This window comes from Callospermophilus lateralis, chromosome 12 (assembly GCF_048772815.1).
Source record: "Callospermophilus lateralis isolate mCalLat2 chromosome 12, mCalLat2.hap1, whole genome shotgun sequence".
Lineage (NCBI taxonomy): Eukaryota > Metazoa > Chordata > Mammalia > Rodentia > Sciuridae > Callospermophilus > Callospermophilus lateralis.
Genome location: NC_135316.1, coordinates 99,136,860 through 99,258,755, shown reverse-complemented (window position 1 = coordinate 99,258,755; position 121,896 = coordinate 99,136,860). Strand labels below are relative to the sequence as shown.

General features: G+C 41.1%; 1 protein-coding gene across 1 annotated transcript; it reads right to left on the bottom strand.

The window, feature by feature from the left end:
* Window positions 1-1,532: 1,532 nt before the first annotated feature.
* Window positions 1,533-47,453, bottom strand: Ipo5 (importin 5). Its single transcript, XM_076872410.2, has 26 exons — window positions 47,213-47,453; window positions 41,633-41,713; window positions 38,914-39,106; window positions 35,756-35,858; window positions 34,189-34,285; window positions 33,896-34,000; window positions 28,541-28,663; window positions 28,330-28,450; window positions 24,999-25,086; window positions 22,785-22,891; window positions 19,358-19,482; window positions 19,180-19,269; window positions 18,913-19,086; window positions 16,000-16,218; window positions 14,320-14,403; window positions 12,490-12,622; window positions 12,279-12,400; window positions 11,263-11,359; window positions 10,037-10,209; window positions 8,189-8,300; window positions 8,048-8,103; window positions 7,082-7,204; window positions 5,519-5,738; window positions 4,727-4,955; window positions 2,929-3,070; window positions 1,533-2,312 (listed from the first exon to the last, which is right to left on the bottom strand). Exons 1-26 carry the CDS (start codon window positions 47,300-47,302, stop codon window positions 2,226-2,228), a joined length of 3,294 nt encoding a protein of 1,097 aa, XP_076728525.1. The 5' UTR covers window positions 47,303-47,453; the 3' UTR covers window positions 1,533-2,225.
* Window positions 47,454-121,896: the final 74,443 nt, after the last annotated feature.

The following is a 121,896-nucleotide window of genomic DNA, read 5'->3' as shown; positions in this document are numbered from 1 at the left end:
ATATTCCAAATTGAATTATGCTAAAAGTTTCTAACACTTGAGCGTGTAACTGAATTCTTTTAGAAAATTTCCAAAAATGTAAGAGCCACACACATTGACCCCCCTCAGAAATGGTTCCGATTCATAAACAATACAGCACGACTTGCTGACATACAAGGCCACTAAATGTGATACAAAAGAAAAAAAATTTTTTTCCCCATTTTGCTTACACAGAATGAGGAGCTATCAAAAAAAGGTTTCAAGTCTATGTCAAAGAATTGTTAGTTCACAGAATATCATCTTACAGTTAGTTCTGAGCTCAGGGTTTCAGGATCACATGGTATTAGCAACCTTTAATGCCACCCATTCTTATGAATGGTTCTATTTCCATCACTCCTTTGCTATTGCACTTTTATCAAAAAGGATATATATACAGTCTATACTTAGCAGATGTGCCCATTTGAGCTCTTCTTCCAGGAATTTTAGATCTTAGTTACTACAGGTACATTTTCTGATAACCTGAAATGGTTTAAATGGAAGTAGATTCTTGCTCCAACAGTACTTTAAGCACAGTGCTCTTTTTGCAAACAAAAGCTTCTCCATAAAACCCACACACCTTCTGACCGTACTGCCACCACCTGTATTTAGAAGGCATGTCATGTTTTTCACTGGTTTTCACTTCAATTCCCATTTTTTTCTTCCACAGGAATACAGGATAAAGGTAGGTCTAAACACCTTACAAGAGTCCCAAAGGTACCACCCATTCAAAGCAATGACTATGCTGGTGGAATTATGCAATGTTGTTCTGCCAAATACCAAAGCCTTGAGACTAATAGCATTGTGTTACAAACTGAAAACATATTTGAAGGGAATTTCGTAACAAGTGAACCACCTAAATATAGTCCATCCTCTTCTCTATTCCATTTCAGATTTAGTTTTAATAAAGTAATGCGAATCATTTAAAGAAAAAAACTTTAATTTAAAATTCTGATCTATGCATAAAATTCATTTTCATATCACGGTTAAATTTAGTACAAACTATAAAAATGTTAACACTGAAGTTTTCAACAGAAATCTATTCAGATCCCTTAGAAAAATTACTTAAAGAAATAACAGCAAGTCATTTACTGCTATAAGGTTAATACATAAAGAAAAAAACATTCACACATTTTACTGAAATTTTCAGTAATTTTAGCCATAATACTTATCGCAAAATTAAAGTTCAAAAGTTGTGTGTGGCTCTACAGCAATTACAGTTTGTAATGAAAACACTAAGCCAAATCTCTCTTATCTAACCATAACAATCCAAGCTCATAAAAACTATTGGTTGAAATTTGCAACCTTACGAAGGATACCAACTGTGAACGGAATAGGTGTATCATAACTTAGCTTAAATTAATGTGGAAGACAATAAAAACTAGATGCTTTTAAGGTTGAATTGCACAAGGAAAATATTAGGGGGAAAACCATTCAGAGCCATAGCTATTGCTTTAAAAAAATATTAGATCATTTTTATATTAAAAACACTAAAATGAATCAAAGCCAGACAGTACTGAATTTTTACACAAGCTTCTTTTGTATTTCAACGTTGTTTATTGAGGAGTGAATGAGAGACTACTGCCAGACATGCCAACGACACTTCACATTCAAGGGCTGGAAGCTGAAAAGCCTCCCAACTGAGTCCCTGTATAAGCCTTTTGGGAAAAACAACCAAAACTGACAATCAAATGTGACAGCCTCATGCGTGTTGTTTATCATCAGGTTTTGTTTTTTTTTCCCCCCAACTTTTGCATCTACTGCTTTGCTGGGGTGAAGGCTTCCTTTTACCCCACAAAAAGACTCCACTCCGATTAATAGAATGAACACTAGATGTCTAGCAATTTGTTTTAACACACACCTACGCTGAGTAACTGATCTTAAAGCTGTTTTTCCTTAAGTTTCCTTATGTCTAATGAGAAAAGTTAATTTTATTTCCCTTCCCCTTCACATGGGTGGGCTATACCAATAGAAAAATACTCTTCAGTGCTACTGTAGGGCTTACGGGGAACTCCTTCAGTGATCTGATAGAAATCCACTGCAACTCCACTCCACACACAGGGATGCTCTTCCTGCTTGTGGATCTCCAGAAGAATGGCCTACACACAACACTACCGCTCTCTTGCTCAAAAAACAAAACAAAGAAACCTAAACAAAAAGGGTAAACGTTTATTTGGAGTTAGTTTTCTGGTGGGTGGTATTAAGGCCCTTCAAGCAGAGTTCAGGAGCTCCTGTATGGCTGCCTGCTGCTCGGGACTGAGCTGTGCTATGCATTCAGTCCACAATCCTCCAGAAGTCTAGGGAAAAAAACATGTGCACAAATTTAGATAAGGTGAAGCAATCATCCGGAAGGATTTTAATAATCATTGTGTAGATACTTAGAAGGTGTTTGGCATTGTTACAGTATCTTAGTTTGAAGGAAATTATTGTAAAAGCAATATATCTATCCGTTTCCTCAAAACTCATTTTGTTTACAGCAAGTTTTCATTTTTGCATTAATAAAGCTACACTAACAGATGACACCTCAAAGTTACCTATACACCATAAGAATCCAGGAAGCAAAAATTAATTTTTTTGCTATTTGACAACTTATTATCAAATCTCATCTATTTTACTTGTAGATAGGCAGGAAAACTATTATATAATGAACATATGCTAAGTATCAACTAGAAGGCTTAATTTCAAGTTTAACATGAAAAATTTAGTTCTAATAAGTAACAGAACATATGGACAGATTATATTAAGTATAATCCTTTCAATGCTTAGAGATAGAAAATACAAACAATGTAATTTCTTTGGCTCATTAGATTTCTCATTTTCTTCTAATACAGAATATGAAAACAACTACTACCAAAACAAAAACAAACAAACAAAAAACCCTTCTCCTTTCCCAATTCAACCAAATTTGCTCACCTGTACTTGGCGAACTACATTAGCCAAACGTTTGGCACAAGGATCTTCATGTTTTATGGCCTCATGCAATTCTCCTTCTGCAATTATACTGAATATTTTGGGCAGATTGGTATTGTTTGGGCCAAGAACAATTGGGTGATTACTGACAAAAGAAAAAAAAAAAAGAAATAAAAAACCTTTCAAATGAAATTTATAAGTAGAAATCACTCAAGCTCTTACACTGTACTATATCCTTCCCTACATAATGATTATGTGTTCACTAAAATCAACTACCTTTAAAACTCAACAGGAAAGAAACCAAATAATTTCATGTTAGATCTTAACCCAAGAAAAATATTTGGCTCACCTCTCAGCAGTGTTTTAAGAGCCAAACAGAATGTGCTTTATAAATAATTTGCAATGTGTTAAAAAACAAATAAAAAACCCCAACAAGATATTAGCTGGGCAATGTGGTGCATGCCTATAATCCCAGTGGCTTGGGAGGCTGAGGCAGGAGGATTGTGAGTTCAAAGTCAGCCTCAGCAACAGCAAGGCACTAAGCAACTCAGCGAGACCTTTTCTCTAAAAATACAAAAAAGGGCTGAGAATGTAGCTCAGTGGTTGAGAACCCCTGAGTTCAATCCCTCAATAAACAGACAAATCCAAGATATTACCATTAGGTTTCTTAACATAGGTACATAGTTTCTACAATAAACTCAAAGTTCAAAAGGATTATATGCACATTTCAAGAGTAAGAGGGAGCTGGGCACAGCAGCGCATGCCTATAATCCCAGATGCTTGGGAGGCTGAGGCAGGAGTTCAAGCCAGCCTCAGCAAAAGTGAGACGCTAATAAGCAACTCAGTGAGACCCTATCTCTAAATACAAAATAAGTCTGGGATGTGAATGAGTGCCCCCGAGTAAAACCCCTGGAGCCAAAAAACAAAACAAAACAAAACAGAGTAATAAGCAGGGAAATAAACTCTTGGCAGGTTTAATGGAAAGAAACATAAAAGTGAATTTAAGGAGAATTTTTGCCTTCATTATTTAGAGAATTTCAGAGTAGTCACTTCCAAGGAAATGATCAAATAGCCTGACTGATGCAGGACTTAGCAAGGATGGTGAAGTCTATAGGGTGACTACCACATTTCTCTTACTGAAGTTCTCAATGGGAACACTCACAGTATTTGTGTGAACCTGAACTTAAACAGGCTTGAAGGAATATGTTGGTCTACTGGTACAAAACTCCACTACTTGTACCCTGGGAATTTTCCCCAAACTAAAAATAGTAATTAACAGTGACAGAGCCAAGACTGAATTAATACTGAGGGAAAGGTGGGCTTAGAAAAACAGACACCAAAGATTATCACTTTGATCTGAACATTTCTACAGCCTCCCTTTATTGTTGCAACTCTTAGATATATTCAGGGGCATAAAACAGCATTGGTAACGCTATAGCCCAGGGCTAGATCATGGTGAACTATCTGGAATACTTCTCATAACCCACTGATTCTTGAATCCAGAGAAAAACACAAGAATTCCACTAGATCAAATAATGCTACAAACAATGTATTTCAATTCTGATCTATAATAAGTGTACACTAATACAATTTCTGAAAAGATTATTGTCTCAAGTTCCTAAATACTAAATTTAATTCCATAAAGGAACTCAAAATTCGATCTTATCATAAAGGTAAATTTTAACTGATACAGTTTCTTAACACAATGTATACAGATAATATTATAACTGATGGCTATGCACAAACAGGAGGCACTGTTCTGAAAAGGAGAATGAAATAAGACTGGTCTGCGCTTTCTTACCTTTCGATCAGGTCACAGAGATAATTAAAAGTCTGAACAGCTTCTTCTTTATCTTCATGTAGTGGAAGCCAAGACAACCAATGTGGAAGGACTTCTTCAACGTTTACACAGTCAGGCTTGAACTTCATAATTTTCCCTACAGCTGAGATGCAGTTCTCAGTAGCGTTCACATTTTCTTTGGTCTTAGAATCTGCAGACTGAATAACTCTTACAAGCAGCGGTAGTGCTTCTAAAAGAAGCATTTGTAGGGGGGAAAAAGATCGTGGTCATTTTCATGCAAATGAACCTTTATCTTTGTTCCAGTTAAAGATTATGGTGAAAAAAATGCAAAAGTATAAGGACTTTAGTTTCTTGGCTTCACCATCACAGAACAGTAACCAGGAGGCATTGCCTCAGCAAATATGGGGCACTAACACTCATAAAGACAAAGAAAATAGGAGCCTCTGGATTTACACTGTTCATCATCCAAGGGTACTAAAGTTTTAAGAGTGGCCCATCTATATCCCAGGAAGTTTTTAAAGTCCCATACTAAGGACTATGGTTCAAATCTCAAATGCAATGTGCCCTGGAAGGCTAGGGTAGGGGAGGCTTTCATTTCACTCAGATTCCATTTTAATTTCTTTGAGAATAAACACGATAAATTCCTAAGTGCTATAGATTATGTATTTGAAGAGGGAGGAGAGAATAAAGCAAAAATAGGCACATAATGTTTAGGGGTGTGGTGAAGAGAACGAGGTAGAAACAAAAAGGATGGCTAGAATGAAATGTATGCAGTGCAATAAACAAAAGTACCTGTACAAAAAGGGCGATAGTTATCTCCACCATACTGTGCCATGACTCCCAGGCCATATGCTGCTGCTTGCCTGACTTCTGGGCTGTTGTCACATACATATTGGAGCATTGGCCTTAAGAAATATTCTGCATACTTAAATGAAGCTGGACTACAATGTTCTATGACATCATCAAAGATGCACAATCCCCATTGTCTGTCTGGCCATGGTCTATGTGGACACTACAAAAGAGATGCCTTTTTAAGTCACAAACATTGGTTTAACAAATACAAAGAAATAAATATTCACTTATAGACTATGTGGTTACATGGATATACCTGATATAGGCAATAAACAAACCAACCTGTAACAACAACCACTTCTTATGACTATTAATATTTAAACTAATAAGACACAGATTTAATGAAATTCAGGATTAAAAGACTTGTATGATTTGTGTCAGAACTCCACAATCTGATTCCATCACGTACCAGGAAGAAGTGACAGTAGCAGCAATGTATATGAACTTATTCTGTAAAAACAGACAATGGCACAATGGTGTGTGCTTATAGTCCCAACTAATCAAGAGATTGAGGTAGGGAGGATTAATTATGCCCAGGAGTTCAACGCCAGCATGAATAACATACTGAGGCTCTCATCTCAAAAAGAAAAAACATAACAAAAATAGTTGAGCTGGGCATGGTGGCAAAAGCCTACAACCCCAATGGCTCAGGAGGCTGGGGCAGGAGGATCCCAAGCTCAAAATCAGTGTCTCAGCAACTTAGTGAGACCCTGTCTCAAAATAAAAAATGAAAAAGGACTGTTCATCATAGTCTTCATCTTGTCTTTTAACACTCATAGGTTAAGTGCCCCTGAGGTCAATGCCCAGTTACCCCTCCCCCACAAAAAAGTTGGGACAATCTTAAGTTCAAAGCACTGATTCAACAGATTAGGTTATATGTGCCTAAATATTTTCAAATGTGCCAACATCTGAAGATAGCTTTTAATTTATATTATTTTTTAAAGTTGAAGAAAACGTAAGGTTGTTATATAATGATGTCAATGCAGTTCATCAATTGAAGTACATTAACTATTTTAGTGGGGAATAAATGGAGGCTATGTATATGTGGGAGGCAGAAGTATACGGGAAATTTGAACTTTCCACTCAACAACAAATCTAAAACTTTTCTAAGATATAAAGCCTGTAAAATACTTAAAACTTGAGTATAAGAGTTTATTATCCATAATTTCTAACTGTATATGAGGATCATAAATAAATTTGCTATGGTCCACTGAAAAACACATAAATCATTATTCCCATTTATTAACAGGACAAAGATATTTGAAATAATGAAAAACCACTTATATTTTTTTAGAAGACATTATAATTGGCCTATGGATAACCTAATTAGCAATTTTCAAGAATACATATTTAGTGGGAAACTATATAAGGCAATAAACTTTATAAAACACAGTGGAAACCACATTTCTGAGACTCATTTTAACCTGAAGTATAAGGTTTTATAAGTTACAATGGAAGAATTCCAAGTCAACAATTTCAAAATAACAGAGAGGTAACACTTACAATTAGGTTGACAATTAATGGAAGAAACTGTTCAAACCATGGTAACACCTTTTCCTTGTAGCTGCTGAATATTGAGTGTAAAATATCTGACACTTTGGTCAGAATATAAACATCATTATCATCCTAAGAAAAAAATAACAGAAAACACACACTCAGATGGGTTAAAAAGCATTCTACCATCATTAATGACATTTATAAATATCTAAGAAATATAAAAAATAACATTTTCCTTTGCTGACTTTAAGGGCACAGCAAGAAATCTAGAGACTGAAATAACCTTACTAGATGCCACTTAACCGTCTTTGGAAAAAGAAAATTGTGTGGCAAATACTATATTTATTGTAAAAACTTTCTTTGGGACACAGTTGAAAAATTATCCTTAAAGTACTATTACTACTTTTTGGATTTGGCAGAATATTCCTCATTTTAGAGTGAGATAGTGGGGAACTGGATGAGGTCTCACACATAGGTGCAGTGTGGACCTACTGGCATGGGAGAATAGGGCCATATTTCCCAGGTGCTGACCATATAATAGTTGAAATATGTTTGATGGCGCAACATGGTATGATGAGGAAGGAACTGAGAAACACAGTGAGGAAGGCCTTAGACTGTACATCTGTTTGGGCAATCATTTAACACTGGAGTTCGAGGCCACACATTGTGAAAATGTCAAAAGCACCATCAAATATAAATGATTGCTATGAGCAACATGTAGACAGAATACAGGTAAACTCTAAGGCATTTTGGTGTGCAAGCTATATTACAACAAAATTCACAGTACCAAGAAGAAAAATCAGTTAATTTAAAATTACTTATTCTATAAATTAATAAATGAGTGCCAGATTCTTATACCAAAGATTACTGATAATTACATCAGAATGACAAGATGAATTAGAAACTCAAGCATTTAAAAATCTTTCAGAGGCAAATGGTCATGTAAATAAAGTTCTGAAGGGAATAATTTACCTCATCTTGTAGTGACTCTTCAACCTGTTCATCATAGTCTTCATCTTGTCTTTTAACTAAAACACACCCAAATAAATGTTTTTAAATTATCACCAAAAAGGTCAAGGATTTCCTTCAGAAATAAAAGCACTGAAAACTTACCTTGCCGCAATTCTTGATTTTTAAAATGTTCTTCAAGTTTTGCTTTCAGTATACCCCCCAGTTCTTCAAAGTGTTCATTATTTAGGCATCCATCTCCCATTACTTCAATGCACTAATGAGATTAAAAAAAAAGAGGAATTCATAAGATCTAAAATTTTTTGGAGTCAAAAGTAGAACTCCAGGGGCTGGGGTTGTGGCTCAGTGGTAGAGCGCTTGCCTAGCATGTGTGAGGCCCTGGGTTCGATCCTCAGCACCATGTAAAAATTAATAAATGAAATAAATGTATTGTGTCCAACTATAACTAAAAAAATAAATATTTAAAAACGCTTACTCCATATTAAGAATCATACGGATGTCTAATAAAAATGTACATAATTCAATATCCAGGGAGATTAATGATTAAATATGTATATACTTGTGTATTTGTCACAATAATACCATTTTAACTCATTGTTCCATTACACCAGATGCAGAATTTCTTTTATAAAAACTTAAATGCAGGGGCTAGGGTTGTGGCTCGATAGATTACTGCCTAGCACTTACAAGGCCCTGGGTTTGATCCTCAGTACCACATAAAAATAAATAAAGATATTGTGTCCAACTAAAATAAATATTTACCCCCCCCCGAAAAGCCCCACAAGAAATTTAAATGCAAAAAATAAATAAAAAACATTAAATGCAGTATAATATAATTATATAATATTAATAATACAATATATAAGCTCCACATAATGATTTCCAACCTATTTTAATGAGTCCATTACAATTTTGTTACAAAAATTGAAGACCTGAACACTCGGGACTTAACAGGTTAAAAAAAGAAATTACAAATAATATTTTTTTAAAAAAATTTTTTTAGTTATAAGATGGACACCCTTCATTTTACTTATTTATTTTTATGTGGTGCTGAGAATCGAACCCAGTGCCTCACATGTGCTAGATGAGTGCTCTACCACTGAACTACAACCCCAAACTCAATACCTTTATTTTAAACATGTACTAGGAATATCTACTATGACAATCATTAATTATGCTAGGCACTGAGGATTCTAAGATGGAATAGAAGTAGTAAACTGGCTCCCCACTAAGGAGCACAACCTATAAAGAAAGCACTGAAAAAAGGGAAATGTGCCTTGGAAGGGGATAACAGATGGAGGGAATGATAAGGAAATTCTTTGCAAACAAGAAATTCTGAACTTCAGGACTGTGAATGAGGACAAAGTGAAGACATTTAAATAAAAACTTGAAGAAAGCTACAGAGCTGTGCAGAGTGGGGGTGCTACTGAAGATGGAAGGGAAGAGACTCAATAAATAGCAAGTTAAGGCAAGGGAGAATGGACTGGAGGAAAATCAAGAAAAGAGACTTCTGGAGGAGACCAGTGAGGATATTCTCAATAGCACAGACAAGCACAGACAAGAGAATGTGCGTTGTCGAGGAGGGGAGGTGGAAATCCAGAAGAATACCTAGGACAGGAGTTAGATAAGAACTGAAGATGAGCTGATACCTAAACTTCTGCAGTTTGATTATTAGGTGTATGATGGCAGGAATTTATCAAGACTGGTATAAGAGCATTCAGAATTTCTTGTTTCCAAAGAATGCATGTTTCCATGCCTTTGCCCAGATTACTCCCTGCACCTGTAATGCCCTTCTCCAGGGCATGTATACCATTTCTCCAGTGTCTGCTCCTAAGCAAACAAAAATAATGACAATACCAAAATATTAAAAAAAAAAAAAATTTTTTTCAGTGAAAGATTTTAAATTGCACGCCCTAATTTTCTCCTAAATTATTTAGCAAGATTAATAAACAAACACACAACCGTACAAATACTCTTGAAAAAAATATTCACCTTTGCAAAAGAATGCATTATTTCTGAGAGGACGTCAGAATCTGGTTCTGTGCCAATGGCCTTGATTAGAGCATCACACATGAAATGCCACATTTGGGTGAGGTACTCAGGACCCCGAACCCGTGCACACTCCAGGAGAAGAGGCATGGACTCCGCTGCTGCCACACGAACACGTTTTGTTGTTAAGGAAATGTGATCATTAAGGAACTTCAAAAGGCTGCAATTCTACTTACTTAAGCCTTAGGTACCATTGGGTTAAGAGGAATGTTAGGCAACTTCTTGTTTATTTAAGATAAGAAACTGTGTTCAATATAAAATGTGTATAAAAAACCAGAAGTCTCCATGGTCACATGACATACTTGTCTTTCTTGTTACCCTATGATACAGGAGGGATGAGTCCAGTGACAAGATACGCATCCCATTGCTCAAATATATCCCCAAACTTAATAAGGGCTGTGAAAGATCTGTGATCTTTAAGAATGTGAGAGCATTTCTCAAAATGCACCTTTATCCAAAACTTTAGGTAATACACTTCTTCTAATAAATGTAACTGAAGCTGGGTCTCTATGAGAAAACCACTGAGACCATTCTATTCCTATACTAGCTTTGATGGTTTTCAATAAAGATTTAGTCACCTTTCCATATCTAATACCATTTATAAAATAAGATCACTTCTCCTTAAAAGCAATTCTGCTTCATCCCTGCATCACTGGAAGTCTGCTGGGCAAAGCCATTCTCCATAGAGTACAGAACTGTTAGGACATTACAAGGAATGACTCCAAAGCTTGGGTCTGATCTGTGTTCTTTCTACCCCTCTGTTTGGCTGTGCTAACTTTACCCAGCTATGGAATTAAGTGTTTATACTTATACACATTATGACTATTGTTAAATTGAGGATCAAAACAATAATGTTCAGAGGTACTATTCACATTTGTAATGTAGGATTCTATTACAGATAATTAACTTATACTTTCTAAAAAATAATCCTTAAAATCCTTAAGTAGACCAAAGAAAACTGACAACAAGAGCACAGTTAACATTTTCTCTTCCATGATTTTGACACAAGGTGAACAAAAGTATATGCAGAAAACTAAGCTTACAGAGTAAAACTAGGTTAGGACACAAATAATAATGGTGACTTATACTTCTCAAAACTATAATAACCGAAGAAACTATACTTCTATTCAATCTAGATATGTTTTACATCCAACTACTGTATAGGATATCATCATGGAAATAAAATTTCAGTAAAGGGACCATCAGCTTGACAACCTGTTCGGTGTATTCCACAAAACCTTCTTTTAATTCCTTGGCGTAGCAAACCTGAAACAAAAATATTAGAGAAAGAAATAAAGATTCGTGTTCTTTTTTTTTTAAACTTTGGTACTGGGGATTGAACCCAGGGTTCAATATCCCCTGAGCCATATCCCTAGTCCTTTCTGTTTTTCTATTCTGAGAGAAGGTCTTACTACTAAGTTGCTGAGACTAGTTTTGAACTTATGATCCTCCTACCTCAGCCTTCCAAGCTGCTGGGATTACAGGTACCATAGTGCCCAGCAAGGTTCAATTTGTTGTTTTTTGGTGGAGCTGGTTTTGGATCAAACCCAGAGCTCTGTGCATACAAAGTAAGTACTACATCTCCAGCCCAGTTTTTAGGTGTTGATGTATTTATTAAAAACAACAACAACACACACACACACACACACACACACACACACACACCCAGCAAAACCATGAGCCCCATAATGTTGTATCTTGACTAGGACTACATTTAAAGTTGTATATAGGACATAAAATTATTAGACTTCTAAGAAAAACAATACGAGTTTAGCTTTACTTTTAATCCCATAATCACATTTCTGTTCATTCATTCAAAACATAGTTATTTACATTGAGCACAAAATAGACAAAATTCCTCATTTCACAACTTATACTCTAATCCCTTTGTATCAGCTTTATAATACTGTAGGGGCATAGCAATTAAGTCACTTTCATTCAAGTTGTTTACTGTTTCTACTATTAGAAATAGTATGAATAGCAAAAGGTTTAATTCACATGATTTTGTTAAAAGACAAAAATCCAGAAGTAAAAATGTTGATCAAAAAATATCTACACTTTCTTTTTTAAGGAATATATTCTTGAATCTTTAAAATTATTTCTTTTCCAGATATTTATTAAAAACACTCCTATGAAAACTAAAGAGGATATAAATGAAGTTGAGTAACAATTATGAATCTCATACCAACATCTGGCAAGCAGTTGATTTTTCTTCCAGTCCTGCCGTTTTAATACCAAAACTTTGCTGATCTCCAAGGTTCACAAATTCCCAACCATCATCATCACTCATATTCTCCATGTCTTGGGCTATTAACAGGGAAGAAAACAAATGCTTATAAAAAATAATAGTAAAGGCAGAAATAATACAACTGATATGTCCTTGTGAAGACACTTACTATCTAAAAGGGCTACTTCAGGCTTAATTGAAGCTGTCTTCATTAAAGGCCCCATAACCACGGGAAGGTATTGCTGAAATTCTTTCCCAAGGATTTTGCACATTCTGGCCCATGCTGAGATCATGTAAGAGATCTAAGGAAAAAATTAAAACAGATTTTAAAGTAATGGGTAAACAGAATATAATAAAGTTATTTCTCTATTTTACAGAGAATGTTTTCTTGATATGTTCATGGCACTTTAATAAATGTAATTCCTAATGTTATATATTAAAAAATGTTCTGAATCAATAATGAAATCCTGTGAACTCTCAACCCTGGGATATAGGAAACAGCAGGCAAGGCTTATTTTTTTTCCCCTCAAGAGGCAATTATAATTAGTTTTCTTAGTATCTGCATCATCTGAATAAAACTAAATATGTCAACTCCTAGGCATGAGTTTTCTTTGAGGCAGAAACATTATCTGATATGACTTTCTATCTTTACTCCCTGGCTCCTCATTCATTAGACATTATTAAAACCCAAGAAACAAAATATTCTGTCCTTTTAGCTGTTATAATTTATGCTGTGTAAGTAGCTGGTTATAATTAAGACACCTCTGTGTTACCACTTTGTTCACATGCACTTACCTGTTACCCATGGAATATATTTCTCTGTTTGTTTGCTTATTTATTGCACAGGTACAGATATACTTTCCACTTTTTTAAAAAAAAATACCTTTAGTCATTTGTTTGCTCATTTATTTCCTACTCATCAATTAATTAATTAATTAATTAATTATGTGGTGCCTCAGCCTACTTCTCACTTCTAAAAAATTTTTTTTTCAATTATAAAATAAAGTCCACTCATTCCACAAATGTGTACTGGCTCTTTTCCACATGAGGTGTACTATGATTTGCTGATTCAAAGGTTAAGGCCACAGTTCTCACTACCCTCCTTGCAGTTGACTGTCCCACCAATATTCCTAATTTTAGCAATTTGCAAACTGTCCTTCTTAGCCATTTACTTCTGTACACTCACAGACACAAAGATACAAGTATATTTATATACCACTTTAAAAACAAAATAAATACAAAACAAAAACAGAACAAGCTTTCTTTGTAAAATGATATTTTCTTCTTTAAGCTATATGAAACAATTACATTGTGGCTGTGTAAAATAAAAATTTAACTCAACAATCAACGAGTGCCTTACGTATTTAGGCACTAAGAATACCTTTAAAATTATGACAGACATCTATGATGTTGCTCCAAGTGTTAAATGCCCCCACTGAGAATGAACTTTTATAGAGGTGGAAAAATATGACTAGGACTTAGCCAGGCATATATGTTTGTGGTGGCAGGGGTTTCATCTAAGTTAATAGAATATGTGTGTCTACTCATGTGCAGAGAGAGGAGACTGCAGGTTCTGAAATGGTCAAGTTTCTGTAGTTATCTCTCCTGGTAGGGGAGACAAGTCATCTGGCATTCAAAGGGGTTAGAGACACTCTAGTGGAGATATTTAGTAAGGGGTGTTGACAAGTGAACCTTGATCTGCAAGTCACAAGTATACAGAGGTAACCTGCAGTCATGAATGAATGCTACTGCTTCCAGGAGAGTGAGAAGGTAAGAGCTTTGCACAGAGCCCAAGAGCAACAAAACTTGAAAGAGTCAAAAGAAGCAGAAACATGTCACAACAGAGTAAGAAAACCCGACTCCAGAAGAACAGAAACCAGTGAAAAGAATCTCTGAAAATGTAACTCAAGAGAGCTATCATTCTTTTTTTAAGAACATTTAACCTTGCGCTATCCACAACTCATAAATGGATCAAGGTAAGGTCAGAAATACTACTTACCTGAGGATCATCATCTTCCATATCATTGAAATCTGTCTGAGTCTTCAACAATAGCTGCATCACATCTGAGGCATCCTGCATGAACTAGAGGAAAATACATTACAGGTATTTAGCAGTCCATAGCACCATTGTCGCTATCTAATTTTGGTTTTTATGTAATAACAAAACTTAAAAAAAAACCTATCTTTTCTACATGGGTTAAAACTCCACAGATAAATGTTATACTGAAAAATTCTCATCTACATTAACAGATTTAATGCTCTTTCTGGGAAAACATACTTTCTCCTGAAGGACAAAGTAAACTGCAGTTTAAAAAGATACTTCTAATGGAATCAAGCTTTGGTCTATTGCTCATGTATTTCAAACAGTAGAATTTAATTCAAATCCAAAGGAAAATTTTAAATGGCTCCATAGAATTAACTCACAAAGATTTTATTTTGTAAATGATTTCATATAACTGTGCAGTTCTGGCAATTTCCACTGTTATGACCAGGCAATGGTGCTTCAAAGCTAGATATACATAGTATAGAACATACAAATGTTTGGTTAGAATGGTCCCACAACTTAAAAGAAAAATTAAGCTAGGCATAGTAGAGCATGTCTGTAATACCAGCTACTTAGGAGGCTGAATTAGATGCCAGCATGGGAAATTTAGTGAGACCCGGACTCAAAAAATAAAAGAGGGAGGGGCTGTGGCTCAGTGGCAGAGTGCTCACTTAGCATGTTCGATCCTCAGCACCACAGAAAATGTAAAATAAAGATATTGTGTCCAACTAAAACTTAAAAAATGAATATTAAAAAAAAAAATAAAATAAAAAAGGGAGACAATGGGGTGGGAAGTGGGATGAGTGGAGGAACTTTGGATGGCATAAAGGGAGGGAGGGAGGGGGCAAGGGGGTAGAAAAGATGGCTAAATGAGACAGATATCATTACCCTAGGTACATGTATGATTGTACATATGGTGTGACTCTATTCATGCACAACCAGAGAAGCTAAAAATTCTGCTCCATTTGTGTATAATGAATCAAAGAGCTTTCTACTGTCACATGTAACTGATGAAAATAAAAAATAAAAAAAAAAAGAGGGATTAGGACAGTTCAGTGGTAAAGCATTCCCTGGAATCAATTCCCAATACCACACAAAAAGTAAAAGTTAATAATAATGCTGGTTTTGGAAAGGCAAAACAGAGAGGTTTCATGCTAAGTTCCGAGGATCAGAATGCAAAATGCCCATGACAGAAAAACTTTTGGATCAGTTTCGACAACTGAGATGTTGGCTGAGAATAAACATACTTGCCTAATGATTCTTGCTAATTATTTTATGAAGAGTTATATGCACATATAGACACTTGATGCTTTTGGATCACCAAGAAAACAAATGGAACATTTTTAAGTGGAACTAATCATGAGGATGTTGAACTACAGAAACAATGTACTGTGGCAGAGAAGGGGGACAAACATATAACCAAGTTAAGAAAAATCCTTAATATTCACAAGTAAAAAAAAGCAGGCAACAATTTATTTATATAGGAAAATGGAGTAATGTTAAAGGAAAGATGAAACAAAAAACCCCAAGTATCCAGAAAACCATTCACCAGAAGGAAAAACACTCCATTTCACTCAGTGCCCACCACACTGCCAAATTATATATAGTAAATTTAACATAATACAAGTCACTTACTTTTTCCTTCCCAACTGCCAGGCCAATGAGACTGATGCATTCAATAGTTTTCCCTCTCAAAAGTCTGAGTTCCTTTTGAACTGCATTCTCAACAATGTGCTTCAGTGATGGCATAAATAAATCATAGTAGGGGACAAACTTTTCTTCTGCAGTATCTGCAACTGATGCAATGGATGTCACAACTTGTTCCAAAACTAATTTGGTACCTTTCTGAATCAACTAGAAGAAAAACAAACAAAATAAATGAATTAAATTAAAACAACAACCAAATCAGAAATCATTTCAATTTGCTACTTCCTTCCAATTCTTAAAGGCTTCTCTGAATTACCTCTCCAAAGAGCAAGAAGGAAACTGTACATTTTGAAAGAAATTTCTATTAAAAAAAATCATGTTGAACTATTTATGTGGCTTTCTCTCTCTCTTCTGTTAACAAAGAACACCTTGTTTTTGCTTTATCTCAACAATAACAACAACAACAACAACAAAAACCCCCACAAAACCAGGTGGTTCTAGAGTCCTAACCTTGACTCCACTTCAATTTTTAGTATCCATATACCTTAATGCTTTATTGTTCTTATCTTTTACTCACTGATTTCCACTATACTGTTATATTTTGTCCTGACCTACTATGTTTCTATGGAGAAAATTACTTCTTGGGGAATTCTTTTATTTTCTAATCAAACGCTCCTTGGAGGATCCCACTAAGGAATTCTGGTGCCCTCTCTGGCACACATTTCTCTTTCATGCTGAAGCTTAAGAAATGACACTGTTCCCTGTACCAAAGGCCTACAACGTGCTCTAGCCTCCTAGGCTTGCAACAATGCTTCCTAGGTATCTGTAGCAGAGCCCATGCTGTCACCTTGCAAATTTCTAAATAATTTCTGATTCGGAAATATCTGAGACCTAGCAAAAATTTTCTTCTCTTTCCTTCACCAATAAAAAGTATACTCTCAGTAGAGCACTTCCCTTTGTATTACAAATTGTACCAAGCCTTAAAGAAGTTATCTTAACTCCCTTTCTTCTGCATTTCAGCATTTGCTATGTTTATTATCTTCGGCCCTCCTGCTACCCTCTTTTCAAACAACCCTGAACATTATCCTCCTCTTCACCTCATCTAAGCAAACTCCATCCTTCAGTCTTTAAAATACTGGACTCTTGAAGGAATGACAGGGAGACAGACTCTCCCTACACTGCAGCCCCCTCTATTCAAACCCAATTGTGAAGTTGTATTGGACCCAACTATTTGTGATTTACCAACCAAATTATCTGCCTTCAATGTGGGTCCATAGCTGTCTATCTTCATATACTTCGAAATTCCTCTGAGCATATTTTTAGCCTATTGTTCACTGGACACTGAAAACTCAGGTCTATTTGAAACTCTACTTTCTTTGGATTTTAATATAATCATTTCTCATTTTTCTCTTCTTTGACAGTGCTATGCAAACGGTAGTCTGTGAACTGTTACTAATCCACCCTAAGTATAGGAATTGAGGGTATCAGAAATTATAACAATGTGCTGATAACTTCACATATATTGAATCCCGTAAAAAGACCATACAAAACAGTCTTTTATTCTTTATTCCCTTAGAATTATTCAATTCACTTTTATAGCAAAAATCCATTTTTTTCTACTTAACAACAAATTGGGCTTTGATCCTTGTTTTTCTTATCTGTGTCTTCTCTCACATCTGATAGTATACTCCTGGCACACTGCTATACTAAAATCACTCAACTATTTCAGCATACACTCCCCCCTTACTTAGACTATAGCTATGAACCATCTACTTGGATAATAAGCCTTATTTTAAAAATTCAAATTATTTACAGAAAAAAGGATTTTTTTTCTATACAGTCTCAATTCTGTCGCTCTGTAGAATAGTTAACACATTTTTACTTGCTTCTTATTATACTTTGAATTTGGAATCTCCCCCAAAGGCTCATGCAGCAGTATTCAGAGGCAGGGCTTTAGGAAAATGATTGAATTATGAGAGCTCTGACCTTGTAAGTGGATTAAGGGCCCCAGTTGGATGAAGCATGTCACTAGGAGTACATCCTTAAAGGGTATATCATGTCTCTGGCCTGTTCCTTTATTTCCCTCTCTGCTTTCCAGCCACCATGAGGTAGGTGGGCAGTTCTATTGTGAGTCTCTGCCTCATCACAGACCCAAGCAATGGAGCCAGCTGAACAGACTGAAATTGTGGGACAAAAAGACCTTTCTTCCTTTAAGTTGATTTTCAAAGATACTTTGTCACATATGAGAATTATCTATTCCCACTAATTTCCATCATTATCATCTATGCCCCTCGGAGAATGATGGTGTGATGACCTTGCTTTCAACCTTCCCTCCATCTTTTATTTATGCCCCCCAATGTTACCATATTCCTTATCTACTATGATGTTACCATTTGCTGAGCAAAAAATAACAAAAAATGGTTCTTCAAAGTTACATATAACAAGTCAAGAAATTTTTCTCTTTTGTTTTTAAGGCAACTCACAACACCAATTTTACCTAACATTTAGGCTGGGTGTTTCAGTTTCAATACTGGCCTGTTCTCTGACTGAGCCTGAATTACTCTACCGAGAATAGTTTGGCTCTAACTTTCTATGTTGATAGTCTTACTGAAATCCCTCTTTCTCCAGGTCTTATCCAATAACTAATCTAAATTAATCTATAAATCTATAAAAAGATCTTAAAGAGAATCTGCTGGGTGCAGTGGCACACACCTGTATAATCTTAGCAGCTCTGGAAGCCAAGGCAGGAGGACCACAGTTTAAAGCCAGCCTTAGTAACTTAGTGAAGCCCTAAGCAAGATACTGTCTCAAAATAAAAAAAGAGCGGGGGAGGCAGTTCAGTTGTTAAATGCCTCTGGGTTTAATCCCTGTACACCCCTGACACCCAATCTTAAAACTCACCTCTTGAAGTTTAAGTACCATAATAGAGTGCAGATGTTTCACTAAATTATCTAAGTATGGAATAAGTAGAGACTTGGGACAGTCTTCAGTAAAGTTTATGAGAGCAGCAGCTGCATGGGCCTGTACCCGTTGGTTGCCTTGGTCTTCCATGGTCTGGAGCAAAGCTGCAATCACCTGGGAAATGAAACCAAATAAATAGGCATATAATTTTAAATGCAATCCCTCTTCTTACAGTTTGACTGGAGTATTTGAGGACTTGTTATTTACCTTTTCATGAAATTTCTTTTGGAAACCAGGTGCAAAATCTGTAGCCATCTGTCCCACAGCATTGCAGGCAGCATATCTTACTCTTGGATGCTGGAATATATTCCCTTGTATTAGTAAGAACAAGGTTCCATGTGAAACTACAGTTATGATTACAAATCAAGTATTTACTGGTACTTACAGGATCTTGAAGGAAAAGCAAAACAAAATTTACTATCTCATTTAGAATTCCTTCCATTTGCTGGTGGCACCCTTCGCCAATTGCAGATAAGGCCATCAATCCTGCATGCCGGTATTTCCAGTCAGCTACCAAAAAGAAATACATCCAAATGAATATTAATTAGATACTGCAAACATCATTCTGGAAGTGGAAAGTATGCAAATAACATTCTTATATGGAAAATAACAAAACATTTTACTCACTAGAAAAATGGCAGAAAAAGTGCCAGACTGGACTTTTTCATCTTTAAGACTAGTTTTGTAACACCACTTTATTCCGAAAACTTTTCCATGAATTTACTATAAGCAATAAATACCTGGATTTGGTGTCATACGTTGCTATTTTTAAATACAGATTTATTGATTACTATGATCACATTACTTTAAATAAAGAATAAAGAATTAAATAAAGTAAAGAATTTAAATAATTTTTATTGAAACTTATTTGTATTCTAATAGTAACAATGGCTATTTGCTTTTAGGTTAATAGAATATTAACTAAACAATGTTTATTTTACTGGCCTCTTCTATTTTAGTATGATTTTCCCTCTCATTTCTAAATATTTCTATTTACTAAAAAACAGTCATAAGTTATGCTTCTTCCAATTTGTTGTGTAACAAAGCAAGATAAATAAAACATAGGTCATGGTCTGAGTATACGGACAGCAACAATGATTCCAAACCGGGACCCAAAACTCCTGAAATTCCCCAATGTCCTTTCTGGGACTGGGGTTGGGGGTAATTCATTAGGTCAAACTGACAAAAACTTAGCTAATCTATTTAAAAGTATTTACAAAAATGCAAGTCTTTTGTGCTACTTTGGTGGTGGTGGGGTGGACAGTCATTCTTAATAGTAATGCTATTTCTGTTAGTATTTCTGTGATGAGCTTTTCATTTTAAATGAATATTCACAAAATATTAACACAGTATGTATATTTTCAATTACTCCATATACTTTTTTGGTTTTTTTTGGGGAGGGTAGGGTGAGGGATGAAGATTGAACTCAGGGCCACTAAACCACATCCTAAGCCTTATTTAGAGACAGGGTCTGAGTTTCTTAGTGCCTCACTTTTGCCAAGGATGGCTTTGAACTCAGAATTCTTCTGTGTCAGCCTCCTGTGCTGCCACTGGGCCCAGCTAATTCTATATACTATTAAGTCAAGAAATCTCAAATGAGTAATAAACTTAGGAAGAGAACATGTGAACATGTGATAATAATCTTTATGTACTAAACATTAAAGAAGAAAGGCCAATTTACATCACTTAATGATCTAGAAAGTTATCCATATTTGATTCAGAGAATCTGAATATAATCTTATTTATTTCCAATGTATGGAATTATGGAAGTATGTTTAGCAGGAATGTGATGGCACTGGTAAGAGGATAAAAATTTTACTGTTTATTATTGAAAGCAAAAGCAACAAATCTTTTTGAAATAAAGTAGCATATGGTAAAGAAAGAATATATTTAGAGAGGGAAAAAAAATAGAATGCTGTGGCCAGGCATGATGGTGCACAACTGTAATCCCAATGGTTTAGGAGGCTGAGACAGGAGAATCAAAGCCGCCTCAGCAACTCAGTAAGACCCTGTCTCTAAATAAAAGATAGAAAGGGGCTGGGGGTGTGACTCAGTGATTAAGCACCTCTGGGTTAAATCCCTGGCACCAAAAAAAAAAAAAAAAAGACTGTTGTATAGAAAAAAAAGTTATGTAAATGATTCTTCCACAGCATTAATTACTATATTATCTTCAAACTAGAAAATATGTATAATTTTCCCACTATTAAAGCATTTTTCACATATATAAAATAAATTCCAGTCTCCAGCCTGGGTGTGGGGCAAGTACTATTTTCCCATTCTATAGTCAGAAAACTGAGATGCAGAAGACTTGTTAAAAGCCTTACACTTAGCAATCAACAAAGTTTTACTAAGAGTTCACAGCCAGTGTGATGGTGCATGCCCATAATCTAGTGAGCTGTAATAGACAAACTCTTTAACTACAAATCAACCACAGTCACAATAAATCCACTTGAAAAACTGTGTCAATCAATAGAGAAACAGAAAACTGTTAACCTTATGCAATTTTTCACTGTCTTTGGGTTTATTCTTTATTATTCTTTATTTAGATTTATTCTTTCTAGCAGCTCCTATAGGTCAAGCAATGTGTCTTTTTTTTCCCCCTACCTATGCCTTTGGGAAAAGATTCTCTAAGATGGGACTGGGGTGGAGACTACTTTCCAGATCCAGAATCAGAATCACATCTTTAAAAAGAGGCAATGGTTTTTGACCATGCCTTTTTTGGGATAAGAAAGAATCTTAAAAGGATAAGAAACTAGGTGAATATCATAAGAGCAGGAGTACTCAATCATTCAAAGCTGCTATTATTACTGAATCTTACTAATTTAGGATTCCATAATCCTGAGGGTGGAGGCAGAGAATATGCTCAGCCATACGGGAGACCTAGAATTCAATTCTTAGCATTAATAACTAATTAATAAAATTAATAAAGAAAAGATCCTTTAGCTATGGTTTAACTCTCATTGCCTGGCTCTTGCAATCTATTCCATGTAGATAAAAATACTCATATACAGTGTCCTAGGAATGTAGCTTTCTAGGCACAACCTATAGCATCATAAAAACAAAACAAATACTCATAAAAGAAAAGCCAGGACTTCTGTAGAAAAATGTTGGCATTAACATTATTTATAATCAACAAATCTATTAATATTTGAAAGGGATTGTTGAATGCTATGTGACTATTAAAAAAATGAGGCAGACTGTTACATAGTGATATGATAAAATGTTGAACAAAAGTTTAGTTAAGTTCTCTGTATCCATATTATATATTTACATTAAAAACATCACACACATGAATAAATGAAATCAGAAGTCTCAGAGAACTGACAACAATGGTCATTTCTGAATATGAAGTAAAGGACTTGAAACTTACACACTTTTGTATTTTAATTTTTCAAAAACACCATGCAGGTTAACTTTGCAATTAAAACAACCCCACAAATTAAAATAAAACATACACTTATCTTTGGTATTGATAAAAACTACAGGTATAAGGGCTGACAACTAACACAGTATTACATGTAAATAACCTAAATATTTCTGACTACAGAGCTAACTATAATTTCCTTTAGAGTTTACATACTTTTTTCCTAAACACTGATGCCAATTTTGTGAAGAGGAAACTGAATAATTGTTTCAGTACTGAGAAAAATATTCTTCAGCTAGTGACTGAATGTTCCCAAAAATGACTAAATAAAAATTTCATCAGTAGAATACAAGAATTAGGTTAAATATTCCACAAACGCCATTTGTTAAGAATTTAACATTTAGAAAGACTCATTCTACTATGGTAGCATTTGAAGCAGATAGCTTACGGTTTTGAAGCATTTGCATAATGTGTTCCTTGATCATTGGCAGAACAAGCTTTCCACCAAGTCCACAAGCCATCCGGTCTAAAGCGCTCTCACCAGCAACTGCATTGCTAGATAAACAAAATAATGTAATCAAAGACACACAAAAAATGTTGCACTGTACATACTTCTATCCATGTTTTTAAACTGGGATTGAGAAAGAATTCAAGCAGTCTTTTGCATGTGATATTCAATGATATTGAAGTTGAATATTAGAAACCCTACAGCTTAAAAAAAAAAAAAAAAAGGAGGGGGCAAGCATAAATAAAAACTTTGATCATGCTCTACCATGATACTTTTTAATAAAAGTCTTCTGTCTTGCTGGGTACAATAGCACACCTGTTTGGCAGGCAGAGGCAGTTCAAAGTCAGCCTCAACAATTATGGAGGCTCTAAGCAACTGAGACCCTGTCTCAAAAAAACAAATAAAAAGGGCTAGAGATGTGGCTCAGTGGTTAAGTGTCCCTGGGTTCAATCCCTAGTTACCGCTTGCCTAACCCCCCAAAAATCCTGTCTGAATCTTTTTCAGAATTCAGAGATAAAAGTGGGAGGTTGATGAACCTTGTGTATCTCCCTTCCTAAAGATATCCTTCAAACACAGGATTGTCCACCTCCCAATATTAACTTATTACTCATCTTTAAAGGAATACAAAGTGCACTGCCAAAACTATGCACAGGTGCAACTGTTTTCACTGAAATGATCAAGGCACAGAAGCATTTGTACATTTATTCTGCTCACAGCTGCCAAGACTAATAGTATTTTGTCATATGCATAATCTTTAATTGTTCTGTGAAGACAAAACTACAAAGATAAAGTTATAAATAATAAAAGTTTTTATTATATAAAATAATCTTTACAATAGGACTTTGGACCTAAAATTTTTTATTTTGAAAATATACTTATGATCTGCTTATTCACAGATAAGAAAATCTTATTCATTAAATCCAGAAAAACGTTTTGTAAGCTTAATGTAAATTTAAATATCATTTACAGAGCAAATTAGAGGACAGGTAGCACAATGTTATGGTAATTGAACCAGAGAAGGAAAATATTTAACCTGTCTTCTCTTCAGCCTAATGAAGGTTTACTTTCATACACTTTAAAACAGTACTGAAGCCAGAAATTAATCTTGAGTTCAACAATGTGATTAAGCCTCAAAAATGCAGCATGCATATTGTTTTATCGTGTGCATGTATGAATATGTAACAGCAAGTTCCATTAGTATGTACAACTATAATGCACCAATAAAAAGTGGGAAAAATGCAGCAAATATTCTGCAAGCCAAATGTTTTAAAAAATTTTTATCTTGGTTAATTTAGCAGCTTATAATGTACCAGTCTTTTGGGAAAATAATTCAAGTTCTTTATAAGAAAGGTAGTAGAATGATGCACTAGGAAGAACAAGAAGTAAACTAATATTAAACCTCAGCTTGCTAACTGGCTATGTAACCCTGGACAAATAACTCATCTTCACTCTTTGATTTCTGCCATCTATAATACATGTTAGGGACTACTGAAAAAAATCAAGTGGTAGGCAATTCAGGAGGGTTAGGAAGGAAGATCACGAGCGTTTAGGATCAGGGATTAAGCAAGACCTGTCTCAAAAAATAAAAAGGGATAGGGATGTAGCTCAGTGGTAAAGGTTTCTAGGGTTCAACCCCCAGTAAGTGCTCCCTCCAAAAAAAGAAATTAAAACAACAGAATTTGAAGTGCTTTTTCATATGTCAGGTATCATCATCAGTAATGCACAGCAAATACAGATTTTGGCTCACTTTTCCATAGGAATTTAGATTCATGGGACCTACCTAAGCTAAAACATGCCAGTACCACACAGTATTACTGTCACTCGGTGTACATGTGGTACATTTTGCGTTTCTAGTTTTTTCAAAAAAGATAACTCTCTTTGTTGTTATAGGTAGCTTTCCTGATTATTTATAGAATACAGTTTTATGTACTATTTACAATTAAAATAAACCATGTCTTTCATTAAACATTAACTTCAAATTACATTAAGAAAAATAAATAAAATACAATTTGGAAAATGTTATTCATAAATGCATATAACAGAAAGGCAAAGTGTCCCATATTCCAAATTTAGAAGTTTAACAGCATCCAGTGGTAGCCCCAAAGCTCTCACTACCACCCTAGACCCAGCTCCACCAGTAATCGATGTGATTACCTATCAAAATCATCATCTTCTAGTTCATCAGCATTTGCCCAGTCCTCATCTTCTTCGAGATCAACCATCATTGCTAACATCTGAGGAACTAAAGTGAAGAATTATTTCATTCCTGAAGACTGTGGCTTTTATTACTTTGTCAATATCACCATTTATAAATAAGAATTTTAACTTAAGTTTTACTTTGCCTTTAAGAAGAGTAAGACAAAACAAATATAATAGGCCCTCTGCATCCACAGGTTCTTCATCAGTGGGTTTTAACCAAACTCAGATTAAAAAATATTCAGGGCTGATGGGGGGACTGCCTGTACTAAAATTTGTACCACTTGTCATATTCCTTGAACAATACATTTTAACAATAATTTACATAACGTTTTCATTACATTAGGTATAAGTAATCTAAAAAAGGCTAAAAGTGAGAGGATACGAGGTTACATGTAGTTATTATGCCATTTTATAAGAGATCTCAGCATTATGAAATTTGGTATTTACAAGAGGTCCTAGTATTAACTGTCCCCAGATACTGAGAAAACTATATTTGTCTGTTCCCCCAAAAGTTGACTTCTTGTGATAATTGCTTTGGATCTTATTTTTTTCCTTTAAAGTAACAAAAACGACATTTAATTTTTTTTTTAAAGTCAAGATTAACCAATTATGTCCCATCATCCTATATAAAGAACACCTAATAGAAACCCATGAAAAATTTTAAAGAAACCTTTTAAAAAAAAATTGCTCCATTTAAGTTTTTATAGGCAATCTATAGATTAAATGGGACATAATGATTAGGGAAAACAGTCAAATTTCCTCTGAACTTCCTACTGCAGTCTCTCATATCCCATAACAAAATGAATGTTTCATTCCTAATTTTTATACTTGAATCTATACATAAAATTATAGTACTCTTCTATTTTTAAAAATATGATAAATGGCTTCATGTTTATACTTTTTGGAAATCTGTTTTTCAACAATCATGAATTTCACAGAATTCCATTATACCAACAAACTACCTATCGTCCTGCTGAACATTTTGTTTCCAGTTTTCCTCCCACTAGGAAAATTTAATTTAATGAGATTATTACGTATATCTCCTCCTTGACAAGTTATGAATCTAAATACGAAGTTGTTACAAATATCTTCAATAGTACAAAAAATCAAACTGCTTTCCACAGTACTTGCATAAACTTCCACTGATCAGATGAAGAGAGGGCCTTGTCTTATTTCACAAAAATGTGTGAAGTGCCCTGGAGCTAGAGAGTAAGAGCCCTGTTGGCTGCACACCTTTCAACACTTGACAAGTTGTATTCCACAACCACACTTGTTCAATTGGGGCTCAACAGTGCTCATTAACTATGTCAGAGTTATCTTTTGTGAATTTCCTCTTCTTAGCCTTTATCTATTTTCAATATACCAAAACTTTGTTGACTGTGCACATTGTAATTATTTTCTCCCAGTTTGTGGGTTTTTTATTTTCATGTAGCATGTATTGACTTAATCCAAAAAATCTGTTTTATATCAATTTTTGTATCTATGGATTGTAACTCAGTCTTAAGAAAAAAAGTTCTTCATTATTAAACTTTACTTGTGAAATGTACCAGTAATACTGAGGCCTTTCATCCACCCCAAATTATTACGTTATCTGGAACTGGGATATTTTTTCCTACTAAAAATAACTACTTATCTCAACCATATTTGGTGAATTTCCTTTTAATTCAACTTTATTTCCATGTGCATGATTTGCTCCTACTCTCTCTACTCTGTTCATTTCCACTGTCTGTATCAGTACTATCAATGAATTCTAAATTCTTACGACTTGATAAGGCAAGAGCTCAAATACTTTTCATCAAAATCAGCTTTGCTTATGAATTGAAATGCATTCTGCTGTCATGCATGACAACATGAGAACAAATTAATTAATTAAAAAATCAAATTTTCTGCTCTGGGAGCTATATTCTTTCACAAAAATCTTAAGGTCAACTTTATTAGGATTTTGACTAAAATAATATTGGATTTATAGGGTGACTGAGGAAAACTGATGTTTAGTTCTATTAGTCTCAATGTCACTTGATTTTTTTTTTTCCCCACAAAGGTCTTATACATTTTTTAAATTTATTCTTAGGTATTAAAGGTATTAGCAAGTCATGCCTACACTACGTGATCTTTCCTAGTAAATTTTCTAAGTGATTCTTATTAGTTCATATGCACACTATTATTTTTGGTTTTGTTGTTTTCTTGAAGTCCTGAAAATTGAACCTAGGAACTGAACCTAGGGCCTTGTCCATTCCAGGCAAGCACCCTAACCACAGAACTATAGCCCCAGCTCAACTTTAAAATAATCAGTTCTAACAATTCATTTATTTATCTTTTTGTAGACAAGCACACAGCCTACAAAGAAACAATATCTATCTTTTTTTGCCAATACTTATAATTTTTTTTTTTGTAGTTGTAGATGGACAGAATGCCTTTATTTGTTTTTATGTGGTGCTAAAGATCAAACCCAGTATGTTACACATGCTAGACAAGGACTCTGCCACTGAGCTACAGCCCTAGCCCTACTTACGTTATCTTGACAATGTCTGGAACTGTCAGCACAACAGAAACAGTGATAGTGGGAATATTTTTCTGTTCCTGTCTTTAATGGTAAAGTTTCTAAAATTCTAATTGCTACTTCTTTATAAAATAAAAGGTAGGTGCCACTACAAAAACCAAAAAACAAAAATAAAAACAAAAAACAACCTTGGTGATGTATTTTCTAAACTAATGGTTCAGATACCAATTAGCACAGAAATAGCTAGGTCAGAAACCATCAGTTCAGTTTGTAAATCTGTATCCTAGACACAATAAACATAGTATTTCCACAGTACAACAGTCATGTACATTTCTCCGCCAAAGAGTATAAAACAAAGCAACCTAATATAGTAAAGAGAGCTCTGATCAGTGTTAGATTTGTGTTCTAATCTTATCTTCACTTTACATACCACAATTAAGTTATCTCAGTTTTCAGCTTTCTATTAGATGTCTAGATATTCTATGATTACTTTTAATTCTATTGACTTTGTTCAATATTTTAACAAAAAAATGGCAATCTATCATACTGTTCACTATAGCAATTTTACTTAGCAGGCTTTCTATGGGTCTGCAGTCTTTAAAAAAAACAGCCACAACAGTGGGTCCATGCATACACATATAAAGATCCATTTCCCTAGGTTCATCTGATTTTTAAAAGACATCCATTATATTCTCAAATAAATCTGAGAAATCACATAATCCTTAGTACATTAATCCAACAATTTCGCCACATTACACACAAACTGTTTGAAGACCTCTGACTTACTTGTCTGAGCAACAATATTAGTGTGTTTTCTTAACATAGCAGCTGCAGTCTCTGAGAGTGTCACGATCACTTCAAGGGCAAGCTGGCGCTGCATGTTGTTGAGGCTTGTGTCTCCACATAACTACAAAGAAGACATATTTGTATACATTTAATAGTTTAGGTTGTTACTTGAAAATAATATGCACAATATTTACTGAACTGTTTAATTTACCTTTAGACTTAGCTGTAGAGTTGCTTCCAAGTGAGGACGCAAATACTTTGGAACGGTATCTGCAATCTCAACAAGAGACTTTAAGACTGAATCATCATTCTGGTAGCACGAATCATTTACAGCCTAGAAAAAACAGAAAAAAGTCTCTGTTCAAGACTCATTTTATGCTTACTTAACCAAAACATCCCCCCAAAGGCAGCCAATAGCAAAATAATATTACTAAACCTTTTCCCCCACCAAATAATTTAACAGTCTATATTCGGCAAATGTTCTACACATATACACCCTTGTTTTGAGGACTGTTAACTAGAAACACAAAAACATTTAAATCTGAGCCAGAGAAAATACAAATCAAAGCTGCAATAAAATATCATATCAACCCATATACACTGGCTATTATCAAAGTGAAAAAATAATAAATCTGGTGAGGATGTGGAAAAAGGGGAACTGTAAGTTGGTATAGCCATTTATGGGAAACTGTATAGGGGTTCTTCAAAAACTAGAAATAGAACTACTATATAATCCAGCATTCCAAATATCCTGTGTATGTATATACACAAAGGAATTAAAATCTGTATGTTGAAGACACATCTGCACTTGTGAATTACAACATCATTTATAATAGCAAAGAATCAACCTAGGTGTCCACTGACAGATGAATGGATAAACAAAATGTGTTATATATACACAATGAAACATTATTCAGTCATAAAAAAGAATTTCTATCATCTGCAGTAACACTGATGAAAAATAATATGTTAAATTAAAATAAGTGAACAAGACAAACACTACATCATGTTCTCAGATATGTGGAGTTAAAAAAAAAAGTTGATCTTCCTTGTGTACTAGGCCCAAGGCCCAGAGTTTCATCCCAGCACCAGCAAAAAAAAAGAAAGAAAGAAAAAAGTCAAAGTAGAGAATAGTGGTTACCAGAAATGTGGGGGGGGGGGGGAAGGGATGAAGAGAGGGTGGTTAATGTGTATAGGGGTATAGATGGAATGAGGAATAATTTCTAATTTTGTATAGCACAGTAGAATAACTACAGTAGATAACATTCAATGACATATTTTATTTCAAAATAGCTAGAGAATATTTTGAATGTTCTCAGTACAAAGAAATAATCAATGTCTAAGATGCCAGATACACCGATTATCCTGATTTGATCATTACACACTGTATACATGTACTGAAATATGACTGTACCCTATAAATATGTGCAATTACAATGTCAACTAAAAATAAATATGTATTAAGATAATCCAAGTTAAATTAAAACCAATAAAACTATAATAACTACAACAAAGACTGAAGGCTGTTGGGAATTTTTTTTTAATAACCAACTATCTCTTTATTCTGTCTTTTCTATATTCATGTCCCAGTCTTTTCCATACATACAGTAAATACTAGATCCTATGATATGCATTAAAGTGTTCAACATTACCCATTTTATTTTTCATTGATACTGAGTTTGGTCTCTGTGGTTCTTGGGCATTTTTTTTTTTTTTTTAAATCTACCATTATGCCAAAGGAATAAAAATTTCTGGAATTAGGTATAAAAAGAGTAACACAACTTTAGGTGATAAAGTACCAAATAACAACATTTTTTTTTTAAAGAGAGAGAGAGAGAATTTTTCAATTATTATTTATTTTTTTAATTTTCGGCAGACACAACATCTTTCTTTGTATGTGGTGCTGAGGATCGAACCCGGGCCACACGCATGCCAGGCGAGCGCGCTACCGCTTGAGCCACATCCCCAGCCCAATAACATATTACACTAAAGTTTTATAATAGACCTAAAATATCTATTCAGTATGATAACCTGGGGAGAAAAGTCAATAAATTCTATTAGTATCTTTTTATCACACGAAAATCATCTGATGCCCTACATCCTAACATAGTGGTTCTAAACAGAGCTAATGATGAGAAAAGGCCAGGGATACTTGATATCCTATGACACAAAAGCTTAGAGGGATTCATACAATCTTTTCATCATGCAACTCACATGATCACAAATGTCAAATATTTATAAAAATGATAAACTATGATCTGAATCTAGAAATTCTTAAAGTCACAGATCATTTTTTGCCTGGTTTTAATGTACAGTTGACTATTTGAACACTGAACCAAACAAGGATCAAACATACATGGAAAAAATTCGCATTTGTACTGATCTTGTATGACTTTTTCCTTGTTATTATTTTCTAAATCAATAGAGCATAACACCTATGTATGAGCATTTATCCCTTATTAGGTATTCTAAGTAACAAAGAGGACTTGAAGTATATAAGAGGATATGCGTAGGTACATACAAATACTATATGATTTTATATAAAGGGATTTGGGCATTTAGACTTTGGTATTGGCAAAGGGGCTGGAACCAATAACCTGAGGATACAGAGGGATGACTATATAGTGACACCCCTCCCCAATGTAACTACTGTATAAACTGTGGCACTGCAGAATGGATACTTTGTTTCAAAAATCTAGAACTTCATTACTTCACATAATCAACAGTAAGAGTAGGGTTTTTTTTTTTTTTCTTTGCCTCCCGTTATTCTATTTTTCTTCATTAATTAAAGGTTCATCTGTTTTTACAGTGTTGGGGGTGGATGAACTCAAGGGCATTGGATGACCCAACAACATCCACAGACATTGTTGGTTTTTTTGGTTTTGTTTTGGAAAAGGGGTCTCTTGTTGGGTTACCCAGGCTTGCCTTGAACTTGGGATCCTGTGGCTTCGGCTTCTGAAGATAATGGGCTGTCAAGTGTACAGATGTGTGCCGCTCTGCTCAGCTGACACAATACTTTAAAATGTGTTTCTTTGCCTAATAACAATATTGATTGTTATGTAATTCTTATTTTATTTTTCCTGTTTTCTTTATGGGTGCTAGAGATTGAAACCAGCCCTTTTTATTTTATTTTTATTCTATTACCACTACTACTAGTATTCCACTTACTACTACTGATGCTACTATTAATTTTTGACACAGTGCCTTGATCAGTTAACAAGGATCTCACTAAATTGCTGAAGCTGGCTTAGAACTTGGGATGCTTCTGCTCACCTCAGCCTCCCAAGACAGGCAGGGGCCACCATGCCTGACCTCTAGCTTACTTTCATGGTATTCAGAGAAGACATGTGGTGTGATTTCATCCTTTAGACTTTGTTGAGATTTGGTTTATGTTCCCTTTTATGGTCAACTTTGGTAAACATTTCATATTCACTCCAAAATGCATACTGTGTAGTCGTGGCATTGCAGTGTTCAGAACATGCCCATTAGGCGAAGAGTGTTCATGATGTTGCTCCACTGTACTTTGTTTCTATTTACTTATTGCCTATTTCATCAGCTGCTAAGGAATGAGTGTTCTCATCTCCTTGCCATAACTGATTTGTCCATCTTTCATTTTAATTCTGTCTAGTTTTCATGTATGTATTTTGAGTTTATTTAACTAGTTGAACACTAGCTTGTTTATGCTTTCTGAAAGATTTAACTGTTATTATTGTGTATGTCCCTCCTACACCTGGCAGTGTATGCCTTGTATACACATATATATACCTTGAAGTCAGACTGAAAATAAATAAATGACTGGGTACAGTGGCATATGCCTGTCATCCCAGTGGCTCTCGGGAGGCTGAGGCAGGAGGATCGAAAAGCCAGCATCAGTTTTGTGAGACACAAGCAACTCAGTCAGACCCTGTCTCTAAATAAAATTCAAAATAGGGCTGGGGGATGTGGCTCAGTGGGTGAGTGACCCTGAATTCAATCCCTGGCTACCTCCCTCCCCCAATAAGTAAATAAATACCTTTATTTTGTTTACTTAGGTTTTTTGTTTTGTTTTGTTTTTTATGTGGTGCTGGGATTGAACCCAGTGTCTCACGCATACTAGATAAGTGCTCTACCACTGAACCACAACACCAGACTGAGAACACCATTAAGTGCTCTTGCTCAGACTGTGGTCTAATTGATTATCCCCTCAGTTTGGTCTCTCTCTCTGTCTGGGAGATAGCTTCAGAGAAGTCTTCATGACTCTCCCGGGGGACAATTTTCATTTTCTGCTCAGAGTGTGTCTGTTTACCTCTACCCCTGTCCATCTGACTGCTTCCTTCTCTCTCTTTCTCCCTTTCTTCTCCCTCCCTTCCCTGTTTTTCTCACTTGTAATCCTAGAATGTGACCCAGGATGACTACAGGGGTCTTCAACAGGCTGCTCCAAATGCAGCCTCAGTCTTCAAGGGGAGGACAGAGCTTGGGTATATTTAGGGCTGACAAACATTGGCTGCACTGCTAGTTTTTATATGAACACTGCCTACTATGTGCAGACAGATAAAAATGAAGATAGAGCTGGCAAGCTTTCTCCAGCTTAAGTTGACCCAGAGCATGTGGTGTTTTATGTTTTAGTCTAGGTCAAGAGCCTGTGCTTTTTTAGCCAAGGCAGCCTCTCTTAGAGCCCTGTTACAGCTTCTTATTACCAATTGTCTAAATGTACAATTTCGGTCTGTTACCAAATGTAAAATGACTTGTGGTTTAAGAAAATGCTTATTTCTTAGAAACAAATAACAAACAACAGCAAAAAGAAAAAGAAAATAGTAAGAGTAGGGACTGGGGTTGTAGCTCAGTAGTAGAGTGCTTGCCTTGCATATGAGGCATTGGGTTCAATCCTCAGCATATTAAAAAAATAACTAAATAAAATAAAGGTATTGTGTCCATTAAGAAATATATATATGAAATAGAGCAGTATTGCATGGTATTTGACTTACCAATGATACCTCCCCTGTTTAGCTACTGCATTTGTATATATCACTTAGAAATCACTTACTCCACTTTGAATTTTAGTAATGTTTCAGCATTTTATATCTGGAAAAGTACACCATTTTATTATACATTACTTTTTATTTCCTTGTATTTAATTTTAGCCATTTATTGGTATTTAAAAATATACATGAGTTTTACTTCTTATGCATTTCATTTTAGGATAATATATGGGAAGTAGCAAAAATCTGTCAAAACAACACAGTTTGGAGTTTTGAAAAGTTAAGAATCACTACTCTAGCTTATCCAACATTATTTTGCTGATTTAGGCAGGAAGGTACCCTTAAAACATTAACTTGTCCTTGAGTACTAATAATGTAGTTTTAATAACAAACTACTTAATTTACAATGTACTCTTATAGGGAGACCAGTGTTTGATTTATGATACTACCACTTACTACACTGTAAGACTTGTATGAGCATATAATAGGCAATGAATATTTACTTAATAAATGAACAAATATACCTCAAAACCCTAAAGAAAACTTGAAACTAATGAATATTAATATGGAATGTAATTATTATTTATTCTATACTATTTGTTTTTTACCTGTAAGAATCCAGGTAACAAATCTGCAAAATGTTTGAACAGAGCAACATTATGCTCATTTGCAAGTATGAACGCAGCAGTAGCTCTAGCAGATAATGTCCTGATCTAAAATAAAGAGAGTAAAATAGGACAAACATGAGAAACTTTTTTGATATATTCAAGGTCAAGTTTTTTTTTTTTTTTAACTCAGGATGAAATTATTTTCAGTAAAACTAGCACTTACAATCTTCTAATACATAATTTCACAAGGTGGATTAACTTAGATGTTAAGTAATGGAATTGAAATCATTTACCGATGGATGTTCCTGATCTTGCATACACTGAACTAACATCCGTTTGATGACGTCTAAATAGTGCTGCTGCTGGTTCCCAAAAATTCCAGGGAAGTTCCTGAGAAATGATCCAAAAATACTCTTTAAAATTACATTTTATCCTTGTAAAGTGTGAGGAAGAATCTCTAATGAACTGTTCACCTGGCTCAAAACATGCATTAATGTTTAGGCCAAATATATACACGTGCTCTAAGGAATTCTCTTTCTGGGTTGAGTGAATGGAAGCAAACAGCAAAAGCTTGAACTGGGCATACAGATTACTCAGCAGCCTATTTCCAGCCCATGCTTTATCTTTACCACTATGTCGCAACTGGAAACTGACCTGAAGCATAGGATGGGACAAGAGCAAAAGATTTCAGATGGTAACTATAGTAATCATGCTTTCTGACCATCTGTTCCTAGTCTTAGTGACCCAGGGAATTCAAGATCTATTTTACTTTTAAATGTAGTAAACAAGTCAGTTGAATGCTTTTCATTCTTTCTATAATCTGAATTACTTAAATAAGCAAAATATTGTGATATTTTAACAAACTTCTCTAAATAATATACAAAATAATATAACTTGACAACTGAAGTAGAAAATGATGACTAAAAACTATACATCTGGGGCTGGGGATGTGGCTCAAGTGGTAGCGCGCTCGCCTGGCATGCGTGCGGCCCGGGTTCGATTCTCAGCACCACATACAAATAAAGATGTTGTGTCCACCGATAACTAAAAAATAAAAAAATATCAAAAAATTCTCTCTCTCTCCTCTCTCTTAAAAAAAAAAAAAAAAAAAAAAAAACTATACATCTAATGGCTCACCTGAAAGTTACAAATCTAACATATACTATTCATTTTGGTGGGGGCGGTACTGTGGATTGAACTCAGGGGCACTTGACCACTGAGCCACATCCAGTTATACTTTGTATATTATTTAGAGACCGGGTCTCACCGAGTTGCTTAGTGCCCTGCTTTTGCTAAGGCTGGCTTTGAACTTGGGATCCTCCTGCCTCAAACCCCTGAGGTTTTGGCATGCACCACCGCACCTGGCACTAATCATACTTTAAACAGCAGAAAACTATGGGAACACTGTAGGACAAAAAATAATCACCTAATTCTAAACTTAAACCACATGTTCACACACTTAGAAGTTTGTTAAAATATCACAGAAGACCCAGAAAACACACTGGGAATTCACTAGCACTCTCATTTTCTTTTTCAAGATACCAATATTAAAGTGATTTTATAAAAGCTACAATTGGTAGTGTATTAACCTCCAAATAAAGGAAAAAAAGCAAAGCCATTCAAGAAAAATTCTGGGATCCTAAGACAAAAAAGAAAACTGCAGAGTGAATGAAAAGCTTCATTTCCAACCTCCAATGTTGCTTTTAATTCAAATACAAAGCTTATATGAAGACCTAATTTTTATTTTAAGGCCCCAAACCAAAATTAGGCTAAAACAATCAATTAAAATGTGTTTTGGACTTTCATGACATTAAGCTAAAAATGACAATAACAGAAATAAAACAAGATCAATGGATATACCAGAATATGTGAAGGGCAGCTTCCCGCAGTCCCATATTTTGAGAGCTTACTGAATCGAAAAGGAACTTCAAACCTTCAGGCCACTGGTTGTTGCCATCCTCATCTAAAAGGGAAAAAAAATCCATTTTGAAGCCAAACTTCAAAATATTAATGATGAATCCCTTTAAACCTCATTCAAAATATGTAATAGTATGTCACTTGTTCTGTATTTTTAAAAATGCCAATAAAATTGAGTTCTTTAACCATAACAATGGTCAAAGATTAATTTAATATTAATGGTATTTTTTGTATAAAATATTAGGTTTATAATTTCTGTATATGGGTTACAAAAGCACAGAGTAATATTTTATATTTATTTATTCATTTTTGGTACCAGGGATTGAACAACCAGGGACACTGATTTACATCCCTGGCCCTTTTTATTTTGAGATGGGGGTGTCTCACTAAGTTGAGAATCCCAGGACTAAGAGAGGGTATTCATACTTTTGTAGTTTTAAAGTGCTATAGGATAGTATCAATGTTTACTTTTTTTTTTATTTACAATTTTTTTATTGGTTGTTCAAAATATTACAAATCTCTTGACATATCATATTTCATACATTAGATTCAAGTGGATTATGAACTCCCATTTTTACCCCAAATACAGATTGCAGAATCACATCGGTTACACATCCACATTTTTACATAATGCCCTATTAGTAACTGTTGTATTCTGCTACCTTTCCTCTCCTCTACCATCCTCCCTCCCCTCCCCTCCCCTCTTCTCTCTCTACCCCATCTACTGTAATTCATTTCCCTCCTTGTTTATTTTCCCCTTCCCCTCACAACCTCTTATATGTAATTTTGTATAACTCAATGTTTACTTTTTTAACAAGAGTTAAAAATCTAAATTTTTGTGATACTTTGTAATAAAAATGAGTAGAACCACAAAAGCTATTGTGCCACTTATAAGACTCATTAGTTATATTGTTCCAAAAACCTTAAGGGTTGACTAGGAGATTCAGGTCAGCCCGAACAATATAATAAGACCCCATTTCTTAAAATAATAATAATAAAAAAGTGTCGGGGGTCCTTGGTGCATACCTATATTCCCAGTGACTCAAGACACTAAGGTAACAGGATCACAAGTTTAAAGCCAGTCCAGGCAACTTAGTGAGACCCTTTTTCAAAATAAAAATAAAATAGGCTAGGGCTACAGTATCAGTTGTAGAGTGCCCTTGTGTTCAATCCTCAGTAATACCCCCCCCCAAAAGCTGATTGTCAGTGTGATATTTGATCAGACAGTAAAATAAAATACCCCATTCCCAGACCCTCAGGCATGCTAGGCAAGCCTTCTTTTACCACTGAGTTATATCCTTAGCCTTAATAAAATACCCTTTTAACTGCCCCTTCAGCATAAAACATAAAAGATTATACCTTAAAGGGGATAAAGATGTTTGCTTTAAAAAAAAATTATTTGAAAATGTTTCCATTATTAAACAATTTAACAAGAAATGTCACCTATAAACCTGTGCACCACACATTTAAAACCTGAAAAATGAATTATCTATTCTATTTAAAAATATTCAAAATTAAAGAGTTCAGTGGATTTTGAATTTATTTACTTGAAAAATAAAAATCTGAGCCAGCAGCAGTGGCACATTCCTGTAATTCTAGTAACTTGGGAGGCTGAGACAGGAGGATCACAAATTTGAGGTCAGCCTTAGTAACTTAGATCCTATCTCAAATTAACAACAGGTTGGGGATGTAGCTTGGTGGTAAAGTACTCCTGGGTTTAATCCCAGGACATCCCCCACAAAAATCCAAAACATATTTCTTGCTGGTTTCTAAAAATTTGTAGATATCAGAAAAAATGATAATCTGCTAGTTGTTTGACAAAATTAAAAAATTAGTGTCATAATGTACACAAAGCACAATCAACAATGTTATATTTTTTGGGGGGGAGAGGGGGCTGTGGTTTCTAGGGATTGAATTCAGGGGCACTCAACCACTGAGCCACATCCCCAGCCTTATTTTGTATTTTATTTACAGACAGGGTTTCATTGGACTGCTTAGAGTAGCTACTGAGGATGTCTTTGAACTTTGGATCTTCCTGCCTCAACTTCCTGAGCCGCTGGGATTACAGGTGTACGCCACCATGCCTGGCTAATATTCTCCTATTTAACCCCTATTTCATGAGGTAATCCTCTTAATTATTAAAAATGTCATGTAGATGAATTCTGCTTGCAATCACAACTATGAATCCCTATTCAAAATTAATGTATGCAGCCGGGTGCAGTGGCACATGCATATGATCCCAGCAGCTTGGGAGGCTAAGGCAGGAGGATTGTGAGTTCAAAGCTAGTCTCGGCAACAGCGAAGCACTAAGCAACAGTGAGACCTTGTCTCTAAGAAAAATACAAAATATGGTTGAGGATGTGGCTTAGTGGTTGAGTGTCCCTAAGTTCAATTCCCAATACCAAAAAAAAAAAAAAAAAAGTATGGGTTGAGGGTGTAGCTTAGTGGCAGAGCATGTACTTAGAATGCACACATAAAATATATACAGTAGTACATATGTATGATTTATCACTATACTTATATAATTGCAAAAGCCCCAGGAATTCATGGATTTCAACTTCAATTGGCAAGTTTTAAAAGATTAATTATTTTCTTTAATAATTCTGGTGATTGAACTCAGGGCCTTGTATATGCTACGGCAAATTCTCTATCACTGAGCTACATCCCAGCCCTTTTAAAAAAAATATTATTTTATAGGTCCTTTGAAAATTTCATAATTTAAGACAGGGTCTCATTAAGTTGCCTAGACTGGCCCTGAACTTTTGCCAATTGGTAAGCTTAAATTACAAAGTACTTTATACCAGGAGTTAGCCTGTGCTTCCAAAACTTCACAGATTAAAGAGGAAAATATAATTGGCAACTTTCAAGCAAATTACAAAACTATATTTCCATATGGATGTTTCAAATACCAATAGGTAAGTATTATGACTAGATTTTATAAGTACCTATAATTTTTGGCTGTAATTGAATAATCTATAATCATATTCATTTTGAATAGAATAAACCAAATTCTATTGTACTGAGAATCTTCTTCCGCAAGATTCCAATAGAGGAAAAAAAAAGGGTCTGTAACATAATTATACATGTACTTGCATACACACCTATTAAATTCCTGGCCAATTCTGCAGCAATGTCACAAATTTTTTTCCTCATGCTAGACTGTGTTTCCATCTGAATAATCATCAGTAGTTCACTCTTGATGGCAGTCTGAACATCTGATGGAAGAGTTGGATAGACTTCATCAAATGCAGAGGACAAAAGACGTCTTAGGAGTACAGCAGCCATTTGTCTAGCCTTTAAATAGATAATAGTGTTAATAACTTCATGCCTTACTAGAGAAAATATTTTCAACAGATTCACTCTACCATTGCTGTATTTCACTATCCTATTTTTATAATTTATTCACAAAGCATCTTTATTTTTTAAAAAGTAAAACATAATAAAACTCTTTCAAATCACATTAGTATGTATAGAAAATGCCATACCACAAGTCATTTTACTTACAAGTGAGAGAAACTCCTAAGCACATTAGAATTCAGTAGAAACAGTTTTGCTGTGATAAACTCTATAATTCATACTTTAAATACATTACTTAGGAGAAATACTTTAAACTGTAAACCCTAACTCTTTCCTAACTCTTTATCTGGTTCTCATTCTAGAACAAAAGTATTTTTCCTACCTTAGCTTTAGGCTTTCAGACTATCTTGTTATACAACCACTCTTTTTCATTAGGGTTTTAGAAAATCTGCTATGAAATCCATTTATCTTTATGATTCTTTTGCTTTGCTGAGACTGGCTTTGGATTCTCCTGTCTCGGCCTCCTGAACCACTGGGATTATATGCATGTACCACTGTGCTCGGCTCCCATTTTTAAATCTATGAAATATATTTAAGTTTGGAGTTTTCTATATAACATTCCCCGAGATTATCAAATGAAAGATTGCAAACAGAAGGCCTGATTGGGCAATTTAGCAAGACTCTCTCTCCAAAAAAAAAAAGGCAAGGATGTAGTTTAGAGACAAAATGTTCCTGAGGAGGCTGAGGCAGAAGGATCTCTAAGTTGAAAATCAGCCTCAGCAACGTAAGTGAGACCCTGTCTCAAATCAAAATTTAAAAATGGGCTGGGGATGTGGCTCATCAGTAAAGTGTCCCTGAATCAAATCCCTGACACCAAAATAAATAAATTTTATCCTATCAAACCAATAAATCATTGAGAATATCAAACCAAAATCTTTCCTGCTTTCATTTTTTTCAGATCATTATTGCTTATTATCACTATATTTTGGGATTGTGACCAACAAAAAAAGGTAAGCTATACAAATAAAAACTTGCCAGTTGTCTCTCTCGTGCTTTTCAATAAGAAATCCTTTTGTTGTGCATTCTATGGTAGGCAGCAAACTTAAAAAACTTAATATATATGCTCTAGAAAGAATTCAAAGCAGTTAAAATGTTCATAGATGGGGTTAAAATCAAGTTTAATTCTTGTACCTCCTTAAGGACTGAAGCCATAATCAAATGAAGTTAATTAATACTCATCATTTGGTTCTAAATCTTTTTTTTTTGAGAGAGAATTTTTTAATATTTATTTATTTATTTATTTTAGTTATCAGCGGACACAACATCTTTGTATGTGGTGCTGAGGATTGAACCTGGGTCGCACGCATGCCAGGTGAGCGCGCTACCGCTTGAGCCACATCCCCAGCCCCTCATCTGGTTCTAAATCAAATTAAGATTAAGAAAAAGTTTAATACAAGTTTTAAAAAGGAAATAATTTTCACATTATTCTTGGCTTTAAAATTTGTTTAGGAATATAACTTGCATTAATCTCTCAATGATCCAAACAGCCATTTGTTTAACTGCTAGACGTTTACCTTTTATATGCTTCTTCATATCTGGTATTCATTTGAGTTACAGATAAAAAATATGTTACTAAGGTAAAGAAGCACCATTTGACATCTATTTAAAGAAAAACTTGGGCATTGTCATACTGCTTTCTAAGTGCTATGACAATATGAAATTGCCAGTGTGAACTGAGTGAAGAAATCAGGTGAAACATAAAAGTTTAAGTACAACTCCATTTCCATCAAATATTACTATAAGCATATACAATGTGACTTTGGGCAAAATCTTATTCCATAAAATCTAAATGCAATGCTTTATAGGCAAGATAAGTTTTCTAGAGTTCTTCAACACCTTTTTTCAAAGTAAAGCGAGAGTCAATGACACTCAATACTTACAGGGTATTACCTGTATAAAGAAAAAAATCAAATACACTAAATGCAAAGGAAGAATAGTAAGAAAACTATAAAATCCTAATACTTAAATAGCCCTGTTTTATTATAAGGAAAAAGGAGACTTAAAATTCAAGCAAACAAGATTCTAGAAAGTGTCTCTGTTCCAAACCATCTTGCTAAAGATTCATCTAGACAGGATTATAATCATAAATTTTTATGGATAAAATATATTTTTCAAAATATTTGTAACATTAAAATACTGAATAAATATCCTCCTTTAGAATGAAGCTTCAATGAAAAGAATTTTTATAGATTAGAAATCACTTCAATTTTAAAAGTTAATTATTTATAAAGCCATTAAGTTTTATCTACCCTAGACATATCATCTTATTTGGAAAAAAGGAAATGCTCATACAATAGGTAGTACTTTAAAAACTTTCACATCACAATTTGTAGGTAGCTCTTAGCCAAAAAGTTCAAAGTTTAAGTAAAATGTAATAATAAATAATTCTCATTATCCTCTCCTGACAATCATCCTAATCGATGTTTAGTAAGAATTTAATATTCTCAAATATTAAGGAAGTACCTCCTCAGCAGCTGTTGTATTTCTGATGGCTTGTAAGAGGAACGTGATCTTTGACTGACCTGGAATATTTTCATAGGTTTCCTACATGGAAAAAAAATTAAAGTTTAGAATATAAAGTCAGAAAAGTTTGTAACTCAGAAATGAAATGAGAAATGGGAAGCACCCATGCATAAGCCATCTGGGTCTAGTGTCAACAATTTCTATTGACATGAAAATATACTTTGAGTAGGTTATGAAAGAGGATATCCATTTACATATTCTTTTCTATCTAGCTTTCTTAATACATGTTTCTAAGGTGTCTGTATATTTTCTTACCTTGGGCTCCCTGGTTAATACATTAGAGAGTGAAAATACTGTAGAAAATGATTTAAGGTATTCTGAAAAATAAGTGCTCAACTTAACATTACCTTATATTTTGGGGAATGACTTATAAACATTTGTTAGACTAAATGATATAGAATTAGTTTAAATCACTACTACTTAAGCAGCACCAGATATATACCTCAGATTAAGCAAATCAAAGAAAGGAAAGTATTCAAATTCTTTATGCTATGTTTTCTTTCAAGCAAGGATTATATTAAAACTATATTATATACATAAATAAATGGTTACATTTAAGAGAAATTTGGTCAAGAGATTTTTATAACATTTCTAGATCTATTAAAGTTTTGTGCCTCAGAATAATTTCCTCTTTGTTAATAATATAAAATCAGAAGAAATTAAATAAGAAGCAGGTATCAATTAGAAGATTGTCAATATGGATCAAAAAACAAGTCCCAACTATATGCTGGTCATAAAGTAAGTTGAAGGGAACACAGATTCTTGTGTGTGTTCAAAAATTCTAACACTAGGGGGGTTAGAAATCAACTACTTGGAAATCAATTTAAGAATACTTGGAATATTTCCCCTTAAAAATCTTCTTAGTACATAAATAATAAATATCATCCACTCTCATTCTATTTCCTTTAAGGGTCTAATGTAGTTAACAAATTTTTTTTTTAGCCATCTAAGTTCAAAGACCTTGCCTGCTCTCTAACATCGCACTTTTATAATCACCTGGCTTCTATGGACAAAAGCAACAAGATGAACAAGGCTACTTAGAATCCAGGGTTACCTCATACCTTTTAAGTGGTAGATGGCATCCCTGAGATATTGATAGAATCAAAGCTTATACCTTACATGACTTGCCAAGATCAAAGATAACAAATGACAGAACTCTGGTCTTCTAAGGCCAACCATACCCTAAATATCTCTGGCATTGAAGGCTCTGAGTTTCATCCCTGGAGGTTCACTCTACTTAACAGCACAGTTCTATTTATGCAGTGCTACGGTTTTCAAACTCCCCAAACCTATCTCTAAGGAAGACCTTCTGATAACCTCAAGTTCTACTCTAATTAAAAGTACACAGGATTAAAACAATGCTGAAAACTGTGCCAAAAAGCATTCATGGCTGAGAAGATGGTCTGAATTTATTTATTCCAAAATGAGATAATTCATGCAAAGATATTCAAAATCTGATTGCAAAAATGAATATGTAACTTGAAATATTTCAATTAATTTTTCCAAAGCAACTAGAAAAGCAGTAAAACATCTTCATTTAAACAGTCTCTCACAGGGAGCTGGGGATATGGCTCTTGCCTAGCATGCATGAGGCCCTGGGTTCAATCCTCGGCACTTCAGTACCACCACCACCAAAAAAGAAAGTCTCTTACAGTAAAATAAAAATCTCTTTTAATTCCCTTGCATGTGGCATAGCCCCAGATACACTGTAAATGCAATAAATGGCTTACGCTTAAATTTCCAGTTTTCTAAATAGTTTTTAAAAAACAAAATCTTCACTAAGCTATCAATCACTTTCAGAAAACCTGCTAACAATTTTGAGGATCTCTGTATCTCTATCCTTGTTCAGGTAGAACAAGGATATTGATGTGATTATGCCAATTCCAGTAAAGACTTATAAACATGACATCAAATACTCAATACAATTACATACTAGAGTGTGGTGGTAGTGTTTAGCATGTATGAGTGACATCTAATTCCTGAGGTTCTCACCACTGCATACAGCCTTAAAGTCTCAGCCTAAATAGGCAAATTTTGTAAGGGCAGAGATGGTATATCTCTAGTACATCAGAATACAGCAATTGCTATAAAGAATATTTCTAAGACTGTGCCTAGCACTAATCTAGATCGGTTCAGTAAATGTTACCAGTGTGGTGATAAATATTTTAATTTCATTTGATTCTACCACAAAGTCCAAATTTCATCTCCCTACTTCTCTGCCCACAAAGGAAAAATGCTAGTAAGTATTCTTCTCACTCATTCCATAAGTATTTATGATGAGCCTACCTTGTGCGAGAAGATGGAAGAACAAACTACTTTTACCTCTTGAAACATCTTGGTCCCTCAACAATCAGGCATATTTTTCAATATTATTCTCCTTAATCCGAATGATTAATTTCTACATTATAATCAATGAGGAGTCATATAAAACCCATGCATATAATTAATACAATACTTAAGCTAACATTATATAAAAATGTCCAATCATGAATACTGTTGACAGTCAACTGGGAACTACTTGTCAATTGTTTATTCAGGCAAATTATTTTATTTTGATACTTGAAGACATTCAAATAATTTGTTCAAGTATGGGAAACATTTTCTGTAAAGTTAAAAAAGAAAAATCTTTGCAGTTTTTTTTTTTTTTTTTTTTGGTGGTGGTGGGGGGTACTGGGTATTAAACCCGGGGGTGTTTAACCAGTGAGCTTCATCCCAGCCCTTTTTGAGACAGGGTCTTGCTAAATTGCTAGCGGCCTCACTAAATTGCTGATACTGGCTTTGAATTTGAGATCCTCCTGCCTCAGCCTCCTGGTCACTGGGATTACAGGTATACACCATGGTACCTAGCTTCTTGCAGATATTTTAAAAATAGAAATAAAATATAAAGCCTATCAAATAGCTAATACAATAGGAGAAATTTCAAAACTTATGTTTTGCAGCCCTTCAACAAAATATAACAATAAAATCTCCTATTGTATTTGGTTTTATATTTGAATACAAATCATTTTAGTCAACAAATTGGTATGTATGTACCAACTAAGTATTTTTATTTTAACCAAGTAAATTACAAAGATATTTACTAAGTACAAGCCAATTCACTTCAAGGGAAATATTTCTACATTTGCTTTATCAGATTTGATGCTGAATTTTATTTAGATTACTCATAAAAGGCTTATTTCATAAGGCAAAGAAAAGGGAGGCAGGTACTGAGATGTCCTTATATGCAGTCAATTTCTCTCAAATATTTTCCTAAGTAGCTCTATTCACAGACCAACTTAGTACTAATTATATGACACTAAGAGGCTTGCTCCTAGCATTTACTTTTTTGACAAATTAAGAAAATTCTGTATCTCAATACTTATTTCACATACAAATATATTCTCAGGATATAAAAAAATAATAAAAAATAAAAATGTAGTATCTAGATGTTTTCACTAGCAACAGGGAGACTGAGAATAACAGTACTTATTTCCAATTGTTCTTTATGAGAAAATGTGCTGAATGCTGCTAACTACCCCCAAAGTGATGTAAGTGATAAAAGATTTACAACAGGCACCAATTGGAATTCAAGCTGAACCAGACACTGGTATTTAGTTCAATAGAAGGGAGATTCCCCACTAGGCTTGACAATAGAGACTTAAGCAAGTGGAGGAAAGAGGGAGAATTAAACTAGCTTACTAATTACACTGCTGTTCTGCTTTGTAACAGCATGGAAATTTCTATTATGGGTTAGGATTAAGAATTTACTTTGGTGAAAAATCATCTCTGGAGTTAGTAGAAAGCATCAACATGTTTTTTAGGATCATCATATCTTGAGAGCAAAATTGAGGTAACTAATATATGCATATTACTTCTAAATACAAATACTACTTTTAAGTATTCTAAAAGTAATCCCACCCCCCCAAGTATGCAAAGACAGGTTTACAGGTTAACATATAGCACTATTATTAAGAACAGAACATAAAAACCATAATTATCCATTCACAAGGGACTGTTTATATAGATAATACACCTTGTCTATATAATGAAGTCTCTAGCTGCTTAAAAAAACTCTTCAGTGGTAACATGAAATACAATGGGTGAAAAATCCAAGCTGCAAAATAATGTGTGTATTGTAAGCCCATTCAAGAAAAAAATGAAGGTATACACCTATGTTTGTAAACACACATTTTCAAGGAAGATCCAGAACACACTTGAAGAACGGGTTAAAAACTATCTGTGTCGTTTGAATTCTTACCCTGAACATATCTCACATGCACAATGAACAAAAATTAGGACAAAGGTAACAGTTTTAAAGTGTTTTTTTTTTCATACAAAAGTGAATTTCCAGTATATTAACTTCACTTATTACTAAACCATTAAGTATGATGATGTGTAAATCCTACCCCATTCAAAGCACATATTAACAACATTGTCGTTTGTTTAAAAGATAACTCTCAACTCTTCAGGCCAGTTTGGGGGGGGGAAAAACACATACATACACACACACACACACACACATATATGTAAAAATAAAGAAAGACCCTCCTCCCTCAATTTCCTTATCTATATGTAAAGTAAGTTTTGGCTCTGTAAAAGTATCTCAAAAATCCCTCCGTGAATCTTATAAAAATCTTCAATCACATGGTTGCAAAGAACTCCACGAATAATCAAGTTTGAGGGTCGACTGGAAAGTTTCTCCCTTTCCTCCAAGTATCTCCTACAAGCCCAGGTCTGGACACTGACAATGTCTTCTACGGAACGAGCGTGTCTTACTGCTTGCTAATCCGCAGGTGTATTTCAAATAATGTCTCTTGAACTATATCCGAGAGAAGGGAGAGAGATGCAGGTTAGAACTAATGAAACGGAGACTCCAACCTACGGTGCTGGCTCAGATGGACAACGGAAGTCCCGTGCATGCCACTTAGGAGACCGCCAATCTCCAGAGATCAATGAAAAGCGGTCTGCGGGCGCGCAGGGCACGGAGGGGCCGCTCAGGAAGCATCCCCGAAGGCAACTTCTCAGGACTGGGCTGCGTGGACCGGGCAGCGGCTCCTGACGGGACTAGACCCCGGGACTGAATGGGAAGAAGCGAGGGAGCGAAGGCAGGGCTGGGAGGGAGCAAGAGCAAGGCAGAAGAGGAGCGAGGTGCGGGTCCGGGTGGCCCGGGGGCTGGGCTGGGCGCCGAGCGGGCCCGGAGAGCGGGAGGCCGGGGCGCGGCGGCCCGCCAAGTTGCGGCCGGGCCCGGCCCGCCGGCGGCCCACCCCCTCGGCGCGGCCGCTCCACACTGGGCGGAGGCGGCATGTCAGGCGCGGCCGCACGTGTGCGCGGGGCGGCGGGAGGCAACCGGCGCCGGCGCCGCGGCTGCAAGGGCCGGAAGGGCCCGGGGCGCGGCGAGAGCCGCGGGCCGCCTCACACGTGGGCTGCGGCCGCCGCCCGCCAGCCCGGCCTGCGCGGGTCGCGGAGTGGCCGAGGCCCGGCGTCCGGGAAGGGGCGGCGCGCCGGCTGGGGCCCGGGGACCGGGGCGGCGAGCTCGCTTACCTCCGCCTGTTTCCGGACCACATTGTCGGGGCTGAGCAGGTTTCCCAGGAGCAGGTAGAACTGTTGCTGCTCCGCCGCGGCCGCCGCCATTGCGCTAGGCGTGAGAAAGAGAAGGAGGGAGGGGAGACAGGAGCCGTGAGGCGCGCTGGCGGGCCGGCGGGAGGGGCGGGGGCGGGCCCAGCGCGGGGACCGGCACCAGAGGCGGCTCGGGGCTGGGGGGCCTGGCGGGAAAGGGCGGGGCAAAGGGGAAAGGGGAGGACAGGGCGGGGCCTTGCGCCCTTTCACCCCGCCGCGGCCGCTGGAGCCGGCGCTTCATTGGCCTGGGGGGCGGGGGGCGGGGCTGAGGCCGCCTCCTCGGGGGCCGCGCCGATTGGCCACGCTCCCTGCAGTGCCGTCACTGGCCGCGCGCGGCGGGCCGCCGGCTGAGCTATGGGGGGGCGGCTGACGGCTTAGCTTCCCTTCTGGGGCTAAGGCCGGAGCTGAGACTGAGGCTAGAGCCAGGTCCCGGACTCGACCAGAGTCGAGTCGCAAGGGTGGGAAGCGGGAGGAGTCGGCGGGCAAGCCTGGCAGCGGCGAGGGGCCAGAGGCCCGGCTGGGAAGGAGGGGCCGGCTCCTGAGCGCGGGAGATTTCGGCGCCGCCGGCTGGCGGGCCTCCTCCCTGTCTGCCCCCAGCCCCTCCCCGCAGCTCGGCGAACGGGCCCAACCCTCTGGGTCCCCCGCCTCCAAGATTCCTAGCCGCGACCCCCCGATAAGGGAGCCCTTCGAGGCACACTTCCCCTTAAAGCTCCCCCACTCCTCCGACGCCTCCTGTGTCAGACCCTCCGGTCTCCCCCGGGGCCATGACTCAGGCCGCCCCTTCCTCCCGCGCGCTCACCAGTGACTCACACTCTGGGCTTGCCCGGAAGAGGGGTTACTCAGCCCAGCCTCCTGCCCGTCGAGGCCGGGGGACGTCCACGTAGCTCATACGCCCCCGCCCCGCGAGCCTTGACTGTTCCCTGGTTTGGGGTCCCGTTCTTTCAATGACTGAGAAACTGCCCTCCCTAGCGAGGCGGTGGATTGTAGGGCTGACCTCTATTAATGAAGTCCACCAGTGCCCAGGGGCCCAGACACCTGGTTTGAGTGGCAGCTCTCTGCATAGGTGCATACAAGACCAGGCTGCCCTCACTGCCCGGGCTGCCAGGGCCACGAGATCGGTGTTCACACCATCTTCCTTCTGCTGAGACCCTGCTGTGTTCAGTGTATTTGTTGATTGGGCTGAGGGGTGACAGTGGAAAGAAACAATTCACTTTTGCCTCAAAAGGACACTGTATTCCTAGTGAGGAGGTCCAGGTGGGGTGAGATGGAGAGGAGTTCTACATCTCTGGCAGCTCCTAGTATTTAGGGAGTTTAATTTCCTGTTGGCTATTTCTGCTCTTTGAAAGTCTTCTTAAACATTTGCTCTTAGATGATTTTAAAACTTGGCCTTGTGTCGCCTCCTGGCCACTGTGTGCAGAATCTGAACTGAGGCTCTGGGATCCACATGGAGTTGTGATAGCCAGCCAAGATTTTTATGAAGGAATCAAATTGATTAGTAGAATTCCCTCAGTAAGTTTTAGCTGTAGCAGTGTTTTAGCTTTGAAAACTTCTCTTCAGGAGGTTTACGGACCTATATTTGTAGAACTGAAGTTTCTTTTTTCATTCATCTGTCACAGTATTTCTTCAAAATCAAACCATTATGTGCATGTTAAGATTCTAAGGAGGCTTTTTCCTCACCCAAATTTCTTAAAATTTAAGGCGTTACATACTAAAAACCATTTTCAATAACTAGGGTAACAGTGAAAAATTCTCAAATATTTCAACATATCTAAATATTAGATATGCTAACTTAAGTTTGTGGATTTGTCAAAATAAGTGTGCTTGTTTTTTTGTTGGTTTTTGTACTGAGGATTGAACCCAGGGGCACTCTACTACTGAGCTACATCCCTAACCCATTTCACTTTTTACTTTTGAGACAGTGTCTTGTCAAGTTGAACAGGTTGACTGAACCTAGTGGTTCTCCTGCCTCTGCCTTCCCAGCCACTGGATTACGTGTGTGTGCCACCATGCTTATATTGGGGCACTTTTTTTTTTTTGATGAGACAAAGCATGAACTTGGAATTATTTTAGGCTAGAAATAAAACAATTTTGTAATTAGTAACTGCATCAACTGCTAGACCGTGGAATGACAGCGCAGTCCTACTTTCACATTGTAAATATTCAATCAAAAGGGAAGAAGAAGATTTATGAGGTTAACAAATAATGAGATCCCCAACTGGAATTTCTACTGAATAGTGGGCTTCCTGACAATAGAATAGTTCTGGTATCCAGAAAACTTACTAAGTGGGTCTCTTATTTTCAGCAGCAGGATTGCCATTTTGGAATATTTTGTAATGCTGAAACTTTCGACAATTTATTGCACTTAACATGTCCATTTCCCACAGAGGGAATCCTGTTTGTTCTACAAGAGTATTATTATCACTCAGATATTGTATAAAGTTTCCCACAGGAAAATAGGTTTATTTATTTATCAAGGAGTTCAGATCGTAGAAGATCAAGAGGCTTAAACTTGAGTCTAATGGGTTTGGATCTTCAGTCTGTTACTATTTGTGTGACCTTGCCTCAATTTCTCATCTATAAAATGGGAATATGCACTATAATATTACTAATCACTGCAGTTCTAACATTAAGATGTAGTTGGAACAATGTATATTGTGTGATCTTGCCCAAGTTAATTAACCTTTCTCAGCCCTAGTTTCCTCTTCTTTGAAAAGCAGTGGCATAGTACCTAGCCCAGAGTAAATGTTAAATAAATGATAGCTGTCATTACTAATATAGATTGAAATCTCTAAAATTTATAAACTTAATCTGATTGCACATCTGCCTGATAGATTATCCCCCTCCCCCCCTGAGCCAAATCCCCAGCCCTATTTGTTTTTTTTTTTTTGGGGGGGGGTCTCACTAAGTTGCTTAGGTCCTTGCTAAGTTCCTGAGGCTGGCTTTGAATTTGGGATTCACTTGTCCCAGCCTCCTGAGTTGCTAGGATTACAAGTGTGCGCCTGGAAAATGATCACATTATATACTCCCATTATATAAGCAGTGATGTTATAGGGATACATGATAATTATGGTTAAAAAAATAATTTCTAAGTTTGAATTTTTTTTCATCACAGAGCATTTAAAGTCCATTCCCAGCTTTAAATATTACAGCTGCACTGTTTAGTATGGAAGCTACTAGCAATTATGGCTATGAGATGTGTTTTAAGTGTACAATGGTAAAATGTATACCAAATTTTAAAAACTTAAGAAATTGATAGCAATTTTATATTGGTCAGATGTGAAAAAATAATAATTTGAATTAAATAAAATATATTAATAATATTTACTCATAAACCATATTATTAAACATGTTGATATTTTCACCTGTTACTTTTTGCTTGTTAAAATATGGCTACTAGAAATTTTAATTTTTAAAATTACAAATGTGATTTGCATTTGTGGCTCACAGTTTATTTGAATGGACAGTCTATTCTAGAGAGTAAAGTAAACAACTAGCTGTATACATGGCTTTCCTACATATTTGTACATTTAGATTAAGGAAATAAGTTTTCACCAAAGTGAAATCAATTACCTTACAGTGTTTTCTGTTGCGTCCAGTTTTTGAACTTGATTCTTAGGGATTTGGAGACATGGTACAGTAGTTTATGAGCAGTGTTCCTTGCTTAGGAATTTTCTTCACCTGTTGGTTTGACAAACAGCATTGTGGGCCTTAAGATGGTTATTAAGAACAGATAAAATTTGATCTTGTAGAATAAGTATAAATTAAATCTAGGACTGGTCAAGAGTTACAGGAAAAGAAAAAGATCTTTTATTTTCTTGATGTTGATTGTTTTTATTTAAATGTTGTCAGTGGATTTATAAAACATCATTTGTTGCATTTTAAAACCTGAAACAAAAATAGACTCAGCAGAGGGATTTTTCTTTGAACTTAAATGTTTTTTTATAACACAAATAGACTGAAAGTGAAAGAATGGAAAAAGACACATCATGTAAACAGTATCCAAAAGAGAACCAACTGAAAATGGCTACATTAACATCAGACAAAATAGATTTCCAAACACAAAGTGTCATTGGAGACAAAGGAGGACATTTTTATGATAAAAGGTCAATTAATCAGAAATATATAACAAATTTAAACACATGCAACTAACAACAGAGACCCAAAATTAAAATCTGACAGGATTAAGAAAGAAAGAAATAATTATTCAATAATTATTTGGTTAGCCAGGCAGATTAATGATAAGTGGAAGCCATGAGGAACAGTATGAGCCAACTAAACCCAAGAGAAGCATGTAAGACACTCCCAACACCAGCAGAGTACACATTTTTTTCTCAAGTACATATGGAACATTCTTCAGGATAGACCATATGCTAGGCCATAAAAAAAACTTAGTGAATTTAAAAAGGCTGAAATCATAAAGTGTGTTCTGTAACCATAATAGAATAAAATTAGAAATCAAAAACAAAAGGAAATTTGAGAAATCTGCAAATATGTATAGACTACAAGGCACACTCCTAAATAGAAAATATGTCAAAGAATAAATCACAAGAGAAATTAGAAATACCTTGAGATGAATGAAAACAGAAGTATAAATACTAAAACTTAAGGGGTGTAGTGACATCTGTGTTCATAATGGAAATTTAGATCTGTAAACACCTACCTTAGTTTCTTAGGAACTATAATGAAAAAAGCATACCCAACCTACACACAGAAAGAAAGAAAGAATAAAGACTAGAAAAGAAACAAATAAAATATGGAATAGAAAAACAATAAAGAAAAAACAATGCAAAATTGTTTCTTTGAAAGATAGTATAGTCAAAGGTTTTTCAATTTTGTTGACAAAATCTTTCAAAGTGTCGTCAGTTGATTTTTGTCAAGGGTGCCATGAAGGTTAGTTTATGTTCCAACTTGGCTAGTTTGTGGTACCCAGTTGTTTGGTCAAGCATTGGTCTAGATGTTGCCATGAAGGTATTTGTGGATGTGATTTAATATTTATAATTAGTCGTTGTTAAGCAAAATCAATTACCCTCCATGAGGTGGGCAAACTTCCAGCAATCAATGGAAGGCTAACTAGGAAATAACTGAAGTTCTGGAGGAAGAAGCAAGTATGCCCAAGATCACAGAATAATAATTCTTCCTGGATTTTCACCTGCTAGCCTGCTCTTAAGATTACAAGTTCAAGACCACTACCTTAGTGTCTAGATTGCTCGCCTGCTGGCCTGCTTTCTAGGTTTTGGCCTTGCTAGCTCCTATAATGATATGAACCAATTCCTTAAAATAAATCTATAAATATATGTCCTGTTGTTCCTGTTTCTCTGGAGAACCCTGACTAAACAGGTGCCAAGGCCATTCTATGTAGAAAAACATTTTCAACAAATGTTGCTGGAAGCTGGATATCCACATGCAAAAGAATGAAGCCAGATCCCCACCTCACACCATATAAAAAGCCTCAAAATGAGTCATAGACTTAAACATAAGAGCTAGAACCTTGAAATTCTTAGAGGACTACATGGGACTAAATCGTCATGGTCTTGGATTAGGCAATATTTTTTAGACATGAAACAAAATCAAAAATGACAAAAGAGAGTTAAATTAGATTTCACAAAATTAAAAACTTTTGTGCTTCATAAGAAAACCATCAAAAGTGAAGACAAGTGAAGCACAGTGACACATGCCTGTAATCCCAGCAGCTCTGGAGGCTGAGACAGGAGGATTATGAGTTCAAAGCTAGCCCCAGCAATGGCAAGGTGCCAAGCAACTCAGTGAGACCCTGTCTCTAAATAAAATACAGAAACAGGGCTGAAGATGTGGCTCAGTGGCCAAGTAACCCTGAGTTCAATTCCTGGTACCCCTCCCACCAAAAAAGAGTGAAGACAAGACATAGAATGGGAGGAAAACATGCAAATCCTGTATCTTCCAAGGGACTTGTATCCAGAAAGTGTGAAGAATTCTTTACATTGAACAACAAAACAACCCAGTTAAAAAAGTAGGCAAAACATTGCATGAACATTTCTGCAAAGAAAATATACCTGTGGCCAGTAAACACATGAAAATTTTTCAACATCATTAATGACTAGGGAAATGCAAATCAAAATCACAATGAGATACTACTGCATATCCATTAGGAAGCTTTGATAAAAAAGGCAATGACAGGTGTCGGTAAAAATGTAGAGAAATTCAGACCCTCATACTCTTTCAGACCCCTTCTTATGGGAATGTAAAAATCTTGCAGTTGGTTTGGAAAACAGTCTGACAGTTCTTCAAAAAGTTATGCATTGTTACCATATGATTTAGCAATTCCATTCCTAGATAAACCCTCAAGCAAAATTAAAACATATTTACACAACAACCTAACATGAATGTTCATAGCAACATTAGTCATAAAAGCCAGAAAGTGGAAATGTTCAAACCAATCAACTGATGAATGGGTAAACAAAATATGCTATAACTATGCAATGAGATATTATGTGGCATTAAAAGGAAATAAATTATTGATACATGCTATAACAAGGAAGAACCTTAGACTCATTCTACTAGGCTGGGCACTGTGGTGCATGCTTGTAATCACAGTGACTCAGAAGGCTGAGGCAGGAGATCACAAATTTGAGGTCAGTCTCAGCAGCTTAGCAAGAGCCTAAGCAACTTAGTGAGACCCTATCTCAAAATAAAAAATAAAAAGGGCTGGGGATGTGACTAGTGATAAATCCCTAGTACCAAAGTAAATAAATGAACAAATAAAGTCATTATACTAAATGAAATAAGTTGGCCATAAATACCAGTTAATTTTTTTTGTTCCATATACATGAAATGTCCAGAATGAGCAAAGCCATAAAGAAAATTAGTGGTTGCATGTGCCTAGGGATGGAGAATGGTGGGTAGGGAACAGAAGGGGAGGGAAGGAGAGACTGCTAACAAATGTGGAATTTCTTTTGGGGGACGATGAATATGTCCTCAAACGTGATAGTGATAATGGATGTGCAACTCTGTCAATACACTAGAACTCAACTGTGCACATTAAAGGATGAACTTTATGATATGTAATTTATATATCAATACAGCTATTATTTTTTAAAATGCTTTTCCTTATAGAGCTGAAGGAAATCAATGCAGTCTTCAATTGCTGAATTTTTTCTTACTTTCACAGTATTTTTACTTGGCTGAGAGTGTATGGATAACATTCATAACCCTTGAACCTCTGAGCCTTCCTGACCAGTACTGGGGGAGAGGAGGTTAGGCAATTCAGATATGAGTTATCCTATTTTTCTTCCCACCTCTTGGCTATTTATAGCAAATATCTTACAGTTTGGACACAAAGGCATGCCCATTTTGCCTTATGCATTATGATGACATAGATGGTGGAGAATTGTGACATCAATCCACATCTCAAATTTGCAGATATTGACAGGATAGACTTTTAGCAGTCTATAGTCCAAGAGGAAGAAAGTGACATTATAATAGTTCATACTCAATTATCCACTCTGTGTGGTGCTGTTTTGTGCCACATTGAACTGCATTAGTATTTTTTAATGAACATTTCATTAATTCCCTTGTTTAAGACTATTTACAGGCACCTTCTCTGTGGTAGGCACTGCTAGGCTAGGTTGCAGTGAGCCTGCAGACGGGGTTCTCATCTTCATGGAGCCTGCAATCTTTGGAGAGAAGTCAGATAATAAACAAAAGGATGATGATTTCATCTTTCATAAGTGAAAGAAAAGGATAGTGGGAACAAGAATGAGTAGAGTAGGGTGGGGTGATACTTTAGGGACACAGTCTTTTGAGGAATAGTGAGAATTGAGTTGAAAAATGCAAGAGTTCCTCCAAAGCAGAGGAAACAGTACAAAAGCTTGAAGGCAAAAGTGAATCTGGCATATTTCTGGGAGGAAAGGGGGTGTCGTTAGAGGGCAGTAGGCAAGGAGGGGAGGGCTGGGAGGTAAACAGAGGCAGGTCACCTAGGGGTTGCTCAGTGATATGCCTTATCCTGATGGGAACGGGAAGTCACTGGAGGTTTAAGAAAGACATATGTCCTAAAAAAACAGTTTTAAAAGGTCATCCTGCCTGCTGCATGGAAAGAGACCAGAGGTCGGAAGGTAAGGAAGCTGAAGGAGCATCAGAAGTTCATCGGAGCTCTGCAGGGAGACCATGACTTGGTCCATAATGGTGCCCCCAATGGTCAGTTTTAGTTTCCTTTTGAAAATCAAGCTGGATGCAGAGGTAGACCCAAATTTTGTAAGACCTGAAACTTATACAATTTGAGGACCCTAAGAAAAATGAAAAAAAAAACTGAACACAAAATTACATGGAGGGCTTTGGGTGGGTCCTAAGCAAGGGAAGGACCCTGAAGGGTAGACTTCATGAGCTTCATGATGAAGCCTCTGTCGATGGGGGGTGAGGTTGGGAGAAATCAAAGGTGCTTAGGATTCAGGCCTGAGCAATTGGCATGCCATTAGGATGCAGGAGGAGGAGGAGGTTTTTAGGGTGAGACCTGGAGAGAAGAAAGCAAGCATTGGGGTTTCCATCATGGTAAGTTTGAGGTGCACAGTAGGCAGCCAAGTGATGTCCAGCAAACAGGTGAATAGCAGGCATAGGACCAGTGAGAGGGAAGGGCTGGGAATGTCGAGTCATCACTTTATGGCATTTAAAGTTGGTGGAAGTGGATGACATCACTTTGGGAAGAGAAAAGAGACTCAGCCAAAGACACCCCAACACTTAGTGATCAGGCCAAGGAGGTTTAGGGCTCATACGGAAGGCAAATGTAAGAAGGATCTGGTGGTGGTACCTTTGACATTGGTTACCTTGCAATGATTGGAAGCATTTCTTTTAACACTTAGGACTTCACTGATGAATGTGAAGATAGTTGGAGGAACACACAGGCATGAAGGGAAAGAGAAGTCAATCACAGACAAAATCCTTGATAGAGGAGAGTAAGGTTTAGTGGGTGTGAAGGAAATCATTATATTTTCCTCAATCATTTATCCGTCCTACCAACTAATCTACTTCCCTGCCTCTTACTTAGTGACATTGCTTTAGATCATCATTTACAACCGGGGCAGTGATGGAAGGCAGGAGGACCTCAAGTTTGAGGCCAGTCTGGGGAACTTGTGACATCCTGTCTCAAAATAAAAAGGTGGGGGAGGGTAGTGCACTGGGGGTGCACTTGCCTAGGGTGCTTGAGGCCCTGGCTTCAATTCCCAGTTTTAAAAAAAATCATCATTTGAAGAAATTAGATCAGGGCTGGGGATGTGGCTCAAGCGGTAGCGTGCTCGCCCGGCATGCGTGCGGCCCGGGTTCGATCCTCAGCACCACATACAAACAAAGATGTTGTGTCCGCCGATAACTAAAAAATAAATATTAAAAAAATTCTCTCTCTCTCTCACTCTCTCTTAAAAAAAAAAAGAAATTAGATCAAATTAACACTCAGTTATCAAAACACTCCATCCTCCCATTTTCATCTAAGTATCGATGTCATTAGTTTGTTTACATTTCAGTTTTTGCTTGATTATTCAGAGATAGTGGCCCCTACTCACTTAAAGACTGTACAAATATAATAGGAAAAGTTGAACTTTTTTTTTTTTTTTTGGTGCTGGGGATTGAACCTCAGGGCACTTAACCACTGAGCCACATCCCCAGCCCTTTTATGTTATATTTAAGGACAGGGTCTCCCTGAGTTGCTTAAGGCCTCACTAAGTTGCTGAGGCTTTGAACTCATGATCCTCCTGCCTCTGCCTCCTGAACCGCTGGGATTACAGGTATGCACCACTGAACCCAGCGGAATACGTTTAAGGTCTATCTGTCACGCAAAATCAGAAAGCAATTGGAACCCTGTGATAACAACAGTATTGGCCAAAGCATACCAAAATCAAAGCAAGAAGATAGAAAGTGGAAATGTACATTTAAAAGAAGGTGCCTTGGGAAGAACTTTCTGAGGGTGAGCTTGTAGCATCTGCAATGTATCAATGGCTTCATGAAAATTAATTTCTGGCAGAGCCACATTATTTAAAGTATGAGTAGAAAAATGTTCAAACATTTTCATATGTTATATTTTACATTCATAATAATAGCTAACAAGTTTTTGATCTCTGTGTTTCACAGCCTTTTGTACTTTATCATATTTAATTCTTATATTTAATCAGTAAGGCTTCAGCCATTTTGTCAGGAAAACATTTTAAACTTTTATTAAATCCTTTTGTAGCCTTTTGAAGCTATGTACTATTTTCACCTCTCTGAGGGAGGGTGCAGAGTATGAGTTGGCCCATGGGGTCCCAAGTTTCCTGGCTGCAGCTGTACCCCTAACCAGTTGTGCTTCCCCAGGCCTGTTTCCTCATCTGTAAATTGTGAGTTGGACTAGATCCCTGGTGTCTTCCCAGCTCTAGCATTTGAGCATTATCAAGTCAGTGATCACCCTGTTGTGAGAGAGGGATGACAAGACGGTTCACAGGAGGTGGCTTGCCTTGGAGCTCAGGTGTTCTGGGTCTCTGGGGTTTGAGCTCTTCCATCTCATCTCTCTCTGCCCTCCACCCAGGGCCTTTTGCATGCCAGGCAGACCTTCTACCATTCAGCTACATTCCATTCCCCAGTCCTCTCTCTGCTTTTTAGAGCCACCGTCCCACTTCTCCCCTCTCCCTCCCCCCCCCCCCCCCCCCGCCAGTCAGCTGTCACTTATTGTAGCTGCCCACATAAAATAACAGCTGTCTTTACTTGTCACCTACTCTCATCTGGTTTACTATGTGTCCTGGAAACCAGATGGCCACGTGCAGTAGGTACAGAGTAGGAAACAGAGTACAGTTCCTGAAGAAGAGCATGCATGACCTTTATGCAATTATCTGGCCACTTTGGTACTTTTTGTTTGAGGGTTTCAAAACCACGTGCCAGAGTTTTCACTCTCCTGGAATGCTGACCAATGCCCTAACCCAAAGCTGTCTCCCATATTAGTGTTATCCCTGAGGGTCCAACATACACACTCATGACCTCTTCTTCAGTGACAGGACAATACAGCAAAACTGTTTAGGAAGGTTTGCGTTGAAGTTCATCTAATAAAGGCACTGCCACTTGACAAGTCCGTCCCCCCTGCCCAATGCCTTTGTGAAATGACATTTTGGCTCCACACCTAGTTAGGCAATGAGCAGGTGGGATCATTAAGTAACTAGTGTTTTGATTACTTAATGATGATTTAGTTTTCCCACAAGGAAGATGAATCACCTTTCCCCCTCATTTACTTAGTGACCTCTGAAAACTAAGATAAAATGGGCTTAGCCTTTGAACGTAATATAAAAGGACATACTATAAAAGGCCTAAAATAAGGACTCCAAAGTCTTTCAACAGAACATCTTGAGACGCTTGAGAAATTAAAGCCATTAAGCCTCGGTCTACTTTTAAGCACTTCTCTACCATAGGAAAACAGAGTGGAAAATTCTGCCGCTTTGGATTCTGATTATTTGGTGAACAGAAGGTAAAATGATCAAGAAGTAAATATTATAATTGTAGAAGAAAACAGTAGGGGCTTTTTTGTTGGGGGGGGGGGGGAGAAGAATAGAATTTGCAAATGGGCCAGAGATGGAACAAAATCCCGCTGGTAATCGTAGACTTACTTGGGTGCCGCAAAGGTCCTGATCAGGGAAAACAGCTGTGCCCATGCATGGGTCCTGGAAAGGTTTCTCCCCGGAACCACCTGAGTGAAATGAAAACCCGTCTCTCACTGCCCTGGGAGGGCCACAGGTCATTAGGCCAGCGACCTACGGTCTTCTGGGCCGCTCCAGTCAAGCAGTGCTTCCCTCAGTTCAGCTGACCTAAGGCTCAAGTCCAAGGACGTGAGTACCTTCACTCATTCCCCGCCTAATCTAGGAGGTTCCTTAGCACCTTCCTCTGATCTTCCCTCTCTCCCAGGTCCTACTCTTCTGACTCTGGGAGACAAGAGAGTTCAAGGAACCTTCTAGATCTCTCAGAGAGATACTTTCCTTCCAGGATCTCACTGATTTGTTTCTTGGTGTGAATTAAGTTCTTACCTTCTTTCATCTAAAGGTGAGGTTTGGGGATTACTCACCGTAGCCAGGGCTGTTCCCGGCACTATGGTGCTCCGGTCATGGGATGTCACTAACCCCACAGTTCTGACCTCGTGGCTCAGAGAGGTTGCCATGGAGACACCTGACCACAATTGTGACCCGTTGCAGGTCAGCAGCCTCATGCTGTTGGCCAGTTCAGTTTCAGCCTCGCCAGCCCAACTGAGGCTTTAGGTCCAATAGGCCAGACCGAGCCTAGCCAAAACCACAGTAGGGGAAGGGAGCTCCTGGCCCCTGAGGTCTCCAAACTCATGGTGTTGAGGGCCGTTCAGACTGGGCATTGCTGTGTCATTGACTTTGGTTTTGAAATTGTATGAGTAGTTTCTTTACCTATAGATTTGATTCTATTCACTTCTCAATACTGAAAGAGGAACAGATCTTTCCAGTAGTCAAAGATGAATTTATATGGAAGGCATAGGAGATTCCATATTAAATAAATAGGTTTATACTGTCCTGGTTCTTAATACCCCAGTTTTGCTACATTTAGTATTTTACTATTCTGCTCAGTGACTCAGAGAATTAACTAAGAGCCAAACTCCACATTTTTTATTGGTGTCATGAGCCTTGTGCAGACTCCTATCTGTAGGTCATGCTTTTTCTTGGCCGCGTGAGATCCTCTGCCAGGGTCTCTCCGCTGAGCCTGGAGGTTCTCCAGCACTGTCTCTCACTTGCTAGTCCTCACTTGCATCTTATGATGTTTGTTCTAACATTTTGGCGCATGGGCAGGTGTCCTCATGGCATTTTGATCAAGGATCCTACCAAGAGTCTCAAACCAGAATTTGTGAATGCCAGGCCAGGCCAGGCCCCGTGGCACACACCTGTAAGCTCAGTGACTCAGGAGGCTGAGGTAGGAGGATTGCAAGTTTGAGGCCAGCCTGAGCAAACTTAGGCCCTGTCTCACAATAAAATAAAAAGAACCGGGATGTAACTCAGTGGTGGAGCACCCCTGGGTTCGATCCCCAGTACTGGAGAAAGAAAAAAAAACAATGACTGAGTGATTAACAAGGTAACAAGGTGATTGTGAAATGTTTGGAGAACATTCTGCAAGGATGAATCCTGGAATTTCCTCCTGCCTCTAGGATATTGACCAGTTGCTTGGGTTTTGCTGGTGGACCTTGGCTGCCCTGGCTGACCCTGGAGTATCCCCAACCTACTCCAGTGATTGGACTAAGGGGAAAATTTATTGATCTTTTCATCAGCAAACACACAAAAAATGACCATGGGAGAATACTGAATAGGAAGCATCACAGTGGATAAAGGAAGCCTGGGAAGTCAGCCTTAAGAGGACTGGGGGCTAGTGGCATTATGGCCCTGGTGCTCATAACTAGCCACAGTTGGACAGTGGAGTCTTGGATAATGGAAAAATCCCAAGACCTGCTCTCTTTTGTAAAATGTCATGTAGGTAGGTTGACCTTCTCAGTTTAACATTAAGCTTGGCTCCTTCTGCCTGGTCAGATGGCCTTCACAAGTCCCCTTCAATACTCCTGATCAGAGTGGCGATGTGCATGGGATAACATAAAGGGCCCTTTGTTAATGAAACAGAAGATCAGCTGTCCTTAACTCCTAAAACATTGATGGGCTTGTACTTTGTTCAAGTGATCAACTGTGCAGCATTCAGCCACCCGGAAGTAGTCGGAACTTCTCACTTGAACTCCATCTACCCACCCACAAACAGTACACACTATTCCCCTCCTTCCATCCATCACTGCCTTTATTTGGGGGAATGTTGTGTCTATGGACTTAAAAGAAATTACTTAAAAAAATCATTTAAATACTCACATTTCATTAAAGCAAAATACCAGCTCATTGCAGAGATGGAGGGAAGCGGGCCTCCCACCCAGGCCTGCGCCCTCACTGTGTGTGCTTGTCCATGGGCCCTGCTGAGTGGCTTTTCTGCCTAGCATGGCTTCATGCTGGTCACATGTTTGGTGAAGCAACCCAGCAATACCTTTGTAGCTGGGGTTGAAGGTGGACCCCCCTGAATGTTGTAATTCAGATAAACCTGGGTTTATTTTTCCAGGCAATGATTTCCAAGTGTCACAGGAAGTGAAGCTCAGCGGCCCACTGGCCGCGTTCTGTGCTAGCTGGTGCATCAACACAGAGAGCCAGCTCCGCAGGACTTGCCCCTCAAACAAAGGACCGGCTTGAGTTAGAGCCCCACAGACCCACTCCTCACAAATTCATCTATAGGGAAAGTGCGGACCTTTTGTAGCATTTTGTCCTCAGTTTCTATTCTGTGAAAAATCAAACTTCAGGGGTGGGGGGTCATAGGTAAGTGATAGAGCACCAGACCCTGAGTTCCATCCCCAGCATTGAAAATAAATAACAGACTGACAAAAACTTCAGACATGAAACTCCTTTTAATCTGCAGATTTGTTGAACTAGAAAGGAACAAAAGAATTCTAGTTCATAAAATTAGGACTCATGTAATTCATACAATAAAAGGAGTAGAGCTAAAGCAAACCAGAGGAGGATAATCTAATCTGTACTTAACCTTTCAAAAGTGATTTTTGTGGAAAAATGTCCAAGTAGAAATTTCTCCAAAGGAAATATGCAAATAGCCAATAAGCTCAGGAAAAGATGTTTCACGTTAGTCATCAGGAAAATGCAAATCAGAACCACAATGAGATACTACTTCACACCCCCTGAAGTGCTAGAATATTGGAGAAATTAGAATCCTCTTATACTGCTGGTGGGAATGTAAAATGGTACAGACAATTTGGAAAACAGTTTCACAGTTGCTTGAAAAGTTAAACAGAGCTGGGCACAATGGCGCATGCCTGTAATCCCAGTGACTCAGAAGGCTGAGGCAGGAGGACCATGAGTTCAAAAGCCTCAGCAACTTAGCAAGACCCTGTCTCTATAAAAATATAAAAAAACTGGAGATGTGACTCAGTGGTTAAGTGCCCCTGGGTTCAATCCCTGGTACCCCCCCCCAAAAAAAAAAAGTTACACAGAGAGTTACTTTGGGCCTGGCAATTCCACTCCTAGGTATATATCTGAGAAAAGAAAGCATATTGACACAAATACTGGTACATGAATGGTCATAGCAGCATTATTCATAAAAGCCAAAGAATGGAAATAAAATAAATCCAAATGTCCATCAAGTGATGAACGGATAAATAGAATATGGTCTAATCCTACACTGGAATATTATTCAGCAACAAAAAGGACTGAAGTTCTGATAATGCTACATGGGATGATCTTTAAAAACAGTATCCTGGGATGGGATGTTAGGGAAGAATAGAAGTACTTTGGAATAGACAAAGGGGAATGAAGGAAAGGGAGGGAAATGGGAATAGGAAATATAGTAAAATGAATCAGACATTACTATCCTATGTGCATATATGATTACACAACCAATATAATTCTACATCGTGCACAACCAAAGAATGAGAAGTTATTCTTCATATATACAATGTGTCAAAATACATCATACTATCATGTATAACTAATTAGAGAGAAAAAAAAAAACCACAGTGTACTCAAGGAAAGAGGCCACAAAAGACCATATATGATTCCATTTATGTGAGATATTCAGTATTCAGAACAGACAAATCTAGAGAGACAGAAAGTTAGGTTAGTAGTTACTTAGGGTTAGGGTAGTTGAGGGGAGAGAATGAGAGCTGGAGAGTATAATGGGCTTTTTAAAAATTAATGAACATGTTTTAAAATGGATAGTGTTTGGGCTGGGGATGTAGCTCAGTTGGTAGAGTGCTTGTCTCACATCTATAAGGTCCTGAGTTCAATCCCCAGCACCACACACACACACACACACACACATATGCGCACACACAAAGGATTGTGTTTATGGTTGCACAACTATAAATACACTAAAACCCATTGAAATGTACACTTTAAGTGGGTGCATTATATGGTATATAAACCATACCTCAAAAAAAGCAAGAAAGAAGATTGGGGTCATAGCTCTGCGGTAGAGGATTTGCCTAGCATGCACGAGGCCCTGGGTACCATCCCGAACACTGAAAAAAAGAAATTGGAAAAAAAAAAAAAAGGAAAAAGAAAGATTTCTCTAGGTTTCTCTTCTTAGTTTTTAATCATCGTGGCTGCCAGAAAACTCTTTCTTATATTTAGCCCTTTTTCTTTTTGCTTACACTAACAAAACTTGTTTAGTTTTGGGTAGAGAAAAAGAGGTGAAAAACTCCCTGTCCTGAATCATAATTCCTGGACACTCAAAGGCCGTTCTGAGCCATTTGGAGGAAACCATTTTGGTGCCTTTCACCTTTCCTCAGAGGGCCCATTTTACCGTGTGGTTCACCCGTGCATTTCTTGGAGCTTCTTAACCACTCTGAGCTTCAGCATCTTCATCTATTAAATGAGACTGTTGGACCAGACCTCAAAGACCCTTTCCAGCCCTGAAGTCCTGGGACGAGTGTCGGTGGTTCTTCGGGAAACATGAATGTGGAAACGCAAAGGTGTTTTCTGAGGCGTTTTCAGAAGTCATGCCTGTCGTCTGCTGTTGAGAAGAGGGTGAAGCGGTGGAGGTGGCTGAGTTTTAAAGTCAGTGAACACAGCACCTTGTACGCACAGCAGAGGGAGGAGAGTGTCTGGAGACTTGACCTCTGCCTTTGTGACTCAGGGTAAGGGCCTGCAGAAGCCCGTGATCCCCCGTGTACATGTTCTTTTATGTGAAATAGGCATCATATAACCTCTCTCTTAGGATGTCCCTGAGGAGATGTGAGACCACGACAGCACTGCATTCAAAAGTGCTGTCATTCAAACAGACCTTTCCAAACGGGGAGATCTGTGTCACCTGACTTTTTTGAACCCTTTCACTTTGATGTCTTCATCTCCTTTTAAATGTAATGAATATGACATAGTGAAACATAAAGCAACCATGAAAATAAACGCTTAAAGAAACCACAATTAATGTGAACAAAGCTAAAGAAGAACATTTTAAAAATTAAAATATTTTCCTTTCAAATCCAGCTGTGTGAGGGTGGGGAAGGGAGCTCAGTGGTGGAGAGTACTCGCCTTGAATGAGCACAGGTGTGTGTGTGTGTGTGTGTGTGTGTGTGTGTGTGTGTGTGAGGGGGGCAGGGGAATCCTTACAAGTTCAGCTGTGTAAAATACTATGTTACGGATCTGGTGGCACACACCTCCAAACCCATCAGTTTGGGAGGCTGAGGCAGGAGATTCGCAAGTTGGAGGCTGGCCTTGGCAACTTAGACTCTGTCACATAATAAACAGATAAACAGGACGGGAACATAGCTCAGAGGTAAAGCACCCCTGGGCTCAATCCCCTGAACCAAAAAAAAAAAAAAAAAGTATATTAAGTATAAAAATTGCTAAAACATTTTTTCCAGACCCTTCCCCCACGTCTATATCACTCCCACTGTTAATCTGTCTTATCTCTTAAATTAGATCTTAGAAACCAGAGGTCAAGCAAACACATCTGATCCCTCCTGGGTAACACCTCAGTGCTTGTAACAATGCCACATACCTGGTATTTACCCAGTAAATACTGAGGTTATTTGTTGCCTGGCAATGGAAGAGGTTAAACTGCTAAATATAAACAGTAACATGAAAAATTTGCAGCCAGATAGAATTTTCTAAGAACCATAAAGCTGATTGGAAGAATCCTAGGCCATGACAAGTATCTCACGACTCTCATGAGATCAATGACATCACCTGGACACGAGGAAAGCTGAACAATAGTCATCAGAGTTTGCCTACTTACAAGAGAGGTGGTCTGCAGACAGGGAGACTGTGCTTTCCCAGTGGTACCACCTGTGCTCAGAGCAGTACGGAAACCCCTGTTTGGCATTGTGTTCAGAGCCGGGCTGCATCCCTCGGGAGGATCACGCTCATTACCCATCATCACCTGATGTGGCTCATGGTTCATGTGGTTCATCATCAAGATGGATGCCTCCCAGGTAACAAGGGCACTGTGCTAATCACTGTATAATGGAGTTAGGTGCAGGCCTACCTAACAAGAGGGAGATCAAATGTCCATGGAGCTGGACCATCCTGGATGCTTCTGTGTGAGCAGTGCCTTCCTTGAAAGAACCCTTGTTGATATGCAGGAATTTTCTCAAGAACAGAGGCACCTAGGGGGTGTACGCCCCTGTCCAGGGCCACAGTGAGTCCAGATGGACTGTGCAAAGCTGCTCTTAGGTGTCACTCTTGCTGCTGGTCTCTGGGCACTGTGCTCACTGTTGCTGGGCTGCCCACTCAGGGACCTGAAGGCATTCTAGTTTGCTAATGGCAGCGGAAGTTGCTAGCATCAGGGAGGCCCAGTCACCTCTCTGCGAGCAGGACAGACGCAGGTGTGCACCTGCAGGGTGCACTGGCAGAGGCAGGCAGTTCAAGGCCACAACTTCCTTCTGCTCAACTCCTCCCAGTTTTCTCTTCCTCCCCAGGGGAGTCTGACTTCTTAAGCTCTGGTGTAACGATGAATTTCATGGTTGTTTTTTTTAATTTAATTTTATTTTTTATTGGTTGTTCAAAACATTACAAAGCTCATGATATATCATCTTTCATACATTTGACTCAATTGGGTTATGAACTCCCATTTTTACCCCAAATACAAATTGCAGAATCACATCGGTTACACACTCACATTTTTACATAATGGCATATTAGTGACTGTTGTATTCTGCTACCTTTCCTATCCCCTACTATCCCCCTCCCCTCCCCTCCCATCTTCCCTCTCTACCTCATCTCAAAACCAGACAAAGACACTTCAAAGAAAGAAAACTACAGACCAATATCTCTAATGAACTTGGATGCAAAAATTCTCAATAAAATCCTGGCGAATCGAATACAAAAGCATATCAAAAAAATTGTGCACCATGATCAAGTAGGATTCATCCCTGGGATGCAAGGCTGGTTCAATATACGGAAATCAATAAATGCTATTCACCACATCAATAGACTTAAAGACAAGAACCATATGATCATCTCAATAGATGCAGAAAAACCATCCGACAAAGTACAGCATCCCACAAAGTACAGCATCTCTTTATGTTCAAAACACTAGAAAAACTAGGGATAACAGGAACTTACCTCAACATTGTAAAAGCTATCTATGCTAAGCCTCAGGCTAGCATCATCCTAAATGGAGAAAAACTGAAGGCATTCCCTCTAAAATCTGGAACAAGACAGGGATGCCCTCTCTCACCACTTCTATTCAATTTAGTTCTTGAAATACTAGCCAGAGCAATTAGACAGACAAAAGAAATTAAAGGCATAAAAATAGGAAAAGAAGAACTTAAATTATCGCTATTTGCGGATGACATGATAATATATTTAACAGACCTGAAAGGGTCTACAAAGAAACTGCTAGAGTTAATAAATGAATTCAGCAAAGTGGCAGGATATAAAATCAACATGCATAAATCAAAGGCATTCCTGTATATCAGCAACAAAACTTCTGAAATGGAAATGAGGACAACCACCCCATTATCCTCAAAAAAAAATAAGATACTTGGGAATCAACCTAACAAAAGAGGTGAAAGATTTATACAATGAAAACTACAGAACCCTAAAGAGAGAGATAGAAGAAGATCTTAGAAGATGGAAAAATGTACCCTGTTCATGGATAGGCAGAACTAACATCATCAAAATGGTGATATTACCCAAAATTCTCTACAGGTTTAATGCGATCCCAACCGCATTTCTTGTAGAAATAGAATTTCATGGTTTTTTAGTCTTTCCAAAAAAAAAAAAAAAAAAAAAAAAAAGAATGAAAACAAAACCAGCTTTTTAAATTCATTCCTTCCTTCCTTCCTTCCTTCCTTCCTTCCTTCCTTCCTTCCCTACCTCCTTTCCTCCTCCCCCTCCTCCTCCTCTTTCTTTTTTGTACAGTGCTGGGGATCTAACCTACGGCCTTGCACATGCTAGGCAAGTGCACAGACCAGGTTTAGGCCTTAAGACAATTGTTAGTATTGTTAGGGGACAGACAGATATGAATGGTGGGACCAAGAAGCTAAGGGAATAATTCCATAAAATGGGCCCACTGTGCTGACCCCCACATGCTTTCTTTTCCAAGAAGCAATTTACCTGCAGCCCTGCCGGCCCTAAGTGGACAAGATATATCACATTCCTCAGCAAACTACCTGTTCACTGCAGGAGAAATGCAGAAGTAGTGTTGATAAGAGGAACCCAAATTACCCTGAAGGAGGATAATTTGGTGGCCAGATCCTGAAACTCTGAGAGATAAGGAGAGTTCTTTCTAACCATAAAATCAGCAAGAGTATATGGTTAAGAATCCAATTAGAACCAGTGAGCATGGGCCAAGGTGACCTAGAGTTGCCATGACAGTAGGGACTTGAAAGTCTGAGGTCACCTGTTGTGAGTCAAAAGTCAAGACGTGGGGGCTGGAGATGTGGCTCAAGCGGTAGCGCGCTCGCCTGGCATGCGTGCGGCCCCCGTTCGATCCTCAGCACCACATACAAACAAAGATGTTGTGTCCGCCGAAAACTGAAAAATAAATATAGAAATTCTCTCTCTCTCTCCTCTCTCTTAAAAAAAAAAAAAAAAAAAAAAAAGTCAAGAGGTGGGCCTGGGTGGACGCTCTGGAAACTTCCCTGGGATCCCCAATGAAACTGGAGTGCAGCAGAGGCACCCTGTCCCTGTCCTCTCTGAGAGGACCCACTCTCTCCCTTGAGAGTGTCCCCTTCCCCTTTTCCTATCCCTTCAATAAACCCATTCCTGTCTCTCTGAGTGACATGTCTGAAATCTTTCTGACTGGATCACAAGAATCAGGGTTTGAAGCGGGGTGGTCTTCATGGTGCCTCAATTTCTAGAAAGGCCCCAGCTCTGTAACAATATGTTTGGGTCGATTAGAATATTTTTGAGTGCAGATATGTAGAATCCATGTGCTCAGCAAAGCAGATAATAAAACATGCACAGTATAAGGCCATTGTCAGATCCCGGAGGTCCCACATTCAGTGTCACAGTAAGTGTAGTGGAAATGGAAAAATTTTACTCGCTTTTTTGAATGTTGTTTCTTTTTTTTCAACCAGAGAAATTTCTTCTTTCTGTATTAGTGAAAGTTATTTTTAGATAACAACTATACTGATATGGCTCTTTTATTGTGATAAAATATACATAACAAAAAATTCACCATCTTTATGGTAAATTTATTAACCATTCTAAGGTCCGTGGCACTAAGTAATTTGGATTGTTGTGCACCCAGCACCTCTACCCATCCTCAGAACTTCTTTCATGTTGTGAACTCTGTACCGTTAAAAACAAACTCCGCATTTCCTCCCGCCCCAACCCCTGACAACCAGCATCCGACCTCCTGTGCCTATGAAGGACTCGCCAGATGCCTCCTGTAAGAGGAATCATATGGAACTGGTCCTTCTGTGGCTGGGTTATTTCACTTAGCACAAGGTCCTCAAGGCTCATGCTAAGTTGTCACATAGGTCAGAATTTCCCTCCTTTATAAGGCAAAAGAATATTCCAGTGTGAGGATGTACCACACTTTGTTTATCCACTCATCTGCCCGTGGACATTTGGGTGGCTTCCACATTTGGCTTATTGTGAGTAATGCTGCTACTAATGTACTTGTGATAAGCAGTGCTTAAGGATCTATCAGGTGGGTTCCATGGCACATGCTGTAATCCCAGCGGCTCGGGAGGCTGATGCAGGAGGATTCCGAGTTGAAAGCCAGCCTCAGCAGTGGCTAAACTGTCTTTCAGTACTGAAAAAGGAACAGGAACTCACCTACAGTGTCGACGGAAGGGAAAGTAGTGCGAGCTCTGGGAAAATAACTTACCATCCTCTTATAAATTTGAAACTAAACACCCGTCTTGAGCTGGTGGTTTCTTCGCTGGGTACGTTCTCCAGGAAAATGCCTGGGGCGCCAGGGTGGAAGGGTGTTCATGACAGCATTGCTCCTAACTAGAAGCAACTCCAAGAGTCACCTGTAAGAAAGTGGACAAGTAAATTTTGGTATATTCATTTGCTGGAATATAGAATTACAGGTACGCACTGTGAATGAGATTCACAATCATCATGTTCAGTGGAAAAAGGCTACTGGATGCACTGATGCACACCTGTAATCCCAGTGACTCAGGAGGCTGAGGCAGGAGGATCGCAAGTTCAAAGGCAGCCTCAGCAATTTAGTGGGGCCCTAAGCAACTTAGCGAGATGCTGTCTCAAATTAAAAATAAAAAGGGCTTGGTGGTTTAATCCTTGGTAAAAAGAACAACAAAAAGGCAGTGATTTAATATTATTGCTTCAATTTGAAGTTTAAATTAGGCAAAATTAGCATATTTTTAGAAAAGCATGCCTAGGTAGTAAGTATATAACAGAAAGCAAGAATTGACTATCACAATGTCATGGGGAAGGAGAGGGTTATGAGAATGGAGGAGTGTGGGGCAGGGACACTGTTCTACCTCCTGACTCAGATGGTGGCATTTCGATACCTTTATTTTATTTATTTATATTTATATGGTGCTGAGGATTGAATCCAGTTGCACACGTGCTAGGCAAGCGCTCTATACCACTGAGCTGCAGCCCCAGCCCCAGAGGTGGCACTTGAGAGTAAAAAAGGTTTAAAAATACTTGCAGTTTAATAGAAAGATGCAAAGGCAGTAAAAGTCTTGAAAACCCTTCACCCCATTTACCCCGAGATACCCCTACGCAGTTAAAGCAGAGTGACACTAGTCCAACGTATGTATCTAGTTCTGTGCCCTCGGATCACGTGTATTGTTCACATATTCACCACCAAATCCAACCCAAGACAGAGCCTGTCCGTCATCCTTTGTCCTTGTGCACACCCTTGATGGTCGCCTCCACAGCCTCTCCTGGGCCACCATCCCTAGCCTCTGGCAGCCACCAGTCTCTCTTCCTTCCCTATTATTTTCTCATTTCGAGGCTATTATATAAACCGAATGGTACCATTCCGTGGCCTTTGCCACTCAGCTGAACGCACTTAAGATTTCCCCCTGTGACCACGTGTAAGGGGAGGGCTTTGAGTGTGGGGGAGTGTGGGCGGGGACACTGTCCCTGCCTCAGGTTTGGCAGCTCGTCCCTTCTTGCTGCCAGGTGCACTTCACTGTGCGGCTGTACCACGGTTTGTGCAGTCATTTACCTGTTGATGGAGGTTTTGGTTGTGAACATCCACTACAGGTTTCTGCGTGGGTATCTGTTTTCACTTTCTGAATTAGTTCCCAGGAGCGCAGTTGTGGGGCTTCATGGTAAGTGTGGGCTTGGTTTTGTAAGAGCCTGCCAACCTGTTTCCTAGAGTGGCTGTGACATTGACACTTCCACCAGCGGCGCGTGAGAAACCCAGCTTCTGTGCCTTCTCCGCAGCATCTGTATGGCGGCTCTTTGTGTTTATTTTGAGCTGCTTCGTGTGTGCCCATGGATCCTGAGGGCCTTGGCTCGCACTCCCCTCGTGGCTGGTGGTGCTGGACGTCACGGAGGAAGGACAATGTTCTCTGGTCTGTCTTAGGTAGTAGTCACTAACCAGTTAGAACTGGTTTTGAAACTACATATATGTCTTTTATATGTGGCTCTGTTGTTTCACATTTCACAGAACAATAATCAAGAAAAGAAAGCACTGAGTTTAATGTTCTGAGATATATCACCTTTTTTTTTTTTGTTTTTGGAAACAAGGCACCCACAAGGAAGGTACTGAAGTGACCTGGCTGGTGCCTGGGTGGGCACCCAGTTTGGTGGGCCCATGTGTGATGCCCGTGCTATTTTCACCTGACCACATCACCTCCAGGCAAAATGGCCCTCCACAAGTAAACCTCCTTCCAAAGCAGACTGACTGGAATAGTTCAAGCACTGGGGAAAAAAATAAAATTTATTATGCATATTCATTGCATAGGCGTTTTATGTACTGCAAAGTGGAACATTCATATCAGAGTAAGTTGACTAGCAACGAGAAACCCCCACTTCACTCCCAGTAGTTGGGAAGGGTTTAGAAGAAATGGAAATTTACAAGCCATTTTAAAAGGCTCCTCAGGATGTTGCTGAGAGGGAAGAGGAATGGGGTAGGATACTGTTTCTTGTCTTTATAAGCCCTTTGGTACAGTGTCTTTCCTTGATTAAAAAAAAAAAAATGGAGGAAATTTAACATAGTATATTTTATTCGTTTCCTTGGGCCGCCAGGATAAAGCCTCACAGATTAGGTCACATAAACCACAGAAAGGCAGTTTCTCACGGGTTTTTGTTGTTGTTTGTTTATTCTTGCAGAACTGGGAATTGAACCCAGGGCTCACACAGGCTAGGGAGGTGCTCTACCACTGAGCTACAATCCCAGTCCTTTGTACTTTTTATTTTGAGGAAGGGTCTCACTGCGTGGCTGAGGCTGGCCTAGAGTTTGTGAGGCTCCTGCCTCAGTCTCCCCGGTGGCTGGGACCACAGGTGTGCATCTCCATTCCTGGCTGCCTCATAGTTTTGGAGGCTCAAGTTCAAATCACAGAAATTAGATTCATATGTTTTGGAAAGATGAGCGATGCACAAGGTTTCTGGAGTCGGGTTGCATTGGCCTGGAAATCCAGACATTTGAAGACTGTCTTCCTTCAGCTAGGTCTCTTGGCTTAGTGGGAACATTCTCCAAAGAGTGTTTTCCTATTCCTTTCTCTCATCCTCCTCAAGATACTGTTTATTGAAACCAAATGGCACTGTTACAAGAACATTACATGTGTTAGTTCTTTTTCCTTTAAATATTTAGTAACGCTATAAAGTGGGAATGGATGTTATTTCCATTTTACAGATGAGGAAACAAAGGCATGAAGAAGGAGAGTCACCTGGCCCACCAGCAAGCTGAGCTGCAAAAACAAGTGGTCTGGTCCCAGGGTTTGTGTTCCTAGGTTCTAAGCGTTACTGTTCCTCATGAAATCAACACAGCAATGACAACAATAGGGTTTCCATAAATGCCAGCAAAGTGCTTTTTATGGTTCCTTGGCATATGGTAGATGATGTGTTAATACTACTCACCTTTTTTCCTTTTCTTCCTTTGACTTGTTATTTTGCAATGTATATGTCATTTGGGAATCATCGATATTGCTATGTTTGTTCAGATTTTATGTGAAACATTGAAATTGGTCAGTTCTTGAAAAATTTTCTCTTGCTAGATTGAGAAATGGTCCCAAAGAGAAAACTTTCTTGAAAAGAAGACAGTTTCCAACCTTGCTACAGTATTTCATTTGATCTCTAGTGACACAGGGACGTGAGTGCTGAGGTGTTAATAGGCTCTTCTTTAGGAATCTTGAATTCATTTTGAATTTGTAAAAGTGCTGTCATCATCATTTTGTCTCTAATTATGTTTTAGGGAAGCAAGATTTTTGGGAAGTCACAAGATTTGGGTAGTAACTCAGGTTTATTGGAAATTAGACTTGGAATGCTTTTGGAGATGCAGACTGTTAGAATTGGCATTTGATTCTTCCCAATTTACAAATGAATAACTGAGCCTATTATTGGTTCCTGGATGGTTCCACCCAACAAAAATTCCTGTGTCAGAGATAAAGGACTTTATTGCTCACGGCAGAGCAGGCAGCCTGAGCATCACCATGTGTGCCTGGTTCTCTTTGCCTTGAAGTCCTATGGGGACAATGTGATCTGCCCCAGGTGACGGCTACCCAGGCACCTGCTGAGCTTGGAAGTCCACCACTTTTAAAGAAAGTAAATAGGGCTGTTTCTTGTCCCCAGAGAGGTAGTACCTCGACTCTCAAAGTCACCAGAAGAATAAGCAATCCTGAGAAATGGCCTGGGGCAAAGACCAGACAGTGATGAGGAAACTCTTCATAAAGACTGGATGATTGTCAAAGTGGTCATTAGTGAAGGTTGGAAAAACAATGAAGGAACTGGGACAGCCCCTGAGTAATGGGAACCAGCATCCTATAGTGGCATGACGATTTGCAAGATTGTTGTCTGTAATAGCTTGGAAGATGGCAAATGTTTCCAATAAGCTTTTCATTTGGCTGAAGAAATCACCAGGCAGAATGTTGGCAGCGTTAGTTCACTGGTCCTAAGTGCATACGATGGGGGAATCAGAAGATGGAGAGGAGGCAAGAAGCAGTGGTTTAATTTGAAAGTAGAAATTGGAGAAAAAATAAAGGATCCAAGATTTGCTGGGTTGGAAAATAAAATTGTGTATCATCCTTGATTTCCACAGGCAATGAGATTCCCCAAGTGAAATGAAGCTTGGGGCCAAATCTCAAATAAAGGAATAATAGCTGCAACATCAAATTTAAGATCCTGGGAAGATTCAAGACAAGATTCTCTCAGTAGACAAAAGGGCATTGCCCACACTACCTGACTTATGACCCAAAGTAGGAAGAGACCTGTCTCAAAAAGAATTACAAATGTCACTTTGCCCCCACTAATTAAACTGATAGCAGAGTCACAGGAAGTCCACAAAAATTTCAAGGGAGTTTTACCAGCAAAAGTACTGGTAAGGTAAAAGAAAAAGAAAAAATCTTAAACTGAAAAGTGACCTCTGGGATCCTTATTCTCATGTAGGCAGGAGCAGACGGAGGAAGCTCCTCAAATTCAAAATGGGTCATTTCTTCTAGAAAAGAAAAATTGCCTCAGAGAGGCCAGCTAAGGGCCCAGAGTTAGAGTCAAGAGCCACCTGGAGAAACGCAGCAGCAATGACCTCTGATGGAAACCCCTCCCAGCTTCCAGTTGAGGGAGGTCTGGCAACAGGCACCCAGCTGTGTTTCAGAACTGCCCCGGGAAAGTGGCGTGCATGCTCCTCTCATTTTACCTGTTTGAACAAGATATTGATCGTGGCTCTCCTGCCTTACAGGGCATTTTTGTAGGTGTGGGGTGGAAACGTTGACTTTTATTATGTAGGTATCCAGACTGCGGGGAGCTCGCCCCAGGAAGTGTACTGAAGGAGCCTCATTTCAACCTGGCACAGATGAGGAAACCTCAGACTTGCAGAGAATACCACAGTTGGAGGAGACATTCAGAACTCCAGGGGTGGGATGAGGATGTTTTGCCTGTGAGGGGAAAGTAAATGCTGGTGATCAAGTGGACAATGATGTAGACTGAGAAAGAGTAGCCGTGGTATTTCCCTGACTCTCCCATCAAGAGGTGGATATATGAATGGACGACAGTAAATTCCACCTTCATGTAAAGCTATCAAGCGTGATTTAAAAAACTATAAATGAATAGAAGAAAGGCCAGCAGAGGAGTGGAAGGGGAACAGAGGGAGGGTAGAGGGGACGTACTGGGGCCTGAAGTGGAACAATTGCATTCTATGCTTGTGTGATTATGTCAAGATGACCCAACATTGTGTAAAACATAATGTACACACCAAAAAGTCCAGTTCATCCTCCCTGGCCCTGCCCTGTCCCTTTCATGTGGACTGGATCTGTGCAGCACAGCTGTGGTGATGTCATATCCCTCCTGTCTGGGCCCCAGGAGACATCATGGTCCCTGCTTCTGCTCTTGGATTGCTGTCCTAATGTGAGAAGTGAATGCACAACAGAAACCACTCGGTTTAAGCCACCAAATTTTGGTGTGGTTTGTTATGGCCCCAAAGTAACTAATACAAGCTCTTGATGCAGATTCGTCACAGGCGTGATATCTGTGTAGAAAAGTCTCCCAACCCTAACAGTGGTCCACTTTGTGCTTTGAATAGCCCTTGCTGCTTTGCCACTGAGACTTATTTTTAAAATGGACGTGTTTCTTTCTCTTCCTCTCTCCCTCCACCTCCTTAATCTTCTCCCCCTCCCTAACCTTAGGGAAACAGGACTACCCTTCTTCCCCATCCCAGGCAGTTATCTGTTCTTGAGCACACACCCCTCCCAGGAATGAATGGAAATGGCAACAGAAGATCTAAGAAATGACTATCTCCCAAATTAACAAATGGGTTGTGACTCCCAATGTGGAATGTAGCCTTTGAGTCACCTCTTTAGAGGCTCACCTCTTTAGAAGCTCCCTGTTCTCCCTGATTGGCAGAATCACAGCTTTTGGGACAGGAGTCCCCTTTGTTTCTCCTTTGCTAGCAAAGCAATAAAACTTCATTTTTCTTTTTCTCAAAACTGTGTCCTTGCTGGGCGCAGTGGCCCACGCCTGTAATCCCTACAATTTAGGAGGCTGAGACAGGAGGATGGCAAGTTCAAGACCAGCCTCAACAATTAGCAAAGTCCTAAGCAATTTAGCAAGACCTGTCTCAAAATAAAACAAATAAAGAAAGGGCAGGGAATGTGGCTGAGTGATTGGGTTTAATCCCCAGCATTAGAAATAGCTGGATGGCACAAGGGATCAAACACATGCTTGGAAGCAGTTCTGCAAGACAGACTTTACTTTTGGAGAAGTGCTACCTCACAAAACCTGGAGAGCAGCACATTGGGCAAGCAGTTCATCTGCTTTCATCCCTAAGGCCCCACTGCCGCTTGCTCAGATTGGAGGTTGCAGTCTACAGTGACTGGCTAATTTTAAAGTGGGGGGATTGTGGCAAAGGGAAGGGCTATAGTTAAAATGGCTACGAATGGATACAGGATGGGAAGCTCAGAATGGCTACGATTGGTTCTTACATCCCAGTTAAGGCTAAATACTCTATTTCTCTCACATTGGTACAAAAAAAAAAAAAAAAAAGTGTCCTCCTTATTGGATTGGCATTGGGGACAAGGACTGAACTTTTGATAACACAACTACTTTGGAAATCTGAGGTAGTATCATTAAAAGCTGGCCACTTAGGTATTATTTAGAAGCTTTGCTTCTAGATATAAACACTATAAATATGTACATGTTCTCCCCAAAACACATGTAAAATAATGTCTATAGCAACATATTTGTAATAGTACCAAATTCCACAGTGGTAGAATACATAAATCAATTGTGATAGACAACATACAGGACAAAAATGAGAAATGACTCCTCTAAGAACTGCATAGATAAATCTGAAACATAATATCCAGTAAAAAACAAAAGGCAAAGGCAAAGGCTAAAGAAAACTATTGTATCACTAGCATTCACAACAGTGGGTATCTTTGCAAGGAAGGACACAGTAGTGACTAGGAAGTGGCCTGTGTCGTCTTCTGGACAGTGGGGAGGTTATGGGTCAGGGTTACAAATGTGCTCATTTTGTGATAACCTTTCAATTTTAAACTTATTACATGTGTACTTATCTGTATGTCTCGTGTACTTAAATAGAAGCATTTCTTTCTTTTCTTTTTTTCTTTTAAAGAGGAATTCCAAAAGGAATTTGAGAAAGTAGAAGTTAGGGATCTCCCACCCCCCAAATCTGGGATGCTCCAATGTATGCACCACAGTGTCTGCAGGAGAAAATTCACTTTTGTTTTGTCAAATATTTTCTCTGTGACAGCTCTGATCACCCTTTGACAAACTTTTCTCTCTTGAATCCTGTTTTTATTTCAATAATATTTATCAACCATGATTAGCATTGTTTAATAGTTTTTATATTATGAATTTCAGGAGAAGAAAACACATGTGTCACAGATAATTTTGTATTGAATCATCTTGCAGCCAGAGAAAAAAGTGGTGGGAGGAAACTGCAGAAGATGAAGAGGAAATAGGCTGGAGTCTGATTATGAAATAGCTTGAAGGTATGCAGGATTTCACACTATACTTTTATGCAATAGTTAAAAAAAAAAAAGCACATAGTCTATCTGTATTTTACAAAGATAATGAGATATCCCTACTTAAAATGGCATAATAAAAGAGTTGTTCTCTGGTCTCTAAAAATGTATGCAAGCAAAAATAGAAAGAGTTGGGTGTGGTGGTCAACACTTGTAATCTCAGGGACTAGGGAGGCTCAGAGGAAGATCCCAAATTCAAGGCCAGCTTCAGCAACTTAACGTGACTCAGCAACTTAGAGAGACCCTGTCTCAAAAAACAAAACAAAACAAAAGCAAAAAACAAACAACAACAAACAGGGAATGCAAATATAGCTCAATCCCCCACCACACAAAAGGAAAAGAAAAGGAAACTGCATATTTAAATAAACCAGGGACAGCTATAATGCTGAGCCACACTATATGAGGCAGGGTGGCTAAATTCAGTGCTGGTGAAATATGGGCTAGGATGTCAAGAGAGAGTTTTGAGATTTCTCAGAATGTCAGCAGAGCAAAACCAGAGATGCCTCATTTGGAACAAAGGGAAACGCCCTCCATATTTGCAGGAAGCAGTTTGCCAGTGAAGAGGAATAGCAGAGTGAAGTTCTGGGTTACAGGCACGACCCAAGTCACAGGCTGAGCTGCCTGGGAGGAGAAATAGACACTGAAACTAGCAAACAAGCAAGAAAACCCCATAGCCCTGGGTCAAGGGACCATCACTAAACTGGATACTCTGGAAGTCTCCCATGACACTTCTTCAGTCATATATTATCAGAAGAACTGGAGCATTCAACAGTGACTAAAGCCCAAATCAGTAATTTGTAACTTCTTACTTGTCACACTTTGTAGTAAACAGTCACCTTAATTGTACAATGGTACTAAAAGAACAAGGGAAGGAGGAAAATAAAGAGTGGGTTAAAAAAAAAAAAAAAAAAAACCTCTCATTAGAAAGTCACCTCAGAGCAACTGACAATTGTGGCCAAACCCCACCATTAAGAAACTAAAAAGGAAAATGAATTACTGCTTGATTCAAGTGTGTGTGTCTAAAACAGGAGCTCAAAGAAAAGATACAGAAGTTTCAAGAAAAATAGAGTAGGGCAACCAGGGAAGAAACAAACTATCAGATTAAAGGGATAGAGAATAAAATAAATAGTTACTATTAAAGAAAGAAAAGCCTCACAGTAGCTCAAGGAGTATATGGTCAGCATGCTGAGAAAATCAAGTGCAAGTCTCTGTAGGCAACTCTGTGGAGAATTGGAGAGAAGGATCTACAGCAGACAAAAGATGTTTAGTGCATAAGTAGTGTAGATTAAGAAAACAAACAAACAAACAAAAAAGGAATAATCCCAGTGGCTTGGGAGGCTGAGGCAGGAGGATCGCAAGTTCAAAGTCAGCCTCAGCAACCTAATAAGGCCATAGCAATTTATCAAGACCCTGTCTCTAAATAAAAAATAAGGGCTGAGGATATAGCTCAGGGGTCAAGTGCCCCTTGAGTCAATCCCTGGTACCAAAAAAAAAAAAAAAAAAAAAAGAGTGGAATAGGAAAATATTTTCTTTAAAATAATGGACAAGAAAAAAAATATTTGAAGATATTTAAATGACTAGGAGACATTTCCAGGAGTGAAAGAAAAGTTGGATGTGTGTTTTTTTTCCAGAGAAGGAAATACTGACTACTGGAGACATGAATCTACAGTTTGATAGGAAGAAAATTTTGAGAGACTCATCCACAGCAATACACATTTTGGTAAAGTTACGTGTCTACGTAGTTAGAGCAAGAGTAGATTTTTTAAATGTTCTCATCAGAAAAAGGGATAAGTATGTGTGCTATAGGTTTATTAATTAGTTTAATTTAATCATTTTGTGATTACATTAAAAATCACATTCTACAACATAAAAGTATGCAATTTTTTATGTATCAACTAAAATAATAGAAAAAGGGAAAAAAAAATGAGTGTTTGGCATTTTGGTGGGGAGGAAGGTTAGACTGTCCTCGGGGTCTTCCTTGGAACATTCCGTGTTAAGAATGATGGAGTGCTTGTCCACAGAGCCCTGGGGAAGGATGGGGAAGGATGAGCGACTCCAGCACCTTCTCCCCAGCTACAGTTTTCAGACATAAGGGCAGCTCACCAACATTTTTGGGTAATCCAGAATGCAAGGACGATGACTCCTATGAGCACTTTTTAAACAACTATAGAACAAACTTTAGCCAAATTAAAGCCCTATGGAAAAGTTACAGTATGACTATGGCTCCAACTTGTAGGATTAATGCAAAAACAGGTCTTGTTTTATGGTTGAGGAGGGAAAATAAAAGCTATAAACACAAATGATGTAGCTATCCCAAGTTAGGAGGGTGAGGTGGGGGGAAGGCATGGGGGGGCGGCGGGGGGGTCTCAACAGTGTGCTTTCTTTCTTCAAAAGTTAAAGACCGAAGCACAAGACATTATTCAAATCTGGTTTAACAATAAATAGATGTCAGATGTATTTAAAGAAAAAAAAAAAGGAGTGAAGGAAAAGTTGGATGTGTGGTTTTTTCCAGAGAAGGAGATACTGACTACTGAGAACAAAATAAACAAAAATCAGCAATGGAGAGTGGAATAAAAGAGAAATACACTGCCAGGTGCACGCCTGTAATCCCAGTGACCTGGGATCCTGCGGGGAGGATCACAAGTTCAAAGCCAGCTGCAGCACTTTAGCAACACCCTGTCTCAAAGTAAAAATAAAAAGGACTGGGGATGTAGCTCAATGGGAAACACGTCTGGGTTCAATCCCCAGGACCAAAAAAAAAAAAAAAAAGGAAATGTATTTAATTTTATTATTACTCATAATGGGAGTACAGAGTACTCCTATTACAAAGTAGATGATGAGGTAAATTACATAAGCTTAGAGTATAAGTATTTTATAACTGCCTTTAAAATGAGGAACTAGGTGCCTGGGAGAGAAGGGAGAGGCCTGTGTTTCACTGCATTCTCTTCTGTACCTTTTGAGTTTGTGCCATGTTTGTATGTTAGCTATTAAAAAACCAGAAGAAAAGGCAAATACAAACTAACAAGAAAGATAAAATATGGTAATGAATATAATCATGACTAGAACAAAAACATCATGTTTTTCAATTCTTATATAATACACACCAAAAATGTAAAGAAATTTAAAAAATATTCTGTTTGAGGTGCTGGGAATTGAACCCAGGGCCTTCTTGTGTGTGCTGGGCAAGTGTCCACCACTGAGCCACACCCTCAGCCCCCACTAGTGTTTTTAAGGCTATGAAAATGTTGAGAATAGAGCAAAACAGGATGACAGAACTGAGACCAAACGTACCTCCCATGTTAATAAGTGTAGGTGTGTTAATTTCACTTGTAACAATAAAATACTTTGAATAACAATGTAAAACCCAACTCCGTTGTTCATAAGAAACAGTCTAAAACAGAGTGGACCAGAAAAGTAGGGAATTCACACTTGGCAATGGCATCAAGCTAGGATTAACCAGTGCAAGGCTACGTCCACATAGTGAAAGGTAAGTGCTACCATTTGTGCAAAAAGGTTTGAAGGCAATAGCTGTGTAAATGCTTCAGATGCATAGCCACCTGTTAACAGTTTGGTATTTGTACCAAGTACACATGTTACACACCTTAAAGTACAGGCAAATAATTTAATAAAAAAGAGATAATGTTGGCAGTAGAGTGGACCATGGGTTTGAGGGTACAGATGATACAGAGACAGGAAGACTAGGTAGAGTCATCCCTTGTGTTCAAGAAGTATTGGTTCCAGAACCCCCCATGGATACCCAACCTGAGGATACTCAATTTCTTATATAAAATGGCATATAGTTTGCATGTAGCATAGGAACATTGATTGCACCTTAAATCATCCCTGGATTACTAATCTAATAATACCCAATGCAATATAAATAGATGTTATTCTGTATTGTTTAGGGAATAATGGCAAGAAGAAAAGTTCATACATGTTTAGTACAGATGCATTTTTTGTCCCAAATATTTTTCATCCAGGGTTGTTTGAACATGTGGACGCAAAACCAGTGAATATTGAGGACTGAGTGTATCCCATTGCATAAATTTAAAAGAATCTGAGCTACAGCATGGCAGGTAGAAGTAAGAATTGGGCCTTTCCCCGAGAAACTGTTAGAAGTAACATAATAATATGCTATTTTAAACTTCATTTTGTATTTTTTGGTTGAGACAAAGAAGTATTTTACAAAAATCTTAAGAATCACAGCCTTATGTTTCAAAAAACAAGTATTCTTTGTTTTCCCATTGTTACATAAACATATTCATAGTAGAAAACCTGAAAACCATACAAAAGGAAAAAAAAGTGTTAGATTTCTGTTACTATAACAAAATGCCCGAGATAATCAATTAATAAGGAGGAAGGGTTTATTTTAATGTTAGAGGTTTCAGCCTATGACTGGCCCTGTGGTCAATTGCTTTGGTCCTGTGGTAGCAGATACATCATGGTGGGAGTATATGATGGAGGACTCCCCACATGACCAAGTGAGGAAGAGGAAAGGGCCTGGGCTCCAGAATTTCCTTCAAAGGCATTCCCACAATGACTTACGATCTCCCTCTAGGCCCTGCTTCTCAAGTGTTCCACCATCTCCCTGCAGTACCACATGGAACTTTGGAGTCGCTTATCCAAATCATCACAGAAAAAGAAGCATTTCTTTAATTCTAATACTCTAGGTTAGTAGCCAAGAATAGCATTCTGTCTAGATTCCTCCGTTCTGTTCTCCCCGCCATATAGACAGTCACATTTTTTGAATCATATAATACACATAAGTTTTAGCTTTTAAAAAGCTTGTTTGGGCTGGGGATGTGGCTCAAGTGGTAGCGCGCTTGCCTGGCATGCGTGCGGCCCAGGTTCGATCCTCAGCACCACATACAAACAAAGATGTTGTGTCCACCAATAATTAAAAAATAAATATTAAAAAAATTCTCTCTCTCTCTTTAAAAAAAATAAAATAAAAAGCTTGTTTGTATGTTTCCCATGTTATTGCAAAATATTCTCTTACACTGTGATCACTTAATGATCACACATTACAGTTCTTTATTATTGGATATTTAGTTTCTAATTCTTCACTTATAAATAGCAATTACAATGAATTAGCTTTGTGAATATAAATATAGCCACATTTCTGGTTATTTCCTTATTACATGGTTCTAGAAATAGAATTGCTGGTACAAAGGTATACATATTTTTAAGAATTTGATACTTACTCCAAATTACCTTCCAAAAAGTCTGTACTGATGTTATAGCTCTGGCATTAAAGCCGTAGTTATGAAAGTAGATAATTATAAAGACCCACTTCTTGTTTTCAGAAATCCCCCTTCATGGTATTGCTGTATTTTTTCATCCTTATAAATTTGCATGGTGAAAAAAGATGCTTCATTGTTATTTATATTTGGATCTCTTCCATTAGGATAGAGCTGGGATTCTTCTGTGCACCCCCCCCCCCGCCCCCTTTGGTCATTTGTGATTCCTGCTTTGTTAATCACTGTTCATTCTCTGGCTGTTTTTCTTTGCTTCGTCATATTGTGAAGGCAGATACTTCAGTACTGAATGCCATGAACCTTCAAGCTTCAGGAAGTACCTAGATTGTATTTCATTTCAATCTCAACTTTGGAAGTGTGCTGAAGGAAAACTGCCCAAGCTTGCCTTTCAATTTTCTTTCTTAAAGAGATTCTGAAAATAACAAAAACCAGATTTGGTTCCCTTCAGTATCCATGGGCCTCACGGGGACATTCTCTCATCCAGGGAAGGGAGAGCGATTACAGGGGAGTGTGGCCTGCTCGGTGTCCTTCTCCTGGGGCCCTCTTTGCACAATTTCTGCTCTGAGAGTGGGGGTCAGACTGTCCTGGTGACCGAATCCTGGCGCCCAGTGTAGAGCGGCTCTCATCCTCCCCCGTGGTGCTGGAGTAGATGAGAGCCTGAGTACATTCCTTTTTAAGGATGCAGAAAACGTAGACTGCTGGCTTCCGTTTAGTCCAAGCACCGATGCACAGCCAGAAGTGACTTTCAGAGTGAGGAGCCAACCACAGCTCGTTGAAGGGACTCAGTTCTTTGTATCTCTTGTTCTTCTTACTGTATGATTCAATTTGCTTGCAGGTGTTTGACAAATTATTGATAAATGCAGGTTGATAGTAAGTATCATTGCCATTTGATAATTCTCATAAAAATGTGCATTAGTCAGCTTTCTGTCACTGTGACAAATACCTGAGAAGAACAACTTAGAAGAGGAAAGATTCACTTAGGCTCACAGTTCCAGAGGTTCCAGTCCATGGTTGGACAACGCCATGGCTTTGGTCCTGAGGAGAGGCAGAATATCATGGTGGAGGGGTGTGCAGAGCAAAGCTGCTCAACTCATAGCAGCCAGGAAAGACAGAGAAAGGGACTTTGGACAAGAAACACCCTTCCAGGGCACCCCCCTCCCCCACCTCCCAGGGGACCTACTTCCTCCAACTTGGCCCCACTCCCCCAGCCTCCCCCACCACTAGTAGTCCACTCAGCTGTGGGTTCATCCACTGATGAGTCAGATCAGTGTAGGTCCAGGCCCTCCCCGAAGCCCCACCTCTGAACACTGCTGCAGTGGGGACCGGCCTTCAGCACGCGAGTTTTCCAGAGACACTGCATGGATAAGCCATAGCATTACGTCGTAGGGATTCCTCATTATTCTTCTCACTTTACCAACAGGGAAAGGGTGGCCCAAGACGTGTCCAAGCTCATACAGTGAGCAAGCAGCAGAGCCAGATGCAGACCAAGCCTGGGACTTCAAACCCATGCCGTCTTTCAAGACTATGCCACGTTAGGTGACCTTCTTGTTCTCTTTAAACTTTTGTTAAATTCCGCAGGTGGTTGTAATGTGTGTCCCAAAGTCTGGGTTAACCTTACCCATGAGCCTTACCCTCTGCGGCTACCCTAGCGGGTGTCACGGTTGTCTCTCCAGAACCTATTCCTCTTTTTTGAGTGGCCTGAGTACAATTTGGGAGGCCTGATTGGGCTTCATGGGTGTAAGAATACTTTAACCTCTTGACCAGTGCTTTGGTTCATGAACAGGTGAGTGACCCAACTGTGGCCAAGACGGTGTTCTGGAGACTTCTAGGGAAGCCTCCTGTCTGTGCTTTAGGGAGTAACGGAAGCCCCGCACTCTCTCTAGTTGGGCAGCAGCAAGGAGGTCCGTTGCTCCAATGCTGTGAGCAACCATTTGGGGTAAATGAGAAGCTGGCATAAAATGCAATCTGCCCATAAGGGGTCAAAACAGGGAGAGAGCAGAAATGGGTCTGGAATCTCTTGTTGTTAGGATTTACAAAATTCCTTATCATCCCACTCATTTTTTTTTCCATTGGATTTTGATTACTTGCAGGGCAGAGTATCTAAGAAATAAAACTTCCAAGGCATTCAGTTTGCCCAGAATGCAGTTACTGTGTTCACTGCTTTTGTTTTGGATTTCTTTTTAGTGCAATATAATTTTCACATAATAAAATGCTCAGATTTTAAATGTTCAGTTGGATGTGCTTTGACAATTGTTAACTTTGAACCCAAACCAAAAGCAAAACGCAAGACATTTCTATTACCCTACACATGGCCCTCTGGCCCCTTTCTAGCCAACCCCTCCGCCCTGACCCAGGCTTTCTGATTTCCATCAACAGTTTAATTTGACTTGTTTCTCAACTGTACATAAATGAAATAATACAAAAATAACACAATGGGAATTCTTTTCTAGCTGATTCCTTTGGCTCAGTAAACTGTTTCTGAGATCCATCTATGTGTGTATCAATTCATTCTTTTCATTGTGGAATAGTATTTCATTGTATCAATATACCATTTCTTTGACCTTTTCATCTCGTGGGGATTTAGAACAATTTCAAGACCTACGGTACAGACTGAGGTTGCAGACCAGGGGAGTAGCTCTGTGGTTGGGTAAGTGTCCAGCATGCAAGAGGCCTTGGGGTCAACCCACAGCACCAAAAAACTAACAAATAAAATGACTAAGGCTACTGTGAACCTTCGTGTATATGTGTTTTTGTAGATCTGTTTTTCTTGGGAAAATTCCTAGGAGGGAAAATACTGGGCATCACATTTACTTTGAAGTTCTAAATAGAAGCCCTTGGATTCTGGATGATTGAGGTAAGAAACCACTGGGGCAATTGCTGAGCTCAGAAACTTCACACGATCACAGTGGAATTTCAAACTCACCCTGTATTATTTTTTTTTAATGTGATGCTGGGAATTGAACCCAGGGCTTTGTGCATAACTTATAAGCATAGACTGTACCACTGAGCAACATCCCCAGCCTATTTTTTTGAGGGGGTGTGTGGGGAGGAGGGATATTAGTCATTACCAAAATATCAGAGAAGGTCATCAGTGTGTGCCCAGTATGCACTCTAGACACTTGGCATCATACATGACCTCCTTTTGACCTTGGGCAGATTATTAACATCTCAGATCCTCAGTTCCCTATCTATAACATAAGGATTAAAAATAACACTGACTTCATAGGGTTTTTGTGAGAAATTAAGTGAAGTAATGCCTATAAGGCCTTTATCAAATTATCTGATACAAACTGGGCACGGTGGAACAGGCCTGTAATCCCACTGACTCAGGAGCCTCAGCAACTTAATGGGGCCCTAGGCAACTGAGTGAGACCCTGTTTCAAAATAAAAAATAAAAAGGCTTAGTGGTTAAGTGCATCTGGGTTCCATCCCCAGTAATCCCCAGTAGAGTCTGATACATAAAATACCTAAAAATTATTAAACCATTATGATTCTCATAATGTGGCCTCTTACAACAACCTAGTAAAAATTAATTTCCCATTTTCAGCAGCAATAAGCGACTTGTCCTAGTTACAGAATCAAGAGTGTGATTCAAATTTTAGGTCTATTTTGGCACCAAAGCCTGAGCCAGTTCTACTATACTGTTCCAGAGAGAGATTCCCCTCCCCCCCCAGATTATATCGTTCAATCTTTGTAGGACTCCTTTAGGGTGATTTCTGTGAGTATGAAAAGAACAAAAGGCTCGAAGAAAAGAAGAACAAGTAGAAAAACAGTGGCCTGAGACACAGTCGCGGAGACACTTGAGGATGGGGAACCACTGACACCCAGAGAAGTTCCCAAGCTTTCCGGGGTTTCCTGGGGTCGTTCTGTAGAAAAAGACCGGAAGGAAGAGGCCTGGCACTTTTGTTTTTGCTTTTTAAGGATTTCCCTACCTACCCTAGTTCTTCCTCTCTTCTTTCTCTGGGGTGATTGGTTCGCTGTTGGCATGGGGCAGATTGCAGATGGAGCACTCACATGAGTTGAGGAGGGATGACTTGAGTTTAATTAAGGGATGATTGTGAATGTGTGGGCAGAGTGAGGGGAGGAAGAGGACAGAGTACCCAGTAGGAGGCCATTCCCCCAGCACCGGAGGAGACCAGGTCAGGCGTGGCGGCCTGCTTCACAGAGGGGAGGTATGCCCCACGGTGGTTGTGCTGTTTGGTGCAGGGACACAAGACATCTGTGGTGACCTGCAGGGTGGAAGGCAGGAAGTAAATACCCTGACTTTCCTGGGTCTGTCCCTGATTGGTGAAGGAGGGCGGGGAAGTCAGGGGACAAACAGGCAGCCAGCCATCCAGCACTCGTGTGTGGGGGGTGAAGGCAGCACACTCTGCTCCTGACCTTCAGGGAGACATTTTCACCCACATCCTGCCCTTGTGGGAACAGACTCAGAGCTCCAAGAACTTCCCCAAGGGAAGGAGCTGGTGTCGGTCAGTGGTTCTTAATCCTGGCGGAAGACTGGGGTCACCTGGGGAGGGCTTTCAACAATGCTGGAACCTGAGCCTCACCCTGAGAGGCCAGTGTGATCCTCTGGCTTGGGGCCCAGGCAGTGTATTAAAAGCTCCCCAAGCGATTCTGATGTGCAGTTGGAGTTAACAGTGAGGTTTCCATGCTGTATTTATTGCCATCCGAGCCACTAAGGGCACAGGGCCCGTGACAAAGAAGTTACTGATCTGAGGGAACCTACTGTCTGATGTGAAGCAAACCACCACAGTGCCACAGACCCGGGGGACGTCCAGGGATGCCGACGGCAGTCTGGACAAGTGAGAGAAGCATCCTCTGGGGAGATGAAAGGTCTGCTGAGCCGCGACAGCAGCAACGCTGACACAGGTAGCATAGCTTTCCCAGTGCCAATCATGGCTCCTTGTTTATCAGTATTAGCTAATTTAACTCTTATCACCACTGTCGCATGCACAGCCCGTTTGTGCTAGGGCAGCAGGATAGGCTGCTAAGAGCCCAAAGAAGATGGGAAGTGAGACATCGGGTTGTTGAACTTTGTTGAACAATGCTTTCAGGGAGGGCAACGGGTGGGGCACCTCTGTCCCCTGCAGTGCAGTAATGTCTCTCTCCCTGGTGACATGACTCCAGAAAACAGTGCCTCCGTCTCTGTAGACACTTTTTCCAGTGGCATCCGGCTGGACGAGTGACACCTGCCCTCTCCACGGTGTCCTCGGTTTGGTGCCAGTTACCACAGGGAGGTGGGTTTTGTAAGCTGGGCTGCAGATGTAGTGACGTCACCAGACCAGCATTCCAGGAACTTGGTGTGCACACAAGAAGCAGCTTTCTCCAGATAACACCAGTTTGTCCTAATTCCCAGCCTGCGGGAGAGAGCCCTGCCCTTCAAGATAATGTGTATCTGCTCATTCTGGCCCAGACTCACTCTCCTTGTTCCTTAACTTGGCTAGATTGTTTAGAACAGGGAGGACACTCAGGGACATGGTGTTTCACTGTCTTTTTCTCCAAGGATGATACAACCACCTTATGGAAGGTATAATTATTAATAATTTATTTATAATGAATTAACCATCATTATCATTTCATTAATTTATTATTAACTTCATTTTACAGAGGCAGGATGTTTGAGCATCTTGCTCAAAGGCCCCCAGAGGTAGAGATGGGCGTAAACCCAAGCAGTTCAACTTGGGGGCCCACCTGGGGCAAAGCTACGTGATGTGGCCAAGTGAGGCAGGGGTCACGGGAGAAGAGGGAAGGTGAAGGTGGGGAGCCACCGACAGAAGACACCATCCAGAGGGACCTGCCTGGGTGTCCCTGGCCAGAGCTGGTGCTGCTCTCCCGGGGAGGGGCTGCGTGCTGTGTCTTATTGTAAAGCCCCACAGAGTGCCTTGGTCCTGTTAGAATTAGTCCAGAGGGAAATGGAGGCAGGTAGGGGCTCTGGAGGATGAGGAAGGCAAGAGAGGTTCAGCTGGATTGAAAGAGAGGCAGGTTGAACCGCTGCAGAAGCAGAAACGCTTTACACCCAAGTACTTTCCAGCTGTGGAGCGCAGGGTCAGGCCGCCTCGGGTTGTTTAGGATAAAGCAGTCGCCATGGGGGATGAGCCGGGAGTTGCAGTCCTTCCTAAAAAGGAGGAAAGCGGCTATCTAGCCATGGCCTCGGGTGGGAGTCTGGGAAAAAAAGATTCAGGACATTTGGAGAAGCAGGTTCAATGTTGGGTGTACTTTGATAATCCTGTTTCCCCTTGGTCAGAAAAGGAATGAGGTAAACACCTTCTTCCTCAAAAGGGCCAGAGCTGGGGAAGCTGAAGGGCTGGGGCTGAGGAGTGGTGGCCTGAGCGTGGGTGACCCTCCAGGACTGGGACTGAGCCCCAGGATGGGGGAACAGGGGCTCCGGGGAGGGATTAGGTGCCAGGGCTCTGCCTTCGAGGCGGCCCCTTACTAGAGGGCTTGAGGGAGTGAGTCTCCTTCCCCCTTGGCCTTGTGAAAGGCCAGGTGAAAACTCGGAGAAGGCCCATCTGTCAGGCAGACAGCCCTCACGGCTCCCTGAGTCTCCTGGCACCTTGAGCTTGGACTCTCGGCCTCTCCAACCATGAATAATAAATTCCTGTTGTTTACAAACTACCCAGTGTGACTTGCTTTGTTATAGCAGCCTGGAGGGACTGAGACAGATGGCATGGCAGGATCCTTTCCTGGAGGGAATGGACCTGCTGGCATATTTTGAGTGGGGTTCTGTGCAGAAAACCCGTGGGCAGCCAAGGCTGGCAGCAGCCAGGGCTCCGGGGAGGAATCACTCTTCACAGGGTGGGCTGCCTGGAGACCCTGGCGTCCATCTGACATCTAGAGCTACCCACTGCCAAAGGACGTGGGCAGTAGCCCAGGGAGGCTCCAGCAATGAGGCAAAAGCTCTGGGCCAAGGCCAGCCCCTGTCCTGATTCTCTGGCACCAGAATTCTTACATAATTTTGTAAAAAGTGGGAGACAGCCTCTCCCACACTGGGGGGTGGGCAGGATTGCCCTGGCTTAGAAAAAGTGGATTTACCTGACTTGGAAAAGGAGAGAAATGTGAAGTTTCCCTGAATTGAATTCTGAGCAGTAAAAGTTGTTGCCGAAAGCTCGGTTCTTGTCCCCGATGTCAATCCAATAATGAGGACACGGTTTTGAGAAGAAGGAAAAAGAAGATTTATTGGTTTTCTAGCAAAGGAGAAACACAGGGGTCTCCTGCCCCAAAGGCTGTGATTCTGCCCATGAGCAGGAACAGGGGGCTTTTAAAAAGGTGACTCAAGGGCTCCAGTCCCCGTGTTCCCGTGTTCTCTGTTGGAGTTGCACTTCACTTGTTGATATGGGAGACGGTCATTTCTGAGATCTTCTGGTGCCATCCCCAAAGTCTAGATTACTTAGTTCCTATGGTGGGTGTGGACTCAGGGACAGATAACTGGGCCTAGGATGGGGAAGAAAGATAACTCTGTTTCCCCTGAGATTAGAGGAAGAGAAAGAAACACGGCCATTTAAAAAGTAAGTTGCAATGGCAGAGCAGCAAGTGTTATCTTCAAAGCATAAAGTGGACCAGTGGAGGTGAGCATTTCTTCTCCTCCTCCCTCATCTCCTCCTCCTCCCTTTCTTCCTTCCCCCTCCTTCTCTTCCTCCCTCTCCTCTTTACTGGTGGGAACCGAGAGCTGGGATGATGCAGAGCAGTTTGCTAGTGGAAGTTGAATTCTTAGCACAAAACATTTAGCATCTGGTAGAAACGTGACTGAGGTCATATTTGTAAATCAATTTGAGTAAATTTAGAGTTTTGGGAAAACACATTTGGAGGAAGAAATGGAAATGGCTGACCGTCCCTTCCAGGTGCACGCCCTCCCCTCAGCTACTACTGGATTACAACTGGCGCTGGGGTTGAGGTGGACGTGGAGTTCAATCTGCTCATTTCTTTCTCCACATCCTATGAGTGGGTGTTCCTGGGGCCTTCCAGCTGAATGGATTCAGCGGCTTAAAAGCTTACATCTGTTCGTGAGGTTGAACTTTCTCAGCCCACAGCATCCCTTGGATCTCATGCGGGGAGGGAGAGGTTTTATTCTTTTAAATGGACTGATTAGATGTAGGTTTTAGGACCCTGTGAACAGAGCTCTCCACGTAAAACTATGGAGTGCTATTGACCCTGGTGCTGAGGATGGAGCCCCAGGCTCTGCTGGGAAGTGCTGAGAAGAGGGGTGTTATGGTCTGGAGGTGAGGTGTCCTCGTAAGCTCACGTGTGAGACAGTGCAAGACGGTTCAGAGGAAAAATGATTGGGTTGTGAGAGTCTTACCCCAATCAGTGAGTTAGTCCCCTGATAGGGATTAACCCAGTGGTAACTGAAGTGGTGGGGTGTGGCTGGAGGAGGTGGGAATTGGGGGGCATGGCTTTAGGGTATACATTTCTATCTGATGAGTGGAGTCTCTCTCTGCTTCCTGATCTCCATGTGGGCTGCTTCCCTCTGCCACACTCTTCCACCATGATGTTCTGCCTCATCTCGAGCTCTGAGGAATGGAGCTGGCTGTCTATGGACTGAGATCTCTGAAACTGTGAGCCTTTAAATAAACCGTGAGCCCTTTACCTCCTCTACAGTTGTTCTGGTCGGGTCCTTTAGTCACAGAACCAGGGGGCTGCTGAGGACGCCAGGCCTCATGTGAATTATGAGAGGACTGTTACCCACAAGAGTGGAAAAACACTTTAATTTTCTTCTTGAGTCTTAAACAGAGATCTGATATTATCTCCTCCTGGGAGAATAATCTCATGTGACCATACATTTGCAAAAAAAAAAAAACTTTCCTTATAGCTGAGCTATTTCCTACGTGGATAGAAAGGTGGAAAGAATAATATAAAAAGCACTAGTTTTTTTCCACCTAGAATCAACAGAGGATACTTCTGTCATTTGGTTTTTGTAGTAAGTAAAATACTACAGTAAGCTTTGTGACACTTAACCCAAATGGGTGTTGCCTTCAATTTCTATAAATGATGTCATATAATACATAATGACTTACATTTTGGTTTATCTGCTCCACATTGTTTTTCAAACATATCCGTGTTCTCATATATATTTATTTTGGTGTGTATGTGTGTGTGGGGGGTGATAATTGGGAATTGAATGGCGTGTTTGTGTGTGGGGGGGACTTTATCACTGAGCCACATCTCCAGCCCTTTTTACTTTTTATTTTGTGACAGAGTCTCACTAAGTTGCTGAGCCTTTGCTAAGTTGCTGAGACTGGCTTTGGACTTGTGCTCCTCCTGCCTCAGCCGCCTGAATTACCCGGATAACAGGCGTGCACCACATGCCCGGCTCTTGTTTATATTGATAGATCTTGTTCATTGTTTTTAAAAGCTGTATAGTCAATGTATTCTATTTGATTAAATTTCAGTTGTCTTATTATGATAAGTAATACCGTGATGAACATCCTTTACTTCCTTGTGCAAATACGTGGTGAATTCTTTGTTACATACTGTAAATGGAATTGCTAGATCATAGATCATGCACATTTTCAATTTATTCAGAGCCTACTAAAATCTCTATACTGATTTTCCCTTCCACCAGAGGTATCTTAGAGGGTTAGGAATCCGCTTCCCTCCATACATAAAAGTCAGGCAGTCTGGAATCACTTAAACCCAAATTCTCTCCAGCCTTCCCATCATGCTGAGAATGAAACCTCAACCCTTGCACTGGCCACCAGAGCTCTGCAACAGGCCCTTCCCATCTCTTAGCCTCAGCCTCAGCCTAACTGCTTACTCCACTCCGGCCATGATGGTTTTCTCCGTGTTTCTTGACATTTCCAGTTTGTTCCATTGCCAGAATTTTTGTGCCTGCTTTTTCATCAGCCTAGAATAATTTTTGGCAGATTTTCTCATGTCTGGTTCCATTATTTCAGGTCCCTGCTAAAAGAGTCCTTTAGCAGAACTGCTTTCTGGGACCACCCTTCCCAAAACACCTGTGCCTGCTGCCAAAGTCATTCTGCCATTGACTGTCCTGCTCACCTCATGTTATTTTTAATTTATAGCATATCTCACAGTCTGCCATATATTGTATATATTTTTGTTGTTGTCCCCTTCACTAATATAAGCTCTGTGAGGGCAAAGTCTTTACTCCTTGCTGTGTCCCCCTGCTCAGAACAGTGCTGCATTATTAAGTGCTTACTAAGTGTTGGGTAAATAAACATGATTCTGAACAGCAAGGGATGGAGGGATGACTTGTGGGTACTGGAGGGATGTTAAAGCTCTCTCCATTCCCCCAACCCTAGACCCTTACTTCAAAATGTGCATTTTCATGTGACAGAAAAAGACCATATTCAGAGAGGACCAGGGAAGATACTGAGATATTGGAATCTGAAATCTGCTCTAGCATTTTCTTTTTTTGAGACAGGTTTAAATCAGAATATTGCTGGCCCAAGATGGTGGAGTGGATTTTACCTGCCCTCAAACTACCCAAAATGTGTGTCGCACTGGTTTCTGTTTTTACTTAAGTTATCCACAAAAGGCTTTGTTTGGTCAATGATAAGAAGGCCAAGTACCCCACAGTACAGTAGCTTAAGAAGCATTCCCTTGCAGTCTCATGGCTTCTGTGGGTCAGGAGCCTGGAGATGCCTAGCCAGGTCCTGGGCTTCAGGGTCTCTCACAGGTGGTAAGCAAGGTGTTGGCCAGGACTCTGGTTGTCTCAGAGCTCAGCCAGGGGAGGACCCACTTCTAAGCACACTCATGGTTGTTGGCAGGTTCTGTTCCTCATGGGCTGTTGGCTGGAGGTATCAGTTTCACGTTGGCTGTTGGCCAGAGGCCACCCTTAGTTCCTTGATACATGGGTTCCACCAGCACAGCAACTTGCCTTATCAAAACAAGCAAACCAAAAAGACAAGAATGACTGAAAGCAAGATGGCAGCCATAGTCTTATAATCCCAGCTCAAAGTGACATCCCATCACTTTCCCCATATTCTTTTTATGAGAACCTAGCCACCAGTTTCATCCTGTACACAAAGTGAGGGATTAGACCAGGTAGCAGATACCAGGAGGCGAGATCATTGAGAGCCATTTTAAGAGCCCCATGCCAGAAGGAGCAAGAGATAGGCATATGGGGCTGGAGAGGGGGCTATTTTGGTGACAGAAGAAGAATTAGTTCATTTTACATTTAGTTTACAAGTTCTTTCTTACCATTTGGTTGTAACCAAATGGCAATTGAAAGTATGCTTTATGTTGTATCACGGAGAGATTATTCTGACACCTGCTAAAAGTAGCAAAGAAGCTGGCTGTGGTGGTGTGGTGTATGCCTGTAATCCCAGCATCTTGGGATGCTGAGGCAGGACGATCCCAAGTTTAAAGCCAGCCTCATCAACTTAGCAAGATTCTCTCTCCAAATAAAATAGGGTTGGGGATGTGGCTCAGTGGTCAAATGCCCCTGGATGCAATCCCCAGTTTTTTTTTTTGTTTTTTTTTTAAAAAGAAGACTTTCTTCAAGACTAGTGCAATGGGGGTGAGGTATTAAGCTCAACTCCATATACAACAGGGATAAGAGGGGATTTACAGCCAATGGGCACAGAGAATGGAAAACCACCATGAAGCTTCCTTAGGTGTCAAGAAGGTGAGGGAGAGGAGGAAAAAAATTAAAAAGTGGGTGAGGGAGAGGAACTGATTAGTTTCTAGGGTGGAGGGAGAGGGGCTTGACTGGATATCGGGGGAATGGGGATTCTTGATGAGCTGCCTTAGCAGGATTCCTTGCTAACATCAGACTCAAGGTTTAGTCAGGAAGGGGCTCCGAGGAGCCTACTGAAAGCTCGACTAAGAAGGAGCCCTCTCAACTTCTGGCCTCTCTGCTAGTATCTCTGTGTCTCTGGAACCCCTTTGACTTGCTAGAAAACACCAGTTTAATGACAGCCCTCCCATGGGCGTGAGGCCTCAAATGCACAGGACTGGTGTCCTCATGCAGGAGGAAGAAGAAACCCAGCTCGCTTTTCCTCTGTGCATACGGAAGGAAGGCCACAGGAGAAGACAGCTGTCCTCAAGCCAGGAAGAGACTCTCACCAGGAACCAAGCTGGTCAGCACCTTGACCTGGGACTTGCAGCCTCAAGAACTTGGGGAAGTTAATGTCCACACAAGCCATCCAGTTTGTGACACTGTGTTGTGGCAGCCCCACCGGCTAGCAAGACCACCTCTCCCCATTCTCTTTAGTCCCCTTCCCCAGTGGCCACCATTTAAGATAGTTTTAGTTGTTTTTTTTCCCTGCTATTTATCCTATTGCGGTTTTGGATATGTGATACCTTTTGGCTCATTAATGTCAGACATTACCTGTTAATTTCCTCTTGTGCTTAGCCCTTGTGTCTCCCATCCTCCCACTGGAGCTACAATGCTTGGTTAAGTCAACATGCGGAATTTACATCGCTTTCTTAATTACAAGTGAAACTGTCGAGACAAGACAACCTGACCTCAGTGAAGCAGGCCTCACCGCTGTGGAGAGTCGCTGGGCAGGTGGAGAGGAGGACATGTGCGTCCCGAGAACAGAACATGGACAGAGGGAGTGGAGGGGCCTACTCAGCGGTGCTCATCCATCAGATGCTGTGCGCCTGTGCCCAACAGGACCCAGAGTGAGTGAGCCCGAGAGGCCAGAAGCCTTCTTCCTGACCTTTTGCCTCCAGGGGAATGGAAAGGAAACCCCCCCCCCCCCTTCATGGAAGCCTGAGGTGCAGAACGACTTTCTATCAGGTCAAATGGTTTGATTTTTGTGAGCCCGAGGCCATGATAGGGACCCAGTGGAATGCCAGAACCTAGGCCTCCCTGCTTGGGGCAGCTCAGATGTCCACTGGGAAATGAGTGTGGAGTCCTGACGCTTGCTAAAAGTAGCAAAGAAGCCGGCTGCAGTGGTGCACGCCTGCAATCCCAGCATCTTGGGAGGCTGAAGCAGGACTCTGTGAGTCAAGGACGGATGCACAGAGCATGGGCGCTCCGGAAGTTCAGTGCGTGAGGAGGTCACACTCCCCAGGCGCTCGCCTTTGAACTGGACTCTAGCATTCATCTGCCGTGCTCCTGCTCAACAATAGACTTTTAAAATGATGCACACGCAGCCCTAAATTTGCTGAGCTATTCCCACACTCAGCCGAGCTCATTTCAAAGCATTCAGACTGTCCCACAATTAGCTGCTGACACTATCCTAAAATAATGTAAAGCCGGGCCAGTAATTACACACTGGAAGAAACTATGTATAGAAAATCCGATTAACTTGTGGGATGGTGCAATTTTCTGAGCTGAGAGCATTTGAAAAGCAGAATGTTAGTGCTTGCGTCGCTGTGGATGAAAACCCAACTGCGAAGCCTTCTCCAAATGCTTAACAGTGTCCTGCTCTGCAGTCATCAAACAGGTCTGTAGACTTCATGGGTCAAGGCATTGAGAGGGCCACATCTTTCCTAAATTGACCTGTAGGTGGCACTGTAAGAGTGGTCAAGGGAAATCCAACACTAACCTACCCACTTAGAAGAGGGACGGCCGCCACCAGCTGGGTTGTTACTATTGTCACCATCAACACTTGTTCCTTTATGGGCGAAAGGTGTGGTAGCAGACCTCGTTTCCCTCTGTCTGTCACGAGCATGCTTCACACGTATGCAGTTGGCTCTGGAATTTCCATTGCTGTTCCTGGTCCCTTCTCTGGGAGGTCCCTTGACTAGGCTCTTAGGGTTGGCATGTTCCATGGCCCCTGCTGTGTCCTCACGAGTCACCGCTGTTCCTCCCAGGTTCCCGAGGGCTCAGGAGGGCTTCTGTCAAACACCCGATATTGTCCACCACAGCTTCGCCCTGTTCCCCGCCACCCTCCTGCCCAATAGGCCTTCCTTTCTTCCTTCTCAAGGTGGTGTCCAAAGCACCTGCCTGTGACTTCCTTATGCACAGCCAGTGCCCCACCTGCCTCTCCAGTGGGGAAGGCCTACTGGCCGCCTCTGCTCAGTCTCCTTCCTCTGCACCCAGAGCGGTTCCATTCTCCCCCTCTTGACATCCCTTGCGAGCTCCTAGACTTCAGGGACTTTGCCTCACTGATTCTTTATCCCCACAGGCGGACACACAGTAAGTCGTCACCAGAGATTTGCTGAATGAATGTGTGAGAAGAGAAGATGAAGCAAAAGGCCCCATGGGCACCTCCTTCAAGGCAGGATGAGGAAAGGCAGAGGAATTTCTAGTTTTCCTTGACTTCAGGGATCTCTACTTATAGGGGGCAGGATGAAGCTACAGGGAATCCTCTTTGAAGGAAGAGTGTTGTACTATCCTCTCTTGAGGTGGGCATGTTGGACATGACCCCACTCTTTTTCCTGTTGGCAGAGCACTGAATCTGTGGCTTCTTCATGGCCCCAGGGTGACACACTCATTCACCTTGTTAAGGAATGGTTTGAGCCTTACTTCTGGCTAAGGGTATCTGAAGGCATCCCCTTAGAAGATTTGGGGGAAGATTTTCCTTGCTAAAAGTAGACTATGGACCAAAATTTTCCTTTTCTTGCTTAGATGTCATCGGATTGGTGTTTGACCCCTGGAACACCTACAGCCATCTTGCAGTAAGAGGAGGCCTTCCCATGTTGATGAGGTGGAAAAGTGCACAGCCCCCACGGACACAGTAGGATTCTGGTTTACCCAGCCTTGAACCTGTGGCTTATTGAAAAATAATAAACTTCTTATTTAAACTTATTTATTTATTTACTTATTTATCCTTATTAAATCTAGTCTTTCTTGTAGTCAAAAGTGTCACAGTTGGTGTTCCTTACAATCTCTGTGATGTTTTTCTCATCATTTCCCTAGGATCAGCATGGGTGCCCTCCCTAGACTGTGGGGAGCAGAAGCTCTGGTTCCCATGGGGAGGAGTTGGAAGGCCAGGCTTGTAGAATGTGCTGGATAAGTTCCTTGTGCCCCTCCAGATCCGCTTTCCACCCTTTCCATCCCACTCTCTCTTCTGAAAGGCCCCTCTCTGTCTCCTCGTCCTCCTGAGAAGAGTACACGATGGGGCATCATCAACTTGGGATTGCCCCAAAGGCTTCTCGCGAAACACAGGTCATGACCTGTGGTCTGCTTTTTAATTTTTTTTCAAGATTGAACCCAAACTTGGGGGCTTATGATTTCATTCCACACGTCGTCAGCGTTCTAACAAGACTCACGTTTGGACAATTCCAAGGTTTGCTTATACAGGTGTGGGCGGTGGGTGGGCAGCCATAGGTCAGCCGGAGATACCAGGTTTTGAGGACGAGTCCTCCTCAGGCATATTCAAATCCAAAGCTAGTGAGAAGCCTAACTCTTCTCAGACTGTTGCTGGATCCAGCGTCACCCCTTCTCTTGGTTTGGGGAGAATCTCAAGTTGCACTTCTCCCGGGAAGTTTCCCTGACCTTGACCATCAGCACTTCCTGAGCCTTCAGGTACCAGGTCACACGAACGCCCACCTGTGTGGAGCAGGGAGCTTACCTGACACCTATGAAACCTGTCACCGAAACTGAGCAACTCCACAGGAGCAACGTGTGCTGTCCTGCTCAGGATCGGATCTGGAATGTTCCCCAAAGGCTCAGTATCCGAGGACTGGTCTCCACAGCGCGGCAGTGTTCAGAGGTGGGGCTCCTGGGAAGTGACTGGATCATGAGGCTCTGGCCTCCTCAGTGACTTAATCCATCGATGGGTTTGGAGCCAGTGCCATTATTGGGAGGGGCTGTGGGGGGCACTTAGTTGGGGGCAGTAGGTCTCTGGGGGCATGCCCTGGAGGGGTATTTCTAGTCCCTGGCCCCTCTTTCTCTCTGCTTCCTGGCTGCCATGAGCTGAGCAGCTTTCCTCTGCCACACCTTCTGCCATGATGTACATCTCACCAGAGGCCCAGCAACAGTGAAGCAAGTCAACTATGGACCAAACCTTACAAACCTGGAGCCCAAACAAATCTTTTTTCTCCTTTAAGTCATTTTTCTCATGTATTTTGTTACAGAGATGAAAAGCTGACCAACACATACTGTGTTATCTTTGTGTTACTGTATCAAAATAACCTGAGATAACCCATTTAAAAAGAGGAAAACCTTAATTTTGGCTCATGGCTTCAGAGGTTTAGTCCATGGCTGTTAGAGCCTGTAAACAAGTCTGGATGGCGCCTGGCAAAATGCCAGAGGGAGTGGTTTGTAAAGTAACAAAAGCGAGCCATTAAGTGTGGAGATTCCTGATTGGTTGACTGCTGTATCTAGTTTATGCTAATTAAGATAAGCTGTGCAAAATGTATAAATACCTCTGTTATCCTACAATAAACGGCTTCCATTCCTGCTGCATCAACCTACACAAGTAATTCGTCACCCCCCGGTTATTCTGCTGCAGCCGGACTGCGGCACATGGCTTCAGAGGTTTAGCCCAATGGGTTGGACCCATTGGTCGTGGGCCTGGGGCAAGGCAGCACATCATGGCAGAGCAAAAAGCCCATTCACTTCATGACTGAAATGCAAAAGAAAGAGGAAAAGAGATAAGCACTCCCCAATCTCCTTTGAGAACACACTTTCAGTGCCTTAAAACCTCCCTCTAGGCCTCATCTCGTAGGGGTTCCTTCCACCAATCCTTTAATACATGGCCTTTGTGGGGTATTCAAGATCCAAACTAGAGCACTTAGCGTGATGCTTCTTTTATTTTGGTAAAATGTACCTAACGTCAAATTGACCATTTCAACCTTTTTAAAGTGTATAGCTTGTGGCATTAACTGACATTCACACTGTGGTGCAAATGTCTTCAGAACTTGGTCATCATCCTAAACTGAAACTCTGTATCTATTAAACAATAACTTTTAACCATTTATTTAGAAGCAGGCACTTAAAAAATAATAGACCTTTAAGATTTGCAGAAACTTGACCTTGGCTAAAGTTTCTCCACTGTAAAGTTACTCTCCACTCCTCCACCCGCTTCCATATCTGTGACTTGGGAAGGAGAGAAGTCAGTACACATAGCTCACGCTGAAGGAGGAGATAATTGTAGAATTGTTTATTGGTTTATTTATTTGTGGTGCTGGGGATTGAACCCAGGGCCTTGTGCAGGTGAGGCAAGCACTCTACCAACTGAGCTATAGCCCCAGTGGAGTTCATTTTTGTACTCTTGCAGGAGACACTTTCTGAAGCATCCGACTGGCTCACATGACTTCCTGTTCCCCAGGAACTTCCTTCTCTCAGATCCAGAGGGTGCCCTCCCCCTCCCTTTCACTTCCCTCCCTAAGCAGATTTGTTTTATGAAACCCCGTCCCCTTGTTCACACTGATTGGAGAAAGTTAGGTCAATCGATTCTTTCATCAGCTGTTTGGGATTTTAGGACAAGTCGGGCTCTCTGTGCCAGGGTCAATACATAGCTACTGAATTAATGACTATTTATTAATACCCTTTGGTTAACTAATAATCATGCAAACAGCTTAGCTCAAATGCCTCTCCCACTGTTGATTATCTACACAGCATGTGTTCCTCTCTCCTTCGTCCACCACATAAACTCACTTTAATGTCTAATAGGTTATTTCTTTTGTGTAATCCATGAACTTGAAGAATGAGACCCCACCCCAAGCTCCAGGAGTGGGCCCAACTGCTGTTGAGTAAACCCCTTTTCCTCACCTGTTACAGGTTCAGAAACAGGCATGCAACCCAACAAGTAACGGGAGATGTGCAGATGTTTGCTAGAGCCTCTTGGCGGAGTTCTTTGCTCTTTTGTTGTAGCCTTGAAGCAATCTCTCTCTTCTGGACATTGTTACATATTCGATTGGAACCAAGGCACATCCCTCCCTACCAGCCCAAGGGGGCAGCTGGAACAGAGAGGAGGGCAAGCTGGAGAACACTAGGAGAAGGAGCAAGAGTCATGCCAAAACCTACCCTATCTCCAGGTCAGTGCCACCCAAAATACAGGGTGTGAATCTTCTGGAACTGTGTTTCATCCTGCAGTGACACAAACACAGAAACTGAGAGTCAGTGCCTAGAAGCTTTTGTAGGCATTTGACCTTGCTGTCACCTCTAAGTGTGTGACCAGCTGTAGAGTAGCTTGGGCGCTGCCCAGCCAAGGGGTCAGCTGCAGGTCATACAGATTGCCTATAGGTCCTGTGCATGTGGATAACACAGCAGTCTGCACTGGATTGGAAAAAAATGAAGAAGACAGCAACACGGTTCTTCACCAGCTATTTTGAGAAGCACTGCTTTAGAGGTCAATAGTGTGCGAGTCCATTAATTCCCCATAGTTTGTGACAGTATGGGTTTGTTTGCTCCAATTCAAGGTCAAAAGCATCTTGCCGACAGTGAGTGGATTTGGTAAAAAGACAAAGAGGTCATAGAGACACTTTTTGTAGCACATACATGTTTAATCAGTGTCTATGGGTGTGAGTGTGTGTTCACCTAGCTCTGCTGCTGGGTAACCATCTCCCCATGTTAGTGGTTCTGAAATTTGGATGAATGCTGCCAGCTGCCAGCATTGCTTAGCTCTACTATTTGGTTTGATTACCATGCTATCGTGCCACACAGAGCAAGATGCTAGAAGGTCTGAAGTTCCCTCTGAGCCCCCACGGAGCCCTCATCAGAGGCAGGAGAGTTGACTGCTGCCATTTATAATTATATTTTTCTCTTTGAATTTCAAAACTTCTCTACTATTGGGAAAGCATCAGTGTGATTTATATAACATTTTTTTTTTTTTTTGGTCATAGCCTTTAAGGAATTATCAGAATTACAAGTTATAAAAAAAAAACCCCATTACTTATAAGTTATAAAACAGAGCTTTGCAATTCTTTATGTTTTTGCATGAACTAAGAAAGGGACCATTATGAGATGATTGTTGTGTGCATATGAATAGGATGGGTGCGTTTGTTAATAGATGGGAAACTTGTTTTTGTGACTGTTCTCTTTGGCTATTATTTTGATCCCAATGGAGAGTTTTTAGAGAGACAGATTATTTCCCACGCGGGGAGTGACTATTTTTGTTTACCATCCCAAGGATAGTCTTTAAGCTAGTGATCTGGGAAAAATCATTGTATGAAATATAAAATTTTCTTCTGGCAACAAGAGTGAAATGGGCACATCTTTTTAGCCTTGGTGGAAGGAAGCCACCCGACGACTGATTTGTAGTATGCATGGCCTCAGCCACTGAGAGCGTTGGAAGGGCTCCTGGTGTTGAAGGATGAGGCAGATGGGGTGTTCTCGAGAACTTGTGAGTTTATTTTGGCTTCAAAGCTGGTTACTATTATAAGAGATGGAAAACTGGGCAATAGCAAGCAGAAGGGACGGCCTCAACAGATGAGCCTGATATAGTATTTTAAGAACCTTCTTCCAGAGCCAAGGCACAGCACCTCATTGCTTTGTATGAATTATAAAGCACATTCTCTTTACAGGACTTGCTTTCCTTGAAAATAACAAAAAAATCAATCACATAAACAGATACCTTATTTTAATATAAACACAGAGAGTTCTTGATTCAATTAAATAATAAAAAGTACATTATTATCATGCACCTCGTTGGCAGAGCCAGTTCCCTATACAAGAGCATTCTGTAAGTGGTCTCTTGGATGTGCCTGGTTGGAACAGTGATGTTCACCAAATAGTCCTTAGTTCTCATTATCCCTCGTAGTTGAACTGGGGCCCTGTGCCTAGATCAGGCTAATGGATCATGTGAAAAAAGGACTTTTGTCACTTTTGGTTTTAGGCAGTTAAAAACAAGCATAGGATTTCCAACATCTACTTTCCCTTTGATGGTGACCATTTTGAATATGGAGAAGCCACAGGTTGAAATAGGAAGGAGCATGTCCCTGGGGATATCTTAACCCACATTAGACATTTTTGTGAAAAGGAAAGAAACTTTGGCTCTGCTGCACCTTTGAGATTTGGGTATCTATTTGTTACTGCAGCACAGGCCAGTGTTAGGCTAACTCTCATTAATATCTTGTCTATACAACTGTAGCCCACTTGGGCTGCTATAACAAAATGCCTGAATCGGAGTAATTTATAAAGAACATGAGTTTATTTTCTCACAGTTCTGGAAATTAGAAGCCCAAGATCAAGGTGCTAGCAGGTTTGGTCTCTGGTGAGGGTTATTCTCTCTGCTGTGTGACAGAAAACAGAAAGGCATTAGGGCCATACTCCGTGGGAAGCCTTTTTACAAGGGCCTTAACTCCCATTCATGAGGAAGGAGCCCTTATGACCCAGTCACCTCTTCTAGATCCCCCCTCATCCTGCTGTTACGCTGGGGATTTAGTCTCAACATGGATGTTGGAGAGTGGAACAAACAGCCAACCATGGCAGAATTGAGAACTGCTAGCCAGTTCACCAACCGCAGAGTCGAGACAGCACCCAGAGGCAGAGGCCCTGATAGCCGCTGTAGATGTGGGCACGGGGGAGCTCCCCAGGGCCCTGTGTCAGCCTCTGCACCTCACTGTGCCAGCAGAACGGTGCTGGGTCACTGTGATGAGCTAACCACCAACAACAGAAACATCTCGGCCCTACGTCAGTTCAGCCCAAGGATGAGTACCCGACACGTCCTGCCCTTGGTGAACTTGCAGTCTATCAGGAAAGCAGAAGAGGCCTCCTCCATGGAACACAAGGCAGAAGGACAAGTCCATTTCGTGGGAATGTAGAGATCACAAGCCGTAAATTGTAAACCAGCTAGAGAAGACAGGTCCCCCTACGTGCTCATGAACTTGTGTGTTCAGGGTAGGCACCGCGTGGATCTGAAGAGTGAAGAGACTTCCTATCAGACTGATTTTTTTAAGGCCATTTTTATTTTTCTGTACAGGAAAGGCAACATACCTTCATCCTAGGTTGGTGGCAAGTCCTTTGGCCTTTGCTTTCCCACCTTGGAGGTGAGATTTGGGATCTAGGCTGTTGCCTCCCCAGGGATGACTGAGTGGTCCTATGTGTCATTGTGATTGGTCCTGGTGGCTCCCACCAGCCTTGCCAGAGCTCTTTTGTCTTTGGAGCCAATGTGTGTGTAAAGGCCGGGGTGACCCGTTAACCTCAGGGGACATTTCAAATGCTTACAGAGGAAGATGCTTAGCCCCTGCAGCTGGATGTAGCTGGGTCATTTGACAAGCAGATGGCAGAGGTCATCCCATTTTGTAGGTCTTCCTGGAAATGATAATAATTTGGTTTTGACTTGAACATCTTAAAATATTTTGATAGCATTTAAATTTTGGTCAAAGTTATACACACGTATGCTTAAAATCCAACAGCTCGCTGGCCAGCCCGCTGCCGCTGCGCCTCCTTGGTGAAGCACCTTCGTACAGAGGTTTCACAGACTCGTCTCACGGGGATAGATCTGACCACACAAGGCCGGTTGCAATCTGTGCTTCGACAAGGAAACACGTAAATAAGAACACCATGTTAAGTTGTTAAGATTTTCCCTGTCATGGTGAAGATTTCTCTTCTTTTAATTAAAAGGACTATGTCAAATCAGATTTTATTGCTTGCCTTCTTGATAAACAAAAATGAATTTTCTATGTGCTATAAAGACAGCACCAGATCTTTTTGTCCCTCCTGGTTAAAAGTACGCTGTTACCAATACTTTGACATTTATCTTCATGATTCTGTAATGAGTTATACTAGGACACGTGTGGTCTCTGGTCTCTCTGTTCAGCTGTGTTGCTCGTACCTGACATTTGAGTAATCTAACTAATGAGGAGATCAAATACAATAAAAGTTGGAGAACAAGATGATCATTCCTTATCCAGGAAAACGGAGGCCTGACAGAATTTTCCTAAGCAACTATGATTCCAGGATCATTTTTCTGTCCATTATGAATCCTCTTAATCATGGTCTCTAGTTGTTATCACATTTTCTCCTGGGAAAGATAAATGAGGCGCAATAAAAACCAAGTTTGGCTTGTGGGCATTGGGTGAGTTCTGGTGAAATGCCAGGGGCTGAGCCGCAGGTTTTCAAGACTGTTTATTTTCGAGCCTGCAGATGTCAGGAAGTAACACCTTGGAGCCTCGTGTCGTTGCTCCTGGTGGTGTCGGCTGCCCAGGTGTGTCGGAGACAAGACCCGGGAGAGAGGCAGTGTGTGGACTCTGCCAGCCCCGAGGGCCTGCAAGCCGATGCCATCCCTTGAACTCCCTGCCTTAGTCTGGCGCTCTGAATTTTGCACTCGTGGTGGTAACGGTTATCCAGAGGGCTGCGGCTTTCTTTGGAAATTCCCGTCCAGGATTGGTGAGTTCATGGTAACCTCTGACAGCAGCTCCGGTTCCCAGGGACCACAGGCTTAGGGCCTTTTGATGGCAAACCAGTCAGGAATTGTCAACTGCCCTTATTCCCTCACGAAGTCACCAGGTGAACGAAGGCACCCGGTGTGAGCAGCAGCAGCCGCAGCAGGGAGCCCTAGGACCAAGGGGCTTCCAGGCAGGAGGGGGCCAGGCAAGAATGTGCAGGGGGGCGGCTGGGGTGCAGCCTTCCTTTCCCAGTCGGGAGACATCTCATTAGGGGAACTGGTCAGAGCTGTAGTCCTTATCTCATAGAGAAATGAATATGTAAATTGAATTTGTTGAAGAATTGGGGGAATGACACTGACACCATTCTAGCTCCTAACAAATGGTAATAGCCCATCAGTCTTTTTGTGGGTGAGGTCACTGTCGTCAGGAGATGCAGAGGACTCCGCAGGAGCAAGTCTTCCCTACTTGATCCCTCCCTGAGGTGGTGGGGGTGAATTCTGAAGGAAATCCCCAGACTTGAGAACCCTGGGGTTGACTCTGAAGGGACAAGTGCTGATTGACAGGATTCCTGAAGGCCAGCCTCTGTCCAAGGCCCAGAGCTATCTAAACCACACACGTGAACTTCACCGTGGAGTTTGATGTGTATCTCTGAACTCCACCTCCTGTGGCTTCCCCACCCCCCAAGTTCACATATTGAATTCTTAACCCCCCAAGGCAATGGTGTTAGAGGTGAGCCTTTGGGAGGTGACCAGGTCAGGGGCAGAACCCTCATGAATGGGATTGGTGCCCTTATAAAGGAGACCCCGTAGAGCTGCCTCACTCTCTGTCTTGGGTTTGTATATGGTCAGAAGGTTCCCTGTGTGAGCCAGGAAGCAGGCCTTCGCCAGCTGGGAATTTGTTGGTGCCTTGATCTAGGATTGTGCAGCCTCCAGAACTCTGAGAAATGCATTTCTCTTCTTTGTCAGTTACCAGTTTAGGGCGTTTTGTTATAGCAGCCTGAGCTGAGATACCACCATAAATTTCACTCCAGGAGAGAAGCATGAGTTCAGGAAGCCATTAGAGTGTTTCAGTAAATTATCAGAAGTTGTTTTCTTTTTCTCTCCTGTTCTTTTTGTTGCTGGGGATTGAACCCAGGGCCTTTCACATGCATGCAATATCCCCAACCATCCTTTTTTTTTTTTTAAGAATTTATGTAGCACAGATTGAGAATCCCTTATCTCTTATCTGAAATGCTTAGCAAAACAGAAGTGTTTTGGATTTTGTTTTTCCACCCAGATTTTAGAATATTTGCATATAAGTAATGAGATATCTTAGGGATGGAACCTGAGTTTAAACATGAAATTTACTTGTGTTGTATATACCTTATACATGTAAATTGAAGGTAACTTTATATAGTATTTTTCAAAATTTTATGCATGAAACAAAGTTTCACGGTGTAGGATTTCCCACCGATATGTTGGCACTCTAGGCAGATCTTGTGCTGGGACATGTTCACTGGTAGAGGATGTGCTTAGCATGTGCAAGGCCCTGGATCTGATCCCAGCACACGCACACATAAAAAACATCTGATGTTTTAGGATTTGGGGTTTCAGATTAGGAATGCTTCAACCTGTATATGTTCAAAAGATAGAGGTTACATAAGGGGAACTCTTGGTAGGAACTGGGATCTGGTTAAATAGAAAGACCAGCATGGACACATTTTAAGCATCTGAGGATTTTAAGTGCCACCAGGCTTTCCTTCCTAAATTCTTATGGCCCAAATGAGGCCAGTTTCTCAACCTTCATGGAGCGGACAAACTACAGCTCAGAGAGAAAGGACAGGAAGAGACTGTCCAGTGTTACAAAATACAAGGAAAAATTGGTGATATCCAAAGAGAGAGAGAGAGAAAGAGAGATAGAGAGATTGCACCACATTATGCTCTGCATAATATTTTTTAAATGTCCAACTGTTTTTTTCTATTTTTTTTATTTGTCCAACTGTTTTTGTTTCAGAAATATATTCCTGCTGAGTAGCACATCAGGCAATTCTCCAAAGAACTTCAAGGGAGAAGAGGCGAGGAAGTCAGGCAGGTTTCATGTTGAATTTTTGCCTGATTCTGAGTTTTAAAAACCTTGATACTAACTTAATACTTTTCCGATTTTTAGGTTTTCTTCAGGGCAAGGTGGCGATTCAACCCAGGTCCTCGTGTATTCTGGGTAAGTGCTCTGTAACTAAGCTGTACCCTCAGTCCTGATTTTTAAATTGAGGTGTCTGTGGCTTAGGCACACCAAGCTATAAATCTCACTAGGTCACCTGTGTCGTCCAAGCTGGCCTCCAGCTCCAATCTTTCGCCTTTAGCCTCCCAAGAAGCTGGAACTACAATTGTGTACCACTGTGCCCAGCCTTGAATAAGTCTTAAGTGGTTAATTAAGTATTTCCAGCTGCCCAGAATTTTCTACCCCTTTCAGTCAATCCTTTCCTACAATAACCCACTTCTCTGGCCTCTTCCTATCCTATAGATTACTGTTGTCTGCTTTGAACAATATAAATGGAAATCTTCTGTGAATGGTTTCTTTTTATTATTATTAGTTGTTCAAAACATTACAAAGCTCTTGACATATATCTCATACATTTGATTCAAGGGGATTATGAACTCCCATTTTTACCCCATATACAGATTGCAGAATGTGAATGGTTTCTTATATTCAACATTATGCCTGTGAGATCCTCTTTGTGTGCAGCAGTGCTGTGTATTATTCCACTCTGCAAATATACTACATTTATTTCTCTGTTCTTCTGTAGTTGGATTGTTTCTGGTTTGGGGACTATTTTGAACAGTGCTACTGTGGACATTCTTTTTCTTCTTTTAGTAATGCTAGCCATTCAATTTTCATGGGGTTATACCTAGGAATGAGTCAGAACAGAGATCATAATTCTATTTAGCTTAGTGGATACTGCCAATTGGTTTCTGAACTGGTGAATGAGTCTATCTATCTATCTATCTACAGCAATATATACAAGTTCGAGATGCCCCTCAACCTTGCCATGTGTTTAGCTGCCCCTTAACTTCAGGTGGATAGTGTTGTCTCACTGTGGTTTTAATTTGCATTTTCCTAATATGATGTTGGGCACCATTATGAATATTTTAAAAGTCCATAATCTTACTACTCTTTTCATTTTTCCATGTGTCTTTTCAGTGCAGACTATGTTTACATATTAGAGTAGATGTAGAATTTTGTGCCTTTTTACTTTAATTATTTAAAAATTTGTTATGGCCTTTTTATCTACCCTTTAAAAAGGTTTCTTAAATCCTGCTGAATTTGCCTAGCATAATTTACTTAGCCATTTCCCTCTTATTGATCATTAGGTTAACTGCCCCACCCCCTTATTGTCCAGAGAGAGCAGAGCTACACTCACCTGGCACTTGGTAATGTTTCAGTGAGTGGAAACTCTCATTGGTGGTGCGGGATGAGCCAGCCAGGTGTGCTAGGCACTTGAATGTCTTTTACCTCCTTCTCAGTATAATCTGCAGAAGTATTAACTCTGTTTTACAGATGAACAGAGGCCGGGGAAACACTTACACGTGTGCCTCTGAGAGCCTGGTCCTGGGTGCGGGGGGGTGCACAGAAGCTCCACGTGCCTGCAGGCAGCACCAGTTCTGTGCTGACCCGACCTGTAGAGAGGCCAGGTCCAGCCCTCGCCCTCGACCACCATGACGTTCCTGCTTCGCGGGGTGAAAGGAAGCAAGCGAGACGCATCCCAGCGCGCTTTTAAGTTATGAAGTGTCATGCAAACACGAGTCAGGATTGTGACAACAGTCCCTCACCATCTGTCCCCGCACGCGGCTTCCCTGGAACCATGTCCCCGCTTCCTAGTGTGTGTGTAACATTTTCATTTTCTCACTTGGGTGAGGTAGCCGGGTGGGCAGGGAGCTCCAGAATCACGTGACATCGGTTGTCACCTGGCTTGCTGCGTGGTGACTGTGTGGTCCTGGGCAAGTTAGTGAGGCAGCCGGCCCTTGGTGTCTGCAGGGGTTTGGTTCCAGGACCTCTGTGGAGTCCAGAATCTGTGGATGCTCAAGGGCTTCATGTAAGACGGTGCAGTATTTGCATATGACCTATGGGCACCGCCTGTGTGTTTTAAAGGATCCCTAGGTTACTTACAATACCTAATGCAGTGTAAGTGCTCTGAACATCAAGGTTATGCTGTGTTATTTGGGGAACAATGACAAGAAAAAGGTTTGTACATGTTGACTACAGAAATGACTCCCCCCCCCCAAGTATTTTCAATCTGTAGTTGGTTGAACCTGAGGATGAGGAAGCTCTGTATATGCAGGGCCTACTATAGTCAGATTTTGAGGCTTTTTAAAAAACATCTGTAAAATGGTGCTATGGCTTGAATATTTGTGCCTGCCCAAAACTTATATGATGAAACCTGAAACATGATCCTTAATTTCCCTATATTGCCCCTCAGTTATAGGGTCAATTTTTTTTTTTAGCATTTCTATTTTTATTTTTTAAAAATTTCTCCACTTTTAAAAACTGGTGTGTTGTAGTCGTAGATAATGGTGGTTTTGTTGTTGCACACAATTTAACAGTGAATCTGGCCGATATCCCTTCCCCACACGTCCCTCCCACCCCGCCTGCCACCCCTCGGGGTCCCTGTCCTGTTCTTCTGACCTCCCTGTGCTTTTCACGTGAGGTTGATTCTTTCTAGTTGAAGTCATGGGACAGCTCCCACGTGCCGGTGGATCTCTGGCAGCTGAGGTTGCTGCCTCCTGTAAGCAGTGGCCTTCTGAACTGGCCACCCATGGTCCAGCCAGTCTGACCTGACTCCTCCCCTGTTAGAGTCCTCAAGGGATGCGGGTGGGAGGCTTGCGTGCCCACAGTGGTGGCGGGGACATGATCTAATTTCTAAACCACATTAGTGTGTTGTAGCCCAGATCCATTCCTTTTATCCACAAGGACGTTGAGTCCTATGAAAGTTGCTAATGACAAGGAAACTTAAAAATGGCACAATTAGAGCCTGAACTCAGGTTGTGTGAGTCGAAGTCATCACACCGTCAGCTCCAGCGGTTGTGTAAGACCACTTCTGTAGCAAGAAGACGGTGAGGAGAGTACGGGGCTCGCAACCTGGAGATCTAGGACTGGAACTTGACTTTGTTTCCTGCTGCTTTTGTAAACTTGAGGACACCTGGGATTGTGTCTGCCCAAACCACAAACCATGACTTTGTCTTGCACCACAAACCGCCCCTTGGGCTTGGTGCTACGCAACCTCACATTTTGTCCAAGCAACTGGGTGCTACTTTTGATTATTTTTTGAGAAAACCTGGATCCTAACTTCTGAAGGGTCCCCACCTGTGTCAGAGCCAGGTGACCGAGTCCAGTTGCCCAGAATACCATTTCTAACACTTCTTTCTCAATCTTGACTTGACTTAAATTATGAAACAACAGTTCTGGGTGTCCCATGGCTTTCAATGTGAATTTGCAGACTCATAATTGTGTCAGTGAGCTTTCCATCACCGTGACCAAAATGCCTGACAAGAACAATTTAGAAGAGGAAAGATTCATGTCAGCCCAGAGTCAGACGATTCAGGCCATGGTTGATTGACCAGCTCCTAGATAGAAAGATCATGGCGGAAGGGTGTGGCAGAGGAAGGCTGCTCCGTCACGGCATCCAGAAAGCAGAGGACAGCTGTAGTCCCAAGGCCACACCCTGAGTGACCCACTTCTCCCAGCCTCACCCCAACTGTCTGTAGTCACTACACAGATGTCCATTCCAATTATTAATCCATCAAGCAGACTAATCGACTGCTGAGTCCCAGCCTTCATGTCCAATCACCTTCCCAAAGGTCCACCTCTGGACATTGCTCAATTGCTTGACACGTGAGCTCTTGGGGGGACATTCTGGATCCAAACCATAATAATAATCAGATTCTGCTTCTTGTTTCCTGAAGCCTCATCTTTTGCCTCTGGCAGAAGTCGGTCTTTGGGACGCTCTCTCCACACATGGACAGTCTCGTTTTCCGGCCTCTTTCTCTTTCCCATTGCCAAGTGCACGCACCTGGAATGCTGATCATCCCCGGCTCCCCGCGCTCTCCGCCTTTGGACGTGATGTTCCCTTTCCTTGGAAGGCTCTCTTCCGTCAGGCCCACTGCCACATGTCCTTCAGCCTGAGTTCCCACGTGTCCGTTCCGCGGGGCCCTCCTGACCCTGCTGGCCGGGCTTGTCCTCATCTGTGGGCTGTTAGACGATGATTCACGGGGGTGTTCTTATCTGGCCCTCCACTAACTGTGAGCTCTGCGAGGATAGAAACCTGTGCTGCTCGCGTCAGTACTTGCAGGCGTAGAGGAACCGATGGTGTAACACAGCAATTCATACATATTTGCTGAATGAATAAAGAATGAGTGAGTTCTTTCTGACAAGGGAGGACAAATATGCTGAAGAGGTTATCAGATGGTGGTGGTCAGTACTGACTTAATCTCTGTTAATCAGAAATGAAACCGTAGACAGTTTTCTAAGTGACTTTAACACAGAGTTCAGCAAGGTGCCTTTGAACTTGAATTTCTAGTTCCTTGGGAATTTAAAATCCTCCCTTCCTTTTGTTTCTGAAACAGCTTAGAATCAAAGGCAATCTGGAATTCAATCTGGTTGGGTTACTACGTAAACCTAGTATTTGCTTGATCCAGTCTTGTACTTGAACTTTTAAAAACCACTTATTTTATTAAGATCTGAAAGACATTCCACAAACAGATGAAGCAATGTTGCTACCATCCTCATTAAAAAGAGTAAATTTGACATTTTCTTTATTCTTATTTAGAAAATGTTCCCATCTTTTTTTTTTTTTTTTTGGTTGTTGTTGTTCCATAGCCTCTTAAAAATCGTTCTTAAAGGTTAAAAATTAAGACTTGTTTCTTTGCCTTTGTTCCTGGACCAGAATCATATATCAACAGAACTGCCTAGTCAGGAAGAGCTTGCAAATTGTGCTTATTTATGAAAAATAGTGTCCCCTATCTGAAAGAGCTTGAAGTTCAGGTATCTGTTTTTTTGATAATATGTGGCCTAGTGAAGTGAAGAACCTTTCACTAAGATTTTTTTAATTTTATTTTTTATTTGTTCCTTTTAGTTATACATGACAGATAAGATTTCTTTTTATTGGGCTGGTAGAGGAGAATGAAGAAATTGTGTCTGTATTCTGTCTCTACTTGAGTGCTGTGTCCATTTCCCTGTAGTAACGGTGGCATAGGTACTGGTCCAGGAGATAATGAAATATGTTTTGGTTTTCAGTGTAGTTGGCCCTCCACAGCCAGGAGCTCTGCATCTGTGGATTCAACCAATTGTGGATTGAAATATGTAGAAAAAGAACGTTCTGTTTTTGCTGACGTGTTCTCTGTGTTCAGGCCTAGAGTGGATGAATCTGTACTGAAGACAAATAGGTTCTTTTTGGTGTGGCAGGTTGTCATTATTCTCTGAGCAAGGCCATGTAACAACTATTGACATAGGATTTCTATCCGTTGGAGTTATAAGTGATCTAGAGGTGGCTTAAACTGTACCAGAACATGTATATAGGTTATGTGCAAATATCGGACCATTTTCAAAAGGTACCTGAGGATCTGTGAATCTTGGTTCTCGTGGGGGTCCTGGAACCAGTTCCGCATGGGTGTTGAGGGTTGTGTTGTTTTTGTGGCTCATGTTCATAGACAAGTGTGATCAAGTCACGTGGAAGTCCATGGTCGCCTCCGTCAGCCATAGCCGCGTCCCAACCTCAAAATACCGGTCCATACGCAAATAACCCTTGGTTCCCCAGTCCTGGTGCAGGAGTCAGCTGAGACAGCTTCGTCTCTTGTTCCAGGCTGCCCAAGTGGTGCTTCACGTGGCTCTCAGCCTCTCCCGGCTTCAGCAAATGAGCTGAGGCCTGTTTACCTTTTGGTGATGAGGATCAGAGCACACGCCTCCACATGCCACCACGAGGCAAGTCCCAGTAGCATCTTTTTGGGCAAATCAAGTCACACGGCTGGGCGGAAAGTCAAGGACTGGGGAAAGTACACACTACCTTCTGCGTGGAGGTGACTGCAAGGTCAGTGACAAACAGCATGGTGATAGGGGGAGCGAAGGGTTTAACTGATTCCAGTCCTGTACCTCGACTAAGTACCTTTTAGATGGGGTACGTGATGATATGTTTGGTCTACATGAGCTTCTGTGAAAACCTCAATATAGTTTTTTTTTTGTATAGTTTCTTCAAAGTAAACTAATTTAAAAACTATAGTAAAGTCACAAGATTTGCTCCCACTGGCCTTGGATGTCTAAGAAAACATGCCACAGTCCCATCTCTCAGCTGCAGCTGTTAATTCAGGGAAAAAACTGGTGAGGGGCGATAGGAATTAAGAAAAGACAGACACACATAGGGAGAAGAAGCTGAGGCCAGGTGGGACATCACCCCTGATAGAGGGTGATGACCCAGAGCTGGCTCAGTGCATCTCACCAAAAGGTTATTTGTGGGAAAGTTTCAGCGAAGCAGACAATATGAAGGACCCAGCACTGGCCAGACATTAGGGTCATCTTGTTATGCTCAGAATTCTCTATCCCTGGGAGTTGGTGCCTGAGCTCAAGGTCCCGACTGTGCCTCTGCATGGTGTCACCATAGCAACTGGTCCATCTTGACCTGTGCCTTTGTACAGGAAGTTCCCAGTGCAAATGCAGCCACGAGGCAATCAGAAACCATGATTCAAATCACCACTGTCCACGAAAACATAGCTAATCTTTTTTTCTAGAATGATCTTAGTCTTTCTCATAAACATCAAGCAGTGAGGAGTGGGGATGGAGTGTTGTCTTTCCTAATAATCGTGGACAGCTTCTTTGGTATGTCCGTCTCTCCCCGAAGTCCCTTGGTCTCTCTTGTCCCTCCTCTGCTCTCTTCCACCTGTCCAGCCTGGGCATGGGTGATTCGCATGTCCTTGTTGGTGCAAGGTGTCCCAGCACCTCTGGTGGCCGCCCACCCCTCGCACATTTACATCTATGATCCTGGTGGGTCACAGTCTCTCTTCTTGGCTGGGTAGGACCTGGGGGCCCTCCCTGAGTGACAGGACCCTATCTTGCTTCTTCCTGGTGTGCTGAGACCCCCGGGTTCCTACTGTAGTTACCACTTGGCTTGGACAGGGGGCCCCCCAGACTCTGCTCTTGGTTATTCTCCCCTCACTGTGGCAGGCCCCATGCTCCCCTACCGTAGCTGCCCCCTGAGTTCTCCTGGGGACTCAGGACCTTCTGGGTCCCGCCTATGCTCTTGGGAGCCACAGAGGCCTGGGAAAGCGACATCCCAAGGCGCTCCTCTGCTGGGCCATTGAGCCAACCACGGTTCTTCAGAGAGACAGAACCAATGCGAGATTATCTATTTATCTATCATTCATTTAAAGGAGATTTGTTACAAGGAATTGGCTCTGATGATCATGGAGGCTGAACCGTCAGCCCCACAATCTGCCCTTTGTAAGGTGGAGATTCAGGAGAGCTGTTGGCGTGATTTAGCTGAGTCCAAAGGTCCCAAGAAGTAGGGAACCAGATGCTTAAGAAAACATAGTTTTAAACCCTTGAACCCCAGTCCAAAGGTAGGAGAAGATGGGGTGAGATGTTCCAGCTCAAGCAGTGAATCGGGAAATAGGAGGGGAGGGTGTGTTCCTCCTCCTTCCACCTTTCCTTCCATTCAGACCTTCAACCAGTAGGGTGAGGCCCACCCACGTTGGGGAGGGTGATTTAACTTACTGAGTCTTGATTCAATGGTAAGTCCACTTGGAAACACCCTCATAGGCACACCCAGAAATAATGTTCAACTGGGGCACTTTGTCACCCAGTTAGATTGACACATAAAATTGAACGTCACAACCAAGTTGTGCTTCCAGACTTACCGATGTGTCCACTCTCCAGGCAAATGCAGGACAACTTGAAATTTTCAGGGTTCAAGATGAGAAAGAGGTATAGCTCCTCTCTGACCCCATCTTGTGTCACCTCTGCTGGTGTCCCCAAGGCCACTGGCACTCCCAGGTGACCCTCCCTGGTTGGGGGAGGACTCCCGTTCTACCTCCACCTGGAGGAGAGCCTATGGTGGCCTGATTGTCTTCCACGTAGAGGAGGCAACAGCAGCCCATTTGGGCCCCTTTATATCCTTCCAATCCAGCTTTCCCAGGGCCTGTCTTTGCCACCTCGCTGGGCATTTTCCAAGCCCTTCATAAAGGTGATCTTTCGATGGGTGGTTCTTTCTGTGGCTGGGTTGGACGGCCTGTCTGCCAGCGCCTGGCAGTGTCCACTGAAGGGTCACAGCAACTCTGTGGGGCTCAGTCATGTCCACGGTAGAACCCTGAAGAGAGAGAGCATGAACTCAAGCTCCCGATCCCCACCCCACTTCCCACTGGGGGCGTCCGGAGGGCTCCGGGTCTGGGAGCAGATGGATCAAGCACCAGGTCAGGGTTGCCAGAATCGCCCAAGGAGGTTGGTGGCTGCCGAGCTTCTGTGCATGGCCCAGAGCATCCGGGGACTGTGAGGTCTCTTGCTCCCCTGGGCTCCCTGGCTCCTGAGCACGGGGAGGGCAGGAGGATCTGCGGCTCCCTTCCACCTCGGGAAGCCTGGCCCTGGCTCCGGGACATCCCTGTCCCCATGATTGGAGGCAGTTGCTGGGCACCTGTGAAATGCGCGTGCGTGGGGTGGCAGAGGTGGCGCAGGGCTGTGGGCAGAGCCAAACTCCTCGGGCCTCAGGGGGCTGGTTTGCTCAGGCTTTTGAGGACACGCAGGCCACCCAGCAGACCCACTTTCAAAGATAGCTCAGGACAGCCAGGGCGGGAAGGTAGGTCAGGGCGCACGGGTACTCGCAAAGGGGCTGAAATACTTCCTTTCCCCGCGCAGGGATCACGCAGAGAGAGGAGCAGGGCGCACGCAGCCATTCTTTTTTAGCACTTCCTCAAATTGATTTTAGATTTGGGAATTATAGTTTCTAAAAGAAATAGCACAGTGGACAGTGGCTTCCGGTAGAGTCACCCAAGTGTCCTTATATAGTCTTGAAAATCATGTAATCGGAAGCTCCCCATGTGACAGCAGGCAGTGACATTCAGTGTGGACCAGATGGGGAAAGGCCTGTCAGACTTTGTGGACATTCTGAACAGTAGACTATTTTAGAAGAGGCTCTGTATTTTCTTTCATGTTTTGGTAATTCAGGCATGTAAGCTGTTTATGGAGCCATCATGAACAGAGGGCCTCTTGTACCCACTCCCCACCCATCCCCACTACCCTGCTACGGAAACTGTCCGCTGTTGGCCTTTCACCAGTGCCAGGTTCCACAGGGGCATGACCTCCATAGACCACCACTGGGTTTGTTGGCTGCTGGTTTCTAGGGGAAGAGAACAGGATATGGGGACATGGGAGGGTGAGAAGGATAAGAGGGCAAGGGTGTCTCAGTCCCTTTTCTGTTACTATAACAGAAGGCTACAAGCTGGGTAATTTATAAAGAAAAGAAAATTATTTCTTTTCTTCGTGTTGTGTCATCCTGTGTTGGAAGGTGGAAGGCAAGATCACACAGCCAGAGGGGCTGTATGAGGAAGGCTCTCCTGCAGCAACTGCAGACACCCATTCACGAGGGCAGAGTCCCACCAATCAACACTGCTGCATTGGGGATCAAGTTTCTAACGCATGAACTTTGGGGGTTACAGCCAGACTGTAGTAGGGATGAGGGAGATGGGAGGGAGAGAGAGTCATTGGTACTGGCCCCTCGCTGTGCTCTGGGGGTCCAGCATGGCAGTGGAGGCCTATCAGAACCTCTGGGTTCTGAGAGCCGGCCCAGCTCCCTCCTGCCTGGAGGAGGTGGCTTCCTGTTCCCACCCAGCACTGCACCCTGGACGCTTTCCTCTTACATCTGCCTGCAGCCTCGCCCAAGTCCCTTTATGAAACTCTCTTTGGAGCGTCCATCTGTGTCCACTAGAACCCTGACCACGGTCCCCAGGGCCCTCCTAACCTGCTACTTACCTGCACATATTTCAGGTTTCCTCTGCAGCATGTCCATGCAGACACCTTGGTGTTTATGACGCCCCCTCCCCTGGGTGCCACCTGCCCCCCTCCAGTTCTTTTTGGGTCTTCCTCAGGAGCATCGCTGTGCATCGGGGCCTCTTCTCCCTTCCCTCCTTCCTCACACCCTGGTTTTAACTGGGAGAAGGAATTAACCCGAATACTTCCTGAACGGACATCAGGTGCCTTATCCCACGATTCACTTGGATGTCCCCCCAGTGTCTCCCCACGGGACACCCAAGCGCGACTGGGGCTGGGAATGAATTATCTCTCTGACTCTGAACAGCAAGGTACGTGCCACTGTCCCCGTCTTACAGCGGAGGCGTCTGAGCCTCAGAGAAGTTAAATACAGTGTCCAGGTCCCTTTCCTGCCTCCCACTCTGGGCTCTTCCATCTGTAGGTCAGTGGCAACCCAGCTCTCGGGTTGTGTATTGCTGAACTTGAGTTGAACTTAGCTTCCTGTTTTCTAAAACCGCCAGCCTGGCTTCAGGGGCTTGGGCTGGAGTGAGCTCTTTTTGCTAACTCATTCATCAGAGCCGTGCGCCCGCCCCTGGCTTTGAGCTTGGGTCTGCTCTGTAATTCACTGCGATTCTAAAAATTACCCCTGACTCTCTCGGGGCTTCGTTTCAGACTCCTGGTATCTTGGCAATACATGATTAATTTAAAACTAGAGCAGCAGGATTTATTCCAGAGGTTTCTTCTCATCGCACAAATTAGAAATAGGAATCATTGTATTGTCTTCCCTGCAAAATGAAGAAGGTATACATAAACCTTTCCCAGTGTGTAAACACATAAGCTGGGGCCTCTGAAGCCAAATCATCACTATTGTTTAGTGAATGTGACCTGTTCAAGGAACAAAGGATGGAGACTGGGGCCACCATCTGGATTGAGCCTTGTCTGGGGAACTCAATAGGTCTGATTCTAAAATCCCGCTGGGGGATCTGGGGCATATGACTTGACTCTTCTGGGCCTCCGTTTCCTCATTTTCTCTCACGGACATGAGAGAGACGAGCAGGATGTAAATATTCAGTGGTCCCGGAGCCCTGGTCAGCAACTTTTGATAGAGACCACAAATGTCCCTTTGGAGAAAGCTTGAGTGATTCTGGGTGGGTGGGCTGGAGAGTCACTTCGCTGACTCCCACCCGGTTCCCTCAGGGAAACTCAATACTGGATAAACTCTCAGCCGTTTGCTGAAGGAGCTCTGGACCTTTTAAGGGGGAAGAGTCTAGACTCTAAGCCCTGGTCCCTAACTAAGATTGGAAGTTCAGAGCACCCTTCAGGAAGGTTCAGGAGGACAAGGTGAGAAAGATCCTGAAATAAAATCACCAGTAGGGCGGAAGGCAGTGGGGCTGGGAGGGGTGGTGGTGGGAGCTGTCCTTGGCCTTGAGGCCTGGACTGAGTGAAGAGATCAGAGTCCGCGTGTCCCTTGGCCCCTGAGGGGACAGTCCTGCTTCTGCCTGTCCCCACACAGCTCTTGAAGGTGGACTTGGGTGTTGGAGGAAGTGGCTCAGAGCCTTTTTTAGGATGATGGAATTGGGGGTGAACCTCTTTTGCTGAGTTTTGGGGTGAGGAGGCTGAGGCAGGAGGCATAACCTGGAAATGCCCTCGCCCACAGGTGAGGGCCCAGAAATTCTTTGGGGGGATGCTGGTGGGCAGGGCGGGACGTCCTGCTGGTCAGTGTGACTGGCCTGGTAGCATTTTAACTGGAGAAACGACTGATGATTTCAGTTACCAGTTACACGTAGAAAGCGTTGAGCGAGTGCGGCCATTGTGCGTTCCCAGGAATGGCAGGGAGAGGTGAGGACTGTTATGTGGCCAAGATAGATTTCCATGAGGCAAATGATTAACCCCTCAGGCCGAGGTGAATAGAGAGCCGGGGGACACAGCCACCCGCCATGAGCTTTGGCAGGTGTGGGGAGTCCCCTGGCTCATCGTGGGCGGGGGAGGGGATGGCTGCAGGACCGTCCCTATACCTTTGTCTCCAGTGGTGGCACCGTGTGACGCTACTCAGAAGCTCCTTCAGTCAGACATGGCCCAAGTCCTCAGGGTGTGCTATTTAGAGCCTCAGAATCTTGCAAGGAACTAGGAGCCATCTCCCTGTGGTTCTCGAAACTTTTCACAGTGATAAGTTCCCTCCTCTCCCTTTTTTATCTCTAATAAAATTTTATAAGCCATCCTATTATATAAAACAAATAGAGTGGTGTGTGACTAATAAAAAAAATATTTTAAAATGGAAATGTATTCTATGGACTTATGTTAGCATTAGTCAGTGAGAACAGTACAGCGATTTTGAAAAATCAGAAAACTCATAATTGGGGCTATGGAAGCTGGTTTCAGTTTTTCTAGCAGATCTATCATCTATAAAATTCAAATTAAAGTGCAAATGGAATCCCAGAAGTATCCTGGTGGTACTTGGCATACCTGGATCTGGCTTTGTATTAGTCACGGTCTCAGCAGGAAAAGGTTTGCATTCACTCCTCAATTAAATTACCCGGAGGAGGGTCTAAAACTTGCTAAACCATTTGCAAAAAAACATCGCAGGGAAACCAAATGGGCTGGTGGCATACCCCAGGGTAGCACCAATGGAGGTGACACCATCCCCAGGGCCATCCCGATTTGTCCTTCCCACACCCCCAGCCTTTTCATCTCTGAGGTCTGAAGACTGCACTGGGTATCGAATGCTAATGTCACCCTTCCTTTGGGACTGGGGTTCAGGGGACAGGTTTAGCTTCATCCGGTAACTCCCTTTATTCCGGCCAACTCTGCTCCAGGGTTGCCGTGCAGCCCAGGTGACTTTGCAAGTGTGAAGAGAAAGCGCACCGATCCCGGGTCAGAGCGGGGGCCAGGAGCTCCTTGGCCTCTGCCGCACACTCTAAGGTCACACACTTCCTCACCCTTCTTCCCATGTGAGAAGTCCGCCCCACCATGTTCGGGGCTACTAACTAGAACGAGGTTACCAATTCTGGCCTGGGAAATATCCTCCTGGATCCCTATCTGGGCCAGCTGAGCGGCTGTAGAGGCTCTGGGATCCCTGGTGACATCCGGGATCCTGCTTCCCAAGGAGTCCACCCTTTGCCTGCTCCTCACAGAAGATTGAAGGACCTCTTCTAGAGCACACACCATCAAGGTGGTGGGTGGCAGCCACTGCCTCGCTGTGGACTGGGGAAGCCGTGGCGAGGATCCCCCGGCCCTGGAGCTCCAAGTCACTGGTGGTCTGCTGCAGTTGGGTGGGGACTTGGTGGAAATAGCAGGCAAGCAAGCTTGGGAGTGAGGGGATGGCTACTTACTTGCTGATGCTTTAGGGCACAACAGTCGCCTCACAAGGAAGCCACGGGAACCCCTCAGCCTCCGAGGCGTTCTCCCACTGTGTGGCCACACCACCAACTTGCCCTGGTTCCCAGGGATGCTGCCAGCCTAGCTGGCCAGTGGCGCAGACTTCTCCACGGCCGCTGTCCCGTCCCTCCCCGCAGCGCCTGCTGCCTCCTGGGTCTACCGAGCTCCCAGCTCCTGCCTGTCTTTCACGCGTCGTGGTTAACTGGACCACACAGGCATACGCTCCATGTCTGTTTGTCTGAACTGTTAGGACCCTTGGATAACCTCCGTGTCCCAGGCAACAGAGGGGTCCTTCTGACCTCTACCTCGCTTCTCTTCCAGCAGAATAGCTTAGTTTTCTCTTTTGTAGTTTTTCAGATTAAACAGCACCAATCTGGGGTTGGGTAAGGCTGTTCTCATCTGCAGCTCTGTAGTCAGCAAGGCCAGTGCTGTGCATGTGCCACGGTGCCTGGGGCTAACAGGACGGTGCCAGCCGGGGACCTTGCTTTAACCTTGAATACCATGTGACTTCCCAGATCATCCAGGATCACACTGCAGCACTGCAGCAAACCATTTAGGTCTAAATGGACTTCACCATTAAACTCTTCTCTGTAGAGAGCAATTGGCACTATGTAAGTAGGTCTTCTGAGTATAATCCAGAGAGTTCTGAGAGACCTCCTTACAAACAGGCATCACTTATTGATTATTCACACAGGATGAACCGCCAAGGGTAGCCTCATCCTCATGCTTCTCTAGCCCATAATAAATTCACACAGTGCAATGTTAGAACATGGAGCGGTGTCTCATCTTCACAGCGAGAACATCAGGAGAGTCAGGTATGTTTTTTTGCTTACTGCTATAGCCAAGGCTATTTGATCTTGTTTACATGAATCAGGAAATGAAAATAAGTCTGGGTCCCTAATGCAAAGTTCACATTCTCTGTGTGAGTCAGCTTTCTGTTACTATAGCAAAATATCTGAGATAATCAACTAATGAAGAGGAAAGGTTTACTTTGACTCAAAACTGCTTACCTCATGGCCAAGATGAGAAGGAGAGGAAGAAATGGGGATCCCACAACCCCCTTCAGGTCATTGATACCCTCAATGACCTGAGACCTCCCATTAGGCCCCTCTGCCTCACAATAGTGCCAAGCTGGGGACAAAGCTTTTAACATGTGCATTTGGGGGACATTTAAGATCTAAACTATTGCATTCTCTCACTTGATTTAAACATAATGAAAAAAAAATACCCCAATAATGCAATTCATGGAGCTTTTCTTGTTGATTCATTAATTACTTTTCATTGCTACTGGACACCAAAAATCTTATGAAATTCTGATGAATGAATATAAATGAGCCACTCTATAATTGCACCTATATTTTAAATAGCTTCTATTTATTTTTTTTCCTAAGAGCTTTAAGTAAATGCTTTATTTGCACCTTCTAATTTGCATTTTCTTACTTGGCTTTTCTAAATTAGCGCTTGTTAGGAAGCACATTGTTAATAGGAGGGTTGACCTATCTACTCATAGAATTTTGTTAATACAGTAGAGGATTTGGGAGTAGTTTTTTTTTTTTTTTTTTTTTTTCTGTGCTGGGGATTGAACCCAGGGCTTCCTACACGCCAGGCCAGTGCTCTACCATTGGGCTACACCCCCAGTCCAGGAGTAGATTTTTAATTTAAACGTTCCTAAGGGGCAAATTTCCTGGCTAATGAGTGGCCTCCCACCTTGATCATTTTTTAAAAATAACTTTTTATTTTAGAATGTATTTGATTTACAGAAAAATGGCAAAGATAGTACAGGGTTTCCCTATATCCTGCATCCTACATTAATATGGTAACTTTGTCACAATGAAGCAATACTGATACATTGTTGTAAACTAAAGCCCATACTTTATTTACATTTCCTTAGTTTTTACCCAATGTTCTTTTTCCATTCTAGGAGTCTGTCCAGAGTGTCACAGTACGTTTAGCCCTCCTATCTCAAATGCTCTCTCGGTTGTGACAATCTCTCAGACTCTCCTTGCTGTTGATGACCTTGGCAGTTTTGAGAAGCTCCGGTCAGGTGTTTTGTAGAACTGGATTCCACGTTGATCTCACGATCAGGCTGGAAATAGGAGTTTTGAGAGTGAAGACCATAGAGGTGAACTGTCACTTTCATCACATCATATCAAGAGTGCATCCTGGCAACTTGGTTGATGGCTGTCGATGTTGACCTTGGCCACCTGGCTGAGGTCGAATTTGTCAGGTTTCTCTTTTGGGAAGTTACTCCCTCCCCCTTCCCCACACTG

Coding starts and splice junctions, on each gene's coding strand:
- Ipo5 (XM_076872410.2), bottom strand. CDS start 47,302: ATGGCGGCGGCCGCGGCGGAGCAGCAACAGTTCTACCTGCTCCTGGGA. Junction 25,087..28,329: donor TAATATTGTTGCTCAGACAA/GTAAGTCAGAGG, acceptor TCTTCACTTTAG/TTCCTCAGATGTTAGCAATG. Junction 8,301..10,036: donor TAATGCATTCTTTTGCAAAG/GTGAATATTTTT, acceptor TAATCTCATTAG/TGCATTGAAGTAATGGGAGA.